Consider the following 144,179-nt stretch of genomic DNA (forward strand, 5'->3'; position numbering starts at 1 on the left):
CATGGAAATTTCAATGAGTGCATAGAAATTGCTGAGCTGATTCTAAATATTTTATGAAAATTAGAGGAACAAGAACAACAATGTCAATCTTAGAGAACAGTTTCGAGTGCTTGCACTACCAAATACAGAGATTTATTTTAATACTATGATAATTATTCAGTGTTGTGGTTCTACAAAGAGAAAAAATAAATCAAAGGAACAGAAGAGAATCCATAAATAAGCTTACATATAGATTTATTTGGTGATTATACTTGTCATATATTCTGCTTAACAAATTATCTCCAGACTTAGAGGCAAAACAGCAAGCATTTATCATCTCATATTGTCTCTGTTAGCAACTCTAGCAGCCTCACTGGGTAGCTCTGGCTCATGGTCTAACATGAGCTGTGGTCCAGCTGTCAGCTGTGGGATGCTGTAGCTGCTTCCAAGCCTGCTCAGGAGGCTTTCGGTGAGAGGCTTCCTGTTCGATGTAGCATGGGTCTCTCCATAGGCTTCCAGAGCAGCTGGCTACCTCAGCAAATACTGGTAGCGGAAAGAAAAAGACTAAAATAGATAATGCTCATAATAGCAGCACAGCCTTTCACAGCTTAATATCAGAGATGACATTCTGTCCCTTCCTATGAATGTTATCAGTGTCCCAGAACCCTTTGGTACAATGTCTAAGGGACTACACAGTGGGAATATCTAAAAGTGACAGTCCATGGGTTATTTTTAGGGCTGACTACCTCAGAGGTGACAGTGGTGGTCTAGTTAAATATGGAAGGAATATTCCTTTTTAAAAAAAAAATATGTCTGAGTAATTTGGCATTCTTTTGGAAATGAAGAAATCTTGGTCATATGTCATATAACACAACAAAACCAATGTCATCTTTAGTGTAAAAAGCAAGGCACGAACGTTTCCAGGGCCTTACAGGCATTCTTACATAGTTATTTTCACAGTGAGGGTAGTATTGTGTTTCAGGGTCCTTTGAGAGCAAGATGCATACAATTATCACTTAGTGAAAAATGAAAGGCCCTTTATCAAGGGAATCTTGAAGAATGCAAAATGAGATGGTGGAAAACCAGCCATAGCTCAAAGAAGGCCCACAGAAAGAAGCAGAAGTGATTAGGAAAGAGGCAGGCGACTTCTCACAGTACTGTCAGTGTGAATGAAGGATGTTCTCTGAAAGCCCAAGTGTCATGAACTGACCCCAAGGACAGCACTCTTGGTTAGTAGAAGACTCTCTGAAAGGTTGGGCCTAGTGGAACCCCCAGATTACTGGCCAGGTGGCCTTGAACAGGTCACAGGACGCCAGCCCTTTAATTTCTCTTTTGCTCCCATCCTCGCTGTGCAAATACCACCCTCACTGTGTAAGTACCACCTTCCCTTTGGGAATACTATCTTCATCGCATAAGTACCACCCTTGCTGTGGGAGCACTACCCTTGCTGTGGGAGCACCATGCTCACTGTGTATGTACCACATTCCCTGTAGCAATACCATCTTCACTGTGTAAATATCCCCCTCACTGTGGGAGCATCGTCCTAAATGTAAAAGAATAGCACTTTCACTGGGGAAACACCACCCTCACTGAGTAAGTACCACCCTCAGTGTGAAAGATCCACCCTAACTGGGTAAGCACCCCCACACTATGAAAGTACCATCATCACTAGGTAAGTCCCCCCACACTATGGGAATACCACCATCACTGGATAAGCACCCCCACACTGTGAGAGTACCACCATCACTGGGTAAGCACCCCCACATTGAGGGAGTACCACCCTCACTGGGTGAGCACAACCCTCAGATGGGAGAGTCACCTTCCCTGTGGGGGTGTCACCCACACTGTGGGAGGATCACCCATGTATATAAGCAGTATATTAATTTTTTCATTGAATACATCTTTTGGTATTCATCTACTTGATCATCCACAATGGCTTATTATGACATACTTCAAACTTTAATCATTTTTATTAAACTTGCCATGACCTGCATTAGTGGTGATTCTCATTTACTTCAAAGGTGAGGTTAACTTTGCAATGTGTCCTGAATTCATTCTGGGTTACAGACATCTAGGGTACCTTGGACATGAAAGAGACAATTAGAATCAACAAGATTTACCATACAGTTTAAGAATTTTGGAAATTTACATAATAATATCCTTTTTATATTTTTCTCTATTAGTCACTTTTGTTTAGAAGTATGTAGATCATCATATCCTCATTAAAATAGAAATCTCTGCTTCAATTATTTATGGATACAACACATCTCTTTTATCATTTATTTAAGTAAAGATCTCAATAATTTAAAAAGGGATAGTTTAAAACAAACAAAAGGAAGAAAAACGGGGGCAGTAAAGCTTCTAAATGCATTAAAAAATTAAAATTTTAAAGAAATTAATGTCCTAAATAATGACTGTAGTTATATCAAGTCATTATATTCAATCCTACAAGATTTACAACTAAGAATTGGTGAGAATATTTTCAATACATATTACAAATTAAAAAGCTAAAGTTTCACTATGTAAAGAGCTTTGCTTCTTGAATTGAAAAGTTTAATTAATTAATTAATGTCAACTATTTTTTCCTCTCGTTAGTCTTTTTCAATTTGAAACATACTCATGAAAGTTCATCTTTTAGTCTTAGCAGGGATTGAACTACTATTTTAAAGATGGCAAAGCATTTAGACAAAGAACATTTAAAATCTGAAGGTGCAGGCATAGTCAGAGATGCTAAGAGCAGTTACAGGACATCCTTGCTTCATTGTCACAGCCCCTTCCCAAACTCAATTGACTACCGAATTGCTCCTGGTGTTGCAAATCACTTTTCTACCAGTTTAGCACAATCAGAATTCAAACTGTTTACCTGAGAAGCCTGATCATTTTCCTGCTCAAAGAGAGCTTCTGGCTGTTAACCTTTTCTAGACAGGTTAGAAAACTCAGCCACTACTTCAAGTTCTACACTCCTTTGCGGTCATATTGCTAGTGGGAACACTCCAGTTTAGCAAACTCAGACCTATTCTCAATCTCTTATTCCGAAGGAACAAACAACACAACATTACTTCTGTTATGTTAATTATTCCTTAAGACATTTGGTGAGAAATAAGTAGAACTTTAAAATTTGAATATAGTACAGGAAAAAAATAACCCAGTTTTGAAATGCAGTCATCACCCATAATGGTCCAGGAGTTTGTCTACTGCCAAAAATGTTTAACAAGTCACAGGCTATTTGGAGTCTTCAATGAGCATCTTCGTATGTGTACATGATGCTGTGTATGAACTTGTGTGAACATAGATACATGAAAAGATTTTGTGAGAATTTTAACAAGCATCAATATGTATTAGCATATCTTAAATATTGTGTATTTCCTATGTTTGTGCCATGAATCTATGTTCTATGTAAGTAAAACAAAATAAAATAAATGATGTACTAGCTCTTAAAGTACCAGCCCCATTCCTATCATCTGTGAACACCTTCAGAAAAATACTTTCACATTTTTCTTTTTCTAATTTCATTTAAATTAATTTCAGCACTTGGAGAGTGCTAGTGCAAACCTTGAGTCTGAGGACTGGTGAGGCAGAGACAAGAGCATCTCTATGAGTTCAAAGCCAGACTGGTGTACATAGCAAGTTTTATGTGCGCCAGAGCTAAAAGTGAAACCCTCTACCTTATCCACTGTGTAGCTGGCATACACTTCCCCATTCTGTAGACTGCTTCTTCTTTCCCATGATGCCAAGTTATCATGCAATCCCGTGCAACAGTTCCTGGGGGCTATTTTCTGTACTGTTAGAATCCTGTCCAGAAAGTTCTTGTCAGTTCCTATAAACTAAAATATTGTAAAAGTGTTTCATTTCATTATAAAGGAAGTACAAGTGTTGTATTTCATCACAAAATATGTTACAGCCATAAAGGCTCTTGTCTGAAGCCTGAGATTATCTTTGCAATGTCCATTTCCTCAGAAGAACTCTTTACTCTATGATTTTAAATATTATTATCCTTTTAAAATTGAATTATGGCAATAGTGGAGCAGAAGAAAAATGTTTCCCCTCAATCTAGTAGTTTGTATAGAAATTGGAGTTGTGTGAGCCTTGATATTATGTTAATAAATGGAGAAATCACAGTCTCAAATACCTATAACATATAGCTTAATTTTCAATAAGTAAACAGGTATATATGATTTATACACAAGATATTTCTAGTAAAATTTCAGCACAACAAAATGTGACTTTATATCACAGATTAACTATGAAGGTGTTATTACTTATTTCCTATTAGTAGTTTATTATCTCTTAATAACTAGTACATAGTACAATAAGAGGACTTCAGGTCTTCCATTCTACTATCTACTGCCTTTTCTCTTTGCAATGCCATGCTTTCCAGAAATATTTATTTCAACATATGGGATACACAATAAACTAGAATAAGCACAAATTAACAAGAAACTAAAATTGCATCTTTTATGTATAAAATTTAATATAATGATGCTACAAACAAAAATTTTCTCAATAATCAAGTTGTAACTTAAAAATCATGCATCATTGGTACAGTAGCATTTCAAATGTAATTTATCTGCCATTTGCTGGAGAGACTATCTTGCTAATAAAAGGAGATTTGAGCCTACTGACATCATGAGCTCTCTGTCTACTCAATCCCATGAATCCCACTTTTCCCGTGTCTGCTTTAGTTTTTCGTAAACAAGAAGTTCTTTTCAGTAGGCCATTCCAATTGTTCTAGTTTTAAATTTTGCAAATTCAAATCAAGAGTAGAGTAAGTCTATATGAAATTGCCATATGTTTACTTCAATTCATTGGCTTTCAGTGGACCCTAAATACGTCTTTAAACCAATCCTTAGAGAAAAATAAGGCTATAATGAATTTAGAATAAATTGTACACTTGGGAGATTGAGGTGGAAGCAGTTTTATCAAAACACACAGACAATAGGTAAAATAAGTATATCTCCACACAAGATGCTGACCAATTTTATTTTTTCAGAAGAAAAGGTAATTGATTTACTTTGTTGATGAACCATCTGGATTACCTGGTATGGGAAATTCTTCCATTTATGTTTGCTTTTATTGGTTAATGAATAAAGCAATATCAGCCAGTGGCTTAGCAGAGTATAGCCAGGCTGGAGGAGATCTATAGAGAGAGAGTAGGCGGAGTCAGGGAGATTCCCTGAAGCCAGCAGATGAGCTGGAAACTTTCTGGTAAGCCACAGCCACATGGTGATACACAGATTAATAGAAATGGGTTTATTTAAGATGGAGGAGCTTATAAATAAGAATCTAGAGCTAATTTTAAGGCTACACAGTGATTTAATTAATATAGTTTCTCTGTAGTTATTTTGAGTCTGGGAAGCAAGAATGAATCAACGGCCTCTGACTACAACCATTCATTTTTAATTTCTTTTATTTCTGAGATTATAATATAATTACACTATTTCCAAATTACCTTTTATACTCACAAGTAAGTGTAGTCTAACGCAAATCAAGGGAACTTCTTGTTGCCACAGAAGGATACCATTACATAAAAAAACAACCAATCAAAATGCAGAGTTATGAAGCCAAGTACAGTAATGATATATACATCTACAATGAAATACCACTACATAAGACTCAGGAATCACTGTGGAAAATGGGGTGGAAGGATATTAAGAGATAGAGGAATGTGAAGTTGGGTGTATGGTTTCCAGAAATGTCAAAAGGTATATTTATAAAATCTCACCAAAATGTGTTTCTCACAAATTCCTAAATAGTAGCCAAACAAGAACAAGGACAAGCAATAGACATATTAAAGTGGACAGAGGGAAGCTTACAGGGCCTCAAAGAACTACACAAAGAACTAAAGAACCATGTATTTTCATCAGTGAAACGAGAATTTGTTTGCTAAAATTGTCACATTAAAAATTACACAGTGGGAACAAGAGCTGTAAATATTCTTGAGTCTGTAAGTATCACAAAACAGTACTTAGATGTGGCATGGCACAGTTTCCAAATTAAAATATCATCTTACAGCTTAACAATTACATCCCTCATTTTATATAGACCTGATAGCAAAATAATCATATGCATTTTAAATGTATATAATACACACATTTAAAGATGTAGCAAAATTCCCTTAATAATCAACAGCAAACCTAACCTGCTCTTTTCAGACAGTACTTCCCCATTTTTCGTGCATTTAAGCTCTTTCTGTAACCAGAGGATTATAGATAAGTGAGAAGCTGTTTTCTGTCACAATACTAAATGAATACTTCATAATTTTCAGCGTTTTCCAATTTGAAAAATTTAACCTGACTGTCTTTAAAACACAATGCATCACTACAGGAAAATAAATTTAATTATGTTGTAGAAGAACTTGGCCAGCACAGCTAATATTTGTTTATAACTGAGTTTTGTATTTCTCATGTAAAATGTTGCAGAAAACACAATGCAAAATATGTCGATGTGTTAAGTGGGAGTGAGAGTGTTCGCAGCATTAATGTGAAAGCTCAGTCTCCTGGTGAAAAAAACCTCAGGGCTTTTCTGTAAGCAAACACAATAGCCCACAGTCTCCTCCTCCTTTTTATTTCTCTTCTCTTCTCTTTTCAGTTCGGCCCAAGATTCATTGACACTTTTTAGAATACCTCCTTCTGTCAAGGTGTCCCTTTGCCATTCCACACGGTTTTGTTCATCTCTGAATCTTTATTTAAGCTTTTCTCCAGTGGAATCTTTTATCTACTAAGATAACCAACGTCTTTTTATCTCTAGGACACTCATATGAAGGACTTGAGAAAAACCTGATGGGGTGGGCTAGCAGGATACAACAGTCCTGCCCTGTAGAGGACTCGAGTTTTTATTTTATTCTGTTACACGTGTGGAGAAACTTAAAAGGATACTTTAGCAAGCGGCTGCCTCCTCTCCTCTTCTGCCACTACTAAGTGTTTTTAAGAATTTCCTAAGGTGAAGAAAAAATACACAGCAGAACTATGCGTTGTTTCACTAATAATCTCCAGTTCAAGTATCTTAGATCACCACCAAGCATTTATCTGAATGATTTCAGAAATGAGTACACATTGAGGCCTTAATAACAAAACTGAACGATGACTCTAAGTTTTTCCCTATGGTCACAGAATTCTCCTTCAACATTCAAAGCTTCTCTACCTAATTGAGCATCCTGCCAAGTTTTCCTTCTTCAGACACCATGAGTTCTGATTTTACCTGGTCTATCGGGTTGGTATTTGTCATTATGGATCAATGTTAAAGGAATTTCACTAGATGCTTAAATATCTGAGTTGAAGACATCCTATTAGTGTCTTGTTATCAGTAGGACACCTCCACAATTAATCTTTCTTCTATTTATTGTTATATTTGTATTTGAAAGTATATTTCTTTATCTTCCATAAGTTTTGAATGGAGGAAATAGTAAAATCAACTCTGATTGTAACAACCCTGTATCACCCTTGCCTGGCCTTTTGTGTATCTTCATGTATGACAGGAAAGAATGAATACCCTCTCCTCTCAGGGGTGCTGGGAAGACGTGTAATGGAAACTTAAATACTGAAACTGAATGTACTCAAAGCACTGTCTCACTCACAGTAGCCAATTAATAGATGCTGTTGAATGTTATTATACACAGATTATTGAATGAGTTCTCAGGCCTTTTTTTTTTTTTTTTTTTTTTTTTTTTTTTTTTTTTTTTTTTTTTTTTGGTTTTTCGAGACAGGGTTTCTCTGCAGCTTTTTTAGAGCCTGTCCTGGACCTAGCTCTTGTAGACCAGGCTGGCCTCGAACTCACAGAGATCTGCCTGCCTCGGCCTCCCGGGTGCTGGGATTAAAGGCGTGCGCCACCACCGCCCGGCCGTTCTCAGGCTTTTTACATCTTAATTTTTTTCAAAATGTGTATTTCCTATTTTCTTGTGTTTGAAGTATATGACAGTGTAGAATATCTTTTTCCTTTGCAAACAGTGAGAAATAAAGATAATTTACCAGATCTTTAAAGAAAGATGTAGGACAATACAATGTACTGAGCGGTCCTTGTATAAGATTTCTGTCATAGTTCTTCCAATGTGCCATAAATTTAACGACTGAAATAACATAAACGCTTTACAGTACTGTAGATAAGAAGTATAGCACAGGTCTCACTTTGCTAGCAACAGGTTTTGGTGTAGATGAATTTCTTCTGAGTTTTGTAGGCCTTGTTAAAAAAAAAACTGTTACTTTATTCATTTACCTTGTTGACTGAATTATTTTCTCTCTGTTTGTCAATGAGGTGATAATCACAGCTTTGAAGAGGAGTCACATCTCCTTTGCTCAGAACTCTCATTTCTCCAATTTTGAAAGCAACTATTTTTGTCACTTTTACTAAATTCTATGGTGCCTGTTTCTTCTCCTTTTAAGTACCCGTATGATAAATTATGCCCAGGTCACATATGCACACACGCCCTAAGGAATTACAGGGTGAACATCTTTGGTGGGGTGGCAATGACTCTTACTTTCTTGTCTCTCACTGGAATTTATTGATGCACTCATTTTTTATTCCAGGTCTATCTTCTGTGCTAATTTTATGCCCTTTGTGCCTTGGCTGTGCATTGGACTTGCTGGGAGAGCTTTATAAATTTCCCAAAAGTCAACAACAAGCTGTTGCAGAAGTTCTAGACCTAAAGAGGATTACCATACTTTAGACTGGGTCATAGTATATTACTTATACTTCTGCTAAAGTTTTTTTTTGAAGAAATATAAAATTATACAACTCAAAACACAACTTCCTATCTTTAGAGTAAGTGATAAAAAGTACAGGGCAAGAGTTTGTCTTCAGTGTTGTCTATGAACTGGAAACAGTAGCAAAAATGGGACCAAGACAGAGATAAAGACCCATGAGTTTCATGCAGGTTTCATCTGACAACGAGGTTTTGCAACAGTGCTTCGGGGATGCTAGATCTGGTAGTTGGCAGGCCACATTAAAGGACAAGCCAGAGGACTGAATGCCATTCTGTACCAACATCAAGATTTTAATGTCTCACAGAGGAGCTCTCCTTGGTTGCAGTTTACAGGAAAAAAAAAGTAGAAGCTTTAAAACTTTTGAATTAGTTACCTTGTTACAAGAGATGAGGTGGTGAGGAAATCTAAAGATATTAGTAGTCAGTTGTCCATACCTTCCTCTATTACACATGGGCATTTTCTGACTTGAATGGTAACAACCCAAAAATCTGACCAATTTTAAGCTTGAAACAAACAAACAAAAAAGAAAAACAAATAAATGAATAATTACAGTATAAAGTACATATCACCTAAGCATTAGTTACTATTGTTAGAAAGATTTATTGTGGGTAAAATTTACCAATTACAGTGTTTGTAATATGAATATTACACTAGGAAAATTAACAATTCTACTTTGTTTAATCTCTTTTAGGTTTATCATGTATTCAGTTTCATTACTGAAAATGTTCAGATAAGAAAATGGTGGATTGATGGGTGAATTCAGTTTTATCTTTAGTAATTTTGATTTTCTGTTTTCTTTAAGGACATTTTATACAAAACCCAAGAGGAATTTCCTTCTCTCTCTTTTTATCCTGATCTCATCTGGAGACTTGCAACTCAGAATACAATTTCCAAGGCTGGAAAAAGATTTGATCAATTACCAGCTGTTTTCAGCTTCAGAATTTGAGTAGTTTACAGTATTTGTAAATGACAAATGACTGGACATTAGTATTACTTATATGAAACTTTGTAAGCTATTGTAGATCGTTGATGTTAATAGTGACTCAGTATTGCCTGAATTAGTCCAATATTAGCACCCTACTACAGAAGCTTTTCATGACTTTCAGGAGAATTCAGAGTTGACCTCAGTATCATGAAATAATTTTGTGTCCTAGTTACAAAAATATATAACCATGAATGAACTCTATAAAATTTCTCATGCAATAAGTAAATAGAGAATCTAGAATATTCATTTATTATTCTAATTAAAATTTATAGATTTTCTGGAGTGAAAACAGATTAACAAATAAAGACAGCTATTGCTTATGAAATGTTATTTTTTAAAAGTTGTTGTGGCCTTCAATTTTAATTAGGTAAAATTGAATTTTTCAAACGTCAGGCCATAATCATATTTAACAAACTCTATATCTGATCAGCAATTGAGTTTAGAGAGGGCAGTCGATGAACAGGCTGGGTCAGGGTCCCCACTCTACCACACTGGGCTTCTAGTAGCAAACAGTGTAATCCTTATCTTCTTGTTACAGTAAACTTTCTATAAGAGCGAAAACTGACACTCTTGAAAAGATGGGGCACAGCATGTCTGGAGACTTTAGGAACCTCAAGAGATACAACTCCTGAGATTTCTTATCTTCACCAACATGACGCTTTCACCCAAAGTAAGAAAAAATATGATTTAAATGCAGGTTCTTTAAGCCCAAAGCATAATACCAGATAATTTATTGGCATGTTCAAAATACTTCTCTTTAATATATACTGGTGTGACACATTGAGCAAAAGATATGGAGAACAAGAGTCATGGGGCCATCATCAAATCATAAAACCAGTCGCTGAACAGTAGCAAATGGTCTCTGAGTCTGAGCTCTTAACATTGCCTGGATGGTGAGAAAATGGAGGTAGAGAAACATTGCAGTGGACAGAGGAGTCCTTCCAATTTTCAGTGAGGAAAAGCATTTAAGATGCTGGCTCTGGCCGGGCGGTGGTGGCGCACGCCTTTAATCCCAGCACTCGGGAGGCAGAGGCAGGCAGATCTCTGTGAGTTCGAGGCCAGCCTGGTCTACAAGAGCTAGTTCCAGGACAGGCTCTAAAAAAAGCTACAGAGAAACCCTGTCTCAAAAAACCAAAAAAAAAAAAGATGCTGGCTCTGGATTCTAGGCAGTACATTTTGAATTAAAAGTGCATTTAAAATGCATTTTTAACTTACCTAAGTGACTGGTTAAATATATTATAAACGCTAAATCTGTCTTTAAAATATAATTGAAGTTTCAATATAATTTTAAAAAATTTTAAATAGAATTATAGAACTTTCCTTCCCTCCCTCCAGCCACTCTCAATACCCTCTGCTGAACTCTTTCCATGTGCCAGCATTTTTACTTTTTATTATTCTATTTTTTATTTTTATATATTCTATTTTTATTATGGGTGTTACAGATAAAATATGTATGTGTCTATGTATGTGTGTGTGTGCACAAATATATATCAGTACAGACTGCTGAGTCCTTTTGTGTTGGTGGAATGTGTATTGTTTCAAGACTGGCCACTTGCTTTGGACAACCAGTAATGCGGCTCATACCTGAAAGAAGCCTCTGGATTCTTTACAGGATAATGTAGTTTGATGGAACAAGATTCCACGGAAGGTTCCTGTGAACCCTAAAAATACTTTGCCCAACAAACATCAGGAAGTAGTTTGGAGAAAACCATGTCCAAATTTTCAACATGATTGTTTTATAAATGTTTGTTTTTTTTTTTATTTAAAAGAAGTTAGGTATAGATGCTTAATGATCACAGTCAATCTTTTTTTTAAAAAGGGGGGTATGATATAGAAGTGAATAATTTACATTGGTATGGATTTTTGGTCTATTAACACAAATAAAGATTAATTTTGTCACATATATTTCAACTCTTGTTTAAGGTATTATGTATATGCAGCTCATTAAAAATATAACATATAATTAATAAATACTAATTTTTAGATAGTAATCTATAATAATCAAACTTTTAGCCATGTTAGCTAAGTTTTCTAGAAATACAGAGATATATTTTAGTTAGATAATTTTCAACACTTCAAAGACCAAAGAAGACAGCATTTAAAAGGTTTTAAGAATTTAGACTTTTCTCAACAGTGAGACATGTCAAGATTCTGATGCTAAGATTTTGATTAAATTATTGTTACATCTGCACTGTGTCTACCAGACCTTCAATGACAATTATATTTATTTATATTTTTAATTTTGGTCTTTGTTCATTTATAGAAGTTTACCAACATACTTGCTTTATGGCTTCTCTTAAATTTTTTGTTCCCTCTTCTATAGCTCTTCTATTATTCACAGCAGTATGGTTTTTACAATAAATATCAGGTTCCTTAATGCACTGGGAAGGAGTTTCCTCTACTGACTGAATTGGGTTTGCAATAGGGCTCTTCCCAATGGCAAAGGATTACCTTAATATTCATCATTGACCTCCATTCATTGTTCCAATGCCTACTTTGCCACACCTTCTGCATAATCCAGAAGGGAAGGAATTTCTGAATGGATTATTCTTAGAAAAAAAACATTGTTTCTAGGAACACGCTGTCTAGAATCCATTTAAACTTGACCTTGTTTGCCACATATATTGTATTTGTCATTTCAGTTTTTCCTCAAACCTCTGAAAATCACCTTTCATATCTATGCATCATCATGTTCATGAAATTCTATATTAATTTCATTTCAGATCCATTCCTCCAAAGGTGCTGACCTTGCCTTTAGCATCTGAATTATCCTTTTGCATAGAAAATTGGCATTTTTAAAAGCTAGATATTCAATTATTATTTGTCTAGCTTCTGAATCTGGTATCATTTTATTTACAGCTGAAGTCAGTCTTTGTAAGAAATCCATATAGGCTTCATTTGGGCCCTGCATAACTTTAGTAAAAGACTCAATTTTCTTTTTTTATTTCTCAAGTTTTGTCCCAAGAATTCAAATCTGCTGCATGCAAAAATCCAGGGTGCAGTCATCTGATATACAACTTGTCTTTTTATAGTAGCATATTCTCCTTCTCCAAGAATTTGGTCTTCAGAGATTTTTCTTCCTCTAGCTTTATTCCATTGTTAAATAATCTTAGTCTTCTCTAAACCAAGTACTCTATTGTAATTGTGAATCAGACTCTAAAAACACCTTTAACCAAAGAAGTCTGGTAATTAGGGATCATTCTATTACAAACTGATTAGGAGTTTAACATTTGCTTCACAAAAGATAAATGCATGCCATAAGGGACTATTGCTTTCTTGAATATCCTTCAATCTAACAATGCCATAGAAGTCCAGCCAGTTGTAACAGAGCCTCTGTCATTTGACAGTTCCTGAACATTACTCAATATAATAATGTTGGTTGTAAGAAAACATTTTACTGTTCCCCTCTATTCTTATAATGGAATGTTGAAATTGACTCTCCATTGAATTCCTCTGCTTGAATTTGAATATCTCTGTGATCTGTTTTATTTGATTTTCTAAGGCTTGTATATCAGCACTCTGATTAACCAATTTTAAGTGATAAGACTAAAATGATAAAGCTGATAATGTTTACTATTGACATTACATAAATCCCATCTAAATTGAGCACATGTCCTTGTGGTACAATTGAGCATCCTTTGGTTATACACAAAAAGATGTTATTGCTGGATACTCAATCGTACCACAAGGATATGTGTTCAACTATGTGCATAGCAGCATTGTTTGTCATAGCCAGAACCTGGAAACAACCCAAATTCCTCTCGACTGAAGAATGGATAAGGAAAATGTGGTACACTTATACAATGGAGTACTACACAATAGAAAAAAATGACATCTTGAAATTTGCAGGCAAATGGATGGAGCTAGAAAATATCATATCAAGTGAGGTAACACAGACCCAGAAATAAAATTATATGTACTTACTCATAAGTGGTTTTTAAACATAAAGCAAAGAAAACTAGCCTACAAATCACAATGCCAGAGATCCTAGAGAGAGACAATCTACATGGGATGTAAAAAAAAAACAAGATCTCCTGAGTAAATTGGGAGCATGGGGATCATGGGAGAGGGTTGAAGGGTAGGGGAGAAGAAGGAAGGGGAGCAGAGAAAAAGGTATAGCTCAATAAAATCAACAAAAAATATTAAAAAATAAATTTAAAACATAAAATAATCAAAAAAGTATTCAAAAATTCCATCTAAATTAGATATCCTCCCATTCATTCATTCTATTTTCAAAATGTCTAGCATATTGTCATACAGAGTCCCAAATACCTCCATTATAATGGTTTTGCCCACTTTTTAATGCAGGAAAAAAAATCTCTTTTTTTAAACTTATTCCTTCCTTTAAGGACATCGAGCCTATAATTTGGGATCCTTGAGAAGATAATAAGAAGGTGAACCCAAAGAAAAACATATAGTAATCCTCCTGGATATTGGAAGTAGACACGATCGCCAGGCAAAAATTGGGAACTTGTGGGTGGGGCGAGACGGGGCCAAGGGAAGATGGGGAGAGAAAAGCGTGAAGGGGAGAATGGGGGGAACTCGGAGGAATGGGATGCTTGGGATACAGGAAGGGTGGATATGGGAGCAGGGAAGCATATATCTTAATTAAGGGAGCCATCTGAGGGTTGTCAAGAGACTTGGCTCTAGAGGGGTTCCCGGGTTTCCACGGAGATGCCCCCAGCTACTAGTTCCTTGGGCAGCTGAGGAGAAGGAGCCCGAAAAGGCCAGTTCCTATAGCCATACTGATGAATTTCTTGCATGTCACCATTGAACCTCCACCTGGCGATAGATGAAGAAAATGACTTAGCCCCACATTGGAGCACTGGACGGAGTGCTCAAGGTCCTGATGAGGAGCAGAAGGAGGAAGAACATGAGAAAGAAAGTCAGGACCATGAGGGGTGCGTTCACAAATGGAGACGGTGGGACAGAACTAACGGGAGATCACCAACTCCTGTTGGAATGGGACTGATGGTACATGAGATCAAACCAGACTCTCTGAATGTGGCCGACAGTGGGGCTGACTGAGAAGCCAAGGACAATGGCTCTGGGCTTTGATTCTTCTGCATGGACAGGCTCTGTGGGAGCCTTCTCAGCTTGGTTGATCACCTTCCTGGACCTGGGGGTAGTTGGGAGGACCTTGGTCTTAACATAGAGTAGGCAACCCTGATGGCTCCTTGGCCTGGAGAGGGAGGGAGGGGGGGTATGGGTTTAGTGGAGGGGAGGGAAGGGGGAGAAGGAGGGGAGGAGATGGAAATTTTTAAATATAAAAAAAAATAAACCATGAAAAAAAAGAATTCCCAATTGTCTCCTGTCACAGAAAAAAAAAAAAAGAATTTCCAATTGTCTTAGCAAATCTATTGATGATGTTGGTGAATACATAAGGGTTATTGCTGCTGTGTTGAAAAGTAAAGGCCTGACTGGATTTTGAGGCAACTTTGACAGATGGACTGAAGTTTGACAGCAGTCTAAGAAGGGGTCATAGGGAGAGCCTGCAATCCACAGTGAAATGAAAGAGTTAGGGCTGGCTGGATGATAAATGCAGGAGTGCGTTTACCCATTGAGACGGTGGGACAGATCTAACGGGAGACCACCAAGTCCAGTTGGAATGGGACTGATGGAACAAGGGACCAAACCGGACTCTCTGAATGTGGCTGACAGTGGAGGAGGACTGAGAAACCAAGGACAACGGCAATGAACATGAACTCTACATCATGGACAGCCTTACTGTGAGCCTTGACAGTTTGGTTGCTCACCTTCCTGGACTTAGGGGGAGCTGGGAGGACCTTGGACTTAACATAGTGAAGGGAACCCTGATGGCTCTTTGTCTTGGAGAGGGGTTGAGTGGGGGTATGGGTGGAAGGGAGGGGAGGGAAGGGGGAGGAGGAGGGGAGGAGATGGAAATCTTTAATAAAAAAAAAATGAGAAAAAAAAGCACCAGATATGATGCAATAGAGTCTATCGTAAATAAACAAAATTAAATTAAAAAAAAAAAGGAAATGCACATGTATTGGTGAGCTGCCTGAAGGCTACAACAACAACAACAAAAAATCCCAATCTCACTCTGAGGTTATGGGAAAAAGAAAAGAAAGTCTAGCTGCATGGGGCTTGATCCTTAAGTGTCACTTCAGTGGGAGCCCCAAGTGCATCCCTGGCCTGTGCTGGTAGCTTTTTTATGCATTCATATGACAAACATTGGGTACCAAATGAAGCACGAGTTGTAAAAAGCCAAAAATAGATATTAAGGTTCAACATGAAGATCATAAAGCCAAAGCAACCAAACCAGTAGAGAGCTCTTACAGTTAAGAAATCCTCAGACTAAAAGAGAATTATTTCTCGTCTCATTCTGCCTTTTATTCCTCCTATTAAAGAGATGTGACTCCGTTGTACTGAAAAATAAAATTGCAGTCTCCTTTACATAATCACCATATAGTTAATATGGCTATTTTCGGTAAATTGTATAGGTAACAATAATGCTTAAAGAATATACACATAACACACACACACACTCACACACATTTTAAAATTGTTTTTTTAAAAAAAATTAAAAAACCCTGCTCAACACCAACATTAGGATCTTTGTTCTCTAGTTAAAGAGATTTGTTGCAATGACAAATGATTCTTAAATGCTAAGCACAAGGAAGAGAAGAAAGCAAAGATCTATCCTTCTGGAAGGAAAAAAGCATTGATGCCCAGGAGTGCCACCATCATTCTCTGTGTGAGGCAGAGTAATCTGAGGACATTTGCACCCGCTAGCAATTCTGCTCATGATGCAGTCTCTGCCATGTGCTGCTGCTGTTTTTGCCTTCACACCTTTTACTTAACTAATTTGTCACATGTTTATGAAAATTTAAAGAATGAGAATCATAACCAGAATGTCTAAATCAGCATACCTTACTGTTAAAATATGTTAAAGTCACTAAAATCCTACATGTTATGTTCACACAGTAAGTGATTTCCAAGCCATGTACTTTGCAGGCCTGGACTGGTATTTGACAGTTTAAAAATAGTGAGCTATGAACTTCGTTTTGTACAAAATGACACAAAAGCAAGACAGACCAATAATGCATTAGTAGCCACACATCCATGAGTGATGTGTGGGGGATTATATGTTTTTTGAATGTGTGTGTGTTTGTGTATGTGTGTATATTATACAGTTACAAAGTCATAACAATAGAAACCACTGGAGCAGGAACTTAGCTACCTGCAGCAATTTTTTTTTATATTGGCTTTTGTATATTTATCTGACATAGGATTATGTAAATGGAGACTGCACTTTCATATCCATCAGCCTAGACCTGAATAATCACATAAAATACTGCTTGGCCTATTAGCTCAGGCTTCTTATTAAATAATGCTTACATCTTAAATTAACTCATTTCTATTAATCTGTGCATCACCATGGGGCTGTGGCCTACCGGTAAGATCCTGGCATCCTTCTCCTTTGGTGGATACACAGCTTCTTTCTGACTCCATTTTCTTTCTCTCTACTTCTCTGTTTGGATTACCCACCTGGCTTTACTCTGTTAAACCACTAGTCAAAACAGCTTTATTATTTATCCAATAAAAGCAGCACATACAAAGAAGGATGTCCCATATCATTATTATTCAAAACCATTTTTATTAACTACTAACAGAAAAAATAAAACCTAATTTTTGGAATCAGGCTTTTAAATTCTTACAATTAAGTATTTGTATAAGTTGTTCTATCCCTTTCAGATATAGAACCTAAAGATATGGTATAATCATGAGCTACTATAGTATCTTAGTATCAGCCAATACCTCCTCCGCTTTTTATTTTCCATGTTATTTCAACTGTCCATGGCTAAAATTTAAAATCCATTATGGTTATATCTACTGATAATATAACAATCTCACTAAAATTCTAAATGTCTGTATATTATAAAGATTAAATTTATAGTGATGTTTTGGGTTTCTATTCAGTCATTTATAATTTTCTACCATTTTCAAGTCTTTCTACCTCCTGTTTAGTTGATTAAACAAATAAAACATCTTCATGATTCTTTTCAAAAACTTTTCATTTGTTTCATATTCCAACTCCCTTCCCCTCCCCATGATTCCCCCTGCAACCCGCCAACTCACCCTCCACCCACTCCTTAAAAAGGGTAACGTATCTATGGGGAGTTAACAGAGCATGGCCCATTAAGTTGTAGCAGTACCATGATGGAGGAAGGTCATCTGTCTATGTGTTATTTTCATTGGTTAATAAAGAAACTGCCTTGCCCCTTTAATAGGACAGAAAATTAGGTAGGCGGAGTAGACAGAACAGAATTGTGGGAGAAAGAAGGCATATGCTTCAGGCTGTCACCAAAGGCAGTCGCCATGCCTCTCCTCTCTGAGTCGGACGCAGGTTAAGAATCTTCCTGGTAAGCCACCCCTCGTGGTGCTATACAGATTACTAAATATGGGTTAAAGCAAGATATGAGAATTAGCCAATAAGAGGCTGAAACTAATGGGCCAGGTAGTGTTTAAAAGAATACAGTTTCTGTGTAATTATTTCGGGTGTAAAGCTAGCCGGGTGGCGGGACACAGTCTGCTGTTCCTTACTACAGTACCAAGCCCCTCTCCATGGCATGAAGGTTGAGCAAGGCATTTCATCATAAGGAATGGGCTCAAAAAAGCCAGATCATGCACAAGGGATAGATCCAGGTCCCAATTAGGTCTGCTCTCTCTGTGGGTTAACTCATGATGATCTTTAACCCCTTGTTCATATTATCCCTCTTCCCTCTGTTCATCTGAACTCCCAGAACTTGACCTTGTAGTTGGCTGTGGACCTCTGTGTCTGCTTCTATCAGTTACTGGATGAAGGTTCTATGACGACAGTTATAGGAGTCATCTATCTGATTACAGGGAAAGGCCAATTCAGGCACCCTCTCCATTGTTGCTATGAGTCTTAGCTGGCGTTACCCTTGTGAGTTCCTGGGAATCTCACTAGCACCAGGTTGCTCCCTAACCCTATAATGGTTCCCTCCTTCAAGATAAATCTTTCATTGATCTCCCACTCTGTCCATCTCCCAACTTGACCATCCTGTTCCCTTGTGTCATCATTCCCCTCCCCCCCTTTACTACTACTCCTCTGTCCCCAGTGGACTGAGAAGATGTCATCTATTTCCCCTTCCCAGGGTGATCGATATGTTCCTCTTAGGGTACTTCTTATTACCTAGCTTTTCTGGGGCTATGGAATGTACTCTGGTTATCCTTTGCTTTAAGTCTAGTGTTCTTTTAAGACTGAGTACATACCGTGTTGGTCTTTCTGGGTCTGAGCTATATCATGCCATATGATTTTTCTAATTGCATGTTTTTCTGCAAATTTCATAGTGTCCTCGATTTTTACTGCTGTGTAATACTCAGTTGTGTAAACATGCCACATTTTCTTTTTCTGTTTTTCAATTAAAGGGCATCTGGTTATTATGAATAATGCTGCTATTAACATAGTTGAGCAAGTTTCTTTTTGGTATGAGTGAGTAACCTTTAGGTATGCTCAGGACTGGGTCCCAATGTAGATTGATTCTCAGTTTTCTGAGAAGCTTCCATACTGATTTCCAAGGTGACTGTAAAAGGTTGCACTCCTATCAGCAGTAGAGGAGTGTTCCCCTTACTCCGAATCCTGTCAAACATAAGCACTGTCAAAACATCAGTGCTTTTGATCTTTGCCATTTTGGCAGGTCTTCTTCTCTCAGAAGTGTACACACTTGCTTTCCCTTACCACTGTGCAGCATCCTTGTTTCCACACTTCAGAATGGGGTACACATTTATTGAGCCAGACCCTCTTAGCCATGCCTCTTCTCTCTCCTGTAATCTACGTTCTCCAGAATTCAAATAGGTCAACCTTAAAACATGCTGAAGTAACTCCAGTTTATTTCCACCTACAAAACCTCTCCAAATTTTTCCTTCAATTTTTGCTGCTTAAACTGAAAATGTCAAAGAATTATTGTCAGAAAATAATATAAAACGCATAGATAGTATTGAGGAAAAGAAAAATGATACTTGTCAACCCTGATGACCCCTGAAAATTCCTTAGTCATTGCTTGAATCTAATGCTGTACTGGAAAGACAGGTAAATGCTGCCAGGAAAGTTTCTTGACTGTGAAACACAACTCAGAGTCAAAGATACTATGCAGTGAAAATATTCCTCTTATGAAAATGCCTGTCATTTGACACAGGGTGCCTGAAAATCCCCTTGGAACTAGAAGGGGACTGAGGATTTTAGGAACCCCAGCGACGGCCTTCTAACTGTTAACTCGATTTTTTTCTCATGCATCATATAGATTAGAAAGTAAATGAAGTATCTTTTATTTCAACTTCCTAAAAGGTAATGATAGCTTATCAAAGCTAAAAATTACACACTCCTCCACAGTTAAGCCTAGGCAATATCTGATGTTAGTAAAGGAAAACTACAGGTTACAGTTCAGTTCATTAGAGTGATGTTAATTAAATCCTGATATGGGAATTTTCATGCTTTATTCTCTTTTTTTTCAGTACCTCCTTAAAAGGAAAAAAAAGTCCCACAAATCAATATTGGGCAATCCATATATTTCTTCTTACAATAGGAAATCAAAGAATATTAGAAACTTCTGTATTTAATGAATAAGCAATATCAATCATTTCTTCAATGGCTTATGTTTGTAGCAATTTAGAGCCTACGGGTTAGTGTTTTAGTTTATATGAAGTCTCATTTAGTTGTCCGGTTTTCACAGTCTTAATATGGGCATCAGAACTCAAAGAAAATAAATGCATGAAAGAGTAAATTTTCTGATGAATCTGATTTCTTTTACTCATCTTTGTCCTTGAGAGTACATTTGAGTTATTATATGTGATGTTCATCAATACGCAGTTATGCTGTGAACTGGTTCAAGCATGCCTTTATGCCTTGTTATGAAGAACAGCAGAGAAAAGACCCATTTTTCACAAATGACCCCACAACATTGTACTTTATAAGGGAGTCTTTTCCATTTTCAGCCTCAACAGCAATCTCTGCTTGCAGCTGTTCTGTTGGAGTAACCTGATTAAAATGGAACGATAACTTTCCCGTCTTTACTGCATTTTATGATTGCTACAATAAATGGCCACAATCTTCTTTCTCTGCATAGGATATTTTCCTTCAGAAGCTTGATGTCTTTTACCTTTTGGTTCTGAAGACTTTCCTTTTTCAGGATGTTTTGTGCAGATTGTTTGATCAAAGCCCCTTTTACTCCCAAGGAGCTGCCTCATTAATAAACTCATCAAATAAGCAGTATGACAGAAATGAAAATTGTATCCTTGATTGTTTCGAGCAGACAGGCATAGATAGATAAGTCGAGGCCAAAAATCATCCCATGAAATGTTGTATTTATTTTTAAGTGATTTTATTTTCACATATCCATTTAACAGATAATGGCCGAGGAAGGAATGTTGACCTTGGATAAGGTTTTGTCATTTATAAGTGCATGCTTTTATAAAATAGAGGCATTAGTCCTAAAGCAAATAATTCTACATCTTAAACTCTGGATGAAGTAGCACTTCATGTTCTGAAATATATAGGCAGAGTTATTATATTCAAATACAAATCAGAATCACAAAGGACGAGTATTAATGTAATCAATGCTGATGAAGCTGTGTCTTTATAAGTCACCAACAGAAAAAAATCCTTGTTTTTCAATGAGAATATCCTAAGTAGAAGTCCTTGCTTTTCAGAAAGAACTCATTCCATTATTATTGATAAATAATAATGATAATGATAAAAACATATTCTACATATGTTTAACAAACTGTCATTTCCAATTCTTGGTCCTATCATTTTAAACAAACTTGCCCAAACCTGTAATAATAAAGTGAATGTTTTAGGCATTAAATTATGTTGCCCTGCCTGTCTTTCAAGCTCATCTCACCCTCATCTTTAAACTCTTGTCCCAACATCCTCTTAATTTCAAATGATACTGAACAACATCACCTTGATTGCGATATTTGAAAAATTACTTTTAATTTTTTTTTTATTACTTTTAATTGTGTGCATGTACGTGTGCATCTGTGTGCAGGCATGTTCATGAGAGTGCAGCTGCTCTGAGAGACCAAAGGTCTAAGAACTTCTGAAACTACATAGACAAACAATTTAGCCTAATATGAGTAATGGGAATCGAATTTAGGTCCTCTGCTAGAACAGTAAGTATACGTGTGTGTGTGTGTGTGTGTGTATGCTCATACCAGTTGAATGATCACTTCAGATCCACTCTTCATGTTTTTGATAAATGTCAGTTAAAGGTACATTTGTGTTTTTATTCTATATTCTGCAATACTAGCAATTTTTTGACCATCTAAAAGCAAACAAATATGAAATAAACTATAGTTATTGACAGTATTATTTGCATGTATTTATGTAATTATAGCAATAGATTAATTGCGTAAGAGTGTCAGTACATACCTAGTTGTCAGCTCTTCAATGGAATAATTGCTATTGACTTATGCATCCATTCCTGGGTTTTGTATATTAAATATCCTGAGCACTGAGCTGTTCTCTGTTACCGGCAATATTGTCGTTTCCTGTTTCCACAGTCAGGACTGTGATGAAGCAACACTGGCACGACTCATCCTTTTCTGCCCTCGGGTTGTAGTCACAGCTTACTTATTGTTTTCTTACTTCCCTTAGAATTAAATCTGCTAAGGCAGAATATTCTGTTTCATTTCAGTTTTTCATTTGCTATATAAACTCATTTCTAAGACCATGTCATGTCTCTTAAGAGGTACTAAGCAGTTATCTTTTGAAATATAACAAAAAATGATTTAAAAAAACTTTTTAAAATAAAATTTTATTTAGTTTTTGAGAGGTTCATACGATTATTTTGATCATATTTATATTCCAACTCTCTCAGGTCCTGGCCTACGACACTCGCCAGCCAACGTGATGCTATCCCCTCATAGTTCCTTCATCATTGCAGCAAAATCACTGCCTATCCATTATGCTTTGGCAGGCTTTTGGAAATCTATTCATAATGGGCTGCCTTACCAAGCTTTAGTATGAGGGGAGTAATGTAGTCCTATCTCAAATTGATATGCCATGCTTTGTTGATGCCCATGGCAGGCCTGCCCCTTTCTGAACAGAAACAGAAAAGGAACAGATTCAGGAGTAGGCAGAGGGGAGGTGGGGGAAGGGAATGGGAGCACGGAAGGGAGAGGAAATTGTAGCTTGAATGTAAAATAAATGAATACATTTGATAAATAAATAACCCTGTGCAACCACTTGGTGTGCTCTCTCCTGGGGAGGACAATTCCTCCTGCTTTAGGTTGTTTAGTTGCCTGTAGTGCACTGAGCAGGATTGCGGTTGCGTGAGCTTTGTCCGTCTACAGAAGCAGCTTTGTTGGTTATCTTTGTTCAGGTCGTGTTTTGGCAGTCATGTTGATGAGAAGGCATGGGTGTAGCTTCAGGCATTTCTAGGAGCCTCAATCTTACAACCAACTCTGCTCGTCTTTAAATCCTCCCTTCCATCTTCTGCATCCCCGAGACTTGGGCGCAGAAGTAGTGTTATAGGTGTATCTACTGGGACTGGGCTCAAGGAATAGATCTCCCTTTCTACTCTAATTCTATTAGTTTCGATCCTCTTTCCTTCTTTTGTTAATAAGATTAAACATCTACGCATGTTGTTAATTTATTTTCAGAGAACCTACTCTTCAGCTTATAGATTCTTCGTAAATCTTTTTGTTTGTGTACATATATCAGAACATCTTTTCCATCCATGAACTCTGACATGGTATCTGTCCTTGGTAACAATGTGTGCATTTTGGAAGCAATAGAAAATGATTTCTGTTTTCTAATCCAAAATGTTAGCTGGTGCCCTTTTGTAGACAACTGAGACATTAATATTGAAAGTTACAGTTGAACAGTGTTTATTACGTCCTGCCGTTTTGATGTAGTAGAATTAGTCTTCAATCTCTTTCCACTAACTATTATGGGATTATTTGTTTCTTGTGCTCTATTGTTGTGCTTAATCTTCCCTTTATACTAAATTACTCATTTTAGTACTCCCTGTAGTACTCCCTTTACTTCAATAGATATAAATTCCTTAATCTTTTGAAACAAAAAGCACACCTCATTTCATTTCAATTATGACTGATCATTTTTCTGGGCAAAGTAATCTAGGCTGACATCACTGAGCTTTCACAGCTTGTTGGACCACTACTCCAGGCCTTTCTGGATTTTAAAGTAAGAGGCTATTCGAATAAGATTGCCTTCCTAAGTGACTTGGCCTTCTCTTTCAAAGCTTTCAAAATCCTTTATCCATTCTGTTCATTTAATGTTTTGATTATTATGTATTATGAGTACTTTCTTTTCTGTCCCTGTCTATTCAGTATTCTCTAGGCCTTATGCATTATCATTGGCATCTCTATCTTTAGATTTGGAAAATTTTCTTTTATAATTTTGTTGAATACATTTTTTTCTGCCTAGGTTTCTTCTTCAACAGATATTATGTATAGGATATAGAATTTTTTCAGTTTTCCAGATTTTATGGATGTCCTGTATTTAGCTTTAATTTTTTTTCTCTTTGATTTGGTGTTTTCTTTTAGTCCTGATGTTTCTTTTGAACTTCTTGCTTGGCTTCCAGAACTTTTCCTCTCATGTTGTATTTTAGTTTGCCCTTTCTTCAGATTCCATCTCTTCATTAAATTCTATCTTCACATTTTTATGTTATCATTATTTTATTCAACTTTTTGTCATCTTATAATCTTGATTTATGCATTTATTCATGTCCCATTTGCACTCCTTGAACACATTTATAATTTTTGAAGTGCTTTTCTTTTGCTTTAGCTAAGTTGTTTTCTCCCCAGAGTAGTGTAGTGCAGTATTGGTTTCTGGGATTATGCAATATGGTGCTTGTTTAGGGAATACTGCAGTGGGGTGCTGGTTTATGTCATAGACATATTGTTATGGTTATTCATGGTGTGTGTGTGTATGTGTATGTGTGTGTGTGGTTGTGATGACATCAGGATCTCTGGATTTAGAATGTCTATGTGTTTCTTGGTATGAATATCTGGTTTCAACTTTATTAGGTGGGTGTTTAGATTTTGGTTGTCTGTCCCCAACCTGTTAGATTATGGATCATCTGAAGAGTGTTTTATTTTCAGCTGTGGTTCCACTCTGTGGTTTTAGGTTCAGATTCCATGTGGTCCCTGAGAGGCTAAGTGGGTAGACCATCTGATAGTCAAGAAACTGGCTCTGGAGCTCTCTATCTGTTCCATGCTGTGGAACCTATGTATAGCAGCTATAGAAGAAGGAGAAGAAACCTAGGTCAATGTCACAGAAAATACTTTCAATAAAATCATAGTTAGATGTGTTTCTGTTGTGTTCTATGTTTTCCTGAGCCCCAATCATGTGTGGGGTCATTGAGAATTACTGGGGCTGGTAGGGTAAACCTGGGAGTTCCTTCCTAAAATTCTGGTTCAGACTTTGTTCATCATTTAGTACCTTCTGATCAACACAGTGACTGAGCTGGCAGAAAGGAGATTGCAGTATGTGAGTTTCTATGTGTGTGTGTGTGTGTGTGTGTGTGTGTGTGTGTGTGCATATGATAAATGTGTGTGTTCATGTCTGTGCCTATGCATGCACGTGTGTCTGTGTGTGTGTGTGTATGTGTGTGTGTGTGTGTGTGTGTGTGTGTGTGTGTGTATGTGTGTGTATAAGAGTAGGAAAGTAATGTGGGATTCCCCTCTGTATGCTGTAAATATGTTTTATTACCACTGGATAATAAAGAAGCTGTTTGGGCAAGGTCTTAGCAGAATATAGAGATATAGAATAGTCAGAGTCAAAGAGATGTCATGAGGCTGTCAATGGAGAAGAGCTGCTGGAACTTTATCTAGTAAGCCATGGCCTCAAGGCAATACACAAAGTAATTAAAATAGGTTAATTTAAAATGTAAGTTAGTTAAAAAGGATCCTGAGCTAGTAGGCCAAACAGTGTTGTAATTAATACAGTTTCTGTATGATTATTCCGGTCTGAGCAGTTGGGAAACGAATGAGCAGTCTTTGTATATACAAAATGGCATCCACACATTCAGGGCTAGCCCATGTGGCAAGCCATAGAATTTGGGTCTTGGTGCTTGTATGTATGCTTGGGGTTAGGAAGAAAATAGCAGAGAGCATGCCTGCCACTCAGCATCCCCACCTGATCAATCAGCTGGATTGGGTCTGCTAGGTGTGCACAGGCTGCAAAGCATGGTATATTGCTGCCACCCTACATAGAGACATTTCCATGCCATGCAGCACATTGCATTGAAGATTTAGCTTTTACACAGACAAAAAGGGTTTATGTACTACACAGTGCTTCCCACAGTTGAGGGGCTGAGCATGACTCCCACCCAGCAGACCCAGATCTGGCAGTAAAATTACTCTGCTATATTGAAAGGCTGAGAGAGGCAAGGTCGGAATCCAGGGCCACTGCAACCACACTGCTTATCATTTTAAAATGATCCTTGTCAGAAAAGGATTTCAGGCACACAATAGAACAGATTCAGACATAAAAAATCTTTAAATGAGACAGTGTGTTCAAAAAATGTACTGTTGAAAAAAAATGTACATAGGCTTAAGAGAGGAAGAAAAGTATTGACACTTATAAAAAGAAGTCTCTAAACAGACAGTTAAAAATATAAAAAATATAGTCATAAAATAAAGAAGTAAAAAAAATAAGCCACATAAAGATGGAATATTCACAGAGTCTGGATTATGTAATTATTGTGTATTCCTTGAATTTATTGGCTACAGAGAGATATTTGATTCTGGAGAGTGCTAAGATAAACTATATATATATTTTAAAGGTATCTTGACATTTCAAAATTTGGGTCTAAGGGTACATTGCTTTAGAAAAGAGGTTCTACACTTGTTTTTACAGAAGATGAGAACTTGTGAAATCCATTCAAGTTAATGTGGTTTGATGGAACAAGACCCCACAAAAATTAGCCATGAACCTTAAAAATACTTACCCAAGAAACATCAAGAAGCAGTTTGCAGAAAACTACATCCCAATTCCCCAAATTATTGTCTATAAATGTTTGTTTTCAATTAAAAGTGGTTGATTATAAGTGATTAATGGTCACAATCAAATTCTTAAAAAATTAAGGGAGATATGATATAACGATGAATACTTTGCATTGGTATGGATCTTGGTCTCGATACATATTTAAGGTTAATTTGTTATAATATGTATATGTATTTCTACTCTTATTTAAGTTATTGTGTGTAGGCCCATATTTCTTTTTTTTAATTTTTTCCATTCAATTTTTTTCATTTTTTATTAAATTATATAATTTTACAAATTTTCACCTCTTCCCCTCCTCCCATTTCCTCTCCTCTCCCCCCATTTCCCCTCCCCTTCCCTCTCCAGTCCAAGGATCAGTCAGGGTTCCTTGCCTGGAAGTCCACTTTGGAAATCAGTGTGGTGGTTTCTCAGGAAATTCGGGATCAACCTACCCCAGTATCCAGCAATACCACTCCTGGGAATATACCCAAGAGATGCCCTATCATACTACAAAGGCATTTGTTCAACTATGTTCATAGCAGCATTTTTGTAATAGCCAGATCCTGGAAACAACCTAGATGCCCCTCAATGGAAGAATGGATAAAGAAAGTGTGGAATATATATGCATTAGAGTACTACTCAGCGGTAAAAAACAATGACATATGTAGTGTGGAGCTATGGGCCCGCCTTCCCGCCGCCCCAGCTCCCGGCCACCGGCTAGCTTTACCTGAAATAATTACACGGAAACTGTATTCTTTTAAATACTGCCTGGCCCGTTATTTTCTGCCTCTTACTCACATATTGATTAACCCATATCTAATAATCTGTGTAGCACCACAAAGTGGTGCCTTACCGGGAAGTTTCTAGCGTACATCCATCTTGGGCTAGAGCTTCATTGCGTCTGGCCTCTCTCTGAGGAGAGGCACAGCGGTCTGTCTAACTTAGGAGAGGTGTAGCATCTGACTGAGCCATCTACCTCACTTCCTTCTTCCTGTTCTGTCTACTTCGCCCACCTAAAGGCTGGCCAATCAAATGGGCCAGGCAGTTTCTTTATTAGCCAATGGGAACCCTCCATCAGACATCTTGAATTTTGCATGCAAATGGATGGAAATAGAAAACTTCATTAAAATATTTACACTTTCTTCCCTCCTCACAATCTCCTCCTGCTCTCCCACTCTCCCCCTCCCTCTCCTTCCCTGCTTGAGAGAGGGCATCGAACCCTGCCCTGTGGGAAGCTGAAAGCCCTCCCCATAAGCCCATATTTCTATAGGGTGTGGCAGCCAGGCTCTGAAGCCATAGGCCCCACCTGAGGTGGTCATTAACCCTGCAGACAGGCTGTCACTGCCCTAACAAAAGCCAGGATGTACTGCTCCTTTCTCCTTTGTTAAAAATTTTGATCGCCTGGGGAGTAGTGTTTGCCAAAGCTGATGACTAATTTACAGGTGTTTCCCTAGCCCTGCATCCCAAGAAAGAGAATATTAATGAGGTATCCACCTTGGTTTACCTGGGGACAAAAGATGTTTGATAGAATAAATGCGGGTAGATCTTTAGGATGGAGAGAAGCCTGAGATGCCCTTCAGTGATGATTGTATGAACTGTTTTTTGTTATTTTTCACCCCCCCATACCGGTCCAGGTAGGGAAAGATAGTTTTTATGTGGGTGCCTACGGTCCCTGACAATTGTGTTTGTGCAGCTTATTCAAAAATGGAATGTATAGTTCAGAAATACAGATTAATTAATAGTTATCTATAATAATCAAACTGTATTCAAGTTAGTTAGGTTTTCTATATGCACAGAGATATATTTCAGATTGGTAGGTATTCTTCAAACTTTCCAAAGACCTACACATATGTTATGTAAAATGTTTTAAGAACTTGACAGTGAGACATGTATGCTTCTGTCAGTACCAACTACTTCAGAGAGGTTGAAAGGCATAGAAGAAACATGTTATGGAATTTGCCTTCAATATGACAAGGCTAGCCAATTTGGCAAGAAACTGCTCTTGCCTGGACTGCTTGATGACATACTGTATGAATTGATCATACAGGACCCACAGAAAAGTGACTACTGAACTTGCCTGAAGAAGATGAGACAGTCCTTCAGGGTTCCTGCTTCATGAAAAAGTCTGCCAGACATTCTTCGGGAGACACGGAGGGAAACAACTGATGAACTTTTCTATTGCAAGGCAGGAGAGATCTTCAAATTCCCTGCTTCATGGAAAAGTCTGCCAGATTCTAAGGGCCTGTAGGCTGAAGATGGATGCTCCAATGTTACAGAAGAACTTTGGCTGACTGCCCAGGCAGCAATGTCTCTGTCATTTCTATAGTTTTAGAAATTGCTTACAATGCACTTCCTGTTTACTTAGGTAATATTATATCCTTCTGGGGTCTTTGAAGAGTCAAAGACATATAGTTTTCTTACTTATAAATAAAAGATAATTAGATATAAAACTTTATACTCTCGAATATAAAATAGATGATAGCTTATTTTGTTTTATTTTTCCAAATACAAATAGACTAAATATTGTAACTGTAATTCTTGCTTAAACTTGGTTTGATGTTGGTAATTTTACTGCTAAAAATAAAATCTTCCTTTTAATTTAGACAGAAAAGGGTAGATGATGTGAGATTTGCCTCTGTATGCTGTAAATATGCTTTATTACCATTGTTTAATAAAGAAGCTGTTTGGGCCATTGGCTTAGCAGAATATAGCTAAGCTGAAATATATATATATATATATATATATATATATATATATATATATATATATATATAGAGAGAGAGAGAGAGAGAGAGTAGGTGTATATATATACAGAGAGTAGGTGGAGTCAAAGATATGCCATGTAACTGCCGAAGAAGAAGCACACACTGAATCCTTTTCGGGTAAGCCACAGTCTCATGGCACCACAAAAAATAATACAAATGGGTTAATTTAAGATGTAAGAGTTAGTTAATAAGAAGTTTGAACTAATAGGCCAAGCATTGTTGTAATTGATAAAGTTTCTGTGTGATTATTCAGGTCTGAGTGGCTGGAAAATAAATGAGCAGCCTGTGCTTATGGGAAAGTAGCTCTGAAGGTCACTAATTCATGTTCTGCGTTTGGTTTGTTGAGGTCCCAGAGCCTAGTGGTAAGTGGGTGACAGAAATTTGAGCACTTGTAGGGAGGTGACTGGTGTTGTGGGTCTCTAACTAGGGGTCTAGTTTTGGTTCCACAGGATTCTATGGGCCATTTCATAGGTTTAAAATCTAAAAATATACTTTCTGGGTAAGAAGATGACAGAAGTGAATAAGAAATATATTTATTGCTAAATATTTTGTATATTGTAAGTATAATGTTTTGATCTGCATAGATTATGTAGCTCCATTACTAAGCCTTTAGTTTCATTCATCATAAATATGCTCAATTGAAAAGGAAAGCGAATCCCATCTCACCTCAGCTATTAATAAAATAATGAACTGTAATAGGTGAATTTTGGCCTGAAGTAATTTTAGCAAACTCACATAATATATTAAATTTTTTTAAACTGACAGAAAGTGTTAGCTAAAATACCCCTTATATTTTCAGTGGGTCACCAGGACTGATCTGCAATATGTACTTTATTACTGGGAAATGCACACATATATAGATAGATTATATATATGTAAAACACATATGTTATAATCAATTTTTATTGTTAAAATAGTCATAAGATTCTTTTTTGTTTGGTTGTTTTTCATTGCTTTATTAAACTATACTTTTTCTCAACTCCCCTCTCTTCCTCTCCTCTCTATACATACCCTCTCCTGTGACCCCCATGATCCCAATTTACTTAGGAGATCTTATCTTTTTCACCTTCCTATGTAGATCCATATATCTCTCTCTTAAGGTCATTTTTGTTGTCTAGGTTCTCTGGGGTTATAAACTGTAGGTGGGTGTTGATTTGCTTTGTGTATAAAAACCACATATTAGTGAGTACATTTTATATTTGTCTTTCCACATCTGGGTTACTTTACTCAATATGTTTTCTTCTAGATCCATCTATTTGCCTGCAAATTTCAAGATGTCATTTATTTTTATCTCTGGGTAGTACTTTATTGTGTAAGTGTACCCCATTTTCCCTATTTATTCTTTAATTGAGGGGAATCTAGGCTGTTTCCAGGTACTGGTTATTATAAAAATACTCCTATGAACATACTTGAGCACATGTCCTTGTGGTATGACTGAGCATCTTTTGGGTATATACCCAATAGCGGTATTGCTGGGTCTTGAGGTAAATTGTATCACAATTTTCTGAGAAATCGTCTTGCTGATTTTTAAAGTGGCTGTACATGTTTGTACTTACACCAGGAATGGAGAGTGTCCCCTTACCCCATATCCTCTCCAGCATAGGCTGTCATCAGTGTTTTAGATCTGGGCCATTCTGACAGATACCAGATAGAATCTCAGAATTGTTTTGATTTATATTTCTCTGATGGCTTAGGATGTTGAGCATTTCTTTGTCTTTCAGCCCTTTACCATTTGTCTGTTTAGAGTTCTCTGTTTAGATCTGTATCTCATTTTTAAATTGGGTTATTTGTTCTTTTGATGTCAAGTTTCGTGAATTCTTTGTATATTTTGGAGATCTCCCCCCTGTCCAATGTGGGGTTGGTGAAGATATTTTCCCAATCTATAGGCTGCCATTTTGTCTTGTCGAAAGTGTCAGTTCCTTTAGAGAAGCTTCTCAGATTCAGGAGATCCTATTTGTTAATTGTTCCTCTCTATGTCTGTGCCAATATAGCCATAAAAATTTTTAACTGGGCTGCTAACTAAAAAGAAATTTCTATTGTACAGAAAAACTGTTACAATAGTTAATTAGTGTGGTTTCAGACTTAGTCCATAACCTCAGCATTAGTACATAATACAAACTAGACATATAGCATATCTTCTGAATTTATTCACTTGAAAATCTAGTAATATAAAAATGAAAGTACATAACCAAATGCAGAACCTACAATGCTTTTCCTGGAGGAATGTGTGTTGCGGTGTGAACATTATAATAACTAGCAAAAATTTTAGAGTTCTCAATGTTTTCCAGGGGAAAAGTGTATATATACATATATGTGTGTATGTATGTGTGTGTGTGTGAATAATATATCCAATTAACTTTTTTGTGTGTAGGTATCTATGATATGTGTTTTAAAAATTGTATATATGAATATATAAATATAAGAGAGATTAATAAATATAGAATTTAGTAATAAGTATATATATATGTATGTGTGTGTGAATAATATATCAAATTAACTTTTTTCTTTTGTGTGTAGGTATATATGATATATGTGTCTAAAATTGTATATATATGAATATATAAATATAAGAGAGATTAATAAGTATAGAATTTAGCAATAAGTATAAAGAACTTACATTTAACTAAGACCATCAGTTTTTCAAGCTGAGTTTTAGTTTCTATCAAGACCCAAATTCTCACTTTAAGAAGTAGCTTTCCCTAATGAACATATTCATGTAAGTTTTCTCCCCATGTATAAGCCTCTTTAATAACTCATATCAAGTGTTCTAAAGTTTCTTTTCTTGTTCTTCTAGTCTTATTTTAATTGAAATGTCTATAAAGTTTCCCCTTGTTCTTCTTTTCATAGTAATTGAAAATTGAATCAAAGATAAAGATATGGTTTTAGGGGAAAATAATATGTTTATATTGCAGAAAAAGAAAGTGAAAGGAAGAAGGGAAAACAGACAAAGAGTGGGTGGGGTGGACAGACACAATGAAAGAGGGCAGGGGCAGAAATTGATGGAAAGTTGTAACAAGAGTACCAAGTGCAAATAAATCTGTTGAATCTAAGTTTTCTCTATAAATACTATAACTTTTGATGACAAAAGATGCTTTTGAAGCTAATATTTCCTGCATTTTCTTACTTATTAACAAGAGATTTTTTCTTTATCCTGATTATAAAATTAAAAATAATTTAATCTTTTTTTTTTTTACTTTGCCAAAACCACTCTACTAGGCAACAAGTGAATTTAGGAAATTTAGTTTTCACAAGATCCATGACACAATAAAGAGATGCGCAAAGGATTTTGTATCTGATACTCGCTGAGCACACCCCTTTTCTTACATTAAGGTTGTAGGAACACCTAGCCTTTTAATACTAATTCAGCTGCCATGTTGTATCCCCAAAAATAATTGTAAAATCTCATTAATAAATTTCTTAATTGCAATAATTTAATATTTATCTTAATAGTAATTCTGAAAGGGTTTAAACAGACTCAGCAATTTCTTTCCTGTCCATTAACCTCTTTAGATCCCTAGTAAGGTATAAAATATCTCCAAATACAGAGATGAAAACTTTATATTTAAGATTCTTTGCAAAAAGAATATAATCTGTCATTGTCAGAATATATTCTGCCATGTCATAACCAGAACAAAAATTTCCAAATAAACTACCTAAAAGTAAAATTGAAAAAAGAATAAAAGACTCTCTTAAACTTGTGTGTTAAATACACAACTGGTAATGAATGAAGATCCAAGACTGGTGTGGCACATGTCCTTGGAAAAGTTTAACAGTCTAAATTTGGAGCCAAACTATTGCATTTTCATGAAATTAATGTTGCCAATATTGCATAAACACAACCAATAACATAGAATTATATTCCTAAGTAAAACAAATCAAGCAAACAAACAAAAACATTATGTGCACAACATATCTGCAGACAATTAAAATTGTTACTTTTGAAGTTCAAAGAATTAAGAAACTTGACTTAATTTTAAAAGAATAAAAATCCCTATAATGCTAAGATTGCTCCTTTTCCAGGTTTCTTAGCCTACATAATTTTACTGTTAGCATACACAAAAATGATGGAATAAAACGTGGAAGACTCTACTATCTGCTACTGAGTTGCTGAAGAGACTTTCCAATACACTTTAAAGTTGAGATCCAATGGCACATCTTAGATGTGCCCACCTGCCGTGGAAAGAAGAGTGTTCCCAAACCACCAACTGTGATGTTATTTCTGTAAATATCAATGCAGCATCTGAAAGTTGGTGCTCTCAGATTTCCAATCAGCCTTTACGTTACTGTGGTTCCCTCTTTATTTATGTTTAGATGTTAAATACATATCTCTTTCTCCTACACTGTGATAAACAGGGTGATTGTTTTCAAGAAATATAGTTTCCAGGATGAAAAGATTGCTCCATGGTTAAAAGAACTGCGTCATTTTTTGGAGGAACCTGGCTCTGTTCCCAGCACCCACAAAGACCCTTCACAACTCTCCTTAACTCCAGTCCCAGGAGGAAAGCATGCAAGAAGAAACAATGTCTTCTATGACACCTAAACATATGCCAACTTTAGTCAGGTGAAGCTTACACTAAAGGATTCGAGAAGTAGGGAGTAGGCAGGAAGCGTTTAGTCTTCACCCAATCTGCAATGTCTGCCTGGCTGGACAACCAGAAGGGCCAGGAACAATGAGAGACAACACAGGAGACACAGCTTCAGAGCATGCCTTCTTTTTGGTGTATATTAGGGAAACATTTGTATTTAAGGGCATCAAAGTGATCTCTCCCTAAGCCTGGATTTTAATAAAATCACCTGGATGACAGGAGAGTAAACCAGAGCCAGGAATTACAAGGAACAAGCTCACCTAGGAACAAGACATGGTCCCCCAAACTTATAGAAGGAAGCCGTGGTCACCTGCACCTCCAAAATGAGGGATATTTGGAAGCTGGTAGAGTCAATTGGCCAAATGTAATGTGTCCTATCTAAAAAAAGAAGTCAAGCATGGCATATTTTCTACATTGCAAAAATATAAATAAATTATCATTTTATATAGCAATTCTAGAAAGATAGACTTGCTATTGACCAGATTAAAACTTCACAATTTATTTTATCCCTCAAAACAACTCTTTAAATTAGTTATAATTAGTTTTATAATTTGGAAAACAAAATATAAAACAGTCTCAATGATCAGGTTGCCTACATAAAGTGGAATATTTGTTAGGTGGCCTAGCTGAGTAGCCAATTTCTCAGAAGTAGGATATTAAAACATTTGAGAAGATGCTGAATTTTCAATTCTAGAAATCAAACTCAGTGTCTAGTACATATAGGGACAGATATACACAGCTTACAGAAAGAGAACTGTTAAATGCCATTAAATAAATTTGTCCTTAAAAATAATTAACATTTATTTGCTCTTAAATAAATCAAGCTATCAATTAACTGAGGTATCACAAATCTATACAGCAGTTATTTGATAGTTTTGTTAATTGATAGATTAGTTGTGACGTTCTAGGATAATAAAATACCTTGAATTTATCTGATCTATTTACCTTCTTATAAACTCACTGCCAAGACTTCAGGCTACTTCATTTCACGTCTAGTCCACGTAACCAGGGCTGTTACCGAAACCACATATTTCTGTGTCAAATTTCAAACTGATGGTGTGATATTTTATTCATTATAAGTATTCTGGATATTGTGAAGAAGGAACAAATTGATTATTATGTGAATATTCATAGGCTAAGTAAATGAGAAACTTTGAAGGACTAGCACCTATAACAAATAAGTAGATCTTTAGAAATCCAAAGGGAGATTGCTAAACATTTGCTTTCAGTTTCCTAAGTTTTTCTAGCCATGAATAATAGGAATAGAGTATGAATCTCATACCAGTAGTTAGTTAGTGAACAGATGGATGATAGTGTTGATCTCATAGATGGTATCCACTAGTGAGAATCTGCAACTGGTATCATAGCTGTTTTAGATTGTGCACATATTTTCTTCATTCTTTGTTCCCTACTAAAATATTTTTATAGTACATTACCATTGTTAATTAATGCAGGGGTATAATTTCATACTTTAAAAAATTTATAATTATATATATGTATAAACATACATATATATATATATATAAACTCCATTATGAGAATTATTTTTTCATATTGTGAAATCATGTGGGTGAAATAACTGATTCTGCCAATAGCCCAGGTTTATATGACTCTCTTAGCATCCCCTAAGTTATATTAGTACAGTCCTTGATACACATGGACCCAATTGATGACTTTAAGTGACTTTGTTGTTTAGGCTTTAAAACAAAACTATATCTAACCTTCCACAAATAATTTACAATTAGAATATGAGTCAAAAGTTAACAAGTTTGTTATATACTTTTATTAAAATTGGTTAACTCCATATTGACAGAGATGTTTTTTGGCTATATTCATGTCCTCTGTAGACTCTTCAGAATAAAGTGGGAAGACAATGGTAAGAAAACACATTCAGAATGTCAGGGATTCTTTCTTACCTAAGCTCTAAATAATGAAGAATGTGAAGCAAATATTGAATATTATATGAAACAATAACATTTAAATTCATAAAACCAGGAATGTTAGCTTCCTGTGAAGTTGAATCTTCCTGTCCACTGTCTGGAGCTCTTTGGGTAGAAGATTTGAGATCAGAGATGTGACTTCCTGAAGGATGTATTTGGCAGAAATTGTGAGAGCTGAGCTGAACGTACAGAACTTCATCCGTTATTTATTTTACATTTCAGAATCAACCTTCTGAGCAGACTAGATTTTGAAAATATTTGTATCATAAATTATCTCAAGTGTCCTATAGCTCCTTCTGAAAGCGGTGCTTTTCAAAGTCATCTGCTCTTCAGAAATTTCACTGGTGTAGTCTATTAGCAATAATTTATGCTTGCCAATGAAACCTGAAGGGACAACTTGACACCTTGACATTTAATGCTGTGGTGAGGGGAAGTAAATTGGCGGTTTCATATTGTGTGCACACTAGAGTAATTTATACTACCTTTGCACATATTGAGCAATACTATTTGAGTTCATAAACAACTAACTACGGTTTGGAGAAACTCACTCAACACACATCTTGCTCAGTTCCTACCTTGCCACTTACAATGTGTATTTCCATATCCATATATGTACTTAATCACTTCCCATAATGCATAATTTGTGACCTCAGGGTAAATATAAAAGATCTGGCTTGAAATTTTTAAAAACTACTTTATAAGATTTTAATTGTATAATTCCATTTTATAAAGTTTTGTAACTAAAATACATTTGAAGTTTAGCCTGAATTCTTAAATTATTGTTTACTTATACCTTGTTTCCATTTTCAGTAAATAGTAATGTTAAGTAAATATTTATTTTCTGCCATAATGATGCCCACTACTGTATCGACATAAGCCATGTACAAACTCCTCAAACTGGTCAGGCTCAGCAAAGTGCTGGTCAGGACTGACTCACTGAGATAGCACACACTGTACACAAAAATTTAATAAACTGCACTAACCACTTTATGATCTGCAGTGTGAAAGTCCCTGCATGCAAGTGTGATATGTTCAATGTATTAGACCACTCAAAGAGAAAGAGAGTGTGAAAGGCATGTAGGGTGAGCTAAGCTTGCAGCTAAGTCTTGGATATCTATTCCATGCCCCATAGGATGAACTGAATGTATAAAATAAATTATCTGCCTTGTACTTTGATCACCAAAGGAGGTGGGAAGAATGTTTGTTGTATATAGATAACATACAACATGTAAAAATCCAGTATGACTACAATTACTGTATATACGATTTCATTAAAAACACAAGCAGGATATGCTATGACAAATTAATGTTCACTGAATTATGAACCTTCAAGACTGGTATGTGGCTTACGCTTGGGTTCTCAGCTCTTTGAAAACTGAGGTTCCTATCAGTTGTAGTCCAGCCTGAACTACACCGTGAGGTCAAAAACACCTTAGGCTAGAACAAGTTCCTCTTCAAAACAACAACAAACAATATCACCAACAAAAGTCTACACGAAGGTAATTGTGGACCTTCAACCACAGCTCATTCCAACATCCTCTTTCATGATTTAACTTACTCAATATTTGAAAGAAAACATTCATAACATATTTGGTATCCATACAATACAAGTAGGTTTTGTTTTTCTCTCTGTTAGCAAATGTGTCTATTAGATAGAAATCAGGCATGAAAAGTAGGTCCTGGCCATTATTTATTTTTGCTGTGGTACATGTACACCCTAGATAGATGGCTCAGTGTGTGAAGGGTTTGATGTCCCAGAGTGAGGACTTAAATTTGACTAAGTAAAACATATATAGAGCTAAACATGGTAGCACGGGTTTATAACCTTGGCTTTTGTGTTTCATAGGAAGAAGTGATGGCAAATACTTGGAAGCTCACAGGTCTCCTAGCTTGCCATACACAGCAAGCAGACAACAATGGAGAGATCCGCTGTCAACAAAAGTGGAAGGTAAAAACTGAGAGAATGCCATTGAAACGCACGTATCCACATGCATGAACATGCATCATACACACACATATAACATATACATTATAAACACACACCAAACTGTGAGGATATTTATACATGTCAGTTCAGTCACCTCATTTGAAAACTATATCCAAAAACAATATGAAAATTTCCTTAAGTAAATTTCAATATTTTAAAGTCTATGTGCTTTGTCACTATCTAGTGATGAGAAAATAATCCATTTTCCTTTTTAAAGTGGCATTGTGCTACTAAAAAACGCTGTTAATTCCTTGGAAGAGCAGTGCTTCCTCTCAGATATTCTGAAAGCTGGATTTGAAGAGATGGAAGCAGCAGCATTCTCCATTATAAACTTGGCTCTGGCTACTGCCAGGGCTCTCACTGCAGCTCTCTTTTTGCTCAAGGACGAGCTGAGGTCAATGACTATCACTTGGGATTCAGACAATCTGCGAGGCTGAGGAGCAGCTTGGACAGGATGCCACATACTCCCAATACCCTATTTCACAGATCCTGATGTTGCACCTCTGCAGAATAATACTATGAAAGATTTTGTTCTCATATTTCCCTTCATTGTTCATCTAAGTTCTAACACCCAAGAGGGAGACATCCCTTAAATTCACAGTATTCACAACAGATTTTGAAGCTCACAGCAGATAGGGTGAAGGCAGGAAAGGGCTGGCATTACTTAATCATGGCAACGGATTATTTAACCATCACAGTTTCTGAAATTTAAGCAACAGATTTTTAACCTAAGTATTTTCAGAGTTTTGTATCACTTGAGAAGGGAACAAGAGCAAAAGAAAAAAAATCTCCCTGCTTTCCATAAATAGATTGACAACTCTTCCTTAAGGCAAAAATAAGAATACGTGTAGCTCAAAAAGAAATACCATATGCTGCTTAAGAAAGCACAGGAAGAAGAAAAGAGAGGAGTGCAGTGAGAAGGGGTTTTAATATGTGCAAGGAGACTTTTAGAAATGTAGTTCATTAGCCCCTTGGGATTTAAAAGTATAAGCCTTATTCTAAAAGTCTGTAATACCATTATAACAGCTTAGACAAATAATTAGCAAGGAACACGTGGAATACTAATTTCTACCATTTACTAGAAATCAGCTGAAGATTTTCTCAGGCATACTACTTACTTAAATGCAATAGGATATTTTCCACATGGGTGCAGGTGTCCAGGGAGGCCAGAAGAGGGCTTATATTACAGGTGGTGGTGAGCTGTCTGACATGAGTGCAAAGGGCTGAACCCCAGGCTCCTAAAGAATTGGCAAGTGATCTATATCAGTGAGCCATCTCTCCAACAATCCCTCTCCCCATAGTAATATTAATCTGAGGTGAATCTGTAAGATTTTTATATGTAACTTTTTTTTCCTTTTTTTTTTTTTTTGGTTTTTCAAGACAGGGTTTCTCTGCAGCTTTTTTAGAGCCTGTCCTGGAACTAGCTCTTGTAGACCAGGCTGGCCTCGAACTCACAGAGATCTGCCTGCCTCTGCCTCCAGAGTGCTGGGATTAAAGGCGTGCGCCACCACCACCCGGCTCTATATGTAACTTTTTAAGATGGAAAAAGGACTAATTGCTAAAGAAGTGAAGACACAGTCATTATTGACATTCCTGTTATTTGTCATAAAAATCTTTTGAAAATATATTACATTATCTGTAAATGTAAAGAAGAGAATAAGGAAATGCTTCAGAATAAGTGGTAAGATGCCTAATAGCATACATACATATGCTTCATGTTGTGTGTGTGTGTGTGTGTGTGTGTGTGTGTGTGTGTGTGTATGTTTATAGAGAAGATGGAAAGGGGAGGGAAATAAAATTAAAAGAAAGGAAAATATGGAGGAAGAAGGGAAGAAAAAAGGACTGGGAAAGGATGTGAGAAAGAAACACAGGGAAACAAGAAAGTGCTTTTAAATTTCTTGATTAAGTTTTTTTATAGAGGTAGTCAAATAAGGCACACTCTATTAGGAATATATTATTCTGTTGTTTCTATTTCATTAGATTAAATAGGTTTCAGCTGATAAAATATTATAACTTAAAATGTAGGTGGAGCTGCTTGAAATGCAAATAAGGGGTAACTGTAAAATGCTAACATATTTCTCAGAAAGTATGAATGACCTCATTGGCAAAGAAACTGCAGCTACTTACCATCAAGTTATTTTATTTTTTTTATTGAACTATACATTTTTCTTCACTCCCCTCTCTTCCTTTCCTCTCCCCTTCTAACATCTCCTGTGACCCCCATTCTTTCAAGGTTTCCTTAAGAAATCTTGTCTTTTTCTCCTTCCTATGTATATCCACGTATGTCTCTCTTAGTGTCCTCTTTGTTGTCTAAGTTTTGTAAGAACTGATGCCTGATCTTGACAGTATACACAAAAAGTGTAGTCTGTTCATCAGTTTTCCAAATTGAAGCATGACTATTCTCATACTAAAAGTGAAATTAAGTCCAGTAGGATATTACATGCCCTTGACCTGAGTTTGAGACTCAGAGACCACATGGTGGAAAGAAAGAAGATTCTTCTCCTCTGACTTTCAAACAAGGACCATGACATGGACATACATGTATGTGTCTGTGAATAAGCATACATAGACACATAGATTCAGCCCTAGATACATAAAAGTGTATGCAGGCATGCAAGCAAAAACATGAATGTGTTTGTATGTGTATACACAACACAAATATTTTCAAAGTTGAGATATGTTCAAAAACAGTGGAGTATAAATAAATGAGAATCAGACTTGGATCAACCCATTGAGACTAATTTATGCTGCTCCTATGTGCATGAGTATAGGGCCCACCCACCATAGCAAACCCCATGCTTTGTTACTACTTTTAGGGTGTTGCTATGAGTCAGGTTCTACTCTGTATTATGTCTGGAGCTTTAAACTGAAGGTTATATAACTAGATTCTGATAGATTTTTTGAGAGGTCTAAGGGAAAGTCATTTAGGGGAATTCCCTTAAAACTGATCAAACCATTTCTTCTAGGGTTCTTGTTACAAACTGCGAGGGATGCTCCCATCCACTGAGATGGTGGGGCTGATCTATTCGGACGTAACCAAGCCCAGCTGGACTGGGACTGAAAAAGCATGGGATAAAACCAGACTCCCTAAACATGGCGGAAAATGAGGGCTGCTGAGAAGCCAAGGACAATGACACTAGATTTGGGTCCTACTACGCATACTGGCTTTGGGGGGGCCTAGCTTGTTTGGATGCTCATCTTCCTGGACCTGATGGAGGGGGGTGGAACTTGGTCTTCCCACAGGGCAGGGAACCCTTACTGCTCTTTGGACAGGAGAGGGAAGGGGAGTGAAGGGGGGAGGGGCGTAAATGGAAGGCAAGGAGGAGGCGGAAATTTTTAATAAAAAATATAAAAAAAAATTCTGAGCCTAAGCCTACTTTTTCCCTCTACTGGCTTCTTTACTGAGATTTGATCCCTTTATCTACAGGTACTCTAGCCATCACTGTCACCCAAAAGACACTTGCCAGGGCGTATGTTATGCTTGCTAGAAGTTTAACCTCTAAAACTGACAAAAATAAACTTTAAAAGAGAAATTTAAGCTGTTTCTGATGTTTCATTGTACCATGAAAACAAAAATGATATAGTCTCAGACCTTTGCATAATTATGTGTGTACATAATCAAAACTAGGTACATTATGGCCAGATGTGCATTGAACAAATACTTATGTCATCTAATCCTGTCAATCAAAATAGGAATTTACCCAGTATGTACTCCTTAGCACCAAAAGTTCTTCTCTTGAAAACCCCAAATCACAATCGAAGTCTTTGGGTACTCCCACAATTGCATGATCCTGTTGATATTGATCTTGATTTCTTCTGGTCTGTAGTATACTTTTTAAAATAAAATTGCCTTGCACTTTGAAGTTTGTGTGACTTTATTTCAATTATTTGAATATGAAGATTAGAACTTGTAAACTCCAAGCATGGACCTCTACAATCAGTAACATTAAGATATTTCTGGTAATAGTCAGGGCTGCATATTGAACCTGGGATTTCACACGTATGAGGCAAACACTCTAATGATTAAACTATAGAATTCAGTCCATGAAAATATTTTAATTACATTTAATGTTAAGGAGTGGAAGATTTTGTTTTCAATATTAGTTACTAAAAGAGAACATGTGATGATATTATTGTTTCCTGATTTTCTTCAAATATCTAAATTAATGAGTTCCATATCAAATGTAATACATTCAGATCTGGCATAATGGTCTCTTCAAGTCAACAGGTAATGTTTAATTTTGCATAAGCCTGCTACTGGTAATGCACTGTTGGTCTGTGTTTTCTCATTGCAAAAGCAAGATTATATATAGCTGTATTGATAAAAATGGGAAGAAAAAATTTGAGGCCAGTGGTTCATGGTCATAAAGGTTGGAGAATTAATAGCAATAGCTTCAGCCGGAAACACAATAACTTCCCTTACTATATCAGGAAAATAAAACAATGCCTTCTCCAGTCAAGGGTTTCTACTATGTGAAGATAAATGATTACAGTATTAGTCAGCATTTTCAAAGTTCACACAGTATTTTACAAGCCATGGTTTCCATAGTTTTGAAATGCAATGACAATGTGGGTTCAGAATCAGCTGAAAGATTTAAACAGACTATTTTATCTGTTTTATAAGATTAAATTACAATAGCTTCAGAAGTTTCTGGACTCCAGCTTCTTTATAACACTATTCACAGTTGCTATTCCTATCTGTTACTATATTACATAGAATATTATAATATTTATTATTTTGAAACTTACTGAGGATATGAAAACAAGATGTAGGGCTGAAAGGAAAGATACCACAGAGTACTCAAAGAATGATTATATGATATTATCTTTTAAAGAAAACTCTGAGTTTGTGTATAGTTGTGCATAACTAATAGTACAGGTGGTTTGAAAATGTATTTTTTCTCTTTATTCTTTTTTACATTTATTTATTTATGTTGCTTGTCCCAGTTCATCTTTCCCACTGCCCTTCTGTCTCCCCACATCCACTCCCACTCTTTTTGTAGTCAGATAAGGGCAGGCCTTCTCTGAATAACAACAAACCATGGCATATCAAGTTGTAAGAAGACTAAGCTCCTCCACTTGCATTAAGGCTTAGTAAGGCAACCCCATATGGGGAATAGGATACCAAAAGAAAGCAGAAGAATCAGAGACAGCCCCTGCTCCCACTATTAGAAGTTCCACAATAAAACCGAACTACACAAATGTCACATATATGCAGAGGACCTAGGTCAGTTAAATGCAAGCTATAGTCTCTGAGAGCTACTATGAACACCTGTTAGCTGACTCTTGTGGGTTTTCTTGTGATGTTCTTGACCCCTCTATGGTAACATTATTTGCCTCTTCAGATAGACTAAGATGTAATTCTTGAAAATATACCTTTGATAATTAAAATTTCCTATATTTTATATGATATACACATAAAAGAAAACTTAAAAGGAGAGATTATAACAGTGCCACGTGAAGGGTAATTTTAAGGAACTGTTTTATTTACTTGCTATAGTTCATATTTAGAGGTAGAGAAGTCTTTGATGACTAGGATACCAATTATGATAATGAATATGTAATAGAATACATCAGTTAATGATAGCTTTATATTCAAATGTACTTCTGAATTTCATTATGTTTCCTGGTCACATGTGAAAAAGATATTTTCAAGCCAGACAAAGAGCACAAATGACAAACCAAAGCAACAATGCTACCAAACTCTAGTATGGTGATCCAGGGTGTGTATTGAGGTTATTCACATGAGCATGGGTCCATTCAGACATCCTGCATCACCAAAACTTCCAACCAATCATGAGTGAATACCCATGAAAACAGCATTACTCCCCATGTCTCGTAATTTTATGAGTTTCATAAATCTTATGAATCTCCATCTCTCCATCCTTTCTCACTCTGTCCAGAAAGGAAAGTTTCTGATTGGGAAGAAATAACTCCATGTTGTCCGATGCCTCCATTCATGACAGCTCCTTTTCAAGCCAAATAGGTAGCAAATTTGTGCCGTGATCTTATCATTCTGAGTTCATTTTCCATCTCTATATTCTATCTTTATTTTCTAGATGTTCATTATAAAAGTCATTATAAAATGCATGCCAAGCCGGGCGGTGGTGGCGCACGCCTTTAATCCCAGCACTCGGGAGGCAGAGGCAGGCGGATCTCTGTGAGTTTGAGACCAGCTTGGTCTACAAGAGCTAGTTCCAGGACAGGCTCCAAAGCCACAGAGAAACCCTGTCTCGAAAAAAAAAAATGCATGCCAAGAGCCCCTCTTACTTGGCCAGCTCATTTTGAGCACATTTCATGAATCATTCCGTAGTTAAGAGAGACATTAATGTTATCATTATGAAGATGAGGCTGATTCAGGATGGAAGAGGTTAAAAGTTATGGGTCAAATATCCAGCAAATGTCAATATATGAGTTTAAAAGATGCCTGGTAAACCCAAAATCAAGACTTTTTACCGTACATCAATGAATCACATTAAGAAATTTGTCAAAATGAAAATCAATTCATATAAACTTTGAAAACTTATTTAGAAGCATCCATATATTAAAACATACCACACAGTTAATTTCAAGTCTTCTGGGATTTCTAGCTGACTCCACAAAACTTGAATCTGTAACCACCATGCTAGCCATGTCATTAACAATGCAAATGTCTGGCAAAAGTCCCTGACTGAAAGGATAGGACTAATGCTTTTTGAGATGTGTTGAAAAAAAAAAAAAAAAACAGCTTAAAGTTTAAAAATGAAATGGAATGTTTTATGCACACATCCATGAAAGTACTCTATCCAGTCTTAAATGCACACCTATATCCATCTTTCTTTCCTAGAGGAATGATAGAGAAAAATTTTACAATAAGATATTCAATGAAATCTTGCCAACAAAGCCAAACAAAACTGGTGTAAGTGTTGTGCTACCTGAGGTATTTCTCCTCTAGATCTTATTTAGAATTTTTCACAGGTTTACAGCTATGGCTTTTAAATTTTTTCTTTTATATCCAATAACCTTTTGTACCTGAGCTCAAATTTTTATCATTTTATTTGGGGGGATTTTAATTCATAACTTGTTTAGGTAATATAAATCTCCCTCCTATGAAATGCCTGTGCAATAATCCTTCTATGTTTTGGGGTACTTTCAACCATGTTTACTTGATATCCTATAATGAGACAGTGCATACCATTCTAGTACCAGTGTAAATCACTGCCTGGAACACTGCACATTGTGAATTCTATCATTTTTAGGGTTTGGTCTTGAGAAGGAGAGGTTTTGCAAAGGGTCTGAGAGACTGTGAACATAACTTTTGAGGATTTCTGAGAAACTGAGTTCCACCTTATCATAATTAAACTGGTTCAGTTAATCATTGTGACCAACCTAGTGTAGTTGGTTAAGGTTAGAGGTTATTAAATATATTAAATATCACCCTAGGCACATGGCATGCATCATAACAGTGAGCTTTACATAAAGTTGTGAAATGCTTGGTGGGGCAGCTTAGAGTTTTAAATGTAACAGGATTCTTAGAGATGCTTGCCTTCCGTGTTTGAAAGATTAGGCTATTATTGTTATATACTCATAAAATTAGTTACACTTTCCTGATCAATTAACAGAATGTTTCTCAAAATTCAGGAATCACAACTTAATTAAATTTAGTTTAATTTTAATAAGACATAATTGTATCATTTCTCCCTTCCCCCTTCTCCCTCTCACCCATTTCCTATACCTGCTCATCCCCTCCCAAGTCTATTGCATCATTTACTTTAATGTTATCATTATATATGTGCATGAATGTGCAGGTAGCTAAATAAAGCCTCTGAGTACGTTTCTTGTTACTTCTATGTTTGTGATTTAGGGGTGACCATTTGGAATTGGATAACCAAAGAGGATCTTATCCCTGTAAGAGACAAATTCTCCCTTTCTCAGAGTTAGTTGCCAGTGGTTCTTTTCTGAGCAGGACATTATTAAATTTGCCCTGCCAAGAAACCATCTCTGTGAGTGTTGTGTTCACTTCTTGTTTAGGCAGCTCTATTGAGGTATCATGGGTGTAGTTTCTCTCTGTTTTCTTGGAGACAATCTCCAAGCAGACTTCCTCACAGGTGCTTTTGCTTTCTTTTCTGTGATGTTCCATGAGGCTTATATGCTGGAGTTTGCTGTATTACCTGGATCTGAGCAACCCATGATCAGTTTTTCAGTATGTTTTGACAAGTCGTGCTGTTTTGTGATGGCCTCCAACTGCTATAAAGAAAAGTTTCCGGGCTCTGAGATCTCTGGTTTCTGTGTCCTGTCGTGTGTGGTCGTCCGCGTGTCGGGATCTTGCCCACGCAGTCATGGTATCCCGCAACGCATGCATCGGAAAGCCCGCCCCTGATTTCACGGCCACCATGGTGGTGAATTGCGCCTTCAAGGAAGTCAAGCTTTTGGACTACAGAGGGAAGTGCGTGGTCCTCTTTTTCTACCTGCTGGTCTTCACTTTCGTGAGCCCCATGGAGATCATCGCTTTTAGCAACCACGCTGAGGACTTTCAAAAGCTGGGTTGTAAGGTGCTCGGGAGTGTCTGTGGACTCTCAGTTCACCCACCTGGTATGGATCAACACTCCATGGAAGGAGGGAGGCTTAGGCCCCCTGAACATCCCCCTGCTTGCTAATGTGACTAGAAGCTTGTCCCAGAAATATGAAGTGTTAAAAGCTGATGAGGGCATTGCTTACAGGGGCCTCTTTATCATCGATGCCAATGGTGTCCTGCGTCAGAACACAGTCAATTACCTACCGGTGATATGCTCTGTAGATGAGGCTCTTCGCCTAGTCCAGGCCTTTCAGTATACAGATGAGCACGGGGAAGTCTGTCCTGCTGGCTGGAAGCCCGGCAGTGACACCGTCAAACCCAATGTGGATGACAGCAAGGAATACTTCTCCAAACACAACTAAGATGGCTAAACATCAGTGATCCTGAGTTCTTGGATCTCGCCCCACCTGGATATCCCGTGCTGGCCCAGAAAAGACTAGATCTCCCTCCAGGGTCTGTGTAGGGGCTGGAGGCTGGACCAAGGTTTTCTCATTCCCCACCTGGAATCTGGTGAATAGTGACCCCCTGCCCTGAACCCATCCAGCTGGGTACAGGTCTATAAGAAACCAATAAAGTATTAGGGACAATGGAGAGAGAGAGAGAGAGAGAGAGAGAGAGAGAGAGAGAGAGAGAGAGAGAGAGAGAGAGAGAGAGAGAGAGAGAGAGAGAGAGAGAGAGAAGTTTCCTTGATAAGGAGTAAAAGCTATGCCTACTTATGTTCATAAGGATATGTATTTAGAATGTGGCTAGGCATTCTGCTGGTTTAGTAAAGTTGATATAGAGGTATTCTCTAAGAGCATAATGTCACTAGCTGGAGGAAGTTGGGGAGGTTTCACGTCTCAGACATGATTTCTCTCCTGTAAAGTGGCCTTACATCCAATTAGATCGCTGTTGTCTACTGCTGAGTAATAAATGTCAGTACTCCACTGTGGTTGTTTAAATAAGAATGCCTCCAACAGGTTCCTATAATGTGGCCTGGTTAGAAGAAGTGCATGGGGTGGGGCAGGTGTCAGTTTGAGGTTTCAAATGCCCACCAGGCTCATATTCTCTCTTTCTCTCTCTCCCTCTGCTTAATATCAAGATGTAGCTCCCCACTATTTCTTTGGCACCACACTTGTCTGCTATGATGCCCCCTGCCATGTTGACTATGAACTAGCCATCTAAAACTATAGACAAGCCTCATTTTAAAAGTGCTCTTTTATTAAGGTTGTCTTGGTCGTGTTGCCTCTTCACAGCAATAAAAGAGTGACTACAACATACATGATGGTCAGTCTTGTGGCACACCAGGACCCCAGCTCAGTAGGGTTATTGGTTCTTCCTGCCCTTGGCAGCTTGTATAGTACCTTCTGGGACTATGAAATCTAATCTATAAGAAAGACTCCTTCAGGTCATCTCTAACTCAGATTCAGGGGAAACACATATTTTGATACTTTAAGACCCTGGGTCCATATTGCAAAATTGCTTTCATGAATTTTTTGCATGAATTCACACTTGATTGGCATACCCTCACCAACACTGGGTATTAGAAAATAAATTTCTGAGGATTAAAGATTAAATATAATGAAAATATAACCATAAGTCTTTAATCCATCAGGGATTTATTTTGGTATAAAACATGATGTAGGAATGCATTTTATTAGACTCTTATTCCACTGGCATTTATGGATTAATCCACTTGGTCACCCGGCTTATTTAAAATGTGAGTTTGAGGTTCTTTAAAGAAGTAATTATGCCTTCACAGCTGCACTTCCGTTACTCGTGTGCCTGTCTGGCTCTACGATCACTGATTTTACTATACGCCTTTATTAACAGAGTTTATAAACATTTTAGTGATTGTGAGGGAGAACTCGCTCCATTATTTGTTGTATATTCATATGTGTACACCCAAAATTGTTTAGGCTTATTTTCCAAGCTTAATTAAGGGAAAAACATGGTTAAGGATGACATTGTGCTTTTGCATCTGAGGAAGGGTGCGAACTTTCATTTTTATATTCTCTAGCAGAATTCATCAGTCAAAGAACTAAAATGTTTATCTTGGTGAACATTTTGGAATTTGCCTTCTCATGCTATTGTAAAAACTCTACATTTTGTAAAATTTTGTGGCTGGACAAAAGATTTCTCTCTTCTTCACTGTCAATCCACTTATGCTAAACACACTGTTAAAATCAAATAGGGGTTTAGGTAGGTTTTTGGGATTTGTAAAGTAGAAAACCATATCATTAGTAATGGATGTTTGAATTTCCCTTTTGTCTGAAAATTTGTGTGTTTTTCCTGAAAATACTACAAGTTTCAGAGTAAAGTTTTAAAAAATAATAGTCCCAAAGATGGATTTTGTCTTGTTCCCATGTTAAATGGAAACATCCTTAGTGTTGCACTGTTTGATAAAAGGCTTATAGCAGCCCTAAGGACATTTTACAAGGGAGTATTCAGGCTATTTCCCATTTTTCTGCTATTTTTATTGTTTCCAAAATTCTTCCAGATTTTCACAAGGTTTAATTAGCTTTGGATGTCTATATATTTAGTGTAATAGGAATTTCTACTTTGCAATGATGAGTTTTCAATTTAGGAATTATTGTCAAATATTAAATTTATTGGTATAATTATATAATCTTTCTTTTGTTTATATAATAACATGACACATTAAAATCACAGATAACACAGAATTAGATACCTTTGCATCTTTCATTTCTTATTTAAAAATTTTTAATTAATTAATTTGTTTTTTTGAGACAGGGTTTCTCTCTAGCTTTGGGGCCTGTCTTGGAACTAGCTCTTGTAGACCCGGCTGGCCTCTACCTCACAGAGATCTGCATCTGTTCCTCTCTAGTGCTGGGCTTAAAGATTGTGCCAACAACTCATGGCTTATTTATTTATTTTTTTAAAAACATCTTTTCTCATTGCACATACCAATCCCTCCTCTCCTCCTGCTCCCTCTACCTTCCTTTCCACCTCCACCCCTTACACTCCTCAGAGAGGGTAAGATTTCCCATGGGGAGTCAACAAATTCTAGCACATATCTTTGAGGCTGGACTAAGATCCTTGCTACAGCATCTAGGTTGGACAATGTATTTTTCCAAAGAGAATGGGCTCCAAAATACCAGTTCAATCAATAGGAATATATTTTGGTCACAGTGCCAGTGACCCCACAGACTCCTCCAGAATTGTAACTATCACCCACATTCAGAAGGCCTAGTTTGGTCTGGACTTACCCCCTCTGTCAGTCCAGAAACTAGCTCAGGTCAGCTGTTACAGTGGATATCCCCATCATGGTCTTGAGCCCTTCACTCATTTTTTCAGTCTTCCCTCTGCTAGACTGGACTTTCGGAGCTCAGTCCAGTGCTTCACTGTGGATCTCTGCATCGTCTTTCATCAGATGCTAGATGAAGGTTCTATGATGGGAGGGCAGAAGGAGAGGAGGAGGAAAGAAGCAGAGGGGAGAGGAAAATACCTTTGCATTTTAATTTATTGATGAGACTATATGTTTACAGTTTTTAGAAGGTATTTATATGTGAGATTGCTTTGCAATTTTTTTATATAATATATATTTTGTACCAATTTATATGAATTATACCAGGGAAATTAAACATAAAATAATATCTTACAACATTTCTTGTTTAATATTTTGTTTGAAACTTATCAGTAGAGAAGAAACCATTGATATATGGGGAAAGCTTTGGTAATATGATGCTTATGAAACATTTATTTGGGAAGTGTAAGGAAAGACAATTCATTTGAAATGTTTTCCATCTTTACTTCTATTATAAGAATTATGGAGCAAAATCATTAGACATTAAAAACAAAAGACAAGTAAAATTCAAGGGAAAATATAACTGAGACTTCTCTAGTGTATTCTAATGATATAATTATCATGACATCACAATTGTCTACATATTGTAATACGTACATTAGTTACAGGGGGTATGCAAACCTAATACTTAGTATATATAAAGTTCTTGAACTTTACATTTCAAACCTGTGATGAAAGGACATCCAAAATATTTCAATTAAAGGTTTTCAGAGACATGTATGTAAGTAATATTGTTCTTAAATTATAACCTAGAAACATGTTTTGATAGTTCACTATTAAAAACAAAAGAAAGTTTGGAATGTAGTTCAATAGCAGAGTTTGTTAGCACACACAGGCCATGAACTTGATCTCAACACCAGAAAAAGATAAAAAGAAAGGAAGGTGGAGAAAAGAAAAGGAAAAAAACATAGAAAGAGGGAGAGAAATTAATGAGAGAAAGTATATAAAAGTGGTAAGCTTGCTGTTTATTGTTAACCATTTTTGAAGATAAGCATTATTTGTCTTTCTTATTGCCTATAAAATATTGTATCTGAGTACACTGAAGAGAAAAATACAAAGCCTTCAGTCATACTGAGTCATACTGAGTGCAAACATATATTTTTATAATGCATGAAGTGTCAGATTTTTTAAAAAAAATCTAGAATTATATAAAGAAGACAAAAATTATAATAATATCAAGGTAAGAAGATGATCTGAAAACCACAGGGAAAAGATTTTTTTAAATGACTATTGGAAAAATACACTTTGTTACACTTTGTATAAATTTTTCTTTATATTTTATTGAAGCTATTTTTTGGTTTTTGCTTGTTTTTTTTATCTCTATCAATATATTAAAATAATATGATTGGGGTTTTGATTTATTTTGTGTTTAATCTTCTGTCCTGGAAGACTCTTCTAATACTTAAAAAATATATAGATTTTCTTTTTGGTCTCCATAGCAGAAATCATATTGGAATACTTCATCTTTTGAGAGGATAAAGTGCATCCTATTCAGTCTATATGCCTAGAATCTCTGACAGACATTTCAGTAAAGCAAGAAATTTGTAGGACTGTCCCACAAGTACTGATAAAGTTCCTCAGTTGCTTTCCTTTGCTTTCTTCAGAATGTATGGCAGAACCTCTGTGAAGCAGAAATCTCAAAGGACTATCCTACCTTGTCTTGGCTAAGCTCAACAGTCTGTACAACATACTGTCAAGTAGACCAACCAACAGCAATTTCTTGCCCAAATGCATTGCTTTGCAATAATGAAAGCAAACTCCATATGGATTTTCTTCAATGCCCACTATCATTTTATGAAGGAAACTGGTTCTGCCAGTATCAGATATGTTTTTCATTGTTGTGGTTTGTTCGTTTTGTTTTGTTTTTGACACAGGGTTTCTCTGTAGCTTTGGAACCTGTCCTGGAACTAGCTGTTGTAGGTCAGGCAGGTCTTGAACTCACAGAAATCTGCCTGCCTCTGCTTCCAGAGTGCTGGGATGAAAGGCAGCCCTGTTATCAAAAGATGGGATGTCAAAATTCAGGAGGTTTTCCCCTATCATGCATTATTTTTAGTTCTATTTTACAAATACATTTTTTCTTTGTTTCCATTTTAAAGCTAAGGCATTCCTTAAGTTAATAGGTTGGTTTAATTTGCCAGTCTAGTTCACAGGTCTGTTTGTATCAGTAGCTATTTTTTGCTTATCAGCAATCGATAAATTTAAAATAAACACTATACTATATAGGATCCAGACTCCCTGTTTTTTCCATCTTTATGTGGCCTTTTATTTTTATATTACTTTTAATTCCCTCTTCAACATAAAAGCTTTATTATTTTCAAACTATCTACTTTTTTTCCCCTCTTACGATCTATTCACTTTTTCTTAAGCCAACATATATTGTTAATCACACTGTAAACTATAACCTGTTTAGAGACTTTTTAATGTCTTTTTAATTTTCTTTTTTTGTCTGCATGATGTGGGAGTTCTCTTTGTCTGCTGTGATTACCACTAATGAATAAAGAAACTGCTTTGGCCCTGTTGATAGGGCAGCACTTAGGTAGGTGTGGAGGACTGGGTTGAACTGTTTTGGACATATAGCAGTGCAGAACTTATGTAGACAGAGAAAATGGAACTGAATGCTGGGAAGAAGGCAGAGTCACAGAGAAGTGATGGATCTACTGGAGACAGATCCTGGAAACTTTATCCAGTAAGCCACTATCACATGGCAATACATAGATGGATAGAAATGGGTTAAATTAATATAAGAGTTAGCCAATAAGAAACGAGAACATGAGGGAGAAAGTCAGGAACGTGTGGGGTGCGTTCACTCATGGAGACGGTGGGACAGAACTAAAGGGAGATCACCAACTCCAGTTGGAATGGGACTGATGGATCATGCGACCAAACCCGTCTCTCTGAATGTGGCCAACAGCGGGGGCTGACTGCGAAGCAAAGGACAATGGCGCTGGGCTCTGATTCTTCTGCATGGACGGGCTCTGTGGGAGCCTTCTCAGCTTGGTCGATCACCTTCCTGGACCCGGGGGGAGTTGGGAGGACCTTGGACTTAGCATAGAGTGGGGAACCCTGATGGCTCCTTGGCCTTGAGAGGGAGGGAGGGGAGGTATGGGTGGAGGGAAGGGGAGGGGAGGGGGAGAAGGAGGGGAGGGAAGGGGGAGGAGGAGCGGAGGGAGGGGGGAGGAGGAGGGAAGGAGATGGAAATTTTTAAATATAAAAAAATAAACCATGAGGAAAGAAAAAAAAAAAGAAACTGGAGCTGATGGGAAATGCAGTGATGTAATTAATACAGTTTCTGTGTGATTATTTCAGGTCTAACCTAGCCTGGCAGCTGGGAATCGCTAAGTGGCCCCTCCTCCAACATCTGCATGAACAAAAGACTGCTAAGCATCATGGCTAGTACCTCCATTATGGTTTTGATGGCTGGCTTCACCCACGTCTTGGGTTGTGAAAGCCATGTCTAAAGTCTGCATGCCCAGTTGGAGGTGCATTTGACTGAAAACTGAAGTCTATTCTTCAGTTCTGGAATGTCAGTGCCCTACACTGTGGCAGGCATTTTTATTTTTACTTCATTACTTTTTTCTACTTAGTGTATAAAAGGCTGTTTAGGCACTGTGATATTCAACACAGTTTCTTCAAGGAGCTGTATCCCTTTATTCCCTGCTTTCTCAGGCCATATATGGAAATGCAAACCCACACTGGAATGCCATAGTGTATTTTTGTTTTTTACTCTTTTAGAAGTCCACCACCCAGCTCCCAAATAAATACATGGAGTCTAGTTAGTATTTAGAAATGCCTGGCTTTAGCATGACTTGTTTCCAGACATTTTTCTTAAATTAGTCTATCTACCTTTTTCCTCTGAGCTTTTACCTTTTCTTATTCTATCTTCTGTTCTTACTCCATGGTTGGGTGGGTGGCTGAGTGGCTGGCCCCCGGAGTCTTCTTCTTTTCTTTTACTAACTCCTCCCTCTTCTCTCTCTCTCTATTTATTTATTCTCTCTGCTTGGAAGTCTCAGTTATTCCTCTGCTTCCCAGTTATTGACCATTGAACACAGTTTCACAGAATTAAACAAAAGCAACATAAAAGAATGCAATACACCTTTTAATCACTAAACAAATATTCTACAGCATAAATGAATGTAGACCATCTTAAACTATATTCCATAACAAGTCAAGGTTTAATTCTACTGCTTTAGATAGATTAGGCTTTTCATCAGTAAAAGTCTCATTTTAAAGAGAAATTCTTGTGTTGAATTGAAAACCAATAAGAAGCCAGGCAGTGGTGGTGCATGCCTTTATTCCCAACACTTGGGAGGCAGAGGCAGGTGGATCTCTATGAATTCAAGGCCAACCTGGTCCACAAGCGGTAGTTCCAGGACAGGCTCTAAAGCTACAGAGAAACCCTGTCTCAAAAAAAAATAAGAGAAAAATTCTGATGGTGGGAGTAATAAGTCCCATGTAGGAGGGGTTTGGAACAAATAAAAACATTGAATAGACTAAGACTGTGTGAGGAAACTGCAATAATAAGCATCCCATGGTTTTATACGTACCTTTTAAAGATTAACAAAAGGTTACAGATTGCAGAAATGAACTGTTGAAAGCAACTGTAGGCATAAACAAGGAATAAAAATAAAATCATGAGCTAAAGAATAGTCTTCAAATTAAAACATTGTTCCAACGAGAACAGAGAATTATTATTGAACAATGGCTAAAATTTCTAGGGAAAGTAGAACATAACAGAGAGTCTTTCTATTTTTTCTGAATATAATGGATGGAACTGATAGCTTCATCATAGATTCTCTTTTCCTTAAGTCCATGCCACTTGCTGAAAAACAACCAAAAATGTATATCATATTCCAGGGATGCTAGAGTGACTATTATCAGATGTTAATGACCCACGTGATTTTGTGATTTTGTTCCGCACCCTATCTCCTCTGATCTCACCAGTTTGAATCATAAGAAAGGATGTCTGTAGACTAAACTGAACAATAACTTACAGGTTTAGCTCCTGTGCTGGAGGAGGTTTTCTGGGAAACACCTGAGTCAGCATCAGGTAAATAATGGATGGATGTTGATTTGTCTATGGGCTTTTAACACTAACTTAGCAAAGGGGATAAACAACAGGACTTCCTATGGATTAAATAAGAGTACCTATTTACAGTTTTCCTTGGCAATGCTATCTCAATAATAGACATTATACAACAGAAATATTTGGACTGTCCATCAATTCTATGGAGTTAATCTAGTGCATCTATTGTAAAACTGACATTGTACCAATCAGGAAGGAGAGAAAAAAAGTGGTTCTTAACCTTGTAGGAGATATGTGTTCCAAAGGCTATTGGACAAACTACATTTATCAAAAGATACTGACTAAGCAAAATTTGCAATTCTTAACTGGTAAGGGACATAACTAAGATAATAATTACAAAAATGAAAATAAATTGTCATGTCTTTGCTATACCACTGAATATTAAAAAAGGGTACCTCTTTATATGGCTATTAGGTTATAGAGAAAACAAATTTCATATCTTCGAATACTGTGTCTGCCCACATACAAAGAGATAAAGAAAGTTGATTGTTCTAAGAAGGGTACAGCTCTGCAATAGCTAAAGCCTTGGTGAAATATTTGTACTGAGAAAGAAGAACTGAACATACAAGTAGAAGCAATCCTCACTTAATGCTATCTGATGCTAACATAAAAGCTGCCACCATTGTACTATCATGATGACTGGGAGCAAGGCAAAGCCGTGATGACAAGTTTTAATACTGATATTATCAGCCATGGATATCTAAAATGTAAACAACAAACAGCAATGTGTTCCTCTTACATGACAACAGTTTTCCTTGAGCAAATCAAATGGACTTAGCTATAAATTGAGTGTATCGTGTCTTTTTAGGAATCCTATAATTTTGTTTTCTTAATAGATACCTGTTATTAGTGGGAGTCTGCTTTTTCTAACTTTGCTATCTTTATTATCCAAGTACTTACAGAAAATGTCTTATCCATATCCACATTATATACAAACAACAGCTGACCACAGTATCAAAATACATAATATGTAGTGTGTCACTCACGTGCTGATCTCACAGAAAGCCTACTGAAAGAGATTCCATCATCTTGGAAGCGATATACTGAGGACTGGGGTTCCATTCTTCAGCATACGTCACATGCATTGAGGAATAAGGTACCATCCCCCAGTGTATTTCATGTGCATTGATTTTGAGACATTTGTAAGAACAGAGCCTACATTTACTATTAAACACACCATAACAGACAGGACAACCTACCAAAAAATATCCCCCCTTAAGTCACAGATTCCCCAAAACTGCTGAGGATGAGAAACCTATACTACAGGTATAAAAGAAAGAAAGATCATTGATTCAGTGTCGATATGTATTAGTAAAACCCAGAGTTTTGTTAGCCTGCTTCACATTTCTTCCTGAGGTTGAAGCACTTTTGATACCATTTATTTCAATTTGAACTTCAAACACAGTAATTTGAGAGCAGATAGAACATCAGAGTTTCCTATAGCATTTCAGGATGAGTGGAACCTGCCATTTTGACTTCCAGTGCAAATTCAATAGAAAAAGAAGAAGAGGAGGTTTCTAAATAGGATATTGTACAAGCTAAGAGGTTCCCCTGATGCCTGGCACTCATTTTCTCAACTGCAGTTGAGATGATGGAATCTCTTTCAGAAGGCTTTCTGTGAGGTCAGCACATGAGTGACACACTACATATTATGTAATATGATACTGTGGTCAGCTGTTGTTTGTATATAATGTGGATATGGATAAGACATTTTCTGTAAGTACTTGGATAATAAAGATAGCAAAGTTAGAAAAAGCAGACTCCCACTAATAACAGGTATCTATTAAGAAAACAAATCATAGGATTCCTAAAAAGACACGATACACTCAATTTACAGCTAAGTCCATTTGATTTGCTCAAGGAAAACTGTTGTCATGTAAGAGGAACACATTGCTGTTTGTTGTTTACATTTTAGATATCCATGGCTGATAATATCAGTATTAAAACTTGTCTTACATTTAAGATACTTTTAATACAAGATTATGAGAACTGATATAAAAAATTAAAGCTTTATCCATAATTTTGTAAGTTCTACTATAATTTATAATATATAATGTTGTCTTTATGATCCCCAAAATACTCCCTAATTTCTGATATAAATTGAACAATAAATTAACAAATAGTAAATGTATGTAGAAACCCTGTTAAACTATAAAATCTGGCTTTGGAAAGTATTTTTCTATTTAATTAATAATTATTATTAAAACATCAAATACATTTGAGGAAATATAATTTTAAGAAATAAAAGTGTAATGACAGATATTTTGAATATATCCCACATCTCTATTCATAGCATCTTATTTCTATTCAGTGACTCTGCTCTATTTAAAAGGGTACTTTGTTTATTATTTTACAATGTAACTTTCCCTAAGAGTAGTTACAGTATAGGAAATAAAAAAGTTTAACTGAACATAAAATATAACATAAAATACAATTGTTATTTTTTTGTATGAACTTGGTTAAGTAGTAAATTAATTTCTCCTGCAAGACTTTAAATCGTTTTCTTTTTCATAAATAGAGTCAAGTAGCCATCACTTCAGGGAAAAAGTCTTATACCTACTTCACAGAGAAGGAGGAAATGTGATTTGTATTCTAAAAGCTTAACAGTAAAATAGAGAAACACTATAATACTTTAAAAAGTGGGTTATCAAAGGGAAAAAACACAGCATTGGTAACAATATTGACGAGGTAATTTTAAAAACAGAGTTTCTCATGTCTAGTTAATGGTGAAAACATTAAGAATAAATAAAAATAATTAGAACACTTATTAGCTTTGCTACTGGACAGTTTATTATTAAATATATCGTTTAAACCTAAAACACATAACAGATTAGCATTTCTTCTGCTCTTCATTGAAAATGGAAACAGAATGAAGAATTTACATTATACAGGCTCCAGACAACGTTACTTGCCAAATGGCATGGAAACAGGAACAAAACTCATTAAATGCACATAGTTTCATGAAAAGAAAAAATTATTCTTTAACATAACCAGTCTGCAATTTTCAGACCCTTTTCTTTCTCTGTCAGCGTTTATAACTGTGGAGAATTTGTTTCTAATTAAGATTTCTTTTAAGTTGAAAATTCTTTTTAAAATTAATTTTATCAAGAAAAATATCTGTTAAGAAAAATGAAATTATTACAATACCAAATATAATCTAAATAAAATTTTGACCGACTATAAATTTTAAAATTAAAATTTCTGCATTGCAGATGGACCATTGACTTGAAGGCAAGAGAACGTAATTCTACCCCAAGAACTTAGTATATTGTTCCTTTTGTTTCTGTGTAAGAGCTGTGAAATCCTTCCCTAACAGTAGTCTTTCTATCAGTTTGCATTTTCAGACTGCTTGAGGAAGGAGGAGGAGGAGGGGAGAAGATGAAAATTTTTAATAAAAAAGAAAAAAAGAGAAAAAATAATAAAATAATAATAGTAATAATAATTAAATAAATAAATAAATAAATAATCTCAGGTTGATTTTTGAGAGTTCCCCTGGGGTCCTGGCCACAAATAAGCCCATATCTCCTAAATATTCTCTGGAAATAAGCAACTTTATGATTTTAATATTTATCTTTAATTGATTATTTATGTTTTTGAAAATAGATTCATCTATTATACAGTTGATCACAAGCACAGTTTACTCTCCCTCTACTCCTTGTGGCTCCCAAGCCATCCCCCAAATTCCCTCTCTTCAAGATTCCCTCCCCTTCCATTTCCTCTTCAGGAAAGATCCGGCCTCTAAGAGACAAGACAAAGAGGACAAAAGACACCATGGGAAGTGACAAAATCCCTCATATCAGGGCTGGATAAAGCAACACAACAGGAGAAAAGGAGTCCCAAGAGCAGACAAGATATTAGAGATACACCCTCTTCCATTGTTAAGAGAAACATCAGCCTAACAACCAGAACATAAACATCCTGCAGGAGAGGGGAGCAGATGCAGACATCAGCAACCACATTATGTGGAGAGCGAGTCTAAATTGGGGGCTCCATGGGATCTCTCCTTGGAGATCAGGGAACCCCGGGGAAGAGGGGGAAGAGGGAAAGAGTACTAGTCAGAGAGGGTGGAGAACCCCATAAAAACATGGACCACAAAATCAATTAAGCAAGGAGCAGATTGAATCACCAAATCAATTAAACAAGGACACACAGAGACTGAAGTAGCAAGCTTGGGTGCTGCATAAGCCTGCACCAGGTCCTCTGCATATGTTCTTACAAAATTTCAAAACCTGATTAGAAGTCAAGAGGCAATTAGAGTTCTAGATGTGTTTATCTCCAAAATATGGAAACCAGCATGCTGTAACATAATACATGGGTTTTGATAGCTAAATTAGATCATGTGGTCAGTCACAGAGGAGTAAAATATCTTAACTCAAGGAAGAACCAAATCATATATAGCCAAAGCTTGTCTCTGTTACATTAGGAAAATTATTGTCTGCCTTACCTTCAAGAGTCCAATTAAATACTCATTAAATGCACATTGCTTATTCTTACCAAATAACTACTAAATCTATTAGCTGAATATAACACATTTTATTGACTAGGCAACCTACAGTATATTTAGGTAATAAGGTCACATCCAAAACTTAAACTATTCATACAATAAAACTTTCCTTCTAACACACACACACACACACACACACACACACACACACACACACACACACACAACTCTATTTGAGATATTCCTTGGTTACTGTCCTCAAAGAAATGATAGACCAAAGCAGTTTACTAGCACCTTATGTTACTAACTTTAGAGTAAATTCAGGTTGTTAGAAAACTGAAAGAGTAAGAAATTGTGCAAAGAATATAATATCCATATTCAGAGAAATAGTGACCATTGCTTGTTCCCATTGGAAAGGTACTGGTAACCAGGCTGTTACCCAGTCAGGTGTAATTGGATGTTCCTAAACTACAACAGTTTGGAAAATACATACCTGTGATAACAAAGACTCCTTTTCATTCACTAAATTCATTTCCATTTCCCACTCCTATTTAGAAAATACTTTATCTCTCTGAATGAGCAGAATTATTCCCATATAGTCATTCCATACAGTTCAAATCCCATTATTTATATTTGTACATGGCCATCTTCACAGGATCCCTGTTATTTCCCCTGTTATCTCCCAGAAGTCTGACTCTGGACCCAAAAGTTATATCACTAAACCGATCCTCACACTTGATATTCAGTGAACAGGGACCTAGACTGAATGCTTCAACTTGGAAAAGAAAGTACAGATTTTTTTTTTTTTGTCACAGCTCTCTGGTAATTCGGTAAAGTATTCTGGTAATTCTGTAATGTATAGTAGACATTTCTTACACTTGAGTATTACTGAAAGTTCTTTAAATATAGTTACTCTTCTCTACATAAAGAACTGTCATGTCCAGAAGTTTCTTACTAGCAAGTTAACTTTTACTACATATAAGTTACTTTGGGGGAGCATTTACCACAAGGAGTTAAGACTCTCTGGGAATATTCCAGTCATTCATAAAATAAACTTTAGAGTAACCATTTGTCCTAAAATATCTTAACAGTTTTTTTTAAAAATAATCCTATTATTTTTTGAATTCTATAACATCCTTATAAGAAACAATGATCAGATGCTACTTAGTAGATACTATGATCATGTTCCAGCCCACTCTCATGTTCATTTCAGTATCATAGGGATTGGATTGGCTGCTCACTCCATTTGTATGTCATGGTGACTGCTTCATTTCATTAGAAGAATGTGACAATTCTGAAACTTTTTCTTGACCATGATACACCTGAAAATCTTTAAAAGAACTTTGCAAAAAAATTGCAAAATTTTGAAACTTTGCTGAAGATTTTCAAAATTCACTAACTCCTCTGACCTCCTACTCAGTTTACATTGCACTATTTCCAAATCTTAGTCTGGTCTTTCTTGTAATTACACAGACTTTATACCATTAGCAGCCTATAAGCTGTGGTAAAATAACTAGTTTTAAACATTTTCTATGATACTGTGACCTGTTTTCAGTACTAGCTAAGTAATCAAGAATTTTCCAGCTGCCTAGCAAAATCAACTTCCTAGCTTCCAATATGCATTTACTTTTTATTTAATTTCTGGTTATATATATATATATATATATATATATATATATATATATATATTTGGTATATTTTTCTTGTAATTTAGAAAAAATATTGAAAGCTATTAAGGCTCTATCATTTATGTAATTTTTACTCTTATTTATCAGTTAAACCACAGAAGTCAATCATTCAATGCAACATAAATTTATTTTAAGCATTTTAATTCCAATATTTGCTAAATGTCTTCCCACAGACTTTCTTCTAAGATTTCTCAGAAATCCAGGCTACTTCCACTGATCATATACATTGTCCACCTAGACCCATTTTATTAGCTATTAATGGCTGAGCAAAATAATTGATAGTTTATAAGATTTTGAAAAGAATAATCATATATACAGGCACAGTTTTTTTATACAAATTGCTTTCACAATAACATAGATGGAGATTTTTTAAATAAAATTGTATGGAAGGCTTTTATAGTTACCAGCCTGGCCTTTAAATTTTGAGGAATTTTTTGAAGAAAGGAAAACATGTATCTAATATCAGATTTGGAAATGTTTAAATAGGAAGAGATGTAGGAGGTCTTCTACTATGTGACTCAGTTTTTGTGATAAACAGTATCCAAAACCAACTTTGATAAGGAAAGAATTTTTTTTAGCATATTGGTTAAAGTGGATCCTTGAAGAAATTTGGAGCAAGACCTCAAGGCTATAGTTGCGAGGCAGGAATAAAACAGACACTGTGGAAGAATAATTGTTATTGCATCTTTCCCATAATTCTGCTAGTTAGTTTTCTTATACAACTTCATAAGGGTTTCACTGCCAAAAGTGTATTAGGCTTTCCTTCACCATTTAGCAATCAGGAAAGTACCCCACAGTCATACCCATAGGCTAACATGATGGATGCTATCCGTTTTATCTTTAAACATTTTTAGTGAAAATTTCAAACAATATATTTTGATCATGTTCTTCACTAGAGGTTCTTTTTGACAAGTGGTTCTAACTTGTGGTACTGACAAAAAGTTACCAGGACTCAGAACTTAACTACCTAATAAGTCAATTCAAATAAAACAAAACAAAACATTAAAAAAGTAGAGAAGTACATCTAAGGTAAAACACATTTGCTTTTGCAGAGGTCACAAATCAGTCAGCCTGCAACCACCTGCTGTGGGACAATGGTTTTGTACCCTGTAAACATTTGTTTCTTGTATTGTTTTAATAAAACACTGATTGGCCAGTAGCCAGGCAGGAAGTATAGGTGGAGCAACCAGGCAGGAAGTACTGGCGGGGCAATGAGAACAGGAGAGTTCTGGAAAGAGAAAAGACTCAGTCCACAGTCATCACCCAGATACAGAAGAAGCAAGATGAAAATGCCTCACTGATAATAGGTACCAAGACGTGTGGGTAACACAGACAGAAATTATGGATTAATGTAAGACTTAAGAGTTAATAAGGAGCCTGAGCTAATAAAAAAACCAGTTTATAATTAATGTAAGCCTCTCTGTGTTTCTTTGGGAATGAACTGCTATGGGAACAGAAGCCCCTGTCAATATCCCCACACAAACAAACACATAAGCATATAATTAAAAGTAAAACATCCCAAGTATAATTGTCCATCCTGACTGGAAACCCATACCCTCTACCTGAGTGCCATGTCTTCTCCCTCAGGTAACAAACCTGACCCTATTGTGACCCAAATCCTACAAACTGAGGAACTTACAGTGTCCTACATACCTCCTTCAGTTAGAAAGATGTACCTCTGGACATCTGAGGCCCAGCTATGGAATCTTTTGAGCCCTCAACAGACTTCTGATGATCCAGAGCCATAACCTCTAACAGTATGGAAGGTTGGATACTGTGCTCAGTATTGCTTCACACAGTGAATAGGGTGTTATGATTTCAGCCACAATATGGCTGACACTTCTGGGTTCCAGAGCCACACATGTGCAGACAAACCCTCCCTCAGGCATGACCAACATGTGGCATGGTTGCATCACCTATGTATAATGCAACTGTGTGAGCCCTAGGACCCATGTGTGAGCTCTGTCATCTGTGTATGACATAACCATTCATGTCATCCTTTGTGTGCATGCACTAGGCAGCCCTTAAAAGCTGGATGCGCCATCTTCAGTTCTCTTTCTCCCTCTCTGTACACTGACCTCACCAGCCCTGTACACCCCTTCCTAATAAACACCTGAGAGGGTTTTGATTTGGCTTTTAAGGTGTACCATGCAAAGAATGACAAAACCTACAATCAACACTATCACATGCTAGCCATGGTTCTCCAACGGGCCAAGGCAATAGATTATGATGCTGTCTGTGTTGTTCCCTTGCCCCCTGGTGTTTGAGAACCACCAGGCCCGTGTTTCAAATGTGGTAGAATTGGTCACTGGGCCCGAGCATGCCCTAATCCTTATCTTGGTCACACAAGATCTTGTTCAAGATGCCATAGGAAAGGAAATTGTGTAATTGGTTGTCTTTGTGTACTTCATGTCATGGAGACACCAACCCCCCAAAATTCCCAAGTTGACCTTCTATGTCTGGCCATGAATGAGTGAGGTTGCCTGGGCTACTTTGACTCAGTCATAAACAGGGAGCCATGGGTAAACATCACAGTATCAGGTTGGCCTATCTCCTCTCTCTTGAACACCAGAGTCACATACTCAGTACTGAGGAAATTCTGGAGGCCTACCTCTCCTTCTAGTTTACCTACTGGTGGGGAAAGGGGACAGCCTTATCCACCTCAGTAGACCCCACCACTTAACTGTGTTTTTAGGGGTATTTATTTTAATCATTTATTCTTAGTCATGCCAACCTGCCAGGTACCTTTTATGGGAAGAGATTTTTTTTTTAGCAAAAGTAGGAGCTTTCATTTTGTTTGCTCCTTTAACTCACTTTATCCCAGACTCAACAACAGCTCCCCTCCTCCTTCTTCTATCCTCCCAACCACTTAGGTTCAATGTGTCTTTTCCTCTACCATCCTTTCAGGTGGAACCCCCAAGTCTGGGACACTCAAACCCCTCTGTTGCTAACCACCATTCCCCCATCCGATCACAAGATCCTACTAAGTACATTACCCAAGCTCAGTATCCCCCTCTCTCTAGAGCCTTCTCAGACTTAAGCCTATTATCTCTTACCTTCTAAGAAAAAAGCTACTTTGCCCCACCTCTTCTCCTTTTAACACTTCTATACTTGCTGTTAAAAAAATTCTCATGGAACCTATCACCTGGTTCAAGACCTCTGGCTCATTAACTCCACAGTGGTCCCTCTTCATCCTATAGTGCCTAATCCTTACACACTTCTTTCCACTATAGCCCCAGAGACTTCCCATTTCTTAGTTCTAGATTTTAAGTATATTTTTTTCTCTATTTCTGTCATCTCTCAAACTCAAAATATCTTTGCCTTCACCTGGACTGACCCTGACACTCACCTATATACACAGCTCACCTGGACAATCCTTCCCTAGGGATTCCAGGATAGCTCACCCCTATTTGGTCAGGCTTTAGCTCCTGATCTAGGCTCACTGTCTCTCTGTAAGTCTAAACTCATACAGTATGTAGATGATATCTTACTTTGCAGTCCATCCTTGAAGATCAAAAAAACTGATACTTCCACTCTTAAATTTTCTGTTGTCCAAAAAGGGCTATAGAGTCCAACTGTCTACCTCTCAGGTCATTTACTTGGGAATAACTATTACCCCAACTCCAAAAAAGCTATTACCCTAGGCAGAAAAAAAACTAATTTAATCCCTTGCAGTTACTTCTACAAAAGATGAGGTTTTGTTGTTCCTAGAAATTGCTGGTTTCCTGTGTTCCTGGATCCCCTCTTTTCTTTCCTCACCTGCCCCTTTTATGAGGCAGCTCTCAGTTCTCTGCATGAGCCCCTTCTCCATCCTGTTACTAAACCCTTCCAGAGACTCCAGCAGGCTCTTATCCAAGTCCCAGCTCTTCATCTCCCAGATTCAACTCATCCTATTTCCCGCTATGTGACACAGAAGGAAAGATATGACCTTGGTGTCCTAGGACATCAGCTGGGACATTCCTTTGCACCTGTAGAATACCCATCAAAGAGGCTGGATCTCACCACTCATGGATGGGCACCCTGCATAGGCACTTTAGTGGGTTGCTGAGCTTTATTCATGAGTCAAAAGAACTAACCTTTGGGTCACACACCACTGTCTTCTCCCACCACAATACGTCCCATCTCTTAACTTACAAATGTTTACAAATCTTACCCCCTTCCCAAGTTCTTTCCCTCCAGGAGGCACTTGTAGAAGATACCACACTCACTTTCCAATCCTACCCACCCCTTAATAGGTCAAATCTCTTATCTACCTACCATTAATTGTTCCCCATCTCATTCCTGTATAAAAACCTTAGAGGATCTACTGCACCACCCCTCACATATACAGGAGGGTTAACTGTCCCAGGCCACGTATACCTTGCACACAATTAGCAGCTCCTTTTTATGTTAAGAGACTCGTAGAGCAGGCTATGTTATAGTGTCAGACACTGGGATGGTGGAGGCACAGGCACTCCCTGCTCATAACACTAACCAGCAGGCTGAAGTAATATCCTTTACCTGTGCCTTTCAGTTATCAAAGGGACAATCTTTAAATGTTTACACAGACTCCAAATACGCCTTTTATATCCTCCTGTCCCATGTAGCTATCTGGAAGGAGCACAGGCTTCTTACAAAGAAAGGATGATCCATAACTAACTCAGGTTACATTATGGACTTGTTAAAAGCTTCCCATCTCCCTAAAGCTATATGGGAGCTTTACTGTTTTCACTGTTGGTCTTATCAGACTACCATTTCCATTATTTCCAAGGAAAATAATCAGATTGACCAAGCAGCTAGAAAAGCAGCATTCCTGAGCCCAAACCTACCTCAATCACCTCAGTACAGTACAGTACAGCCCACATTCTCACAGACACCTCCTGAAACCCAGAAAATTTTGTCCTACATATATTAACTCATTTATCCTAATAGCAAAGCTCTGTTTCATTTTGTCAAGGCTCACCTCTACTCATCCCTGAGGACTTAGAGTTCTTAAAAACTATCAGTAACTCTTGTAAAATCTGTCAAAAGTCAAATCTCAAGACCAAATATCATATCTTCCTTTTTCCCATACACCAGGTCAGGGCTGCCTTCCAGGAACTGACCAGCTGCTTGACTTTAATCATATGTCCACAGTCAGATGAGTTAAATATCTCCTGGTTTTGGTGGACACCATGTCTGGGTGGATTGAAGCATTTCCCAACACAAACAAGAGGGCCAGAGAGTTTCCAATGTTCTTCAAGAAATCATCCCCCAGTTTGGAATCCCAACCTCTCTTCAGTCAGATAATGGCCCAGAGTTTACCTCCCAGATCTCTCTAACTTGATGTTAGGCTCTTAACATTCCCTGGCATTTTTATATCCCATGCTATCCTTAGTCTTCAAGGAAGGTAGAACAAACTAAATGTTCCCTAAAAAAATGTTCTTATTAATATGTCACAGGAGCTTCACCTTGACTGGGTAAAACTTTTGCTTCTGGCCCTTCTCAGGCATGACCTATGAGCGACATGGTTGTATCACCTATGTAAAATGCAACTGCGTGAGCCCTTGTCTGCATGTGTAAGCTTGCCATCCTCCTGTGCGCATTCGCTAGGCAGCCCTTAAAATCTGGACATGTCATCCTCAGCTCTCTCTTCCTCTCTGCAAACCAACCTTACAGGCCTGTACACCCCCCACAATAAACTATAAAGTGGGTTTGCTGCATGTTCTGTGTTTCCTTTACACTCGTGCCAGATAATTTCACAGGGTACCTTTATTTGCCATGCATCTGTCAAGAATACGAAGCACAACCCAGGCACTATGTTCAAGGAATCTGTCACTAATCAATGGCATGAGGCCTGCCCATACCTCCTAGAAATTTTGCTATGGACACCCACTCTGCACTTTTTTAAAGCACAGAATACACTCAAAGACCAACTTTGTCAGCACAAAGGAGATTTACTAACCTGGAGAGGCAAGCAGGGATGTGAGGGAGCATTGCCTTAGGACTGAGCAAAGACAGCTTCTTTGGTATTCTTGATTTTGAAGGAGAAAGTATGTGCTAAAGTTGGTAAGTACAAATTATACCTGTTAGACAGTGTACCCAAATAATTAGTTTTGATTACTGGATCATGGTGTTTTGATAGCAGGACTTTGGAGTTTTCGTCAAGCATAAGGTAGTGGCCAAATAAAGGACTAGACCTTGGTAAATAGGAAAATGATATAAGAGTTCAACAAGGTAGAAGTAAGAGGGAAGGGCAAGACCTGCTGGCACCATGTTTGTCATGGTCTGTTCTGTTAGAATGTCCCTTCATGAGATTCTAGTTTTCATTGCTTAGGACCATTTATACTACTCTATAACTTCCTGCTCATGGACATCAAAAAAGAGGCATCTCAACTCTATTTAAACTTGCTTAGTATTCTTTAGAATATTGAGTATACCTCCAATTAAAGAAGCAAGGTGACTTGAACTATAATCAAAGGAAGTAAGATCTTATCCAACAAACCATTCCAGAGGTGCAGTCTCCATGCAGAAACAGAAACAATGTAGAAAAAAATCAAGAAAAGATAGAAAGGCTTCACAAGTTACTAATCCAAAAATAATGACACCTAATGAAAGCAATTTGTATGAGATACAACACAAAATGTAAAATAACATTAAAACTAATTTCAGGCAGCTAAACGAATATATGACTATACATTCATGCAAGAAAGATGGATGGATGGATAAATAAAGAAAGGTACTCAAGGATAAGAAAATACAATTCATCAAGAGGTATACTGGCTAAAGAAAACCTAATCTGAAATGATGCTTAGATCCTTTGTGTAATCTCAACCAATAAATGACTAAGGTAGAAACTAAAGCACCATAGCTAGAGGATAAAACAGAGGAAATTAATGACTCTTAACAGGTCAATAGCATTGTCTATAAAGGTCAATGACTTGATTTGCTTTTTTTTCTTTTGCTTTGTTTTCTATTGTAAGCAGAACATAGAAGAGGCTTGGGACATCATCTAAAGGCCTAGGATTTAGATTTAGGTTGTGAAAGATGGAAGAGAACACCATTGAACAGAAGCAGAGGAGTGGACGTGGGGAGGTGAGAGGAGGGGAAACTGCAATCAGGATGTAAAATAAATAAATAAATTTAATTAATAAAAATATTTTCAATAAGATCATAGAAAAATTTCAGAACTTAGAGAAAGATGCTCTTTCATGTAAAATAGGCCTACAGAATACCAAATACACAGGACCATATAAAAAGGGCTTTCAGAGAAACCACCACACTGCTTTCCAAAGTAGTTGCACAAGTGTGCATTCCCACCAGCAATGGATGAGTGTACCCCTTACCCCACAACCTCTCCAGCAAAGGCTATCATTGGTGTTTTGGATTTTAGCCAATCTGACAGGTGTAAGATGGTATCTCAACATTGTTTTGATTTGCATTTCCCTGATAGCTAAGGAGGTTGAGCATGACCTTAAGTGTCTTTTGGCCATTTGAACTTCTTCAGTTGAGAATTCTATGTTCAGTTCAGCGCCCCATTTTTTAATTGGGTTAATTGCATTTTAAAGTCTAGTCTCTTGAGTTCCTTATATATTTTAGAGATCAGACCTTTGTCAGTTGCAGGGTTGGTGAAGATCTTTTCCCAGTCAGTAGGCTGCCTTTGTGTCTTAGTGACAATGTCCTTTGCTTTACAGAAGCTGCTCAGCTTCAGGAGGTCCCATTTATTCAATGTTGCCCTTAATGTCAGTGCAGCTGGGGTTATGCATAGGAAACGGTCTCCTGTGCCCATTTGTTGTAGAGTACTTCCCACTTTCTCCTCTATCAAGCTCAGTGTGTTCAGATTAATATTGAGGTTTTTAATCCATTTGGACTTGAGTTTTGTGCATGGTGATAGATATGGATCTACTTTCATTCTTCTACAGGTTGACATCCAGTTATGCCAGCACCATTTGTTGAAGATGCCCTCTTTCTTCCATTGTGTACTTTTGACTCCTTTATCAAAAATCAGGTGTTCATAGGTTTGTGGGTTAAGATCTGGGTCATCTATTCGATTCCATTGGTCGACTTCTCTGTTTTTATGCCAATACCAAGCTGTTTTCAATATTGTAGCTTTGTAATAGAGTTTGAAGTCAGGGATGGTAATGCCTCCAGAAGTACCTTTATTGTATAAGATTGTTTTCGAAAAACATATAGTAATCCTCCTGGATATTGGAAGTAGACACGATTGCCGGGCAAAAATTGGGAACTTGAGGGTGGGGTGAGACGGGGCCAAGGGAAGATGGGGAGAGAAAAGTGTGAAGGGGAAAATGGGGGGGAGCTCGGAGGAATGGGATGCTTGGGATACAGGAAGGGAGGATATGGGAGCAGGGAAGCATATATCTTAATTTAGGGAGCCATCTGAGGGTTGTCAAGAGACTTGACTATAGAGGGGTTCCCGGGTTTCCAGGGAGACGACCCCAGCTAGTTCCTTGGGCAGCTGAGGAGAGGGATCCTGAAAAGGCCAGTTCCTATAGCCATACTGATGAATTTCTTGCATATCACCATAGAACCTCCACCTGGCGATAGATGAAGAAAATGACTGAGCCCCACATTGGAGCACTGGACTGAGCTCCCAAGGTCCTGATGAGGAGCAGAAGGAGGGAGAACAAGAGAAAGAAAGTCAGGACCGTGAGGGGTGCATTCACCCATGGAGACGGCGGGACAGAACTAACGGGAGATCACCGACTCCAGTTGGAATGGGACTGATGGAACATGAGACCAAACCAGACTCTCTGAATGTGGCCGACGGTGGAGGCTGACTGAGAAGCCAAGAACAAAGTTGCTGGGCTTTGATTCTTCTGCATGGACAGGCTCTGTGGGAGCCTGGTCAGCTTGTTTGATCACCTTCCTGGACCTGGGGGTAGTTGGGAGGACCTTGGTCTTAACATAGAGTAGGCAACCCCAATGGCTCCTTGGCCTGGAGAGGGAGGGAGGGGGGGTATGGGTGAAGGGGAGGGGAGGGAAGGGGGAGGAGGAGGGGAGGAGATGGAAATTTTTAAATATAAAAAAATAAACCATAAAAAAGGCTTTAAGAAGGAAAGATACATTCACATATAAACAAAAATATCAAAATAATACCTGACTTTTCAGGAGAAAATTTAAAAGCAAACAGTACTTGGAAATGCATTTTCGAAGTTATGAAAGGCTACATTTGTTAACCTGAAATATTTTATCCAATGAAAACCATTCATTGAAAATTAAGAAAAAATAAAAACATTTGTGATAAAACAGATTTTTAAAAAATGTATGAATACTAAGTCAGCTCTTCCATGGATACAAGGATGCAGGACAGAACCCTCTAGTCTGCCGAAAGGACAGATAGACCCACAGTGGCACAGACATTAAATAAACAATTCCATAACAGTTATTCAAAAGCTGCTCCCACAAACAAGGCATGTACAATGAAATGACCGAAACAAATCAACCATTATTTCCAATTGCTACTGCTATTAGCAATCTTGTTTCAATAATAAGAAACATAAACTGCTGTATTTCAGTAGAAAACAAAAGTCCATCTTTTTACTGCATACACAAATCACACTTCACCATCCACAATTGATTCAGTCTCAAGATAAAGTATCTAGAAGTGCTTTTTCAAGCAAAGGGAAGTAAGAAATGAGCAATTCTACTGTGTGGTTAAAAAGCTTTCAACCAAAACTAGCCAGAGAGATAAGACAGGTCATTTAGTAATCACTAAAAGAGGAATCCACACAAAAATGTAATTCTAAGCTTAAAAGCCCGAAACATGGGTTTACTAAATTTCATTCAATGAAGTAATATTAGACCTAAAAAACACAACTATACAACCAGAAGGAGTGGTGACAATGAGTGAGTTCTATACTCCCCCTTCACTGATAGGTCCTCAAGAGAAAAGCTAATCAGAGAACCTTTGGAGTTAAGTGATTTCATTACTCAGGTAGAATGAAAGAAAATCTACAAATCATTCTAGTCAAATACAGAAGAACATATACTCTTGTCAGCATTGAGCCTTCTCTCAATTGACTATATGTTAAGGAATAGCACAAGAATCAATGGGTGGGGCAATCCTTTACAATCTGTCTGACCACAAAATGAATAAATTTAGATATTAATATAACTGAGAACTGCAGGAAGTTCACAAGAACATGAAAATTAAACAACAAAGAGATGAATAATATTTTGAATAAAAAAGAAGGAATTTAAAAATTCTTGGAATTACATTAAAATTAGAATACAATATACTAGAATCTATGGGATACAACATTGGCAGTCCCTAAAGAATGATTACAGCACTGTTATATAACATTAGATATGAATCTAATAACTTAATTATGCACATGAAGAGCAAGGACAAACATGAACAACCCCCCTCCAAACAGTAGATAAAATGAGATAATTAAAATTAGCACTGAAACAGACATTGAAAAATTCCAAATAATCAATGAAACAAAAAATTAGTTCTTTAAAAAGACAAACTTATCAAATCTTTAGCCAATTTAATAAGAAAAGGAACAAATTAATGAAAACAATGAAAATGAGGTTACTGCAATGAACATAGTAAAAACTGGAGAATCAAGAATACATGGTTTACAAGTTTATATTTTAGGAGAGATGGCTCAGCATTTATGAACTCTTGCTGCTCTTATAGAGGACCTAGATTTGATTCATAGCACACCCACAGTGACGCTCAACCATCTTTTACTCCAATTCCAATATCAGATCTAATAACCTCTAACTTCTCTTGCCGCATATCACGGAAATTGCCATGAACATACATGCTGATAAAAGATCAATACACGTAAAGAAAAATTAAATCTTCTATTCCAGTTTTCCCAGTACCATTTGTTGAAGATGCTCTCACTTCTCCATTATGTTTTGGGCATCTTTGTCAATTATTATATAACTGTGATTGCATTTGTTCATGTTGGGGCCTTCTGTTGTATTCCATTGTTCTCCATGCCTGTTTCTATGCCAGTACTATACTCTTGACTACTATATCCCTTTAATGTGGTTTAAAAGCTGGAATGGTTATCCCTCCAGCATAGTTCATTATACTCTGATTTCATTGGCTGTCTGGGTTTTTTTTTTTTTGAGGATCTGTGAATTTTAGGATTTTTTCTTTTGCTGGAAAAACTGGATGCCAATATGTAGAAGAATGAAATTGAACTCATATTTATAATCCTAAAGAAAAACTAATATCAAATGTATAAAAGACACCAATGTGAAACCTGAAATGCTTTTACTGCTAGGAAAAAAAAAAAAAACCACCACAAACATAAGCAATACCCCAAAAGATATAAATGTAAGAAAGAACTTTTCTGAATAGGATACCATTTACCCAGGAATTAAGGTTAGTGATTGTTAAATAAATACTCCAATAGTTAAAAAAAAAAAAAAAAACTGTACAGCCAAGGAAGTAATTGATTGTGTGAAGATGAAATCCACAGAACTGGAGAGAATCTTTGCCAGCTACAAAACTGATAATGCTGATAACATGCAGAATATGCAAAAACAAAAACAAAATCCAAGGAAAAAAATGACCCAATTAAAACCAGACTAGAGACCTAAACAGAAAGTTCTCAGTAGAAGAAATTAAAATTGCTAAGAAACACTGATGAGGAGCAAAAGGAGGGAGATCGTGAGCAAGGAAGTCAGGACCGTGAGGAGTGTGTTTACCCATTGAAACGGTGGGACAGATCTAACGGGAGACCACCAAGTCCAGTTGGAATGGGACTGATGGAACAGGGGACCAAACCGGACTCTCTGAATGTGGCTGACGGTGGAGGAAGACTGAGAAACCAAGGACAACAGCGATGAGCTTGAACTCCACAGCATGGACGGGCTCACTGTGAGCCTTGTCAGTTTGGTTGCTCACCTTCCTGGACTTAGGGGGAGCTGGGAGGACCTTGGACTTAACATAGTGAAGGGAACCCTGATGGCTCTTTGGCTTGGAGAGGGGTGGAGTGGGGGTATGGGTGGAAGGGAGGGGAGGAAAGGGGGAGGAGGAGGGGAGGAGATGGAAATCTTTAATAAAAAAATGAGAAAAAACAAAACAAAAAAAGAAAAAAAGAAGTTTTAATCAACATTATCAATTAGAGAAATGTAAACTAAAGCAACTATAATATTTGATCTTACCCCATTCAGAATTGCTAAGATCAACAAAACAACAGACAAAAATACTCGTGAGAATGTGGGAAAAGGTTCGTGGAGGGTAAACTAGTGCAGCCACTTAAGAAATCTATACAAATGATCCTCAGAAAATAAAAACAAATCTCTTATATGACCCAGATATACCACTTCTTGGCATATGTGTGGATATCTTATTCCACAGAAACATTATCAGCAGTGATTATTGCTGCCATAATCACAATAGCTGGGAAGTGGAAACAGCCTAAATAAATAAAAGTCAATCTTCAATTGATGAATGAATAATGAAAATGTAATATAGGTCCAAAATGGAATACTATTATTCCACAGTGAAGAAAGATAGATCATGAAATCGCAGGTAAATGGTGAACATAAGAAGATAATATTTAGTGGAAAAATCAGACACAGAAATCTAATGTAACATCTGTGCTTCCTAACTCAAGATCTTCAGATGTAATTAAACACCACAGAGTAACTGTAGAAATCAAAGAATGTAAAATGGAACCATGGGATTTAGTGTTGGGGCATCTTGTAAAGGGAACACCAGGATATAGGTGATATGACGGAGAAAACAGAAAAATTGGGATGAAGTTTTTATTTTGAAGGGCATGTGTGGTCAATATAGTAGAAGGACAGAAGATGAAGTAACCCCAATAATAAAAGATCCTCTGTAGTTATCAGGACCCCACATTTTACATTATCCTAAACTGACATAAAATGACATGAGAATGGCATAAAAGCAGACATGTTGATCAATGGAACAGACTGAACTCAAAGATAAAACTCTATAGACCTATGGAGGCCAGGTTTTGATAAGGAAGCCAAAAATACAAACTGGAGGAAAGATAGCATCATTAACAAATGATAATGGTTAAAATGGATAGCTGTGGGCAGAAGAATGAAATAGATCAATATCCATCAACCTGTCCAAAACTTTGCTTCAAGTGTATTGAGGACTTAAACATAAGGCAAGCTATAAAAAGTGTGATAGAAGAGATAGTAGTAAATAGTCTTGAACTTATTATAGGGGCAGGAAAGTACTTTCTTAAGAAGACATTGATAACACAGAAATTAATCAGCAGAGCCTCATGGAGCTAAAAAGTTTCTGTAAGTCAAAAGACACTATAATTTAAGCAAAGTGTCAGCCTACAGAACAAGAAAAATTCTTTTTGAATTTTTTGACAAGGGGTCAATATTTAGAATATACAAAGAACTCAAAAGACTGAACAGCAAGAAAAAATAGTCCAATTAGAAATGTGTGCGGACTATTTAGAGAATGCTCCAAAGATGAAAGGCAAATGACTGAGCAAACCATAAACAGTCAGTTGAATGCAAATTAAAATTACTTTTCAATTTCTTTTTAACTCAATCAAAATGGCCAAGATTAATAAAGGAAATGACAGCAGATTCTGGTAAGGACATGAAGAAGGGGGAGGACATATTCATAATAGATGGGAGTGGAAGTTAAAGCAGTCGTCAATGTTGAGGTTTCTCAAAATGTTAAATATAAGCCTATCATAATATCTAGTATACCACTCTTGGGCATATACCCAAAGGAATCTGCAACTTACTACAGAGATAATTGTTCATCCATATTCTTTGCATAATAACCATAATAACCATAAATTGGAAACAGCCTATATGTCCATTGCTGAATGAATGGAAAAAATCAGATACATATTTACACAATGGACTATTAGTCAGCTATTAAGAAAAATGAAATAATTCTGAATGAATTGATTTGGAGTCACCTCTGTGTGCTGTGATTACCATTAATGAATAAAAATAAATGCCTTGACCTATTGATGGGGCAGAACTTAGGTAGGCAGGGAAGACAGAACTAAATTGCTGGGAGAAGGACAGTGGAGAGAGAGAGACGGCGGAGATAGATGTGATGAAACTTTGCTGGTAGGCCACAACCTCGTGGTGATACACAGATTAATGGAGATGGGTTAAATTAAAATGTAAGATTAGCCAATAGGAAGCTATAGCTGATGGGCCAAGCAGTGTTTTAATTAATACAGTTTGTGTGATTATTTCAGGTGTAAGCTAGCTGGGTGGCCAGGAAGAAACAGCGGGCCCCCTGCTACAATGATTTAAGCCAAATTCAGAAAGACAAACATTGTATGTTTCTCTTATATGAAATATTTGTTTTTAACTTTTAAATATGTGTGTTTCATTATAATATGCATAGAGGTATGGTAGCTCATGAAGGTCCAGAAAAATGAAGCCAATCTTCCATGAAAGAACAAATAGAATAAATATAATACAGGGATAAAGGGAAATCTAGAGCAGGAAGATTCAAAGCAGTGGGTGAGAGGGCAGGGTAAAGAAGGGATTATGAAAAGGTTTTACTAATACTAAAGCCCTTTTGAAATCCTGTGTGGAATCCTACTAGATGTGTACTCTTCCTAAAATATGGACTACATAAATAAAATTGCCATATGATCAGAAATACAACTCACCTACTAAGTATCATAAAAATAAAAGCCCAAGGAACTATCTGGGGGCATTTCCCTGGATACCTGGGAACCCCTCTAGAGTCAAGTCTCTTGCCAACCCTAAATGTCTCCCTTAATTAAGATTTATACTTCCCTGCTCCCATATCCACCCTTCCTGTATCCCAACCATCCCATTCACCCAAGCTCTCCCCATCCTCCCCTTCACACTTTTCTCTCCCCATCTCCCCTTACCCTCATCCCACCCTGCCCCCAAGTGCCCAATTTTTGCGTGGTAATCTTGACTACTTCCATTATCCAGGAGGATGACTATCTGTTTTGCTTTGGGTTCACCTTCTTATTTATCTTCTCTAGGATCACGAATTATAGGCTCGATGTCCTTTATTTATGGCTAGAAACCAATTATGAGTGAGTATATCCCATGTTTATCTTTTTGGGTCTGGGTTACCTCACTCAGAATAGTGTTTTCTATTTCCATCCATTTGCATGCAAATTCAAGATGTCATCTAGTTCCTTGGGCAGATGAGGAGAGAGAGCCGGAAAAGGCCAGATCCTATAGTCATACTGATGAATATCTTGCATATCACCATAGAACCTTCATCTGGCGATGGATGGAAATAGAGAAAGAGCCACACATTGGTGCACAGTTTCTTCATCCATTCTTCCACTGAAGGGCATCTAGGTTGTTTCCAGGTTCTGGCTATTATAAATAATGCTGCTATGAACATAGTTGAACAAATGCTTTTGTAGTATGATTGGGCATCTCTTGGGTAAATTCCCAAGGGTGGAATTGCTGGGTCCTTGGGTAGGTTGATCCCAAACATCCTGAGAAACCGCCACACTGCTTTCCAAAGTGGTTGCACAAGTGTGCATTCCTACCAGCAATGGATGAGTGTACCCCTTACCCCACAACCTCTCCAGCAAAGGTTATCATTGGTGTTTTTGATTTTAGCCAATCTGACAGGTGTAAGATGGTATCTCAAAGTTGTTTTGATTTGCATTTCCCTGATAGCTAAGGAGGTTGAGCTTGACCTTAAGTGTCTTTTGGCCATTTGGACTTCTTCTGTTGAGAATTCTCTGTTCAGTTCAGAGACCCAGTTTTTAATTGGGTTAATTAGCATTTTGAAGTCTAGTCAGTACCCTCACTCTCCAACCCTTATACCCCCCCCACACTCTCAAAAAAAAAAAAAGAAAGAAAGAAAAGGAAAACAGGACAAGGAAAAGCCAAGTCCAATTACTGTTGACCATAAATACTCAGTGGAGCATAGTCAAACACCCAGTGCCTAGTCCCATGAGAAGCCATTAACTACTAAGTGTCACAGCATCTTTATCACAAGTTTTAAGAACTTCTCTTCAATAGTTTCCTATCTGGACATTTTTGGAGGGGTGTATCACAGAAGTCTTTAGTGACTCTTTCTTAGTTATGAATTTACATTCATAGATACCACTGCAAAATAAGCTTCCTTGCCAATAGATGCAAGCGGCAGCATGGATCAAGAACTTCTACACGATTTTCTGTGGTACACTGATCATGGATATCAACCTGATTTCAGGTTCATCCACTAAAGTTTAGGCTCACAACCAAAAGAGTTCAACATTCTTAGTTATCTGGAAAATGAAAATTAAAACTAGTTTAAGAGTTTTTTCTTATCTCAGATAGAATCTGTAAGATTCACAAAGAAAAAAATTGTGACAACAAATGCTTATTAGGATGTGGGGAAAAGAGAACACTAATTCAATGCTGATGAGCGTGCAAACTGGATCAGTCATGGTGGAACTTATTCTTGAAAAACAAAAGAAAAGAAAACAAAACAAAAACCAAAAAGACAACCTCTCTATATAATTATATATATATGATTATATATATATATGATTTTATATATATATATGATTATATATATATATCAGTAAAGAGTTTGGAGCAACAAAGGAAGCACTAGCATCTGCTCTATATCACAGAGTGATTCTGAGAGTTCCCAAGACAATGTACATCTAAGCAGTTGTAAACTGTGCATCAGTATAGTTATGTAATGGTTAAAATGATAATGACCTCCATAGGCTCACAGATTTGAATATGTGGTCACCAAGGAATGACATTATTTGAAAGAATTAGGAGGTGTGGTCTTATTGGAGGAAGTGTGTCGTGTGTCACTGGGTATGTATTTGACATTTCAAGAGCTCAGGCCAGGTCAATGGCTCTTTCTTCTTGCTGCCCGAGGATCTGGATGCCTCACTTACTTCTCTAGTACCAAGCCTGTCTGACTGCTGCCATGTTCTCCACCATGCTGGTAATGGACTAACCCTCTGAAACTGTAAGCAATCCCCAATTAAATGCATTCTTTTATACGACATGTGGTGATGGTGCCTGAACACAGCAATAGAACATTGATGAAGACAAGATATAAGCTACTATCCTTCTAAAATCTCCTTACTGGGTCACATTAAAGACTTTCCCCCTTTTAATTGCTATTGATGTTCATACTTGTATATTTAGCCACAAGATGGACATTCCTTGCTCCTGTTTTACTTTGTTTTCCCTGCTGCATTACTTTTATATATTTGTCTCTATTAAATAAAACACATTTATAATTCTACCAGAGGAAGACAGCCATTATAATAAAATGTATTAAAATGTATATCTAAAAATTGAGATGAAAGATATAAGTGACTTGTAGTACAACCTGTCATGGAACCACTGAACACTGAGGAATAGTAAGATATGTACAAGAATTAATATTACAATCATATTTAATGCAGTTTTATAGGGCAATAATGACTTTTAGCTTTGAATCTCATATTTTGATAGTGGATCAGAAAGGCAACTGTCATTTTGCAATCTTTAGCAGCAAAATTTACTTTGTTCCGTAAAATTTTAGGTAAGGAACATTACTGCATGGCTTCCTATGTGAAACAAGAACGGGATGCATAGAATATGATTGGCGAATTTCTTCATTTTGGTTTATTTGTTTTGATCTGAATTCACTTTAACCTGTCTCTTTTGGAATATCAATGACTATGAGTAACATGTGGTCTTTGAGTTTAGTCACAGTTCCTAAGAAGTTATTCAATGCTTTCATAATCCATGTAAGATATAACTCATGATATCATGATTGTTTTAAAACTCTTCATAAGTTTAACCACACTATGTATAAGTGAACACAACAAAATAAGTGAAAATGATATAAAAATGTTACAATCACCTGATAAAGATGACTGTGTTTTTCTGAACTCTCTTGTGGCTTAACTTTTCCTCAAAGATTTAAAAAAATATTTTAATGTGCACAGATTTGGTATGTAATAATAAACCTCAACAAATGCACCTGATCCACATCCTAACATTGTTTTCTAGGCACAGACTAAAATAGAAACATGCAAAAAGTTTATACATTGCCCATATTTGCTGACTACCAAAGTATGATATTTACAAATATTAAATTGATAAATGTTTATATTATTTTAGACAAATATCTTAATTTCTACTATATTTAAATAAAAAACTTTTTGCATTAACTTTAATGGTCACTGATATTTCTCTTGTATGCATGAATAACCACATCATAGTTATAAACATTTGTTTGACTTCACAAACCAAGAGGGCTAGGACATTGATAGCCAGGGTCCATTCTGTGCTCATACTGGTTGCCATTGTCTTCTTTGAAAGGCAGTTTTAGCATAAGGAGAGAATATAGCCATAGGAAAAAAAAGTTGCATATCATGGATCTAAACAACTAAGTTCCTACCATAGACTACATTTGAAAGCAAGGAAAATAATGCACTGAAAATCTGACGTAGAATAGGGTTTAAACAGAAATTACAAATGGACAAGACACACCAGTAATGATATATGATGAACCATCTGTGTGCTGCTGAGTTTCCTTTCTTGCCTTATTTAGCCTTTGTTTAATTTTCTCCAAAACAAACCCAACAATTATGTGCTCTTGATTTTAGGCTTCCCAGAGAAATATAGCTATCAATCATTCTATGCATGGCCAGGCCAGCAGGAAGGGTCAGTTGAAAGAATCAAATTTACCTCACCACGGTTCTTATACTGGTGCTCTTATGAATTAAAAGAGCATTCCAGTGAATTATTAAGCAAAATGCACAAATATTATTCTCATCCATTCTGCATCTTGGATATTCAGGATGATTTTCAGAAAAGACTTACTCAAGTTTAAGGCCTAAAGCCCCTAAGAATGTTTTACCTAGCAACATCTCATCTGCACAACCTAGAGGCAAGAATTTAATTTCCAAAGCTAGGGTAAGGATTCTAATGGCACAAATAAGGGCTCTGTAGATGCACTAATGGGGTCAAAACGATGTTTATCAAGTGTTTCATTTAGTCTGTGGTATATAAGCTATAGTCAGTGAAAACCAGTTGTTATTAAAAGGCTGTATCAAATATTGACAGCCCAAGTTTGGTAATGACATTTTAAAGCATCAAATATTTTTAGCTCAGGAGAAATGAGGACTGCTTTATGTTCGAGTGCTTCTAGAGCACCAGACATTATTCAGAGCAGAATTAGAGGCTGTCCTTGACTTACTGCCTATTGAGTTACTCTTTCATGCTATTGATTTCCCATGCATGCTACATGACCCTGAAAAAGAGTATAAGTAACAATGATTAAAAAAAAAAAAAAAAACATGAGATTGTTTTTGAAAGTTTGGTTTGGATGTTATTTTTAAATTGTGTCAGTGATCATCTGGAAATTCCTTACATATTTTCACACTGTTCAGAAATGCAAGAGGTTATTAGCAGCACGTAGCCTGTCCATTTCTAAATCAATATAACAAAGCTCCACTTAGTTCTCAAGCAAATAAATGGAGTGCTTACGATATGCCAGGCATTGTCCCAAGGGCTTTCCATAAGTTATTTTATTACATTTTCATAATTTTCTGAACTTTGTTTTTCTCACATTGTTAGCCTTGGGTTTCATGATAAAATGTGATTATGTAAGAATATAATCAAAATAATTTTGCTTGCTCCGACATGTATCATCGTTGACAACACAGTCTCTAATGATAGGACTGTGATTTCACGTTCCTTTGGAAACCCTCTCTCGCCTCCTTTAGTAGATAATTGATGAATGAGTATTCATTAGATCCTGCAGATATCTTAATATATGTACCCTTCTTTTGTTTTGGCTTTCCTCAGTGTAATCTGACAGTAAAGCTTTCTGTCTGACATCTCCTCATCCGTCTCTGCCTTCCGTCTTCTCTCAGCATGATTGCAACAGTTATCTCCCTAAAGAAATACAGCCATGCCACCCCATTGTCTAAAACCTCTGGAAATGCTCTGGTGAGAATTCTTTGACTTAATAGCAGGCATCATCATATATTTGAACACTCAGTCTACCTATTTAATATGGTAACACCTACCTCCTATCTTTGCTACACATCACAGACAAGCACATTCTGGTCCAGCAACACTGACCCTTTAATTTTTTCCAAATCCAATACCTAACAAAACTGTCTCTTTGCTGTAAGAACCTTTAAATGACACGTGGCCTTTTTCTACTTTAACCCTGATATAGGTGAACTTTTTGTAGAGTTAGATTCATTTGGAGGATGTTTAGTTGGTGGGCTTTTTAGCCAAAATGTATTTACAAATGAAGGTAATAATGCTTATAATAAAAAAGAAATCAAACTGCCATATAATTAAAAACAGCTCCAGAATAGTCTGTCTGGTATTCCAAAGCCAAGAGGAAGACTCACAGATGACCCCCTTAACGAAAGGAGGTAGGTGGTAGAAGAGCTTTGGACAGCTGTCTTCCTTGGGGAGCAGCATGACTGAGCAGAGCAGATGCAGAGCTGCTGAAGAGATCCACTGCTAAAGGGCACATGCCAGCAGGAGGAAAGAGAGACCTTCAGCCCTAAAGGAAGTTCTAGGAGGTGCATGACAGAATTGCCTATGCTCCACAGTGGAGTTAATCATCCTTTCTATGTCCCAGAGTGTCTTGTGGGGCCTCTCTCCTGCATGGGCTCATCTGGACCAGTCATTCTTCTGTTCCTTCACATGTGGTGCATTCTCCTGGGTCTGACTTTACCTCTTCTGACTTTACCATCCTGGCCACAATACAGTACAGAACCTGATGGCTCTTAAAAGAACAAACGAATGTGTCAGAAATAATAAAATAACTTGTGTCTGAAACAACAACACTTGAAGCTCTATGCTCTCTTGAAAAGCAGGTACTACCATTATTCTGAGGAAGAGTGGAGTGAAATGAGCACAGATGTTCAACTGTATTGACTTCCCAGGAGGAAACCGAATCATGCTGAGAAATTTGCATTGTAAAGAAGTTTGCCCTAGAAATGGGAAAAGCATATCAAAAAACAGTGAATTACCAACCTCAGCTAGAATTCAGAAGGCAGAGGTCTTACTAACCCAGAAACATGAGAAAAAGAATGATCTGGATTTATAAATTATCAGGAAATATTTGGAACTGGTCGGACTTGTGTTTGGAAATCAAACATAGTTACAAAGAAAGAAAAGAGAATATCAAGTATCTATATTTTATTAAATATGTGTGAATGTCCCATGGCTCCTTACATTAAGGTCACAGTTTAAGTAATTTTGAAAACTGTGCTGGAACTTAAAGAGTTTGACATCAAGAGATTCTCTGTCAGTCATATCATTCACAAGAGACAATAGTCAGTTCTAGTAGTTAGTCTGAATTACAAAAGATGAAAATAATTTTAATTTCCTCTCTCATTCTTTTCTTTCTTTCATTCAGGAAATTAACATGTTGAGAAATCTAACATGCAAAAATATGCTTAAAGTACACATGTAGACACACACATACACACTCACTTACACACACAGTATATATCATCTGAGTCTGGGACCAGTTAATCCCTTCAGGAGGCAAATGTTTCAGGTTGGAGTGGTCTCTGTGTCTGTCTCTGTCTCTCTCTCTTTGTGTGTGTGTATTATATGTAAAGACACTACATCCTCTGGTCAAAAGTAATTATATTACAATGCATATAAGATATGATAATCATATATATTACAAATATATTTGTTGTATATATAATAAATATAGATATAATATTAATATTATGTATTTTTTTCTGACCAGAGGAATAGCAGATGTATTGCTTTTCTGACATTTTGAATGTCACTGATCATTACTTAATACACTCCTGCATGTAAACTTGTGTTGCCTTCTCTGTCCTTGGTTAGACACACTTTCCTCAGAATATCCAACATACAGTTCTATGATATGGGATTTCCCTCTGTACCATTGATTAACAAAGAAACTGCTTTGGACCTTAGCAATGAGGGAAATGCAAATCAAAAAAACATTGAGATATCATCTTACACTTGCTTACTCTTCATAAACAGATTTTTTTCATGCTTCAGGTACTTACATGTCTCTTCAATGGCTCTATGAATCTATATAGCTACATCATTATGCTTCATTGAGATTACCCAATTGCTCCATTAGTTAGATATGTCTCTCACCTGTGTCACTTTGAATAAAGAAGTTATTCTAAGACTCGGGGGTGCCAGTTTCATAATGAGGGTAAGTTATCTGAATGATGTAACACAACTTAATATTAAATGAGTCTCTGACTCCAGTAATAAGCAACATGGCTGGAAATAACAGAGAATCAATCAAGGTGGCAAGAATGATTTTGAAGCAGACTGGAAGAAAATCTTACAAGTCATATTTAATTCAATCATAACAGAGCCATTCTGATAAGGGAATGGAGGTGACAGGATCAGGACAGTGACTATTCAATGTTTCTACAGACCTCCAGAGCAAATGACAGAAAGAAAGTGTCTATTTCGTATGAAATTTCAACATTAACTTAAACACCAGATCTAGAATTTCTTGGGAAAATGGTTAAGACTAGGAAAGATTAGTAAAGAAAAAAGCAGTCTTGAATTGACAAGGCAAAAACAGTTTTCAAGGTTGCAGAGCGATACCTTTTATTCTGCTGTGCAAAGGGCAGATAGGTGCCCACTCTGATGGTTCTACTTTTCCACTCTACTCAATGATTAACTTCTAGAAAAAGAAAGTACAGGCTGCCCTCTGCCTTGCTAATTTCAGTATAATGCATCCACTTCTTTTGTTAATTTTTTAACTTTGAAAAATGTTTCTTTTTGAATTATTTGGATACATAAATTGATGCATCAATCTTTACTCGTGTTCTAAAATTCTTTTGGGTATTCACACATAGAGGAATGGTTTACAACATGATGTTCTGACTCTAGGGGAGGAGCCTGTCCAACTATTTTACAATGTATCTTATCATGCGTGGTGCACTGTGTTTTATGTAAACTGTTTTTTTTTCTGTGTCATAATTATTTTTTTCTGTATTACACAATTGTCTCTTCTCCAAACCCACTCATTTATTGATGTTTAATACCCATTGCTTCTCCTGTAACTCCAGCCTCAAAAAGCACCATCTACTAGGAATATTTTCCTGATTTCCATCAGTGGACACCTTTCTCATACTATCACTGTGGTGAGGATGAACAGGGACAAAGAGGCTTTGAAACCACAAAAGAGTCTGTCTTATCAGGCACTGCTCTTCTACTTTTCAATAATGTCTAAAGCACAAGAGAATTGGGCAAATGTTCTAATCTCTATGCCCAAGGGTTAGCTAAAAAAAATCTGATACTCATTTAACCTCACACTCAAGCAGATTTATGTTTGTCCAACCATGGAAACATTTGACTTCTAAGACTGTAAAGGCAGAGCAAGCAGTGCCCTGCCCTAGACTTCTTTAAACATTCTGCCTCTTCCCAATGGTTCTAAATGCCTATGGAATATGGAATCAGAAATCAGAAGTGTTTTCATTCATTTATACTACTCATATTACTGGAATTTTTAATACATCAAGCCCATAATACACATTCTAGGTCCTGACAATGATATCTAAAAAAAAAAAAAATCAAAGAAAAATTCCTAACAGGGCCTGTTTCTTAAGACTATAACTTTCAGCATTTTATTTTGAACATGAACTTCTAAATACTATTTTTCTTTATATTAACTGATATGTCTTGGAGTCTAGAAGTACTTCTGGAAATTTTGATACATCCTTCCTACTGTTATATGAAATCAACCAGAGTATCTTTGTCTTTTTAAAAATTCTAAGATAAGAGATGAAAGTAAGCTGAATCAGACTCATGTTACACAAAGTACATGGCTAGAGGCCAGATGTTTGAGTGTTTCACGTTAGTTACACCTCTGTCTTTCTTTTAGGGTTGAAGTTATTGAAAGCCTTCAGGCTATAAATTAATGGATGATTTATCCAGAGCAAGAACTGGAAAGTGAGTCTCTGAATAAACAGCCATCATAGAATCAAAAGTCAGTGTTGAGAAGGCTTTGTGCTTTTTTAGATAAGACATTCTGAAAATTCTTAAGGAAAATTGTATAAATTAAAAATAATAAAATGGGTGAAAATAAAAATAATAAGCCATCTTCATATTACAGCATTTTCATAGTATAAACAACATGTTCATCAGAGTTATTAGTAAGCCAAGTATAGAGTGTGCTATTTCCCTGATAAATTGTGCTACTGTCTTTTAAAGCTTTTCATCATCACTCTTAAAGGGCTGGTTGCCAGTGTATGGCTATATTTTAACCTCTTCTGACCTTTTTTTTTTGCTTAGGGAACAGATTTCTCAAAAATGAGCATGTATATCTTTCACCTTCTTGGCTTAAGGATCATATTTATTAAAATGAGGTCACTTAGCCTTGGAAAATGTACTGTCACTTAGCAGGTTCACATTGTATGGGATAGTGAATAATGAGTTTATACAATCGTATTCCTTTTTTTTTCAAATTGACAATGTTTTAATAATATATGTGTTATTAATAATGATCCAAAGTATACAGGGAGTGAAACAATTAACATTTAATTTTAAATGTCTTAAATTAAATCAATGAATGAGTAGTGGCAGAGACTGCAGTACTAATAGATACCATAGCTTAAGAGAATAAATAATGAGAAAAAGGCATCAGTGGCAATCAAAATTCCCTTTTCTTCTTTGTCATTATTTGACTCTCCATAGTTGTTGTTAACATCACTCAGACAAGCCCTCTGGCTCCTAAAATGTTTCCAGTCTCTCTTTTACAATGCTTCCTGAGGTTTGGTGTAGTAGCTGTACTGTTGATTTATCGTTTGGATTCCGAGTACCCCACAGTCTGTAATTCTCTGCCTTTTAACTTGTTGTACTTTGTTGAAATGGTTTCCATCTTCTGAGAAGAGCAGATCTTTGATACAGGGTTAGAGCTACACCTATCTGTGAGTATAATGGTAAATATTTAGTATTCAGTTAAGAATTATGTTGGCACACTTCACTGTGGGTATTTGGTTTTCATCTAATATCTAAAGTTTTTGTTTTAAGAACAGACTATCTCCTAGACAATGATATCCTGGCCTACTGACTGTGTTTCAATCTTTCCACTCCCTCTGCCACTGCTTTATAAGCCTAAGTTCCAAGGTTTTGGTATAAAAGTATTAATTGGGGTCAATTGTGTCTTCTATAATGATCTTTGGCTATGAAGACACAACGCTTCTCTGATTGTAGTGATATTTTATGTTTTAACAAATAAAGCTTGTCTGAAGCCCAGAGTGCAAAACTAAACCACTAGAGACAAGGAAGTGGTGGCACATAGCTTTAATACCAGGACTCCAGGACTCAGGAGACAGGGAAACAGAGGCAGGGGGATTTCTGTTAGTTCAAGGCCATCCTGTGCTACACAAAAGTGAGTCTGTCTATAAGAGAAACAAAGCTCATACAAAGGTGATCCCAGCACTTGGGATCTCACGTCTTCAATCCCAGCTCTAGCGAGATGGAGACAGGAGTGGTATGGCTGGGTGGAGAGAGGAATATAAGGTGGGAGGAGACAGGAGCTCAGTGCAGTTTGAGCTTTGGTGGAGACAGCTGAAGTCTGAGAATAGGATCGTCTCTTATGGTGTGTGTAATGGTAGAGGCAAAAAGATTCTCTAGTGGCTTGTGCTCTGCTTCTTTGATCCTCTTGATTAACCTTTATATCTAACTCTGAGTTTTCTTTTTAAATACCTATTAGAATTTCTGCTACATCTGATGAAGGACTAAGGCTGCATTTATCTGTTAAAATGATATTTAGAATGCAGTCAGAAATCTTTTGATATAACAGTATTAGACTACTCCTTTTTATTTTTATTTTTTGAGACAGGGTTTCTCTGTAGCTTTGAAGCCTGTCCTGGAACTAGCTCCTGTAGACCAGGCTGGCCTTAACTCACAGAGGTATTAGATTATGCTTAAGATGTGCTTTCTGTGTGATCCAAAGAATGCCAGAGTTCAGTGTCACTCGGAGACATAATCCAGCCTGCACCAGATCAGGTCCCAGATGCAAACTTTCCTGTTACTCAGAGTGTGTGTCATTAATCTAATAATGCCACATGGATGTGGGAACTTAGGGGAAGGAACTGAACCTCTGAAGAGCTCTAGCTTTGAAATAAATGTCATGTAGAGTCCTGTGCTGTGGATTGAGATCAAGCTTGTTAACTTCTAATCTTTTTCTAGTTCCTGGTAGGTACATGGCTCTAGTCATCAGCCTCAAAATCATTGAAGAGCCACTTTTTCATATAATAACAGCATTAAATGAACTGATGAATCATAAATTTTGAAGTAAGAAATTACAATCCACTGTCCCCCCCCCCAAAAAAAAAATTGACAGATGTAAACTGAACAGACCAGATGGTGAAGGCCTAAGGAAATTTCATGAACTGGTGGCCCAGACTTCTATATCAACACTTCTGTTCGTTGGTCTCTTCCTATAAGGTCAGACATTGTGTTGGAATGAGCTATGAAAAGATGTGTGGGTACAATGGTAAGTGACTCCCCTAATAGATGCCCTGATCCCCAGAGGGGCCTAACTGCCTTGTGACAAAAGAGATGTGAACTGCATCCAAAAGTGCAAATTTAATTGCAACCTCAGAGGTGAACTTTGATGGTTGAAACATAAAATTTAAAGCATTAAATTCTATTTTCCTTCCCAGAAAAAAAAAGAGCATCATTATGATTTTGTAACTATAACATTTTTTGAAAGTAATCTCAGACGTGTAAACCATGTTGGGTATTAATTAATGGCCAAGAGAGTGCAGTTCTTTAATTATTTCCCCTTCCTCAGTTTTCATTTCCCCTCCTTGTTAGTCCTGCTTTGATAAGTAATATGCCAAGATCTTTTTGCTCTCTAGGCTAGCTGGGAAGTCAATGATAAAAGAGCTAAGAGTTGCGACTGAGTGTTAGATTGTTCCCTGATCTTAAACACCATTATTTGTGACTATTTCAAATATTAATACCGCCTCTTTATTTACAATGATTAGTTTATATACTACATTATATTTTTCCTGATTTATACATTTTTTCAAAATAATTACACCTCTTGTATATTAAACTGCAATCTTTAAAATCAATCTATCCTCTGCTAATTATATTCTTCTAATGATTTTTTGTGATAACTTTATAATATACAGTATAATATAATAACAATTTTGCTGAAATTATCATGTATTTTCTATTAAAGATTAATTGCAGCCAAGTCATCTCAGCAAGACATGCAAGCTTTCTTGGTTTTCAGACAATTATACATTGGTATAAATATCTGAGGAAAAAATATTATAACATTTTTATTTTATCTTCTGAATAGTGGCTGTTTCTTAATCTACTGCCATTTCACACAGTAATTAAGACTCTGAAGTTACTGGTCTGCTTCTCTGGCAGTGGCCTGGTTACTCAGATTTTAGTCTGGCAGTAACTCATTTCTCTGAAGGCATAGACTCTAAAGGTAGCTTCAATTAAATTTTTATCATTCTATTTATAAATTAAAACTCAAGTGTCAAATGATGGGGTGAAAGCCTCCTAGCTCAGAGAGGCTGAGTAGCAACTAGCTAACCTACTTTCCTTACTGAAAGAGAGCATCCTTCTGCTCCATCAAACAAAAAGGGTGCACCACTTCAAATCTTTCTCTACTACTTTTGGTGTGTCTCTATAGCTTCCACATGCCCTTTCATGTTCTGTGATTACGTTCTGTCAACTAATTGCTAACTCAGCCTCCAGACTCCAGGTTAATTTTGTTTAATTAATCCAGTTGCAAACTCTGGCTCACAGTGTGATCAAATAACCTCCAACATAACATCTCTAGGATGATTTTTAATAAACATAATTTTTGTATATTATGAGTAGAAAATGTTAAGTAAATATAAATAAAATTTAACATATGGACAATAGAATAAAACTACCTGTGCACCTATGGCCAATAAGATGATCAGTGGGTAAAAGCACTTGCTATCCAATCTGAGGACATCAGTTTCCTCCTCAGATAGAGAAGAGAATGAAATTCCACCATTTGTTATTTGACCTCCACTCCAGTATCAAGATAACCATACTAAAACATACACACAGAGAATAAAAGATAATACCTCAACATCTGTTAAAAGTTTCCTGACAAATTAGAATAAAATGAAAAGTATATTTCTTGTCATCTAGACAAAGATGCAATCTGAAGACATAAAATGTGTTTATTTTAGGTCATATGTTCAATAAAATAATATATAATGCCACATTTTATACAAAGTGATTTCAAGGGAAAAATGAAGATTCTGTGAACATCTTATTGCAATTATAACACATGGTTATTCAAATACTTAGGAAAGTATACTTTCAGATTCTACTTTGTGCTTTGCTAGCAAGGAACTTATATGGCAGTCAAAATTATGAAGAAACATTTGTGTCACTTTTTTTCTTTTATTCTAACTTCAGCTATTATTGTCTAAACTGTATTTTGTGGGGGTTGTCAGGGAGTCATGAAGTTGAACATCACATAATTCCAATGGAGATCTACACATACAGCAAGCAGGTCAGGGTGGGCCTCTAGGTCTTCATCAGATTTTTGTTTTCTTACTTACTTGATGGTATTGGAAAGGTTGATTGTTGACAAAAGTTCCTGCCCCACCTGGTCCCACAACCATTCAATCCAAAAGAAACACACAGAGGCTTATATTAGTTATAAATTGTTTGGTCTATTAGCTCAGGCTTATTATTAACTAGTTTTTACAACTAATCTATGTTTAGCCATGTGACTTGGTACCTTTTCTCATGAAGGCATTCTCATCTTGTTTCTCTGTGTCTAGGTTATGACTGTGCCTCTGCCTTTCCTCTTCCCAGACTTCTTTTATTCTGGTTGTCCCTACTATACTTCCTGCCTGTCTACTGGCCAATTAGCATTTTATTAAACCAAAATGTTAGTGACAAATCTTTATGGTGTACAAAAACATTATCCCACAGTAATTGACAATAAGTTTTCTTTGAGAGAGAATAGCAAAAGCAGTTGCATCTTCTTCTTTTTTTTTTTTTTCTCGAGACAGGGTTTCCCTGTAGTTTCTAGAGCCTGTCCTGGAACTAGCTCTTGTAGACCAGGCTGGCCTCGAACTCAGAGATCCACCTGCCTCTGCCTCCTGAGTGCTGGGATTAAAGGCGTGCACCACCACCGCCCGGCTCAGTTCCATCTTCTTGTATAGGTAGGCGAAGATGACTGGCATTAGACATGTGATAGTTATATGATGTTAGGCATTCTTTCAACATTTTCTCTGTGCCTTCACTATTCAAATACCAAGATAAGAATGAGTTTCAGTGTTAGCTACTATATACACTTCATAACTCTCTTCTTGTGATTCTTGAAGTTATTGCAGTTAAAAAATAACTGCTCAGAAATAAAAGTTATTCTCATACCCATTAAGCACTGTTACTTTTATTAGAATGAAAAAAAAGTAAGTGAAGGACTGTTTTATCTCTGGGGTTAATGGCTAGGATTTCAGAATTCTAAACTTTTACTCCTTTTAATATTTGAGATGCTTCAACAATGGTAAAACAAATAATCAAACCTGCAAAAATGTATAGGAATGATGATTGCAGTTGACTCCTATTTCTGATTTATTTAGAAACCAGCTTATGTATATAGTAAATTCTTTCATCATAATCATGTTTTAATACTTGCATATGTATATTTGAAATAGAGTTGTTATATGCCATGGTTCATAATTCTTTACTATGCCCTACACCTATACACTTTTTTTCTTGTTTTTAAAAAGTACCTTTTGTCTTTCTTTCTATTGGAATTATGATAAAAATTTAGTGGTAGAAAATAATGTTTATTATAAATGAAACCATGCAAAACTATGTTAATCCTGGTCCTATCATGTGTCAACCCTAATGCATGCCTAACATCATTGTTTCAAGTTTAACTTTGACCATTTTACAAATTGAAAGACATATTACTAAATTATGACTCCTAATAGTTACCCTGTTGGTTAATTTTAGGCTGACATACCATTTGTCACAAGTAGGTTCTCAATACTAGGTATCAGTGATTAAGTGTGATTATAGTTAATGAATAATCATATAACAAATGGGGCAAGCATCCCTGTTTCTGTTTTTGCCTCAAGTTATTTATTTTTTAATATTGTTAACCATGATGGAGTTATAAAATGAATGTGATAAACAATTGTGAAAATGTTTTATTTTATATAACTTAAGAAATAATGCCTTTAAGTTTTTCATGTTTTTTTTTTTTTTTTTTTTTGGTTTTTCGAGACAGGGTTTCTCTGTGGCTTTGGAGCCTGTCCTGGAACTAGCTCTTGTAGACCAGGCTGGCCTCGAACTCAGAGATCCGCCTGCCTCTGCCTCCCGAGTGCTGGGATTAAAGGCGTGCGCCACCACCGCCCGGCGAGTTTTTCATGTTTTATATAGATTTTTCCTCTTAAGGACATTATCATAATTTACTGTGATGATATATTACACTGAAGTGCTTAAAAGAATCAAACAAACAATAAACATGGCAAGCAAGCATGTTTTTCCGTGTGGAAGGGTGTTCCTTATGCTATTTTCTTTACCATTGTTGAATTAGCTTTTCTGCAAATATGTAAATGCATGATTATCTTTGCAATATAACTTTCAGTTTCCAAAATTGAGTTTTTTTTTCTTTTAATCACAAGAATGAGGGCATGTTTTAAGATTCGTGTATTTTTTTCTTTTCTATCACTAAATGGCCTTCTGATTTGGGGTTTTATTAACAGTGAATTCCTTTAATATTAAAATTTTAATTACATTTGTACTTTGCTAACTCAGATCATTTCTGAAAAAAATGCTATAATATAATATAAAATGTTTCTTCTTTCTGGTCATTAATTTTAAACCCAAAAGTTAATTTAAGAAGGCTTAAAATTTGAAGTCTCTTTATTCTTATATTTACTTATATTAAGTTTCTTTATCTGTCCCATGACATGGGAAGTTCTTCCACTAGAGTTTTAAGCTGTGTTCATCATTGAGTATCACTTCAGATGGCATTCAGCCTCAACATGCACAAGCACCTTAGGTGAAAAAGGTTGTCCAGGCTGGAAAATATTTCACAAAGACACTCTCAATTGCTAAATTTTCCTTCTAGAAATAAATTAAAATTTTTTCCAAGAATTAATAAGATGTACTGCAAAGGATACAATCTTCTTAATTTTATAGGATTTTTGAATCCTAGCAGTTTAATTAGAAGACTTGTTAAAACTTGTGAAAAATCCGCTAAAACTATTGTAGTTGGGTTTTTTGGGGGGCTGGGCAGTGGTATGTGGAATTGCTGGCCAGTTTAGATAATGAAGTTCGAATGGCCAAAAGACACTTAAGGGCATGCTCAACCTCCTTAGCAATCAGGGAAATGCAAATCAAAACAACATTGAGATACCATCTTACACCTGTCAGATTGGCTAAAATCAAAAACACCAATGATAGCCTTTGCTGGAGAGGATGTGGAGTAAGGGGTACACTCATCCATTGCTGGTGGGAATGCAAACTTGTGCAACTGCTTTGGAATGCAGTGTGGAGGTTTCTCAGGAAATTTGGTATCAACCTACCCCAGGACCCAGCAATCCCACTGTTGGGAATTTACCCAAGAGATGCCCAATCATATTACAAAAGCATTTGTTCAACTATGTTTATAGCAGCATTATTTGTAATAGCCAGAACCTGGAAACAACTTATATGCCCTTCAGAGGAAGAATGGATCAAGAACATATGGAATATATACATATTAGAGTACTACTCAGCGGTAAAAAACAATGACATCTTGAATTTTGCATGCAAATGGATGGAAATAGAAAACACCATCCTGAGTGAGGTAACCCAGGCAAAAAAGATGAACATGGGATGTACTCACTCATAATTGGTTTCTAGCCATAAATAAAGGACATCGAGCCTATAATTTGTAAAAAATCCTAGAGAAGCTATATAAGAAGGTGAATCCAAAGAAAAACATATAGTTATTCTCCTGGATACTGGAAGTAGAAAAGATTGCCGGACAAAAAATGGGAACTTGGGGGTGGGGTGGGATGGGGGGATGGGGGATGGGGAGAGAAAAGTATGAAGTGGAGGATGGGAAGAGCTTGGGGGAATAGGATGGTTGGGATATAGGAAGGGTGGATATGGGAACAAGGAATTATATATCTTAATTAAGGGAGCCATTCTAGGGTTGGCAGAGACTTGACTCTAGAGGGGTTCCCAGGTGTCCAGGAAGACGCCCCCAGCTAGTTCCTTGGGCAGATGTGGAGAGGGTGCCAGAAATGTCCAGATCCTATTGCCATACTCATGAATATCTTGCATATCACCATAGAACCTTCACATGGCATTGGATGGAGAAAAAAAATGACAGAGCCCCACATAGAAGCACCGGATTGAGCTCCCAAGGTCCCGATGAGGAGCAAAAGAAGGGAGATCATGAGAAAGGAAGTCAGGACTGTGAGGAGTGCGTTTACCCATTGAGACAGTGAGACAAATCTAACGGGAGACCACCAAGTCCAGTTGGAATGGGACTGATGGAACAGGGGACCAAACCGGACTCTCTGAATGTGGCTGACGGTGGAGGAGGACTGAGAAACCAAGGACAACAGCGATGAGCATGAACTCTACAGCATGGACGGGCTCATTGTGAGCCTTGTCAGTTTGGTTGCTCACCTTCCTGGACTTAGGGGGAGCTGGGAGGACCTTGGACTTAACATAGTGAAGGGAACCCTGATGGCTCTTTGGCTTGGAAAGGGGCGGAGTGGGGGTATGGGTGGAAGGGAGGGGAGGAAAGAGGGAGGAGGAGGGGAGGAAATGGAAATTTTTAATAAAAAACATGAGAAAAAAAATAAATACTGTCCATAGGTTAGGCTTGTTATTAAGTAGCTCTATAACTTAAACAAGCTATATTTTTTCTAATCTATGCCCTGCCCATTGGTGTTACCTTTTTTTCTTCACAGCATGTGCACTGTGCTTCAATCTGCATCTCATGGAGACTCCACCCTTCACCCCCACACTCATGTTTTGTTCACAAGTCCTGCCTAACATCTACCTGTCAAGCTATTGACCACTCACCTCTTTATTAAACAGTGAGAATAACACATATTCACAGTATACAAAAGGGTTGTTCCTCAGCAAACCACAATAATATTTTCTTTTTCTATGGTTCTAGAAATCCATTCAGTTGGCTTTCACTAAAGATAAGGTATGAGTACAGATGTCACATTACTTACTTGGATATGGAAATCAAAATCCTAGAATGAATTTTAAAATTCACTTAAGTGAGGGCAGGAACAATTGAATGGATTCTACTGACTTCTATAGCTATGTCCAGATGGGTGCATGAAGTTTGCTAACACTGGAATCTACAATAATTAATTTTACACCCTTCTTATCCTATTTAATGTCTGTGAGTCACTTGTCAAATTTAAGTTTTGATATTCACTTGCAGAGTTGTAGTAAATATTAGTTATCATGCACATTAGGTATGCTAGTTGTCTCATGGTATCTATTGCTGTGAAGTGACACCAGGACCACAGCAACTCTTGTAAAGGAAAAGATTTTTATTGGGGCTAGCTTACAGTTTCAGAGGTTTAGTACATTATCGTCATGGCAGGACATGGCTGTGTTCCAGGACACATGGTGCTAGATAAGGAGCTGAGAGTTCTACATCTTGATCCACAAGGAATAGAAGGAAACTGTGAACTACACTGGGCATAGCTTAAACATATGAGACCTCATATCTTGTTCCCATAGTGACACACTTCCTCCAACAAGGATATACCTTCTCCATCAAGTCTGAACCTCCTTATAATGCCATTCCCTATGGGCCAAGCATTCAAACACATGATGTGAGCCTATGAGGTCATACCAAGTCAAACTGCCACACCAGTACTGGCTATGATGTGAACATTAAACTACAGAATGTTCAAAGCTTACAAAACTAAGATGCATTCTTCTCTATTAGACACACTGCTACATGGTCAATACTCTGCTCTTCCAAAGATTTCAAATAATCATACAACACTACCAGCACAGAACAGCTGCAAGGTTTACATGGTCCTCTCTAAAAAAGAAACTGTGATGTCTGTATCAGTGGGAATGGTGCTTTTGTGAACAGATGAACCACATTACACCTGTGTAGTCTTGATTCATATAACTTTGGAAAGACTAAGTCATGTATCCATGCTCAAGGAAGAGAGTGGAATAAATAATTCCTGACATTTGAAGATGACATCTATAAGAATTTGGTGAAAATACTTAGGATGGTTTAATATCAACTCATGATAATTACAGCAATGTTAGTTAGCTGCAGTAAAAGGCTTCTATTCAATTTATTTAAATCAAATTAACAAAGTGATCATAGAGAAGGAAGAGTTGTATTATGTTCCCACAGTTCTGTAGGAAATACATCAAAATTCAAGTTCTGTGTTCCATATGGTGTCAAGGAAAAGTGATCAACCTCTTTTGTCTTTCCTTCATAAGGGATTTACTTCTATTCCTGAGGCCAGAGACCACATGAACTAATAAACCTCCTTGGGGATCCATCTTTAAACACCATCATGATGGGTGTTTGAGTTTCAATATAAGAATTTTAGGTAGATCCAAATATTCAGAACATAGCAAATGTGAGGGTACATTTTCTTTTAAAACTCAGCCAGTAACAGCTGTGTATTATAAATATTTCAGTTCCGCGGCAACCCAAAACCAAAATCAATACAACACAGAACTTTTAGACAGTACTTTCTAGTGAGCATATGGATGGGCTATTATCCTCTTTTAACTTCCTTAAAGATGGGTTCAACACAACTTTTATTCCCTGAAATGTATTGGCATTTTCCTGGACAAAACAGAACTGACTGTCCTCTTCCCACATCTGCTTGGGTTCTCACTGTCCTGTTGTCCATGTTACACTTCTACCTAAAGCACTCACTGATATGATTCCTCCCTTGTTGGAATTCTGTTTTCACCTTATACTGAGCTGCTTGTCCTCACATGTTCATCATGGTGTGTGTCAGTGCACTGTTTTTCTCAGGTGTGATACAACACACCTGGACATTTCAGTGCAGTAACATTTGCACCATTATATCTTCTTTTTTAAAAATTATTTATTTATTTATTTATTTATTTATTTATTTATTTATTTATTATGTATACAATACTCTGTCTGTGTGTATGTCTACAGGCCAGAAGTGGGCACCAGACCTCATTACAGATGGCTGTGAGCCACCATGTGGTTGCCTGGAATTGAACTCAGGACCTTTGGAAGAGCAGGCAATGCTCTTAACCACTGAGCCATCTCTCCAGACCCCCCAATATACCTTCTTTTACTTCTGGCTGATTTTCTTCATTCTTAGTACACTCCACTTACCTCAAAGCTTCCTTTACTGCTATCATTTTAATACAAAAGTAAAATTCTACTGTGTTTAAAATAGTTTCGTGAAAATGTCTTTTAGTTTTCAATATACGGCCAATCTCAACTATCACATCACTCTAGCTTGAGATCCAGAGGACACATCTGAAAAATAAAATCACAAACTGAATTCAACATCCATAACATATTTCAACTTCTTCAAATATATCCATCTTCTTCTAACATACAAATCTGTTTAAAAATTAGTGAGCAAGTATACTTAAGATTATCTTCAAAAGACAGTTAACAATGCCTTTCTATGCATTTATATTTTAATACCCTTGCTTATTATGTTTCTTTTCCTTTTTCTTCATAGTAATTATAAACCATTTAAAATAAATTCAGGAGTTTTTTTTTCTATAAAGGTGACATGACATTTGTCTGTCCTTGACAATCAGTTGCTTTATACTCTCATCTTTAAATTCATACATGCATGAAATCACACAATTTAAAAATTTAAATATAACTTGAACACTATATTTGAAATCTGGTTCAAATTTGCATTTTGCATCTATCTGTCAATATAATTTTCCCCAACTTTTAACAAAAGTCTCAGAAGGAAGTGGAAATTCATATCATCCAAAAGTACCATATCTGATATATAATCCAGCACCAAATTGAAGAACCAGATGGATTCATATCATTAACAAGCACCATGTCTGGCATATGCTCCTGGGCCAAATTTGAGACCCAGATGGACAGGAAAGGGGTAAGGTTTGGCAATAAGGCTATACATAGCCATCTCCAAATTGATATTTTTCAAATATGCTACAATTTCACTTGTCTTTTAACCTCAATTTATTTCAAGAGAAACACCTGAGCAAAGTTATCTTCCAACACGGGTCCTAATTTATATCCATTTGAGGACATGTGCCTTCCAGTGTTTTTGTACTTGTTATTGATGGTAAGTATTAAATGACAAAATTGAAAATGTTTGTCTACTGGTATCCAGGTATTGCTTATTAATAATTGTAAGTATGAAATGAATAGACAAAATAACTTTAATCATATCTTATAATGAATATAAAAATACAATCATGTATAAGTTCTGATTTATGTCAGCCATAGACCTGCAAATGGGATAAATTTAATTTTCCTTTTCCAAGTCACAACCTAGTTGAATTTCTCATTCATCAGGCACAAATTTAACATCTGTGGAAATGATTTCTGTTTTTATATTAATAATGTTATTCTTCTGTATCCTATGTGCAAATTTACTCTTTATAATATATATATATATATACATATATATATATTTATATATATGGAAGTTCTTTCAAGAGAAATATATTTTCGGGGATACAGTTTTGTCCCACAGTGAACATTTTCTATCATTCCTTTTTCAAATGTTGTATTTGTTTTGGCTTTTCTTTCTGATATATCACAAAAAAGATAAGCCAATCTTTTCTGGGGGAAAGTTTTCTTTTATACAATAATCCTTCAATAACTATGAAAAAAATGGTACCCAGAGCACCTCTTATGGGAGAGCTGTAAGAAGTTGTTGAGCAGAAAATACTCTATGTTTGTTTACACCGTAGATCTTAAAGTCCTTAGAGTTTAATGTAGATGATGAAACATCTTCTTCTTTCTTGCCCTTGACAGTTCTATGTCTTCCAGGGTACAGACAGAAGGAAGTGTGACATATTTTCATCTTCAAGCAAGAGCACTTAGCAGAAACAAGAAACAAGACTCTCAGACTATATTTAAACTTAAGTCACTAGTGTGTCCAATTATCAAAGGGTGGTTCCTGAGGGATCTCCCAACACTGCCAAAATACAGCAGGGATAATTTCTCCTTACTTGATGCAGACAGCTAAAGTAGTGTTGCAGACAGCTGTAGTCAGTTCCCACAGCCACAGTCAGAGATACCATTACACAAGTGACTCTGAGGGGCAGGGCCTACTCTGCTCTGACAAAGTCAGAGCTCCAAAGTATATCATCTTAAAAATACTTTGTTCAAAGGAGTCATGCTGTAAATTCTCTGCAGACTCTTGTTAGTTAGGTTTAATAACAGAAATCTTAACATAAAAGAGGATTTTTTATATATAATTTTTATATTCTGACCACAAAGTTGCTGGCGTGACCACTGGTTCAACCTAAAATTCCACTTAATTGTTAAGCCTTTTAATTTGTTAAATCTTAACAAATCTCTGGGCCACCAGTGTCTATCAAAATGCAAATCTATTCTGGCAGCCTCAGTGACTAGTTCAAAAGCACAACCAGTTAGCATATCTTAGACTGGCAATCACTATCTTTCCTGAGCTTATACTAGAACCATCTAAAACATCCAAAAACCCCTGATCATTCTTTGTGGACTTCTGTAATTGATATTCATGTCAACTTTTGGCCTCTTCATTTCCTGACTCCTCTCCATTTTTCTTTTCTCCTCTTAGAAGTTAAAAAAAGGAGTAGGCTCTCCTCATGCCCTAATGACCATGTCACATTTCCAAGGTAACTTCTTTTTCTGTTTCTCTCACACTGGAAACTGCATAATGAATTGTTACCATGATGAGTTGTTTTTTTCATATATTTTGAATATAGTCTAGATCTCATCAAGAATCACGGATACAGTGTCCCACAAATCACAAGTCAGAGCTGCATAGTTTCAGAAATTCAATACATACTTAAAACAAGCTCATTCTAGAATGGGTATAGCTGGAAACAGCAAGTCAGCAAGTGGATATTATAAAAATATTCTGGACATGGTGGCACACTCCAGTAGCATTTACTGAAGAGGGCCAAGGCAGATGGATCAAAGGTTTGGGGCCAATCTGGGTTACACATTAACAAAACAAAACAAAACAAGAGTCAGGCACTAGTGGACCATTTCTTTAATCCCAGTACACAGGGATAATATGGGATCCTTGAAAAAATAATAAGAAGGTGAACCCAAAGAAAAACATATAGTAATCCTCTTGGATATTGGAAGTAGACACCATTGCCGGGCAAAAATTGGGAACTTGAGGGTGGGGCGACACGGGGCCAAGGGAAGATGGGGAGAGAAAAGTGTGAAGGGGAGAATGGGGGGAGCTCAGAGGAATGGGATGCTTGGGATACAGGAAGGGTGGATATGGGAGCAGGGAAGCATATATCTTAATTAAGGGAGACATCTGAGGGTTGTCAAGAGACTTGACTCTAGAGGGGTTCCCGGGTTTCCAGGGAGATGCCCCCAGCTAGTTCCTTGGGCAGCTGAGGAGAGGGAGCCTGAAAAGGCCAGTTCCTATAGCCATACTGATAAATTTCTTGCATATCACCATAGAACTTCCACCTGGCGGTAGATGAAGAAAATGACTGAGCCCCACACTGGAGCATCGGACTGAGCTCCCAAGGTCCTGATGAGGAGCAGAAGAAGGGAGAACATGAGAAAGAAAGACAGGACCATGAGGGGTGCGTTCACCCATGGAGACGGTGGGACAGAACTAACGGGAGATCACCAACTCCAGTTGGAATGGGACTGATGGAACATGAGACCAAACCGGACTCTGAATGTGGCCGAAGGTGGAGGCTGACTGAGAAGCCAAGAACAAAGTTGCTGGGCTTTGAATCTTCTGCATGGACAGGCTCTGTGGGAGCCTTCTCAGCTTGGTTGATCACCTTCCTGGACCTGGGGGGAGTTGGGAGGACCTTGGTCTTAACATAGAGTAGGGAACCCCGATGGCTCCTTGGCCTTGAGAGGGAGGGAGGGGGGTATGGGTGGAGGGGAGGGGAGGGAAGGGGGAGGAGGAGGGGAGGAGATGGAAATTTTTAAATATAAAAAAATAAACCATATTAAAAAATATTATATCATATTTATCAATTAAATTATCCACAAGATCATGGGTTTTTTCATTTATCAGCCACAACAAATATGCTATTAGTGCATGTATTCAGAAAAATACAAGCATACCTTCACTCCATTAAACCAAAGCTTAAGTCTACCCTTGCTCATTTACCACTGCTGTTTCATTTTCTTTTATTATTTGAAATCCTTATCCAGCTACATTTATATGTTTTAGATGATCTAAACTGTGTCCATGTGATAAGACACATGAATAGGTTTTTAGAGAAAGGAATATGCATCCTGGAAAACATCATGTTCATATTTTATTGCACTCAATTCTTTAATGTTTTGGGAATCAGGAATTCAGTAACTTTTAAATAATTCTAGTGGTTAGCTTAATTAGTAAACCATCCAGTAGCGAAGCTAATTACTTGATTGTCAAATGAATAACAACAGCTTCCCCTACAGTGGAAACTCCACCACTATAATTAGGTTATGCCATATTTTACCCTGAAGGAATTTGAAAACAAAAGCCTCCCAATGACAGCCACAATATTCTTTCTATTTATAGTATGACGCAAAATTACTTGCTTGTGTTGGAGCTAAGACATCAATATCAACACACTAGTAGCCCTTCAGAAATGCTCAGTTATATTTTCTTTGTGAATATTAATGTAAATACAGATCAAAAGTAGAATGGTTTTCAGAGACTAATCATTTATAGTAAAACAAATTGATAATTTAAAAAACATTATGAATATCCAATACTTAGAAAATAAAGGAGCATTTTAACAATCAATTTTACATTGTTAAAATTTAGATTATGTACTCTAAAACTAAACATATATGAAGTTTTATTGACATTCAAGAAATATAAACTGACACATTCCAAATAAAATTTTAATTATAGGATATCATAAAGTTATGAATAAGATTGTTGTAGGATTCTCAGGGGAGTTTTTGGGGGAAAACGAGATGTGTATAAGACCAAGATATGTTGTATATTTGTGAAGTTTCCAAGAAATAAATAAAATGCATTTTAAAGAGCATTAGTCAAATCATATACAGTGATATAGTTAGATTTCTTTGTTACACTTCCAGATTATTTTATGTTAAAAATTATTCAAACTTGTCAATAACAATAATAAATCCTCCCATTTCTTAATCTAGATAGATAAAGAAAAAAGAATCCTTTGGCCTAATAGTAGTCCAAGAGAATTTTGCATAAGAATTGTGTGACTAGGTAAATAGACTTCCCCTAGCTGATGGTCACTTTTAAAATTAGGATATCTCTCAAGAAGAAAAAAAAATGGTTTCCTGTTAATCCTTATCCCAAGTCCATTGCATGAGTTAGAGGTTTGATACAGTGAAACTGCCCTAATGGGCTTTGGGTTTATAATAGACTTTTAAATAACATATTAAAGACAGAAGGGTTTGAGTGCATTCATGGCTTTCCTATTTCTTTGCTAGAGAATATAAATATTTTTTTGCATGTGACTTTTAATTTGACAGCTGATAAGCCTGAGAACATTAAGGATGGCCTATCGAAAAAGAAGTGTTCATAAATGTTATATGAACTTCTTCACAGAGAAAGCACACAGAGATACTGACAAGTATAAGCACATACATATATAATGGACAATTATAAAATAAATCTTCCCTCATTTTATTCAGAGTTTGTACATAACATATAGAAAAGAAAAAAGAAGAAAAAGGGGAAGGAGGAAAAGGAGAAGGAAGGGAAGAAGAAGGAAAAATAAGTTGAGGTACTGTAAATTTTATTACAAAGGCTGAAGAATGGTAAGAAGAAATATATGAGATGAAATTAGCCTCTACTAAGTCTAAACGTTAAATTTTATTCTTCAGTCATGAAAATATTCTGAATTATTCACTTAAACCTTAGGCAAGAAGATTACTAGCCATCATTGTAGAAAGTTTTAACAGACTTGAGTGTATTTTACCTTACCTGAGTACTTTATATCATTCATAGATGAATATTGATTATTATGAAATATTGATTTGGAAGGTGATATATGCTGTGAATATGTTTTATTTACATTGGTTAATAAAGAAGCTGCTTTCAGCCAATGGCTTACCAGTGTAAAACCAGGCTGAAAGAGATATAGAAAAAGTAGATGGAGTCAGGGAGAAGCCATGTAGCTGCCATAGAAGAAAGATGTGAACCACCAGCTGGAACCTTGCTGGTAAGCCATGACTCTTGTGGTAAATATAAAATAATAAATATAAGTTAATTTATGATATGAGTTAGCCAGAAAAGTGGTTAAGCTTTTGGCCGAACAGTATTGCAATTAATATAGTTTCAGTGTGAGTATTTTGAGTCTGGGTGGATGGGAAAATAACAGATTGGTATGCCAATGGGTGCCAGATAAATCCACATAAAACCTGAGAGACCTTAGAAAGGACTTATACACATAATAAAACAAAGTTTTGCCGTATTTTTTTGGATAGGCTCTGCTAGTAGCGACTAGGAGCCCTGTGCCTTCTTTAAAAAAGGGCTTGCTGATTCAACAGTAGCAAAAAAATGTATGTTTTAAAATGCCAGCTTTCTGGTTTATGTTGCCTGCATGAACTCTGGAATGGGGTTTGTTGGCAGCATGCTACAAGTTAGTTGGTAGCTGTATTGGACAACTGGTTGCCAGAGTTGAGGTGGTGAACATGGCTCCCATCTGACAGTCTCAGAGAGTGAACTGACCTCCACTATGTTGAACTGGGCAGAGACAAAAGACAAATCAGCCTTAGTCCTCGCAATGTGTCTTTGTATTTTAAGAAGTGGGGATGGTCAGAAAAGGATTACAGATACACAATAAAGACATTCAGATAAAAAAAGAAACCTTTAAATGGGTTACAGTGTTAAATAAATGTACACAGGCTTGAGAGAGAGAATAAAACAAGTAGAGAGAGTCATACAAATAAGTAAATTTATTTTTAAAAAGTAAAGTTTTTAAAGAGACAGAGTATGGACAGTCATAGATTAAAAGGAGTAAAAAAAAAATCTTAAACACAGTCTGCTACAATACAGATAGGAACAAGAGAGAGGACCAAAATGGAAAGGATGAAGAGAGAGGTCCACTAAAAGACCTCAGTGGTCCCCAAGATACAGACATTGACAGTACAGAGTAGTGCAAAAACAGCTCCCAAAGATGCAGACAACTGCAAGGATTGGACCAAGATGCAAAGACACTACTGGTATCAACTGAAGGGAGAGATGGGTAGGCACCAATGCAAGAAATCACCCAACAACCTAAAAAGCAACATAGTAACACCAGAACCCAGAAGTCATACAACAGGAAGACTTCATTATCCTAACCCAGAAGAAGCAGAAAAAAATGATTATAGTGTAACTTCATGACGATAATAGAGACCTTTAAATAAGAAATGAAAAGCTCCCTTAAAGAAATGGAATTAAGAGAGCCATTTGAGGGTTGGCAAAAGACTGGACTCTAGAGGGGTTCCCAGGTGTCCAAGGAGATGTCCCTAGCATGTTCCTTGAGCAGCTAAGGAGAGGGCACCTGAACTGGCCCTATACTATAGCCACACTGATGAATATCTTGCATATCACCATAGAACCTTCATCTGGCGATGGATGGAGAGAGAGACAGAGACCCACATTGGAGCATTGGACTGAGCTCCCAAGGTCCAAATAAGGAGCAGAAGGAGAGAGAACATGAGCAAGGAAGTCAGGGCCACGAGGTGTGCGCCCACCCACTGTGATGGTGGGGTCAATCTAATGGGAACTCACCAAGGCCAGCTGGACTGGGACTGATAGAGCATGTGATCAGACTGGACTCTGAACGTGGCTGACAAGGAGGGCTGACTGAGAAGCCAAGGACAATGGCACTGGGTTTTGATTCTACTGCATGTACTGGTTTTGTGGGAACCTAGTCTGTTTGGATGCTCACCTTCCTAGACCTGGATGGAGTGGGGAGGACCTTGGACTTCCCACAGGGCAGGGAACCCTGAGTGCTCTTTGGACTGGAGAGGGAGGGAGAGGGGGAGGGGGGAGAACGGGAGGGAAATGGGAAGAGGGGAGGAGGTGAAAATTTGTAATAATAATAATAATAATAATAATAATAATAATAATAATAATAATAATAAATAATAATACAAGATTAAGTTCTCAAAAAAGAAATGGATAAAAAGACAAACAAAAAATTGGAAGAAATTAATATATCCCTCAATGAAACCCAAGAAAAAACAAACAGGTGAAGCAAAGAGTTCATGATCTGAAAACTGAAACAGAGGCACACACATATGTAAAAGAAACATTACTAAAGCCTAAATAGCACATCAAACCCCATATGCAAACAGTAGTAAACTTCAACACTCCACTTTCACCAATGTACAGGTCAACCAGACAGATACTTAACAGAGAAATAAGACAATTAACAGATGTCATGACTCAAATGGACTTAACAGACATCTATAGAATATTCCATACAAACTCAAAAGAATATACCTTCTTCTCAGTACCTCATAGATCCTTCTCTAAAATTGACCACATACTTGGTAACAAAGTAAATCTCAACAGATACAAAAAAAATTGGAATAACCTCCTGTATCTTTTCAGATCATCATGGTTTAAAGTTACAATTTAACAACAACACTACTCCAGAGAGCTGACAAGCTCATGTTAATTGATCAGTGAATCAATTGAACCATCATTGTTTCAAGGAAGAAATAAAGAAAGAAATTAAAGAATTCCTAGAATTCAACAAAAATTAAGACAACATAACCAAGCCTATGGGACACTATGAAAGCAGTGCTAAGAGGAAAGTTCATAGTCTAAGTGACTACATAAAGAAAGTGGAGAAAGCTCACAGTAGAGGTTTAGCAGCACACCTGAATAGTTTTCCTTAGTTATGATTAAAGATAAAGTAGACATAAATATTGTAACTATAATTCTTGCTTGATAACTGTTCTGCTATATGTAATTTTACTATGTTAAAGTTAACCTTCCTTTTTATTTAAACAGAAAAAGGGGAGATGATATGAGACTCACCCCTTGTATTATGTGAATACCATTGGTTAATAAAGAAAACTGTCTTAGGCTTGCAAAGGGCAGAATATAGGTAGGTAGGAGAAATGCTAGGAAGAAGAAGGCAGAGTCAGGAGAAGCCAAGTAACCCCACCAGAGACAGATGCCAGTATTTTACCCAGTAAGCTACAGCCTCATGGCAATACACAGATTAATAGAGATGAGTTTATTTAAGATATGAGTTAGCCAGAAATGTGTTTAAGATATTGGCCAAACAGTAGTGCAAATAATATGGTTTTTGTTTGATTATTTGGGGACTGAGCAGCTGGGAATAAACAAGCAGCCCTCTTACTGCACACCTGAAAGCTGTAGAACAAAAAGGAGCAGATTCACCCAGGAAAAGAGGAAGACAGGAAATAATCAAATTGAGGGCTGAAATCAATAAAATAGAAACAAAGAAAACAATACAAAGAATCAATGAAACAAAGAGCTGGTTCTTTGAGAAAATCAACAAGATAGACAAACCCTTATCCAAAATTATCAAAAGGCAGAGAGGGAACACCCAAATTAAAAAAAATCAGAAATAAAAAGGGGACATAACAATAAACACTGAGGAAATCCAGAGAGTTATTAGGTCATACTACCAAAACCCATACTCTACAAAATTGGAAAATATAAAGGAAATGGACAATATATAAAAATTAAATCAAGCAGGTGAACATTTTAAATAGATTTGTAAACTTAAAGAACAAAAGCTGTCATCAAAAGCCTCCCAACCAAAAATGTCCAGGGATGGATGGTTTTAGAACTTCCAAGAAGAGCTAATACATATACCCCTCTAAGTGTTCCACATAAAAGAAACAGAAGGAACATTGCCAAATCCATTTTGTAAGGCTTCAGTTAACTTGATTCAGAAATTACACAAAGACTCAAACAAGAACAAGAATTACAGACCAATCTCACTCATGAACATAGATACAAAAATACCTCAAAAGTAGTGGGAAATTGAATCGAATGAAACATCAAAATAAAGTACCATCTACCACGAATAAGTCGGTTTCATGCCAAAGATGCAGGGATGGTTCAACATACAAAAATCTATCAATGTAATCCATCAAATAAATAAACTGAAAGAAAAAACATATGATCATTTTATTAGATGCTGAAAAAGCATATGGCAAAATCCAATACCATTTCATGATAAAGCTTTAGAGAGATCAGATATATAAGGAACAAATCTAAACACAATAAAAGCAATATACAGGAAGCTGACAGCTAAGATAAAATTAAAGAGAAAGCAACTAAAAGCAAGTCTACTCAAATCAGGAACAAGACAAGGCTTTCCACTCTCTGTATATTTATTCAACATATTTCTTGAATTTCTGTATATAACAACAAGACAACAAAGGGAGATCAAGTTGGAATGGAAGAAATACAACTTTCATTTCTGTAGATGATAAAATAATATATAAAAGTGACCCCAGCAACTCTACTAGGAAACTCCTACAGCTGATAAATAAATATCTTCAGTAATGTGTCAGGTTACAAGATTGACTCAAAAAATCAGTAGCCCTCCTATATACAAATGATAAAGAAGCTGAGAAAGAAATCAGAGAAACATCACCTTAATAATAGCCATGAATAACATAGAATATCTTAGGGTAACACTAACCAAAGAAGAGAAAGATCTTTTCAACAAGAACTTTAAGTCCTTGAAGAAAGAAATTGAAGAAGATATCAGAAAATAGAAACACCTCCCATGTTCTTGGACAGGTAGGATCAATGTAATAAAAATGGCAGTCTTACCAAAAGCAATCTATAGATTCAATGCAGTCTCCATCAAAATCCCAACACAATTCTTCACTGACCTTAAAAGTACAATAATCAACTTCATATGGAAAAACAAAAAAAACCCAGGATAGTCAAAACAATTCTATACAATAAAGGAAATTCTGGAGGTATCAATGTCCTTGACATCAAACTTAATTACAGAGCTACAGTAATGAAAACAGTTTGGTATTGGCATAAAAATTGAGAGTTTGACCAATGGAACCTAATTGAAGACACAGATGTTAATATACACACTTACGAACACTTAATTTTTGACAAAGAAACTAAAAGTATACAATAGAAAAAAGAAAGCTTCTTCAACAAATGGTGCTGTCATAACTGGATGTCAGCATGTAGAAGAATAAAAATAGACCCATATCTATCCCCATGCACAAAACAAATGAATGAAAGATGTTAGTATAAATCCAACAACACTGAACATGATAGAAGAGAAATTGGGAAGTAGCCTTCAAGCATAGGCACAGGAGAACATTTCCTAAATATAACACCAGTAGTACAGATACTGAGAGCAACAATAAACAAATGGGACCTTCTGAAGCCTAGAAGCTTTTGTAAGACAAAGGACACAGTCAATAAGACAAAAAGGCAGCAAAACAACTGATCTCCAAAATATATAAAGAACTCAAATAATTAGACATCAAAATTCCAAATAATCCAATTATAAATGGGATACAGATCTAAACAGAGAATACTGAATAGAAGGATGTCAAATGGTGGAAAGACATAAGGAAATGTTCAACATCCTAAGCCATCAGGGAAGTGCATGTCAAAACAACTCTGAGATACCAATCAGAATGGAAAGATCAAAAACACCAATAATAGCATATGATGAAGAGGATGTGGAATAAGGGAAACACTCATCCAGTGCTGGTGGAAAAGCAAACTTGTACAACCACTTTGGAAATCAGTATGGCAGTTTCTAAGACAATAAGGAATCAACCTACCTTAGAATCCAGCCATACTACTCTTGGGCATATACCAAAAAAGATGGTCAAACATACTACAAAGACATTTGTTCAACTATGCTTATAGCAGCATTATTTGAAATAGCCAGAACTTGGAAACAACTTAGATGTCCCACAACTCAAGAAGAATAAAGAAAATGTGGCACATTTACACATTAGAGTACTACTCAGTGAAAAAAACAATGACATCTTGAAATTTGCATGCAAATGGATGGAACTAGAAAATAACATCCTGAGTGAATTAGCCCAGACCCAAAAAACTATGAATAGAGTTTGTGCTCACTCATAAGCAAATGCTAGCTATAAACAAAGGATATTAGAGCATATATATATATATATATATATATATATATATATATATATATATATATTTCATGATCCTAGAGAAGCTAAGTAACAAGGTGAAACCTAAGGCAAACCTATAATGATCCACCTGGAAAGACAAAATAGACAAGATCGCTTGGCAAAATTGGGAGCATAGGGCTGGGGATAAAAGGGAGGGTGAAAGCGGAAGATGAGGGATAAAGGGGAGGACTGAGGAGAACTTGAGGTAATGAGATAGTCAAGATGGTGGAAGGTTCGAGAGGAGAAAAAAGAAAAAGATATTTTGAATGAGGGAGTCATTTTGGGGTTAGCAAGAAACCTGCTTATAGAGAAATTCCCAGGAATCTAAAAGGATGTCCCCAACTAAGACCCTAAGTAATGTGGGAGTCCCTTTGTGTGCTGTGATTACCATTAATGAATAAATAAACTGCCCTGGTCTGTTGGAACAGCAGAATTTAAGTAGGCAGGGAGGACTGTACTGAATGCTGGGAGAAAGAAGGGCAGATTTGGGGAAATGCTATGGAGCCACCAGCAATGGAAATAGAGGTATTGAATGCTGGTAACCCACATGGTAATATACAGATTAGTAGAAATGGGTTAAATTAAGATGTAGGAGTTAGCCAATAAGAAGCTAGAGCTAATGTTCCAAGCACTGATTTAAATAATACAGTTTCTCTGTGGTTATGTCAGTTCTGGGTGACTGGGATGAACAAGCATCTCTCTGCAACAGATTGGCACCCACATGGCCAACTAAATCCACTTAAAACTCTGAGAAAGCTTAAAAAAATTCTAGTCACAAAAGAAAAGAATTAAGAATGGCTTCTGATAGCCAGTTTTTTTTCTTTTTTTGATTTATTTATTTATACAGTATCCTGCCTGTAGGCCAGAAGAGGGCAGCGGACCCCATTACAGATGGCTGTGAGCCACCATGTGGTTGCTGGGAATTGAATTCAGGTCCTCTGGAAGAGCAGTCAGTGTTCTTAACCACTGAGCCATCTTTCCAGCTCCAGTTTTTTTTTCTATATGGTCTCCTGGTGAGCAGGGGTGCCATGGCTACTTTAAGAAAGGTGTAGTAAAAACTGCCCGGCTTCTTTAAAAAAAATGATGGCTTCCTGGTTGGCCAGCATGAATGGCTCTGGTTCTTTGGGGAGGTTTGCCTATGGAGCACTTGAATGCAGTTTGTAGGCCAGGAGCATATATGCCTGCTTGGGAAAGTATGTGAGACTAGACCCGCGGCTCAGTTCTCCCCACCTGGGCAGAAGGCGGGATCATGTCTACTGGACAAGCAAAGGTAGGAGAGCATTACAGATTCCTGCCACCATACACAGAGATATTTCCAGGACACACAGTGCGCTGCAGGGCAGATTTAGCTATTACTCAGATAAAAAAGGGTTTATGTGCTGCACACTCATTCTCAGAGTTAAAGTGCTGAACATTATTCCTACCTAGTGGCCCCAGAGCCTCCACCATTTTAAAAATGGAGAGAGGTAGAGCCAGCATCAGAGCAGCTGCAACCAAGCTGCTTACCATTTTAAAAGCTCTTCAAGTCAGTAAAGAATTACAGATATGCAATAAAGACAAATCTAGAAGAGTCATATTTTTGGGTAATTGTATGTAGGCTTGGAAGAGAGAAGAAAAAATATAGAGAGTCATAACAAAGTTAATGCTTTAAAAAAAGGCTAAAGTCTTTAAAGAGACAGAGTACAGTGAAGATGAAATATGCACAGAGAATCTGGATTATGTATATTTCTTTGAATTTTTTGACTGTAAGGGACCTAAGTAGACACAGACATTTCATTGTATTGACTGCTAAATTAAAGCAACATAAAGGTATTTTGATACCAAAATTTGAGTCTAAGGATATGTTTCTTTGGAAATAGGTTCTTCTCTTGTTTAGACAGAGGATGAGAACCTGTAGATTGGTGTGGGGTGATGGACCAAGGTCCCAGAAAGGTCGCCATGAACACCCCAAAAATACCCTCAAAATTATTTTGCCCAATAAACAGCAGGAAGCAGTTTAGAGAGATATAACTATGCCCATGTTTTCAAATATTGTCTATAAGTGTTTACATTTTAAAAAGAATATGCAATAGAGATGAATAATTTGCTTTAGTATGGATCTTGATTTATTGATACAAATTTAAGGTAAATTTTGTTATATTGTATGTATATTTCTGCCTTTGATTAAGGTATTGTGTTTGTATAGCTCATTTAAAAATGTAATGTATAATTAAGAATTATAGGTTAATAGATAATCATTTATAATAGTAAAGATTGTAGTCCTGCTAGGTTTTCCAGATAGATAGAGATATATTTCAGTTAGATAGGTATTCTTCAAATCTTTCAGGAACCTTCAGAATATAGCATTTAAAATGTTTTAATAACTTATGAATTTTAATGACAATGAGACACATCTGCTCCCAGCAGCACCAATCTACTTCAAGAGGAAGATGGGCATCGAAAAGGCTCCTTATGTAGTTTGTTAGATGAAATGGACATGCAGGATTGACAAAGAAATGACTGCTGAACTTGCCTAAAGGTGAGATGATTCTTCAGCATTCTTGCTTCAATAAAGAGTCTACAAGACAATCTGCAGGATACAGAAGAAAGTAGCAAAGTGCCAATATAAGCAGAACTGTTTTTGAAATTTTCCGTTTTGTGGAAAAGTATGCTGGATACTATAGGTCTGTAGGCTGAAAATGGATGTTCTAATGGCACAGAAGCACTTTGAGTAACTGTCCAGGCAGAAAGATGTCTCTGTCAATTCTAGAATTTTGGAAGTTGCTTACAATGTACTTCCTGTTTATTTAGGTAATATTATATCCTTCTGGAATCTTTGATGGAGTTAAAGAATTTAGTTAAAGTTATAGTTGTCCTTAGTTATGATAAAAGATAAAGTAGATATAAATATTGTAACTGTAATTCTTGCTTGATAACTGTGTTGTTATATGTAATTTTACTATGTTAAAACTTTAATTGTTATTTAAACAGAAAGGGGGGAAGTTATGTGGGAGTCCCCTCTGTGTGATGTGATTACCATTAATGAATAAACTGCTTTGGGTCTGTTGATAGGGCAGTACTTAGGTAGGTGGAGAGGACTTGATTGAATGCTGGGAGAAAGAACGGCAGAGTCAAGGAGATGCTATGGAGCCACCGCTGCCAGAGATAGATGTGCTGAAATTTTGCTGGTAGGCCACAACCTCGTGGTGATATACAAATTAATGTAAATGGGTTAAATTAAGATGTAGGAGTTAGCCAAAAACAGGTTAGAGCTAATGGGCTAAGGATTTACTTAAATAATAGAATTTCTGTGTGATTATTTTGGTTCTGGGTTACTGGGATGAACAAGCAGCCCCTCCTGCTATACCTAAGCAATAGGAGAGAAGATGTCTGAACTGACTTTGAAATGTAGTCAAACTGATGAATATCTTAAATATCACCATAGAAACTTCATCCAGCAACTGATGGAAACAGAGGCAGTTACCCACATCGGAGAACTGGACTGACCTTTCAAAATCTAGTTGAAGAGTTGGAAGAGTGAGAGTATGAGCAAAGAGGTCAAGACCACTGAAACAGTTTACCTGAGCTAATGAGAGCTCACCAACTCCAGCTGGACAGGCGAGGAACAAGCATAGGTCCAAACTAGTCCCTCTGAATTTGGCTAACAGTTGCATGGCTGGGACAGACTAAGGGGCCACTAACATTGAAAACTTGGATTGGTATGCATAATAAAAAAGATAATTTGTTTTCTTTTTAAAAAATAAAAATTAAATTAAATTTAAAAAGAAAAATAAGCCCCATAAAGATGGAAAATACACAGAGAGTCTGGATTATGTATATTATTGTGTTTCCTCTAATTTTTTAACTGTGCATCTGCTTAGTATAGGGACATTTCATTGTTTGGGCTGCTAGGCTAAGGCAACATATATATTTAAATTTTAAAGTTATTATGCCTTCAAAATTTGGTCTAAGGATTTGTTACCTTGAAGAAGAGGTTTTTCTTTTAAAATATATCTATTTTTGCTCTTGATTAAGGTATTGTGTTTGTATAGATAATTTTAAAATGTAATGTATTATTAAGAAATACAAGTTAATAGATAGTCATCTATAATAGTCACATTTGTCATCATGTTAATTAGATTTTCTAGATATATAGAGATATATTTCAGTTAGATAATCTTCAAGCCTTTCAAAGATATACAGAATATGGCATTTAAAATGTTTTAAGAACTTAGAACTTTTCCTAACAGTGAGACACAGCTGCTCCTGGCAACACCAATCTACTACAAGAGGAAGATGGGCATCAATAGGCTCCTTATTGTGGCTTCAAATATATGGAGGAAAAGGTACAAGTGCTTTATCTTAATTTGACAGAATAAATAGAAAATAAACAAGCTTATACTGCTAATTCAAACTTAATCTCTTCCATAAAAGACCAAATTTTATTATCATTACCTTTGAAGATCAACTCTAATATACAAAATTTGAAGACTTGATTATTGAAACCATAATAACCATTATTAATTTGATAGTCACTAATTATATTTGTTAACTGTCTTTTACAGTCTTTGTCTTACTTAAAGTTCTAATTGCTGTAATAATGTAATAATGACCATGATAAACATTTAATTGAGATTACAGCTTAGAGTTTTAGAGGTTTAGTCCATTATCATCATGGTAGGGAGCTTGATGGTATGCAGGGAGACATGATGCAGGCTCTCTGTTGATCAGAAGGCAACATGAAGAAGACTCAATGTTATATTGAGAGAAGTCTGAGCAAATAGGAGCTGAAAGTACACTGCCACCGTGACAAACTTCCTCTTACATGGTAACACCTACTCCAACAAACTCACACCTCTGAATAGTACCACTCTTTATGAGTTTATAGGAGCCAATTACATTCAAGTACCACAATCTCCAACAGCAGTTTTCTTTATTTTGCTAATGTACTGAACAGAATTTTACATATAATTTAAAAACAGTAAAATTCACATTCATTTATATGAAGTTTTAAATTTTGTGGTTTTGATCTCTTCTAGTATTAGTGCACATTAATGAACATGTGTGCATTCTTAGCAGTTATTTACAGATTATTTTAAACAGATTCCTTGAAGAACAATGACCTAGGGGCAAATCAACTGACGAAGATATAACATCCTATGTTATATCTTCTATGGAAACATTTTAAAAACATGCTTAGGTGGGCTGCTCATTAAACGGGAATGGAGCACTCAGGTAGCTTAAAGGACTGCACTCCATCCTCAGTACCACAAACAATTATGTTTGTTATATTATACTGCAAGTATGTTTCTAACTAAGGTGTTCAAGTTATTGGTTAAGAAGTTTACAATTTGAGAAAATTGTTGTCTAATTATCATTTAGGATAAATAAATTTGAGAGCGGTTGCATATTTTTTTGAAATTCTAAATGTTAGTATTATAATTTGTGAATTTTATTATTTTTTATTTTAGTAAACAAAGTGTTTTAGTGGATGAATAAAAGAACCTATTTATATGCATTTGTATCTCCTGTTTCTGCACTGCCTTCTTGTATTCTCTAACCATTGAATGTTTATTAACTTTTAGTCACACGATACATGTGAACATATGCTCATCATGAGCTTGAATAACTTGTGTGCTAAATGTATTGACACAAGAATTAGAGGTCAGAGTTAATACTGTGGCTTTAAGAGACATGCTTGATGTGGGGTTTCCCTCTGTATACTGTGAACATCATTGGTTAATAAAGGAATTGCTTTGTGCATATAGCAGAGCTATACGGGAACAGAGCTAGGTGTTGAAAACTAAATGGAATTCTGGGAGAAAGGAGGCAGAGTCAGAGAGAAGCCATGGAGCCACCACCAGAGACAGATGCTAGGAACTTTACCCAGTAAGCCATTGCCACATGGCAATACACAGATTAATGGAAATGGGCTAAATTAAGATGTAAGAGCTAGCCAATAAGAAGTTAGAGCTAATGGGCCAAACAATGATTTAAATAATATGGTTTCTATGCAATTATTTAGTGGCTAAGTGGCCAGGAACTAATTTGCTGCCTCCTCTAACACATGATATTTTGTTTTTTTCAGTATGTTCATCTTTCTGTGTTCTTGGAGAGTGCAACATATGGATTCCACCTATAGGTTCCTGTGTTAGCTAGCTTGAAGTGCAGGGCAGATCACTATATTTGCTTTTAAGGTTTCTTGCTGCAAAGATATGAAGAACTAACTGATATGTTCATCAAAGAATATCTTCTCTAATATAGCAACCTAAACACTACCTTTGTCTCTTAAGGTAGAGCTAGCTCCTCATTTCCATTTACCTTGAGACAAAGGGCTCCCTCTCATTCTTCTGTAATAGGAACTAAAATTTAGACCTTTAAATACTAGGCAATTACTCTGTCACTAAACTATACTCCTAGCACTTATAGTCACAGCCTTAGCCAACAGAGTGGCTGGAATTATAGAAGTCTACCACTGAGGGTGGCTTCTAATTTATAGAAATACTGGGATAGAAATTCAATTTGATATTTTTTCATTCATGTACATTCTCTTGCTGTTTCAGTGACATTTCTAATGAGCACGAACTATTAGTTTTTCTATTAAGATGAATATTCATGTTCAGATTAATTTTTCACTCCTCAAATGCTGCATTAGCTATTTTGCAAATTAATATTTATAACTATCTTTTATTGAACCTTAGAAGGAGCTTAGAAGGTACTACTTTGTTTCTCTCTAGAATCTATTGAATATAAAAATATTTCATTAAAAAACATGCTGGTCAGTCATGTGCTTTCTCTACTTTTCTTCTTTGTTTCTTGTCTTTTAAACATATTTCCATAATATTTGATGATCTGGAGTTTTATGTAAAATAGAATATCTTTATTTTTGTGAGTCATACTGGATCCCTTCAATTCAATGGTTCATTTAAACAATTTATTACACATTTCAAGGATTTCATGATTTCACAATTATAAACTGTCCTTGCATAGACTATTTACTGAATACAAGGAGTGCTTGAAGTGGGGCATGGAGTTCATTACAGGGGAAGAGATGAGATAATACACTCCTAACCCCCAAACAGAATTTGTTTAGTGTTACTACCAAAAACATAGCCAGATATTCTGTATTCTGAGGTAGTTTAACTGAAAACAGTCCCAAAGAGCTCATAAGCAGCTGGTGGAACTGTTTGAGAAGGATTAGGAACATTTTTGGAAGAAGTATGCCTCTGGAAGTGGGCTTTGAGGTTTCAGTATGCTTGTACCATGCCTAATCTTCTTTATATGTTCCTTCTTGAGAATTAAGATTTGATTTCTAAGCTGTCCCTGCCACCAATCCTTTATTCTACCATTATAAACTCTAAATTTCTTTCTTTTTTTTTTTTTTGGTTTTTCGAGACAGGGTTTCTCTGTGGCTTTAGAGCCTGTCCTGGAACTAGCTCTTGTAGACCAGGCTGGTCTCGAACTCACAGAGATCCGCCTGCCTCTGCCTCCCGAGTGCTGGGATTAAAGGCGTGTGCCACCACCGCCCGGCTTAAACTCTAAATTTCTAATAAAACATTTAAGCAAAAAAAAAAAAAGGAATTTTATTCTTTAACTTGCTTTGGTCATGGTGTTTTATTACATGAATAGAAAAGTCTCTGAGATGAAAGTTTGCATCAGGGAGTTGACTATCGCAATGACAGAATTGAACAAGCTGGATTTTTGGAAGACAGTAGATGTTTTGGGGACTTTGGACTAGGGAAATGATTCTACATTATAAGCAAAGCTTACTGGATCATCCTAGTAGGATATCAGGAAATAGTAGGAGGGAGAGCATTAAGGGCTGTGGAGACCAAGGTTGTTGGTTTTCAGAGGAGAACTACTTTGGCAAATGTGATAGAAATTATTCCCCTTTTTTTTTGGTAGAGACAGTTGCTTTCTTCACTTGTCCATAGGCTACATTTAAAAACAATATGCTAATTTCTTTGGCAGAGTAGATTTTGAATTCTGTCTTGAGTCAGTGTAAAATTAACTCTAACGTAAGCTAGTTTTTCCCTTCGAAATAACTCTCATGTATGCCTACAATGAAAAAGAACAAGTGGGACAGTAAGAAATAGAAATGAAGAAGAAAAATATCCCAAGAAATTTGAAGTAGGAGCTGAGGCTATACACAAGAAGATAAGAACAAGGAGCTAAGACTGAAAGACCTCAGCAAACTAAGTTTCCAACTTGTGAAGAGAAAATTCTTGAGGGATGTTCTGCTCCTGAAAAACAACATAAAAGATATAAATTTGTTTCATGATGTCCAAACTCCATCCAACGTAGGCAGCTGAACATGCAAGCCTTGTGCACCTGGTTCTGCCTTTAGAGTCATGAAGGATCCAGAAAAAAAAAGATGTAGAATCTTCCTCGACAGTTAAACAAAATCAATGAGGCCAAGCATGTGGCAGGGGAAGATTTTGCATTGAGGCCCTGAGATGTCTCTTGCTGAAGCTGTGAAAGTGTAGTTTTGATTGCATTGGAGAATCCAAGATGTTGGAGATGGCAGGACTTTGAGACATCTGCCAGCGCAATTTGCCTTCAGGGAGTAGAATATGTTACAGGCAGGAAAGCTGCCATCTAATCACTTTAACACCACACCTAGAGCTAGCAAAATTGAGGTTTGCCCTGCTGGGTTTCTGAATTGAGTTGGGGCAGAATTTCTTCACTATGACCCAGTTTCTCCATTTTGGAATGATAATGTATATTCTGTGCCATATTATGTTGGAAGCATGTAATTTCCATCTTGATTTTACTGGAGTTACAAATAAAATGGTTTTTTTTTTTTGAATCTCAGAAAATACCTATACCTTAGACATTAAATTAATGCTAAGACTGAAAGACTAAGGATATTCTGAATTTGCACTAAAGGCCCTGGAATGGAGAGAAGCAATTCAAATGAGAATGTCTCCCTACGTTCATGTGTTTGAATGCCTAGCCCTAGTTGGTGAAACTCCTTAGGAAGTATTAGGAGGTATGGCCTAAATGGAGAAGATATTTTTACTATTAATGGGCTTTGAGATTTCAAAAGACTCTTGCCATGCTCATTGTTCTCTGCCTACTGCTTGTGTATCTAGATGTGAGATTTCAGGTATTAATCTGGCCATGGCTTTGCTCTGCAATTATAGTCTGATGGAGGAGAGTTATCTGTCTATGTTACTTTTATTGGTTAATTAAGAAAACTGCCTTGGCCCTTTAAGAGACAGAAAATTAGGTAGGTGGAGTAGACAGAACAGAATTCTGGGAAAGAGAGGGGAGACGCTTCAGGCATTCGCCATAGTGAGTCGCCATGTTTCTCCTCTCCGAGATGGACGCAGGTTAAGATCTCTCCTGGTAAGCCACCCCTCGAGGTGCTATATAAATTACTAAATATGGGTTAAAGCAAGATATGAGAATCAACCAATAAGAAGCTACAGATAACGGGCCAGGAGCCAGGCAGTGTTTAAAAGAATACAGTTTCTGTGTAATTATTTTGGGCAAAGCTAGCCGGGTGGCAGGACACAGCCCGCAGTTCCTTCTACAATAGTCTCTTACCCTCTAAAACCATAAGCCAAATAAAATGCTTTCTTTTATATGTTGCATTGGCTTTGGTTTTTTATCATTGTAAGAGGAAAGTAACTCAGACAATACCCAATGTTTTTCCCATCCTCAAAGACACTTGACTTCATATTCTCATTCTTTCTACTTATTTGGGACATACTGCAATGTACAACTGAAGGACAGAGGACACTTTATGAAAATCAACTCTCTCTTTTCATCAAGGGTGAAACAGGTCATCAAATTTGGCAAACTCGGCTTTACCCACTAAACCATTTTTTTCCAATCCCCATACTTGTAGTATTAATAAGAAAGAAACTTTCTAGAAGTATTTTCTAACATAGTACTATGATGGGAACAATATAGAATAATACCATGACGTTTAAGGATACCCCTATATCACAATGTTAAAGAATTGAAAACACTTATGTCTTTTTCACCTTTCCTAATTCATAACAGGAAGGCATAACTCCTGGTATGAAATTATATTTAGTATTTTCATAATCAGAGTTTACTTGCACACATATATTAACTTATTTAACTTACTTTCTCCCATGATTACAAATATGTTTAGAACATGGTATAAATTTACCAAATATTGATTTTTGATGAAATGAATATTTATTATATTATTTCTGCTCCTCTAGAGCAATGGTTTTCAACCTTTCTAATGCTGTGTTCCTTTAATACAGTTCCTCATGCTGCCATGACCCCAACCCAAAATTTTGTCCTGGCTACTTCATAACTGTAATTTTGCGACTGTTATGAATTATGTTGTAAATATCTGATACACAGGATATTTAATATTTCAACTTCTGTACATGTTTAGAACCACTGCTCTAGATGCTATAATTTAGAGAATCATGACAAATGTAAAATTGTAATTAGTAATTATAAAGTACCTGTTTAAAGAAATGTCCAAAAGCCACTCTATTTACTTTGTGCCATATGGACTAATTATACCTAGCCTCCATGATAACTGAACAATAAGAATGATAAGAATTACAGTGTAGGGACAGTATATTTTGTGTGTATGGATATTATTATAATTTGTTAATTTGGTATATTCAAAGACCATATATTCATGAAAAAACTTTGAATTGAAAACTCATACTTTGAATCATTGTATGATAGCTGTTAATGTTACCTTTGTCTCAGCTATACTTATTTAATATTTATGTAAGGATGCCATGAAGAATGGTTTAAATAATCAATGATTTTTATGCTTAATTTACAAATTTCAGTTGATGAATAATTCTAATGATTGTCCATAGAAATTTATCAAATATAAAACCCATGAATTGGTATACTTTTAACAGAAAACTTATGTGAGAGATATAACCAAGGGGCAGTTTGGCCTACACAGTTTGGTCTCAGCTTTGTATTGATCTCAGTGTGTACCCTAAGGCAACATTTATTTCAATAATACTACCATCTAAGTGAAGCATTTATTACTTACAGTTTAAGATTCTTGGGAGATTTTTTAAAAACATTTTTCTTTTTAAATTTTAATGTTGCTTCAGATTTTGTAAGCAGTTAGCTGTCACTATTATCAATGAAATAATACAGTATGGAGTTCATAAATTTTCTTCTATCTCTGTTTTAACTTCCAACCAACCATGTTAAGTGATTTTTACTGATGGGTGCATATCTTTACACATTTTTTATTCTTCCTTTTCAAACATTTACGATATACTTACAGGTTATTTGTTTTTCAAGAAAAAACAGTTTAAGCTTCTTATCATCATTGAACTCTTATTACTGTTTATTATTTTGCTCAAACTATTCAGATATATATGATACATTATATAGTTAATCATTTTGACATGGAATTTTATATTTGCTTGTAATTTAACACCAGTTATTATCATGATGCTAGATATTTGATAAGCAACATTCTTGTGTGTTATAAGAATTCTCATTTCATACTCATCAGTCAAACATTTATTAAGACAACTATAGGGCCAGTGGTTTATTATTAGTATCTGTATCTATGTCTGACTGGTCTAGAATGTTCAATACTCTTGTCAATGTCTCCACAGTCCATACAGTATTGACATGAGTGTGTACCCCCTCTTCTTCAGGAGAGCCAGGGAGTTAACAGTACTAACATTTGATTATTCAGAATGTTTGTTTTAAAACATTTAAGGGATTGTGCAAGTATTTAAGGATTTTGCACGTGTATTTGTATGAGAAAGAAAGAGAAAGAAAAGGAGAGTGAAAGAGAGAAAAGGAGGGAGGAGGGAGGGACAGAGTAAGGGAGTGAGAGAGTTGTGCATCAGAGGACAACTTCTAGATCTCAGGGATCAAACTCAGGTCATTATGTATGAAAGAAGACATTTTTTACCTTCTGAGTCACCTTTATGGCCCTTTATTAATTTTAAGTAAGCTAATTTTATGATACTTTCCTCAAAGATGAAAAAATATTCTTCTATTTTTCATTTAAAAAATCCAGGTTTTTGCTCAACAATCTTATATTAGAAGAAAGTTCATATAATACAGAAGTTCATAGTTTTATAAGGTTAATGTGTTAAATGTCACTTATCTTTGGTGTCATTTTCTGACTTAGTTGTTTGTTTTGGAAATGCATAATGATAAAGTTAGGAAAATGGATAGAAACTTTGCAAACTATCCAGAAGTAGACTATAATTAATTTTTTGGTTTTAGTTTATGATATATTAACATCTCTATTTTCTTTCTTGAGGCAAAGTATAAACATTTTTAACTGAACAGGCAATTCTAAGAGCATGGAGAATAAATGCTCACCTGCCCTTCCTGACATAATAATTGATTTATTTATTTAGCAGTTTTTTTTTACTTCATTCGAGTATTTAGCAAGTTTATAAAATGCTTAAGTGGTTGTTAAAATTCTACATCAAACTCCTGTTTCCATTTCCCTAATCATGACTGAAATCATTTAAAGAGAATTAGAAAAATACTCCTTTCTTGAAACAAGCTGGTATACTGATTTTGTGACACTTATATCTATACCTACTCACATTTTAATTTTCCTTAGTCAAGTTTGAGCAAAAGTGTGAAAAATGTTTACATTGTTAATGAAGTTTGTTTTCAAAAAATTAAGGACTTTTTTTAGTGAGAATAATAAAGTATAAGAACTTCTGCTAATGTTCATCTGATTATTCTTATTAGTCAGATATGTATTGATCACAGTGTCCACTCTCTTCTGTAGTAATCTAATTGACCTAAAATATATCAATAAAAGCTATCTTCATTTTAAGAGGCAAAGAGTTTGAAACTGGTTCAAACTCATGCAGTTCACCAATTGGATGTACATCCAGATAGTCTGTATCTACATGCTTTACATGCTACATCATGTTGGTGTGGGATTTAATTCTCCCAGTCTGCAGAGTCAGATTGGTCTTGTCAAGTGGTCAACCATCTCCACTGCTTCAGTATCATGTATTTTCCCAATACTGAGCACTAAAGTGGTTTTCAATGGCATAATAAAGCATATTAGAAACTTATAAAAATCTACAAATAAGCAGAAAATCTTATTTTAAACATTAAAATTTAAGCATTTTATTTTCAACCTTTGAATGAGTATGTGTATCTTAGGGTCTATCAATCTCTCTGATGTGAGTTTTTAGTATGGAGAGGGAGCTGTCATTTCCCCACCTATTATATTTTGGTAGATACCAGGATGTGCATTGTTAGTTATCAAACTTAAATTGGACTATATGCCAGACCATTTGCAGGTTTATGTTATTAACTGGCTTCTCCCTTTCTGTATATTACTTATAACCTCCTAGAAAAGCATCCTAATTATTCATTGACTTTAGCTCTCTAGATTAATTTTAATCATCCTAAACCTGTGTTTATACATTACTATATTAACGGAAACAATATCCTCACATTTTCAGTATATTTTTTACTTCTCAGTAGAGAGAAATGTTCTATATTTTGAATGCCTACAAAAGTAAGTCATGCATAGCTGGGTGGTGGTGGCATGTGCCTTTAATTCCAGAACTTGGGAGGTAGAGGCAGGTGGATCTGTGAGTTCAAGGTCATCCTGGTCTACCAGAGCTAGTTATAGCATGGGCTCCAAAGCTACAGAGAAATCATCTCAAAAATTAAAAAAAAGTCCTGATGAAATCCTTTATTAAAGTATTAGTCATTTTCGTACAAACAGCTCTTTCATTCCAAGGTAATGTAGCCACTGAATCTGATTTATTGTGTATTACATAGACTTTATGTGTGTTTAAGTAAAGTTTAAATAAAGTAGTTATATTTAAGAAAAACTAGGTTTATTTGTTACTGTCATTTTGCACTTCTAACATATTGTTCATAATTTAATTTCTTTCCAATAAGTTTTTTCTGCCATAGGACAAAATGCAGGTTTACTAGAACCTCAATATTCTTCGAAGCCATCAGTTATTGCCTTTTCTTGAAGATTTCCTACCTACCTTTGGCTTCTGTAGATTTTCTTTCTCAGAACTTCAAACGTGTCATTTGCTACAGATTCTGGAAGCTTCTTCTGCTGCATCGTGATTACAATTGCTAGCAAATATGTCTGGCAAAAGACAATTGCAGGAGTAGGAAGTAAGTGCCAGTTTCTCAAAAGGGTCTTTCTTGGAACACAATCAGAAGGAATATTGTAAGAGATGTAAGATGACTGTCCACACGACCGAGGTAGTGAGCCATGCTTTTATAGCCACAAATGTCAGAGCCTTCCATTATGGTTAAGAAGATGAATGCAAAAAAAGGTCAGATGCCACATTATGGTTTATGAGAATGTATGATCTGTATTAATCTAAATAATTGAAATTTTTGTACATTACATTCTCATTTTTTAAAACAGCAGTCATTTAATACATTGAATATCAAAAAATGTTTTAAAACTAGATGGTTTCAGTCTGGACTTTGTATGTGAATATATAATTTAATATTTTCATAATTGCATGCAATATAAATAAATAACTTGTTCTTGCTCCTTCATAGCAATTTTGAACCTGTTACACAAGTTTTCAGAAAGATTATTTGAAAACTACAATTTTGAAGTTATAAATATTTTAAGCTTGATATAAATATTTCTTTTTTCTTTTATGTTAACCAAATTCTGTTGCATTAGTAGAACATTTTAATTTTGCATTCATGATTTATTTTAGGTATAATAAAGTAGATTGAAGGATAGTCTACATATTGCAGGTGTTTCATAGAAAATGGAATTAAAATTGTTTGGGAAAGTTCTAAAGAAAAACTAATAGGGAAGGTGAGATAGCTGATATCAAAATTAAATGACAAAAATTGTAGATTTGAACTTCATAAGCCATTGAAGCAAAATTTTCAAAAGTATTTATTAATCTTGTAAAGTGATAGTTCATGAACTTAATAAAATTAAGAATTTTTGTATCATGAGTTAGTTACCTTTGATATGTGTGAGATGTAAAATACTGGCCTGAAGCAAGGATGAAGAATTTCAAGTGGACTGCATTCCAAGACTTGTTTCATGTAACAACATAGACTGTTTACACAGCTTCGTCTAATATTTAGTTCATGCAAAAACCAAAGCTGATGCTCTATTGTTTTTTGTCACGTTCCAATACTACTTGACATTTTATTTTTAAATCTGTTATCCTGCTCATGTTCATGGCAAATAACACGCATGATGTAAACCAAAATAGATAAGAAAAATAAATCCCATTCTGGAGCAACAGTGCAAATTTTATGATTGTGTAACCACATCTTAGCAGAGCAACATCAAATGCCACTTAAACTTTATGAGTCTTGTAATTGGAGAGATGTTTTAGAGGGTAGAAGTACATATTGCTCTTGCAGAGTGGGGACATTCCATTCTGGGTACCTATGTGGTAGCTCTCATCCTTCTCTAACCCTAGTTTCCAGGATCCTCACATGCACTTCTGGTCACTGCAAACATGCATATAGTACACATACATTCATACATGCAGACAAAATAATCATATACATGAAAACTTTGAGTAATAATTTCTTTCTATATAAATGAAGAATAATGATGATAATGTTTTTAATTTGATAATTGGAAAGTCAAAAGATAAAATGAATATCAAAGTACTGCCAAATTAAATATAATAGCAGGTACCATTATTGGTTTCCTTTTTCCTTTGGCTTCAGTTTACATGTATTTAATAGAAAAATTCACATTATTTTGTTTCTTTATTTTAATTGTGAGACAGGATTTTGCTATGTAATTCTGGCTGGCCAGGACCCTGTGTGGACTATGCTGTCTTTGAACTCAGACTCACCTGTCTTTGCCTTCAAAGGTGTATTCTATCACTACCAGACAGAAAAACTTATTCTTTTTTTTTTTTTTTTTTTTTTTTTTTTTTTTTTTTTCTCTCATGGTTTATTTTTTTTTATATTTAAAAATTTCCATCTCCTTCCCTCCTCCTCCCCCCTCCCTCCCCTCCTTCTCCCCTTTCTCTCCCCTCCTTCTCCCCCTTCCCTCCCCTCCCCTCCACCCATACCTCCCCTCCCTCCCTCTCAAGGCCAAGGAGCCATCAGGGTTCCCCACTCTATGCTAAGACCAAGGTCCTCCCAACTCCCCCCAGGTCCAGGAAGGTGATCGACCAAGCTGAGAAGGCTCCCACAGAGCCCGTCCATGAAGAATCAGAGCCCAGAGCCATTGTCCTTTGCTTCTCAGTCAGCCCCCGCTGTTGGCCACACTCAGAGAGACGGGTTTGGTCGCATGATCCATCAGTCCCATTCCAACTGGAGTTGGTGATCTCCCATTAGTTCTGTCCCACCGTCTCCATGAGTGAACGCACCCCTCTCGTTCCTGACTTTCTCCCTCATGTTCTCGCTCCTTCTGCTCCTCATCGGGACCTTGGGAGCTCAGTCCAGTGCTCCAATGTGGGGCTCAGTCACCTTCCCCATCTGTCGCCAGCTGGAGGTTCCCTCACGGTCCTGACTTTCTTTCTCATGTTCTCTCTCCTTCTGCTCCTCATCAGGACCTTGGGAGCTCAGTCCGGTGCTCCAAGGTGGGGCTCTGTCATTTTCTTCATCTATCGTCAGGTGGAGGTTCTATGGTGATATGCAAGAAATTCATCAGTATGGCTATAGGAACTGGCCTTTTCAGGCTCCCTCTCCTCAGCTGCCCAAGGAACTAACTGGGGGCGTCTCCCTGGAAACCTGGGAACCCCTCTAGGGTCAAGTCTCTTGACAACCCTCAGGTAGCTCCTTAAATTCAGATATATGCTTCACTGCTCTCATATCCACCCTTCCTATATCCCAAGCACCCCATTCCTCCGAGCTCCCCCCGCTCTCCCCTTCACACTTTTCTCTCCCCATCTTCCCTTGGCCCAGTCTTGCCCAACCCTCAAGTTCCCAATTTTGCCTGGCGATCGTGTCTACTTCCAATATCCAGGAGGATTACTATATCTTTTTTGGGAGTTCACCTTCTTATTATCTTCTCAAGGATCCCAAACTTATAGGCTCGATGTCCTTTAATCATGGCTAGAAACCGAATATGAGTGAGTACATCCCATGTTCATCTTTATGGGTCTGGGTTACCTCACTCAGAATAGTGTTTTCTATTTCCATCCATTTGCCTGCAAAATTCAAGATGTCATTGTTTTTTACCGCTGAGTAGTATTCTAGCATGTATATATTCCACAGTTTCTTCATCCATTCTTCCACTGAAGGGCATCTAGGCTGTCTCCAGGATCTGGCTATTACAAATAATGCTGCTATGAACATAGATGAGCATATGCTTTTGTTGTATGATTGGGCATCTCTTGGGTAGATTCCCAATAGTGGAATTGCTGGGTCCTGGGGTAGGTTGATCCCGAATTTCCTGAGAAACCGCCACACTGCTTTCCAAAGTGGTTGCACAAGTTTGCATTCCCACCAGCAATGGATGAGTGTGCCCCTTACCCCACAACCTCTCCAGCAAAGGTTATTATTGGTGTTTTGGATTTTAGCCAATCTGACAGGTGTGAGATGATATCTCAAAGTTGTTTTGATTTGCATTTCCCTGATAGCTAGGGAGGTTGAGCATGACCTTAAGTGTCTTTTGGCCATTCGAACTTCTTCTGTTGAGAATTCTCTGTTCAGTTCATCGCCCCATTTTTTAATTGGGTTAATTGGCATTTTACCGTCTAGTCTCTTGAGTTCCTTATATATTTTAGAGATCAGACCTTTGTCAGTTGCAGGGTTGGTGAAGATCTTTTCCCAGTCAGTAGGCTGCCTTTGTGTCTTAGTGACAGTGTCCTTTGCTTTACAGAAGCTGCTCAACTTCAGGAGGTCCCATTTATTCAATGTTGCCCTTAAAGTCTGTGCAGCTGGGGTTATGCATAGGAAACGGTTCCCTGTGCCCATTTGTTGTAGAGTACTTCCCACTTTCTCCTCTATCAATCTCAATGTGTTCAAATTAATATTGAGGTCTTTAATCCATTTGGACTTGAGTTTTGTGCATGGTGATAGATATGGATCTACTTTCATTCTTCTACAGGTTGACATCCAGTTATGCCAGCACCATTTGTTGAAGATGCCCTCTTTTTTCCATTGTGTACTTTTGGCTCCTTTATCAAAAATCAGGTGTTCATAGGTTTGTGGTTTAAGATCCGGGTCTTCTATACGATTCCATTGGTCAACTTCTCTGTTCTTATGCCAATACCAAGCCGTTTTCAATACTGTAGCTCTGTAATAGAGTTTGAAGTCAGGGATGGTAATGCCTCCAGAAGTACCTTTATTGTATAAGATTTTTTTGGCTATCCTGGGTTTCTTGTTTTTCCATATAAAGTTGATTATTGTCTTCTCAATCTCTGTGAAGAATTTTAATGGGACCTTGATTGGGATTGCATTGAATCTATAGATTGCTTTTGGTAGAATTGCCATTTTTACTATGTTGATCCTCCCAATCCACGAGCAGGGGAGATCCTTCCATTTTCTGGTATCCTCTTCAATTTCTTTCTTCAAAGACTTAAAGTTCTTGTCATATAAATCCTTCACTTCCTTGGTTAGCGATACTCCCAGATATCTTATGCTATTTGTGGCTATTGTGAAAGGTGATACTTCTCTGATTTCCCTCTCTGCTTCCTTATCCTTTGTGTATAGGAGGGCGACTGATTTTTTGGAGTTGATCTTGTATCCTGCCACGTTACTGAAGGAGTTTATCAGCTGTAGGAGTTCTTTGGTGGAGTTTTTGGGGTCGCTTATGTATACTATCATATCATCTGCAAATAATGAAAGTTTAACTTCTTCCTTTCCAAATTGGATCCCCTTGATTCCCTTATGTTGTCTTATTGCTATTGCTAGAACTTCAAGCACTATATTGAAGAGATAAGGAGAGAGTGGACAGCCTTGTCGTGTTCCTGAATTTAGTGGGATAGCCTTGAGTTTCTCTCCGTTTAATTTGATGTTAGCTGTCGGCTTGCTGTAAATAGCTTTTATTATATTTAGGAATGACCCTTGTATCCCTAATCTCTCCAAGACCTTTATCATAAAAGGGTGCTGAATTTTGTCAAATGCTTTTTCAGCATCTAATGAGATGACCATATGGTTTTTTTCCTTCAGTTTGTTTATATGATGGATTACATTAATAGATTTTCGTATGTTGAACCAGCCCTGCATCTCTGGGATGAAGCCTACTTGATCGTAATGGATAATTTTTCTAATGTGTTCTTGGATTCGGTTTGCCAGTATTTTATTGAGAATTTTTGCGTCCATGTTCATGAGTGAGATTGGCCTGTAATTCTCTTTCTTGGTTGAGTCTTTGTGTGGTTTAGGTATCATGGTAACTGTAGCTTCATAGAAGGAATTTGGCAGTGACTCTTGTGTTTCTATATTATGAAATACCTTAAGGAGTATAGGTATTAGGTCTTCTTGGAAGTTCTGGTAGAATTCCGCATTGAAACCATCTGGTCCTGGGCTCTTTTTGGTAGGGAGGTTTCTGATAACAGTTTCTAATTCTTCGCGACTAACAGGACGATTTAGAGCATTTACCTGGTCCTGGTTTAACTTTGGTATATGGTATTTATCTAAAAAACTGTCCATTTCTTTTACATTTTCCAATTTTGTGGCATACAGGCTTTTGTAGTAAGATCTAATGATTTTCTGAATTTCCTCTGTGTCTGTGGTTATGTCCCCCTTTTCATTTCTGATCTTGTTAATTTGCGTGTTCTCCCTCTGCCGTTTGATTAGATTGGCTAAGGGTTTGTCAATCTTGTTGATTTTCTCCAAGAACCAGCTTCTTGTTTCATTGATTCTTTGGATTGTTTTCTGTGTTTCTATTTTGTTGATTTCTGCCCTCAGTTTGATTATTTCCAGTCTTCTACTTCTCCTAGGTGAGTCTGCTTCTTTTTTTTCCAGAGCTTTCAGGTGTGCTGTTAAGTCACCAATGAGTGCTTTCTCCGTTTTCTTTAAGTGGGCACTTAGTGCTATGAACTTTCCTCTTAGCACTGCTTTCATTGTGTCCCATAGGTTTGAGTATGTTGTGTCTTTGTTTTCATTAAATTCAAGAAAGACTTTAATTTCTTTCTTTATTTCTTCCTTGACCCAGGTGTGGGTCAGTAGTTGACTGTTCAGTTTCCATGAGTTTGTGGGCCTTCTGGGGGTAGCATTGTTGTTGAATTCTAATTTTAATCCATGGTGATCCGATAAGACACAGGTGGTTACTAATATTTTTTTGTAACTGTGGAAGTTTGCTTTGTTACCAAGTATATGGTCAATTTTCGAAAAGGTTCCATGAGCCGCAGAGAAGAAGGTATATTCTTTCCTATTTGGGTGGAATGTTCTATAGATGTCTGTTAAGTCCATTTGGTTCATTACCTCCATTAAGTCTTTCAATTCTCTGTTAGGTTTCTGTCTGATTGACCTGTCCATTGGTGAGAGAGGAGTGTTGAAGTCTCCAACTATTAGTGTGTGTGGTTTGATAGCTGCCTTGAGTTCTAGAAGTGTTTCTTTTACATAAGTGGGAGCTTTTATATTAGGGGCATAGATATTCAGGATTGAGACTTCATTCTGAAGGATTTTTCCTGTTATGAGTATAAAGTGTCCCTTTCCATCTCTTCTGATTGATTTTAGTTTGAAGTCAACTTTGTTGGAAATTAGTATGGCCACACCCGCTTGTTTCTTAGGGCCATTTGCTTGATAAACCTTTTCCCAACCCTTTACTCTGAGTAGGTGCCTGTCTTTGTGGTTGAGGTGTGTTTCTTGTAAACAGCAAAATGTTGGATTCTGTTTTCGTATCCAGTCTCTTAGCCTGTGCCTTTTTATAGGTGAATTGAGTCCATTGATATTAAGTGATATTAATGACCAGTGGTTGTTAACTTCAGTCATTTTTAGTAGTAGAGTTTGTGTGTTTCCCTTCTTCTAGTTGTGCTGGTGAAGGGTCGCTAGATGCCTGAGTTATTGTCGGCGTTGTTGGACTCCTTGGTTTGTGATTTTCCTTCTATTACTTTCTGCAAGGCTGGATTTGTGGCTGCGTATTGTTTAAATCTGTTTTTGTCCTGGAATATCTTGTTTTCTCCATCAATGGTGAATGCAAGCTTTGCTGGGTATAATAGTCTAGGCTTGCATCCATGTTCCCTAAGTGTCTGTAGCACATCTATCCAAGCTCTTCTGGCTTTCATGGTTTCCATTGAGAAATCAGGTGTAATTCTGATAGGTTTCCCTTTATATGTTACTTGACCTTTTTCCTTTGCAGCTCTTAATATCTGTTCTTTATTCTGTATGTTTTGTGTTTTGATTATTATATGGCGTGGGGATGCTTTCTTTTGATCCAGTCTATTTGGTGTTCTGTAGGCTTCTTGTACCTTCATAGGAACATCCTTCTTTAGGTTGGGGAAGTTTTCTTCTATAATTTTGTTGAATATGTTTTCTGGGCCTTTGAGTTGTAATTCTTCTCCTTCTTCTACCCCAATTATTCTTAGGTTTGGTCTTTTCATGGTGTCCCAGATTTCCTGAATGTTTTGTGTTAAGAATTTGTTAGATTTGTTTAGTTCTTTAATCTGTGAGTTTATTTCTTCTATAGTATCTTCAGAGTCCGAGATTCTTTCTTCCATCTCTTGTATTCGGTTGGAAATACTTGTCTCTGAAGTTTCTGTTCGTTTACTCAGAGTTTCCATTTCCAGTCGTCCCTCAGATTGTGTTTTCTTCAATACCTCCATTTCATTTATCAGGTCTTGTACTGTTTCCCTTACCTGTTTGATTGCTTTTTCTTGTTTTTCTTGTTTTTCTTGGGTATCTTTGAGAGATTTATTTATTTCGTCTACCTTTTTGTTTGTCATCTCCATTTCTTTATGGCAGTTTTTTACCTCCTGTTTAAGGTCCTCTATTATTTTTATAAAGTACTGTTTAATGTCGGTTTCTTCTATATCTTCTGGGGTAGGGTGTTCAATTCTTGTTGTTTCGGGATGTCTGGCTTGTGGTGATGTCATGTTGCCTTTCATGTTGTTGGAGGAGCTCCTGCATTGGCGCCTGCCCATCTCTTCCTTCAAAAGGAGCGCGGAGGTGTTTGGTGTCCCCAAAGAATGATGGATCCTCCCCAAAGAATGATGGATCCTCCTGCAGACTGTCAGGTCCCCTTGCAGGCCAAGCAGCTCTCAGACAAAGGCCTACCTTGCTCCAGGCAGTCAAATGCAGGAGGGGACCTCCCACCGGCCTGGGTGCACTCAATTCCAGGTCCCCAGAGCCCAAACAGGCTGAGCTGTGGGATTTTGTGGCCCCAAAGACGGGAGGATGAGGCAGGGGGAGGGGGGGAGGATTCTGGGTGCAAGCTGGGAAGGGACAGGGAGAGAGAGGCAGTATCCGGGGAGAATAACCCCTGCAGGAAGAGCAGGAAGTGTGCTGGTGGCAGGGGGAGTTGTGGAGAGTCGGTGGTCCCTCACCGGGCAGCTGCCGCGGTTCGGGCACTCACTCCTCACTCACCCCAAAGAATGATGGATCCTTCTGCAGACTGTGAGGTCCCCTTGCAGGCCAAGCAGCTCTCAGACAAAGGCCTACCTTGCTCCGGGCAGTCAAATGAAGGAGGGGACCTCCCACAGGCCTGGGTGCACTCAATTCCAGGTCCCCAGAGCCCAAACAGGCTGAGCTGTGGGATTTTGTGGCCCCAAAGACGGGAGGATGAGGAAGGGGGAGGGGGGGAGGATTCTGGGTGCAAGCTGGGAAGGGACAGGGAGAGAGAGGCGGTATCCGGGGAGAATAATCCCTGCAGGAAGAGCAGGAAGTGTGCTGGTGGCAGGGGGAGTTGTGGAGAGTCGGTGGTCCCTCACCGGGCAGCTGCCGCGGTTCGGGCACTCACTCCTCACTCACCCCAAAGAACGATGGATCCTCCTGCAGACTTTCAGGTCCCCTTGCAGGCCAAGCAGCTCTCAGACAAAGGCCTACCTTGCTCCGGGCAGTCAAATGAAGGAGGGGACCTCCCACCGGCCTGGGTGCACTCAATTCCAGGTCCCCAGAGCCCAAACAGGCTGAGCTGTGGGATTTTGTGGCCCCAAAGACGGGAGGATGAGGAAGGGGGAGGGGGGGAGGATTCTGGGTGCAAGCTGGGAAGGGACAGGGAGAGAGAGGCAGTATCCGGGGAGAATAACCCCTGCAGGAAGAGCAGGAAGTGTGCTGGTGGCAGGGGGGGTTGTGGAGAGTCGGTGGTCCCTCTCCGGGCAGCTGCCGCGGTTCGGGCACTCACTCCTCACTCACCCCAAAGAACGATGGATCCTCCTGCAGATTTTCAGGTCCCCTTGCAGGCCAAGCAGCTCTCAGACAAAGGCCTACCTTGCTCCGGGCAGTCAAATGAAGGAGGGGACCTCCCACCGGCCTGGGTGCACTCAATTCCAGGTCCCCAGAGCCCAAACAGGCTGAGCTGTGGGATTTTGTGGCCCCAAAGACGGGAGGATGAGGCAGGGGGAGGGGGGGAGGATTCTGGGTGCGAGCTGGGAAGGGACAGGGAGAGAGAGGCAGTATCCGGGGAGAATAACCCCTGCAGGAAGAGCAGGAAGTGTGCTGGTGGCAGGGGGAGTTGTGGAGAGTCGGTGGTCCCTCACCGGGCAGCTGCCGCGGTTCGGGCACTCACTCCTCACTCACCCCAAAGAACGATGGATCCTCCTGCAGACTTTCAGGTCCCCTTGCAGGCCAAGCAGCTCTCAGACAAAGGCCTACCTTGCTCCGGGCAGTCAAATGAAGGAGGGGACCTCCCACCGGCCTGGGAGCACTCAATTCCAGGTCCCCAGAGCCCAAACAGGCTGAGCTGTGGGATTTTGTGGCCCCAAAGACGGGAGGATGAGGAAGGGGGAGGGGGGGAGGATTCTGGGTGCAAGCTGGGAAGGGACCGAAAAACTTATTCTTAAGGGGCCACTAAACTTAAAAGATTGTAGATAAAAGCAAAGATGTTAATGAAATTTTTAAAATTTATTTGCAGAATTGCCACCAGTTCTGAGTTGATATTGAGCAAGTAAAAATCTTCAAAGAACATTTAAGGTTACCTGACAACACAGGCATTTGAATATTATATAAGATGTTTTATTCATATTAGTTGAGCAATGTTGAACAAGTTAAAGTGACATTTAAACCAGAGTGGAGGAGTTAAGTGTGAATCAAAATTATATTTGCCAAAATAGGTACCTGGTATTTCTACAGATTTTGAGTATAAAAATAAACTTTAAAGTTTATTCACACTAGCATATTTTCTTGATGTGAGACTCATGTTCTAAAGGCTATTACTACAACAGTCTGTGTATGGAGTTTTTCTGTTATTAATAGTACATTAAGATTAAAGTTTTGAAAGTTTGAGGACAGAGAAGTGTCTAGATGGAAGTACATTTTCTTCCCAGGTGCAAGGACCAGATATTCAGTCTTAGCTCTGAAAAAAAAATAATCCTTTGCTGAGAAACTGTGTTAGAAAAAAAAGTGTAAAAGGAAAGATGCTCAAATAAAATTTCCCGAAGTTTAGGAAATTAAGTAATTTTATTGAAAATAATTTATTGAAAAAAAGAAGAATTGCAAGAAGCAATTGTCATGATTAGTTGTAAATACATAACTCTAGCAAAAAGGTAGAATTCGTATTGGTAATAAGATGAACAAAGACTTTCAACACATCCTCATTTAATGTCTAGCATATTTCCAGTATTTTTAATCATATAGATTTCTAATGATTTTCTCTTTGCAAAACTAAAAAAAATATAGAAAATTTTAAAAACTCAAAGAAAGTAATTTTCCTGTTTACTTAGCCCATCTAATTCAATGACACAAAGTGACTCATCCTCTGCTCTTCTAAGACTCCACTCCTCCCCCACCCCCAAAAAACCTATTTATAAGATGGACTGGCTTATTTCCAGCAGCCACTTGATTGCATCTGGAATCAACTAAGACAATAGCCTCTGGGTGGGTTTAGCAGGTATTTGCAGGAAAGATTACCTGAGCTTGGAGACCTATCCAGAGTGGGTATCACCTTCTGTGGAAGTCCAGATAGACAGATGTCCTAAAGAGCAGCAATGCTGCTTGTCTCTGGGAATTGATTTTGGTGTGTCTATCCACTGTTGTCCCCCTTTGGTCTCACAAGAAAGCAGATTCATCAGCATTTAAAAACAGACTGAAGACAAGAAACTCCTCTAAGTCTTCAGTAGAGCTCCGGAACAACTGACTAGCAGCTATTCAGTTCTCAGACATGTGACAGCCATTATTGGACCACAGAGTTGTGTCATCTAAGCCACTCCAGTAAATACCTGTTTTTAATACACACTCACTTTATCAGCTCTGTTCCTTTAGATAACTTTGGCTAATATATTTTTGGCTTTTAATTAAAATTTTACTTTGTATTGCATTTAACATTTTACTGACTTTTCAATATCCTTAATATTTTTCCAAGTAGGAAATACATTTCATTTTTCATATTGATAATATTTATTGTTATTATTAGTTTATAGTCACAGAGTACTAGATGTTATATTATCTTTAATAAATGTTTTGGTCAATATAGCTTTTGACTATAATTGGCTGTAACACTGAGCTCAATATGTATATTCTGGGAATCATTATTTACTTAGACATATCTTCTCTAAAATGAAGACAGCACATGCATACTAACTGGAAAATGGAACCATAGAAAACAACATCACAGTCAATGTAAATGCTATATTAAAAAGATGCTCATTAAAAGATGTTTGTTGGGACTGCAGAGATGGACGAGCAGTTAAAAACACTTGCTGCTCTGTAGCATGGAATTCTAATTGGTTTTAATAATAAAAATTCAGAATCAGCAATCAGGGGTGAAAGCTGAAGGATTAGAGAAGCAGAACAGCCAGCCCCTAGAGAGTTCTTACCTCTACCAATGCTCAGAACAAAGGGAAGATCCTGCTTCTACAAATCCTCAGACTGACTGCTGTCTCTACAATACCTCAGACTGCATGCTCAGACTGAATCCTCAAACCGCATCTGAGCTCTTGTCTCTGCCCACCTTATTTTCTACTCTCTGCCCAGCCATATTCCATATCATTCCTGTCTCCATTTCACTAGTATTGGGATTAAAGGCAAGTGATCCCAAGTGCTGGGATCACCTTTGTGTGAGCTCTGTTTCCCTTTTAGACAGTTCAATCTTGTGTAGCCCAAGGTGGCCTTTCACAGAGATCCATCTTCCTCTGTCTCAGAAGTGCTGGGATTATAGGTGTGTGACACCACTGTCTGGCCTCTATAGCTAACTGGTGGTTTAGCTCTGTACTCTGATATTCAGGAAATCTTTATTTGTCAGATTGCAAACAAAACATCACTACACTGCTCATACAGGGAGCCCAGTTACAGTTCCCAACTCACAATCATCAGCAACCCAACTCAGGGTATCCAATGAACTCCTCTGAATTCTACAGGCACCAGTCATACTCATGGTTCACATATACATATACACAATAGGAAAAATACTCATCCACATAATAATAATAATAAATATTTTCAAGAAGTTATGTTGTTATAATGGAGATGTGACTATAGAATGCTTGTCTAGCAACAAAATATTCTGGAAATACAAAATGTCTTTAGTATTGGAAACAGATACCACACCCACATACAAACTAAAGGTTGTTCTGAAATTGCCACCAGTTTCATTACACAGGTGTTAGATAGTACTTTCATTATTTTCTTGTTGCTGTGATAAAGTGCCTAACACTTGCATCATAAGGGAGAAAGAGTTTACTTTGACACACAGTTCTAAAGGGCAGCAGTCCATAATGTCAAGAATGACATGGAACAGACAAGGACAGTATGTGGCCAGAGCAGAAGGTCGATTTGGCCACACACCAATCTTTCTTAGGAATCAGAGAATAAACAGAAATTGGGTCTGTCTATAAAGTCTGAAGACTTGATTTCAGGGACTTTCTTCTAACAAAACTCCATCTCTCTAAACTTCCCAACCAGCAAAACCCTCTAAGAAACAAGTGTTAAAAATCTTGAGCTATAGAAAGATATTTAATAATTAAGCCACTACATTCTGTCCTGGATGCCCTAGGCTGAAAGTAATGACTAGCCACAAAATGCTCTTAGTCCAACTTCAAAAATTCCATAATAATTAACAGTGTGAATGTGTTATAGTATCCAAAATCCAAAGTCTCTTCTCAAATCTAGGCAATCCCTTAAACATGACCTCCTGTAAAAACAAGAAACAGATAATATACTCACAACCTGGAATGCCACAAAGTATATATTCACAATCTAAGGTATAAAAATAGGGGCAAAACAAGGAAGGACTTTAACAAAGATAATCAAAATCCAGTAAAGCAGACACCAGTCATTCATCTCTACATCAGGTAGCCAGAAATCTTAATGAAATTATCTACATTAAGATCAACTGCCAAGGGCTTAAGTGTTACTGCTTCTTCAACTTACTGCCTTGTCATTCTGTATAGGAAACTTTCTTCAGTGAACATCCAGTGATTCTGGCCTCTCTAGTGTCCTGGGTTCTCCCAGGTCACTTAGGCTTAACATGCATAGAACCATAAATAGGATTCCAAGGCCTCCTTCCAGGTATATGAATCTTTAGTTTTCTCCCATGAACCCCTAAGTCTGGTATCTTTCATGACTTCAAAACTGTCACCACATTCTCTTAGATTTTTATGTTATTTTTATCTATGCACTGGGACTTGTACTATTTTATTAGTTTCATCTTAATTTTTGCTCAGATCGCTTTTCCTCTTTCAGAGTATGTTTTGAAGAAAATGAAAGGGCAGCTGCTGTGAAGAGATACCATAACCAAGGCAACTTTCAGAAGAAAGATTTTTATCAGGTCTGAAGCTTCCAGAGAGATAGGGACCATGAGGATCATAGTGGAAACTGTGGCAGCAGACAAGCAGGTTTGACACTGAAAGAGTCACTAAAGTTTACTATCATCTACAAATAGGATACAGAAAAAACCTAACAGGGATTGCCATAAACTTTTGAAAATTCAAAGCCCACGCAGTGACACATCTCCCAAAAGGCCATGCCTCCTAATCTTTGACAACAGTTCCTTCAACTAGAAACCACGCATTCAAATATATGACCCTACAGAGTCCATTCCCATTCCAAACACCACAAACTGTAAGATAATTGAGAACTTCTTTCTTTTATTTAGGTTGTATAGAGAACTGCAGTTTCTATTTCTAGTCTTCTGAGAGTCTGCTACTGTCTGCTTGTAAAGGCACTATTCAGGTTTAACCCCTTCTTGCCAATCCTTTCAGCTCTTTGTTGGTGTGGTTCTCCAAGTCTGGTTGCTCTAATTATAATAAGTTTTAGTCATCCCTAGGTTGGAGATAGAAAATGATGGAAAACTGTCTATGTCATCAGGAGACCTTTAGTAGTTATGTGGTAGCATTGATCCTCAGGCAAACAGGCTGGGTTATCAATCAATCTGAACTACGCAATCTGTAGGAGGTTCATAGTGCAAAACACCTCTTTAGTGCTAGGGTTTAGCTCTTAAACAGGCAATGATATCTGTGACATGTAGCTTTATGGGCTGTACAGTTGAAGTATAGGAAAGATAAGGACAACTAAAAGCTACAAGATAGAAAGTCAAGTTACTTACAAAGACAGGTTCAAAGAATAACATACTATTTTGAAGTCCGAAACAGGCTAAAAATAAACATATTCTGAGTTTGAATGACGTTAACTATCAGTCCATAATATTAAATCCAGGAAAACTATTAACTACAATTGAAGAAGAAATAAAAACTTTTCATGACAAAAATAGACTAAAAATATATGACCTAAATTCATAAAACATTTTAAATGCCATATTCTATATACTTTGAAAGGTTTGAAGAATGCCTATTCATTTGAAATATATCTCTATATATCTAGAAAATCTAACTAACATGACTATAAGCTTTACTATTATAGATGACTATCTAATAACCTATATTTCACAATTATACATTACATTTTTAAATGAGCTTCACAAATACCTTTATCAAGTGATGTAGGAGGTTTTTCTGTCTATATGTTGCTTTCATTGGTTAAATAAAGAGACTGCCTTGGCCAAGTTGATAGGGCTGATTTCAGGTAGGCGTGGAAGACAGAACAGAATTCTGGGAAGAAGGGCAGTGTGGCAGATGCTATGATTCTCCTACCCGAGATGGACACTGGTTAGACATGCCAGTAAGCCACAGTCAAGTGCGTACATATTAATGGAAATGGGTTAAACTAATATGTGAGAGTTAGTCAATAAGAGGTTAGAGCTTATGGGCCCAGCAATAATTTAATTAATACAATTCTGTGTGGTTATTTGGGGGATTAAGCTAGCCAGGCAGCGGGTCGTGACCCGCCCCCACTTCTACTACAGAGTGGCACCCAACGTGGTCTATTAACTCCACATAAAAACTGAGATGAGAGGGCTTGAAAAGGAATTCTAGACACAAATATAGAGTTTAACACAGCCTTTTGCTATTTGCTGGTGGGGTGCTGCATAGAAATTTTCCTGACTCAGCAGCTGCAGGAGGAAAAAAGCCGTGCCATTTTAAAGCGAGGCTTCCTGGGCTGTGCCACCAGTGCGAACTCATGTTCTTAACCATTTCAATGACATTTGTGGGAACTGGGTGTTTCTGTGCCCACTAGGGTTGGGAAAAAACTGGCTGAGACCATGCCTGTGACTCAGTGCTCCCTGCCTGGGCAGGCAGCGGAATCAGGTTTACTAGGCGTGCACAAGCAGGAGAGCATGGCAGATTTCTGCCTCCATACAGAGAGATGTTTCTAGGCTCCACAGTGCTCTGCCTGGCAGATTTGGCTGTATCTCAGATAAAAAGTTCATTCTCGCCGGGCTGTGGTGGATCACGCCTTTAATCCCAGCACTCGGGAGGCAGAGGCAGGCGGATCTCTGTGAGTTCGAGGCCAGCCTGGTCTACAAGAGCTAGTTCCAGGCTCAAAAAAAAAAAAAAAAAAAAAAAAAAAAAGCTGCAGAGAAACCCTGTCTCAAAAAAAAGAAAAAAAAAACCCAAAAAAAGTTCATTCTCAGAGTTGAAGTGCTGAGTGTGACTCCTGCCTGGTGGCCCCAGAGCTAGCATAAATGGTACATTCACCATTTTGAAATTGGAGAGAGTTGGAGCCAAAATCCAGAGCAGCTGCATCCAAGCTGCTTAGCATTTTAAAAGCTCCTTAAGACAGTAGAAAATTAAAGACAATGCTGTAGTGAAGAGCGAGGGGCTGTGTTCCTGCTGCCCAGCTCCCGGCCGCCTGGCTAGCTTATGCCCCAAAATAACAACACACAAACTGTATTCTTTTAAACACTGCCTGGCCCATTAGTTTCAGCCTCTTATTAGCTAATTCTCACATCTTGCTTTAACCCATATTTAGTAAGGTGGTGGCTTATCAGGAAAGATTCAGCATCTATGACCTAGTGGCTTGCTCCATGGCGTCTGTCTCAGAGAGGAGAGGCATGGTGTCTGTCTAACTTACCTTTTTCCCAGCATTCTGTTCTGTCTACTCCACCTATCTAAATCCTGCCCTATCAAAAAGCCAAGACAGTTTCTTTATTAACCAATGAGTGTCCTCCCTCACAATGCAATAGGACAGATTCAGACCTAAAAGACCTCTAAATGGATCATAGTGTTAGATAAAATCATAGGCTTGGGAGAGAAAAAAAAAAGAGTACACAAAGTCATAAAATAAAGTTAATGCTTTAAAAAAATGGGTAATGTCTTTAAAGAGACAGAGTACAGATAGTCATAGATTAAAAGAAAATAAAAATAAAGTAAAGAAAAATAAGCCACGTAAAAATGGAAAATTCACAGTGAGCCTGGATTCTGTATATTATTGTGTTTTCTTTAAATTATTTGACTGTAAAGGAGCTAAGTACAGAAAGACACTTCATTGTGTGGTCTGCTAAGCTAATCCAGCATGTATATTATAAAGGTATTATGATTTCAAAATTTGGGTCTAAGATTATGGTGCTTTGGAAAAGAGGTTCTTCTTTTGTTTTCACAGAAGATGAGACCCTGTGGATTGCTTCTATACTGATATGGTATGATAGACCAAGCCCTCCTGAAAGGTTGCTGTGAACACCCTCAAAAAATTACTATGCTCAACTGCTGACTGAGAGGAACCTAGCAAACAGGATACACCATGAAAGACATGATTAACATTGCCCCCATTCAGCATGAAGCAGTTTGGAAAAAAACTATGCCCATATACCTAAATATTGTTTATAAGTGTTCTTTTACATTTAAAGGGGGATATGATATAGATATGAATAATTTGCTTTGGTATGGACTTTGGTTTATTGATATAAATTTAAGGTCAATCTTGTTATATGTATATTTCTGATCTTGATTAAGGTATTGTGTAGTTCATTTAAAAACATAATGTTTAATTAAGAAATATAGGTTGTTAATGGATAATCATTGATAATAATCAAGCTTGTAGTCATATTAGTTAGATTTCCTAGATATATAGAGATATATTTCAGTTAGATAATGTTCAAGCCTTTCAAAGATATACAGGATATAGCATTTAAATGTTTTAATAACTTAGGGATTTTTGTGATAATGAGACACATCTGCTCCTGGCAGCACAAAGCTACTTCAGAGGAAGATGAGCATCAAAGAGGCTCCTTATGGAGTTGGCTAGCCATTTGGGCAAGAAACTGCTCTTGCCTGGACTGCTTCACTGGACATGCAGGACCCACAGAGAGATGACTGATGTACTTGCCTAAAGGTGAGATGATCCTTTGAGGTTCCTGATTCATGAAAGAGTTTGAAAGCCATTCTGCAGGATACAAGAGAAAGTGACTGAACTTTTCCTGCTTCATGGAAAAATCTGCTGGATACTATGGGCCTGAAGGCCGAAGATGGATACCTCAACGATACAGAAAAACTTTGAGTGACTGTCCAGGCAGCAAGATATCTCTGTCCATTCTAGAGTTTTGGAAGTTGCTTACAATGCATTTCCTGTTTACTTAGGTAATATTATATTATTATATCCTTCTGAAGTCTTTGGCGGAGTTGAAGAATGGATAGTTATAGTTTCCCTTTGTTATGATAAAGGATAAAATAGATACAAATATTGTAACTGTAATTCTTGCTTGATAACTGTTGTGTTATATGTAATTTTACTATGTTAAATTTAAAGTCTTCCTTTTCGTTTAAACAGAAAAAGGGGAAATGATGTAGGAGGTTTTTCTGTCTGTATGTAGCTTTCATTGGTTAAATAAAGAGACTGCCTTGGCCTAGTTGATAGGGCGGATCTCAGGTAGGCGTGGAAGACAGAACAGAATTCTGGGAAGAAGGGCATTGTGGGAGACGCCATGATTCTCCTGCCTGAGATGGACGGTGGTTAGACTCCGGCCAGTAAGCCACAGTCAAATGGTTATACATATTAATGGAAATGGGTTAAACTAATATGTGAGAGTTAGTCAATAAGAGGCTAGAGCTTATGGGCCCAGCAGTAATTTAATTAATACAATTTCTGTGTGGTTATTTCAGGGGTTAAGCTAGCGGGGCAGTGGGACATGGCCTGCTCCCCTTTTTACTACAATCAAGAGCAGAAATATGCATATACACAGTATAACAAAATTAATCTTAATTTAGGATCAATAAACCAAGACCCATACCAATGGAAATCTCTGTAGCATATCCCCCTTTAAATGTAAACAAACATTTATAAACAATATTTTGTAATATGAGCATAATTCTACTCCAAACTGCTTCCTGCTGTTTATTGGGTGAAGTAATTTTTGAAGGGCAGTCATGGAAACCTTTCAGGGGGTCTTCATCCATCAAACCACATTAGTCTGTAATTAATCCACAGGTTCTCATCCTCTGTGGAAACAAAAGAAGAACCTCTTCCCCAAAGAAACATATCCTTAGATCCATATTTTGAAATCAAGATACCTTTAAAGTATATATTTTGATTTAGCTTAGCAGGCCATAAAATGAAATGTCACTCTTCATTTAGGTCCTTTACAGTCAAAAAAATTCAGAGAAAACACAATAATATACATAATACAGACTCTGTGTATATTCCATCTTTATGTGGCTTCTTTTTAGTCAATTACTTTTTAATATTTATTTTATTATATTTACTCCTATCTACGACTTTCTTACTGTTTCTTTAAAGACTGTGTTTTATTTTTCTAAAACTGATTTACTTTTTTTATAACTCTCTATACTGTTTTTTTTTTCTCTCTCCCAAGCACTTATCCAGCACTGTGACCCATTTAGAGGTCTTTTATCATTGAATGTATCTAATCATGTGTCTGTTATTCTTTATTGTCCATAAGTGTTGACTGAGTTTTCTGTATTTTATCCTCTATTTTTTATTTTTACTTTTAATTTTTGGCTTTTTGAGACAAGTTCTCTGTGTATCTTTGGCTGTTCTGGAACTTCCTCTGTATACCAGGCTGTCCTTGAACTCACAGAGATCCCCCTGTCTCTGCCGCCCAAGTACTGGGATTAAAGGTGTTTGCAACCACACCTTTAACTCACAGAGGTCTGTCTGCCTCTTTCTCCCAAGTGTTGGGATTAAAGGTGTGTGCCACCACATCTTGAAATCACAGAGGTCTGCCTACCTCTGTCTTCCAACTGTTGGGATTAAAGGTGTGTGCCACTCACTACACCCAACCCCCCCCCCCCTGTCTCTCTCTGACTTTAACCTTCTTCTTTTTTCCAAATATGCATATATTTTAACACACTGTAAAACATTTAGAGGTTTTTTGTCTTTGAAACTCTTTTTACTGTATATCTCTCTTATTTTGACCACATGAATCTTTAATTTGCTAAGTGATATGGCTTGAATTAAAGCTGTGGTTTTGATGGCAGGATCAAGCCCATTCCTTAGCTTTCTGAGATTTTAGCCTCATGGCATAGGTACCAGCCTTAGCCATGTTTATTGCCACAACTCAATGACGATTTAGGGTCCCTGCCAGAAAGCAAGCTGCAGCAGTCTGCTTACAAGCCACACTCAAATGCTCTGTAGCTGGACCTCCTACCTGAAAGAGTCAGAGTTTGAGCTAGCAAGACAGCCCAGAAGCAAGCATTTTAAAATGACACAGCTTTTTTTCCTGCTATGGCTAAAAACCAAAAAGCATGTGGTCAGCTTTTCATCGACACCATTTAAATGTTTTGAGACAGAACCTCTTAAAAGAGCTGCAAGGTTTTGCAGCTAAAGCTGAGTCAGGAAACCTCTCTTAAATGAGAGCATCTGCCTTTAGCAAACAGAGCCCACCTGAGAAAATGCTGCTATCAATAAGCCATGCTTAACTCTATATTTTTTTCTGTCTAGAATAACTTCCCACACTCTCCCAGGCTCTTAAGTAGATTTGGTCAGCCCCATGTTCGGTGCCATTTGTTGACTGAGTTTTCTGTCCTGCCCAGTTCCCGCAGTCATTAAGACCTAAAGAAATCATACAGAGGTCTTCATTAACTATGAACTGATTGGCCCGTTAGCTCTGGCTTCTTATTAACTCTTATAACTTATATATTAGCCCATTATCCTTATCTATGTTAGCCACATGGCTCAGTGTCTTATTCAGTGAGAGAGTCATACCTTGCTTCTTCTGTGGCTGTGTCAGGACTGCAGAGGGATGGGCTTCTTCCTTCCCAGAATTCTCCTGTTTATCTTGACCCACCTATACTTCCCATCTGGCTACTGGCCAATCAGTGATTATTTAAAATATAATTGACAGAATACAGACCAATTGTCCCATACCACAGAAGAACTTCTTAAAATGAAAACTTCTTAAAATGTTTTATGTTCTTAAAAACATAAGCTGCGACATTACTAGGGTATATACAGTACATCCTGCTTCTTCCACACAGTCCAGCATCAAGCATGACAAAGCTGTTTGCTGCCTCTGAGAGCCATGCACAGTGCCCCTTCTCTAGGCACCCAGCTGGTCCATGCTGCCACCAAGCAAGCTATAGCACATTGCTCAAAAATCTATTCAAATGCTCAGTCTCCTAGAAGGGTCAGAGGTCACACCCAGAAAGCCAGCATTTCAAAACAGTTGTGGCTTTTTGTTTTTGCTACCACTGAATCAGGAAAACCTCACTCAAGGTAGCTGCTGCATGCTGCCAGCAAGCAAAGCCCATTTGGGAAAATAATGCAACTAAACCTTATTTTTAGTTTATAGAATTCCTTTTCAAGCCCTCTCAGGTTTTATTTTTATTTAGTCTATTACATTGGCATCAATTTGTTGGAAGCAGGCCACTTGTTTGTTCCCAGCTGGAAGAACTCCTGTAATAATCACAAAAACTATATTATTTAAAACACTGCTTGGCCCATGCTCTAGATTCTTATTGGCTAACTCTTACATCTTAATTTTACCCATTTATATTAATCTGTGTATCACCATGTGATTGTGGCTTACCAGTAAGGTTTCATCCAGTTCCAGCGGGGCTGCTTGTCTTCTCTCTGACTCTACTGTCTTCCTGCCAGCATTCAGTTTAGTTTTCCCCACTTAGCTCTGTTCCCATATAACTCTGCTGTAGGCCCAAAGGAGTACCTTTATTAACCAATGATATTCACAGAACACAGAGGGGAATCCCACATCATATGTATTAAATATTGGTGCTCCAAAAAAAATTTAAAAATATAATATTATATCTAAAAACACAGATTAACCCCATCACAGATAGCAATGATATTAGGTAACTTTAATACTACACTCTTTTTAATAGACAGTTTATCTGTACAAAACTTAAACAGAGAGACATTGGATTTATCTTGGAAGACATCAATTTCATTAACAATTCAAGATGGTTTCTCACCTGCATTCTCCTCATTCACAACTTTAAACTTTCTCTCATACATTTTCTCATCAAACTTTCACATTTCACAAATATTTTACTCCTCTTATTCCCTGTCTTATTGTAGATCTGAATGAGAATTGTAAGCAATATCAATAGCTCAGTTTCAGCATTATCCTGCTTTGAAATGTCCTCTACTGAAAAAAATAGGACATTAATATAAAATCTAGCCTCATTCAAGTCTTCAAGCCAAGGACAGAATGCTGT

The 144,179-nt window shown here is 37.0% G+C and overlaps 1 protein-coding gene across 1 annotated transcript; it reads left to right on the forward strand.

Moving 5' to 3' along the window:
• The first annotated feature begins 46,252 nt into the window (after nucleotides 1-46,252).
• LOC119817758 (peroxiredoxin-2-like) lies at nucleotides 46,253-46,853 on the forward strand. The gene is given in 2 exon segments (XM_038335163.1): nucleotides 46,253-46,474; nucleotides 46,476-46,853. Coding segments are annotated over 2 exon segments (597 nt in total). The 5' UTR covers nucleotides 46,253-46,255.
• Nucleotides 46,854-144,179: the final 97,326 nt, after the last annotated feature.

The sequence above is a fragment of the Arvicola amphibius genome, chromosome 6 (genome assembly GCF_903992535.2).
Source record: "Arvicola amphibius chromosome 6, mArvAmp1.2, whole genome shotgun sequence".
NCBI classification, from domain to species: domain Eukaryota; kingdom Metazoa; phylum Chordata; class Mammalia; order Rodentia; family Cricetidae; genus Arvicola; species Arvicola amphibius.